Consider the following 125,625-nt stretch of genomic DNA (forward strand, 5'->3'; position numbering starts at 1 on the left):
GAATAAGAATGAGTAGAGTGTAATGCACGGTGGACAAAACTAATAAACAATGCTCTATGGTCACCATCAGCATTCCCAGGTCTGCTGTACAAAACAGAATAAGAATGAGTAGAGTGTAACGCACGGTGGACAAAACTAATAAACAGTGCTCTATGGTCACCATCAGCATTCCCAGGTCTGCTGTACAAAACAGAATAAGAATGAGTAGAGTGTAACGCACGGTGGACAAAACTAATAAACAGTGCTCTATGGTCACCATCAGCATTCCCAGGTCTGCTGTACAAAACAGAATAAGAATGAGTAGAGTGTAACGTACGGTGGACAAAACTAATAAACAGTGCTCTATGGTCACCATCAGCATTCCCAGGTCTGCTGTACAAAACAGAATAAGAATGAGTAGAGTGTAACGTACGGTGGACAAAACTAATAAACAGTGCTCTATGGTCACCATCAGCATTCCCAGGTCTGCTGAACAAAACAGAATAAGAATGAGTAGAGTGTAACGCACGGTGGACAAAACTAATAAACAGTGCTCTATGGTCACCATCAGCATTCCCAGGTCTGCTGTACAAAACAGAATAAGAATGAGTAGAGTGTAACGCACGGTGGACAAAACTAATAAACAGTGCTCTATGGTCACCATCAGCATTCCCAGGTCTGCTGTACAAAACAGAATAAGAATGAGTAGAGTGTAACGCACGGTGGACAAAACTAATAAACAGTGCTCTATGGTCACCATCAGCATTCCCAGGTCTGCTGTACAAAACAGAATAAGAATGAGTAGAGTGTAACGCACGGTGGACAAAACTAATAAACAGTGCTCTATGGTCACCATCAGCATTCCCAGGTCTGCTGTACAAAACAGAATAAGAATGAGTAGAGTGTAACGCACGGTGGACAAAACTAATAAACAGTGCTCTATGGTCACCATCAGCATTCCCAGGTCTGCTGTACAAAACAGAATAAGAATGAGTAGAGTGTAACGCACGGTGGACAAAACTAATAAACAGTGCTCTATGGTCACCATCAGCATTCCCAGGTCTGCTGTACAAAACAGAATAAGAATGAGTAGAGTGTAACGTACGGTGGACAAAACTAATAAACAGTGCTCTATGGTCACCATCAGCATTCCCAGGTCTGCTGTACAAAACAGAATAAGAATGAGTAGAGTGTAACGTACGGTGGACAAAACTAATAAACAGTGCTCTATGGTCACCATCAGCATTCCCAGGTCTGCTGAACAAAACAGAATAAGAATGAGTAGAGTGTAACGCACGGTGGACAAAACTAATAAACAGTGCTCTATGGTCACCATCAGCATTCCCAGGTCTGCTGTACAAAACAGAATAAGAATGAGTAGAGTGTAACGTACGGTGGAAAAAACTAATAAACAGTGCTCTATGGTCACCATCAGCATTCCCAGGTCTGCTGTACAAAACAGAATAAGAATGAGTAGAGTGTAACGCACGGTGGACAAAACTAATAAACAGTGCTCTATGGTCACCATCAGCATTCCCAGGTCTGCTGTACAAAACAGAATAAGAATGAGTAGAGTGTAACGCACGGTGGACAAAACTAATAAACAGTGCTCTATGGTCACCATCAGCATTCCCAGGTCTGCTGTACAAAACAGAATAAGAATGAGTAGAGTGTAAAGCATGGTGGACAAAACTAATAAACAGTGCTCTATGGTCACCATCAGCATTCCCAGGTCTGCTGTAATACTGGATATATCGGGTTATCAGAAACGGATGGAGAAGTAGTAATAAAGGTTTCAGTAGTCTTGAGAAGCTACAGAGAGAACAGATAGTTTGGGGCAGCACTTAAAATATTTATTGTGGAGACTATCACTTGCTGCCAAGCCTATGTTCCCTAAAAAGACCAAGAGATCAATCCTCCTCACCACCATCTCCGAGCTTCAGTTATGCACTCAAACATAACTGAACTGGTTATTTGTCTTAATAAATTTAATTGATTGTTCAAAATTAATTTAAAATTAAATCATTAAACAACGCAATAAAGCAGCAAGAACTTTAAAACAGATAAAAATATTGTTTAATTAGCTTAAAATACAGTAGTACCAAAATCAACTTTCAAAAATGAAGTCCATTTTTATAAAAAGATGAAAAATGTGTAACTATATGAACGTTTTATGATCCACATTGTTCCGATGAGCAATTCTTGATTTTTTCAAAGTATAGTTGTAGAAATGTATTAATGTAGATGATATATTAAAGTGTTCAACATATCTTTCTGGGTTATTGATATTTAGTAAAACTAAGAAATGAATATCTACCTTCAATATTTGTGCAGAAAATGCTTTTACAATTACTTGCTACAAATAGTTCATTTATGGATGATTGTAAGTTTCATGGCGAAATAAAACTAAAGTCAACAGTTCCTCTACATGCCTTTTAATTGTTTACAGAAATCCCCTTCATATTAAAAACAATTTTAATTGTTCTGAAAATATAAGATCTAGCTTTTTACTTGCTTGGGCTCTAACCCTGATTTGCTGATTTCTTAGTAGTAATTTAGAAGAAAAGAAATCACAATAATTTTACAGCAATGTTCCTTTAGAAACAATGTTGCAACCAACAGAATTAAAAATGCTGCTGAAAAACTATTTTACTCTGTTCAGTTATCTTAGCAATAAACACCAACACTTGTTTTTTTTTTATTGTAGAAATTTATTCTAAATTAAAGGAAGTTTCTTAAAATTTAATTGGTTAGTTTTATTCTATTCTTTTGTGGTTCCATGAATAATCTTAAGGATAAATGTTCAGTGTAATTAAAAACACATTTGTAATTTTACCTCATGCTTTCAGGGGAAAACTATCTGACATGTGATGAGGTAATAGCAATGAAAGGGTAATTTGTAACCAATGTAACAACACTTTATTATATTATCCTCTTGTTTAAGTTTGTGTTAGTTACGCTAATTAAAAAAGTATGTATTTAGTTAATAAATAAAGTCGCTTATGTTTGTTATATCATGGTTCTCAATATACAGTGAACATTATGTATAATGAATTTGAACAGACTCTGGTAGTAACACATATTTCCAAATTAGTATAGTGATGATTCTGAGGATGATTTAGATTAAGTAAATGTTATATCAAGGGCCCATTCCTCCTTGACGTATGAATCTGTAAATGATTTCATAGCGAAATCAGTTATGGTGGACTTGTGCATATTTCAATAATCTTTTTACTGTATCCTCTTCAAATATGGATGGGCAATTTTAGTAGGTATCAGAATAGAGAGTAAAGTTCTGAATTGGGGAAATTTCACCTTGTGAAACGAGTGGATTAAAAATACTGGGGTTAAGAAAATTGCTTTCTATATTTCCACTGTCCACTGTCATTAGAAAACTTACAAGGGACCAAGAAATATATATGTTATAGATAGGAGTTTGTTGATTTATTTGACCATAAAAGAAGAGCCGCCCTTATTTTGCCAATCTCTATGGGCCACTAGTCTTTGCAAAGTGAAGAGTCTGTCCAGTATGAGATAGTCAGGTAGACTGTGACTGTGCATTATAAATTATGTTCACTGTATATGAGATATAAGTAGTAAAATGAGGTTTTGATTGTTTGGTACAATAATAAGAAAGAAGCCTTTGTGTGAGACTCTAATCGCTCAAACTGTTTGTCCAGTGTTCTGACCCATTAGGTTGTGTCTAAAGTGATACCTGGGTCAGTGCACTGGAGATACTTAGATAATTATGACTAACCAATTAATCAGTTTGTAAATAATTCTGTACTTTGTAAATAGGCCAGTACGAAAACTGGAAGGTTGTTGTGTGAGTGATCAGAAGTTGTAGCAATAGATTTTAATCATATAATTTTGTTAAGAATTTTAGGAAATTGTTGATATGTACAGAATATTTCTTTAAAATACGCTTTGACAAACATTATTATTACAATAATAGTATTATAAGGTGTTGTTGGTATTAATGAATTTAGTAATGGTTATGTTGATATTACATAAGAATGTTATGCTTCCAGGACTCTAACTTTACTTTTTACCATTACAACAGCCTTACAGCATTGAAAGTGCTTATTTGTTTTAACAAATTAACAGTCCAATTTTTTTTACTTTTTTAAAATCTACACAAAATTTCACTTCATTCAAATTTTTCTGCCATGAGGCAATATAGATTTGAGGCTACATAATTTTGTAAGAAACTCCTGTTTTAAGTTTGTTTTTGATTTCATAAAAATGTGAATACCAATTTTTACTGTTTGTTGTTACTAGATGTTTTAAACCTTTTAGTACCAGGTCAAAAATTAAAAGTCGCTTCCAAGAATGCCGGGAATTTTTCACATGATACTACTGAAGGATGCCTGGCCTTTTTCAGCTGTTTTGCAGTGTTTTACTAAGATATCTGTTAAAATTCAAATATTGAGATATTTATCTAATTTTTCTACCTGTTTGCAGACAAATAATTTCCTTCTTAAAAACTATAAAACAAATCTTATTTTTAAATTTAAAGTAATTTTAAAAACTAGAAAAAATAAAAAATATTTTCTTACAATATATATTTTTTCAGTTTCACATGAAATATGGCACTTTGAAAAACATATTTCACTATAAAACATAATATCACTTGAAAGACAAAATAAAACTTAACACAAACATAAAAAGTTGTTATTAATATCTAGAAAACTGTATATTAATGTTAAGCTTTTTAGAAAGCTACATTTTAGTTTTTTTTGTGTTTTTTTACACTAAATGAAAACATAAATAAAGCTCCTAAATAAATCTAATTTTTTTCGCTGGACAATCAATTATTACTGATAATCTAAAACAAAAAAAAATCTAATTTTAAACATATTTACATTTATTACATATTTTGGTTTTGAATTTTACATGGTTACACATATGTTAAATCATCTCTAATTCTAACACAATTGTAAAATGATCATGATAAAATTTTTCCCACTAACGTCCGTATATACAATAGGTGGCATTCTTCGGTAGTTTTCGCAATGTCCGTTCACATGGACGTTGGCATTTCACGGTAGTTTTTGAAACGTACTTATATAGACGTTGGTATTAAAAGGTTTAAATAACTCATTGAGAATGTATGAAAGCCCACTGTCCGAGTCTTTGTGCAAATAAGACCACTTCATTAATGAGTGAAACATAATCACTTCAGGAAAATTTGAGTTTTGGAAATTTCAATTCTTACATTTCTTTGTTGTTAGTTATAGCACAATTATTATTGTTGCAGTCTTGAACCACCATCCACAAGGATGTTTTTGAAAAGTAATTGTTTTTTATGTATAATATATTGTAAATTTCTAACTACAATATTCCATTAAAATTGGTGCTGTTATTTTTAAATGTCAGGAATTTGAATAAACAAAAAAAGGTTAACTGGAGTTTGAATTATGAACACTCTGATAAACAGAAAAAGAACATTCAATGTTCTTGCTATTTATTGAACTGAACTTATGAAACACATAATGCTGATGCAATCTACACTGCCACTGAGAACTGCCTTGTACCTGCTGAATTTCACACTAATGTTTTCTACAAATTATTGGTTTTTTATATACATTAAATTATATTTTGTGTGTTGCTGAAATTTATATTAAACTACAAATTTATCAATGCTGCATTCTGTAAAAATGCATTTGTATATTATTTATTACTTTGACACAAATAACAAAAATTAATTTAAGAAGGCCATTGGAATTTACAACTGAGGCATTGTGATTTCATTTCAATTGGTCTAACATCGTAAATTTAGCAGAAAAATTTGTTTGAATGGTCACCTCTGATTGATTATTAATCTACTTATAATTTACTCATTATAATTGTCACTTGAATAACTTTTTATTTGTCAACATTTTATCTTCCATCCAAGACGAATATGTATTTAGTTTTTAGTGCAGTTTTAACAAGATTAATATTATTGATATCTTAAGTTGCAGCTGGAAAATACCTTAGTGAAGCTTCCATTATGGTGAAGGGTTGCACACCTTGTATATAGACATTTTATCTTGTAAATTGCTTCCTTTAAAGGTGTGGGGCGTGTAAAAAATAAAATGTTAAATAAATAAGTTCATTGTACTGTTTTTGTTTTTTTTTTTATTCCTAATTTGTGACATCATTCAAAATGGTTCTTCAGGATTGTCACATGTTAACAACTCAATTAAATCAGTTTCTGTTAAAGAGCATAAGTCACAAAATATAAACTTTTGGAAAACTAAAAAAATCTTTAAAGGACAATATTTAAATTAATTCTTTGCTTTTAAATGTCTAACATATAAGGAAGAACAATTAGGGAGAGAATTTAATTATTACTTCATTATTCCTACAAATTATTGAGAATATTTATCCTTCTTGAAGATATAGCACTTTTAAGTGTTGTAGTATAGTTACAAAAAACAATAAGTAGAAATCGTAACAATTGTGACTTATACCCTTTTAACAAAAAGTTATTCAATTCTGAACTGGATGGATAAAAAAAACAATACAATAATGTTATTGTTTATTGCCTGTATCAGTTCATAATATACCAACTATATACTAAACAAAAAGAAAGATATACCACTGTGAGAGAAACTTGCAAAATACAATTTCACATCACATGTTGACAGCACAATTTGAACAATCACCTCGCCAATAGTTTTTTAGCTGTCCATTAAGAGTGCAGTAGAAACCAGTTAGTGTTGCTGTAAAATTCTTTTAGTTCACGCAAACTCTCTTAAGAGTCTCCAGTTAATATTTATTATACTACAAGCAAAATATATATTTTTTTAATATGTCCAATTTGTTAATTACGTCATCTACCTAAGGTTCTTCATACACAAGTTACATTGATAAGGAATTTATGTCCTGCCGATTAGCTATCGTCCACAAAGAGACACAGCAAACTCGTGGTGAAGCACAAACTGACGATCAGCCAATAATTAGTAATACTGAAAATCTCATCGATCAATTCTAGAATTCAAATCTTCTGTAAAGATTTGGCTTTGACAAAATCACAACGGGGATTACTGGCACAATGAAAAAAAAGATTAAATTTAAAATTAAGTGGTTTGAGATGTCTCCAACATTCTTCATACATTGGGATTATCTTTATAATTTACCCAATAGACAACAGACAATATGCTTTATTAACAGTATCGTCAAAACATATTACAGAATCAAACAGCTTTTACAAGTTAATTCTATTATTAAATAAGAGGTGTATTTAAGATTCATCACTTCATGAGAAGAACTCATTGAGTGTGTAGTATGTGTGGTCTTCAAACCAACACCGTAGCGTCTCTTTATGGATCCTGCGTTGTCTTTCAGATGATCTGGTAGCTTGTTGAAGAGTTTAATTCCAGCACATGGTGGTTTTTTCTTGAACAATGCTGTTCTATGGACTGGTAGAGTGTAATCCCCTGCTTGTCTAGTGTAATAGCAGTGTATAGGCCTCTTTGTTTTGGAAGATCCTTAGTTATTCAGTAAAGTATAGTTTCCAGGATGTAAATGGATGTTATTGTCAATATTTTCCAGTTTTTGAAAATGTTTCTGCAGCTCTCTTTGTAGGTCCTATTCCAGCCATTAACCCTATTGCTTTTTTCTGCATTACCAGAACTCTGTGGAGATTGCTACCTGAAGAAGTACTAAGAATGCTATTCTATAACGGAGGTGGCTTTAGAATAACGTGCGGTATGCTATTTATGGTTTAGTAATCATCAAACTCTCTCATTTAGTTGTCTTGGTTCTCTTTAATGCAAACAACACTGAGTTAAGCTTTAGGCAAAGCTATCTGTATAGTTTTTCCAGCACATGTTCTTGTCAAGTATTATGCCTAGATGTTTAACTTCATCAGCTGCTTGGGTATAGGGTAGTTCGGTTACAAGCGCCTTTTTACTGCCTAGAGTCATTTGTTTTGTTTTGTTTTTTTTTTTTTTTGAGAACGAGGTCGTTTCCCATTGCATATTCTTAAGCCATGTTGAAAGCTATGTATGTGTTAATTTCCAGTTGTTCAGTATTTCTATTTGCTGCAAGCAGAATTGTATCGTCTATGTACATGATCATGTGACAATATTCTCTCAAGTTCTGGAAAGTCATTTATAAATAAAATAAACAAAACTGATCCAAGGACCGAGCCTTGTGGAACTCCTCTTCTCGCTATTAGGGGTTGAGATTGTACTGATGGTGTGAGTCCCTTGGTTGTTTCTGTCAGTTCCACTATTTGCTTTCGTCCTTTGAGATAGCTTTCAAACCGAGTGCTGTTTGTCGGATACCAACATTTTGAAGTTTAGTCAATATGAGTATATGTCCAAGGCAATCAAAGGCTTTACTAAGATCAAGTATAAGCTAGTGATGGTAAGTATCCCTTATTGTAAAAATTTATTAAAAATAAAAGCCAGAGGTTCAAAATTAGTATAATATAGATTTGACTTAATTTAATTTTGCAATGTTAGAGCCAGTAAAAATTTATGTAGAGATTACAAGTTTTGGCAGATAAATTAATGGTTAGATTAAGTGTAAAAGTTTAAATAAATGTGAGAATTATTGATAACTATAAGCCTAAAAGTTTTGTGTCGTTGATAAGAGAAAATGTTCAGACACCTTCACTGTATTAATTATTATATATATATATAATACAATATATATATATATAAAACATCAATATATATATATATATATATATATATATATATATTTATTGAAATTGTTTGAAGATTATTTCTTATGGGCTAAAATTGAGAGAACTGACAGCACAGCAGGCTCATAGTGTGAATTTTCCAACAAATTTTAGATGCTTGTTTAAATAAAACTGAAGCATTTGTCTGAACTGAACTCCAACAATAAATGTTTCCAAAATATACAAAAATTTAGAGAATATATGTACTACAGAACAATAAATTAAATAACCAAATTATAATTTTTGAAAAGTACGGGACGTACCTATGAAAGTATTGGGACGTACCTAAATTTGTTACTATAGGTATGATTTTTTTTTTTAATTAACATAAAAATTCAATTTTTACATTAAATATTTTCTAAATTTAGCGTAGTATTAGCCTATAACAAGCTATAAACCAACCCCATGATATATCACCAATTTTTAAAATGACTCGAAGAAGACAATCTTTCTGGCAGGTTGTATGACGTAATTGTTGCCAAAACAGCAAAACAAATTTCACCATTGAAATCAGTAATTCTTTCTCTTTGAAATGGTATACAAATAGTGGTAGTAGTGTTGATTTATGTACTACATGAACTGTCAAAAAACGTGCGTGTCAGATCAACATAATGTGGATTCCCACCCATAAATCGACTCAGATAAACATTATAATAACATTATAATATCGATGGCCAGTTCTAGGGTTAAAGTAATTTAAAAAAATAGTGTATTGATAAAGTATGGAGGAACTGATAATGATAATGATGGATGTGAATATTGTTATCCTACAAGAAAATTATAACCAAAAATGACAGATTTATTAGCATGCTATAACATTACAAGAACAGGCTTTCAGCAATCACATGATCAATAGACTTGACATGTCCTAATCAACAGCAAAATAAAATTACCACCAAAGTAGTCCACAAACAGACCTTTCACACCGTACTTCACAGATAATAGTCATAAATACCGAAAATAACCCCAAGCTAAAACCCAAATAAAAAATAACAACAAAAATTACAATTGATTTAGCTTATTACTTAACAAAAAAAAATTTATGTTATTAACATTTCCAAAATGGTATTACCATGGGAACGTAAATAAGTGAAATAAACTTCTTAGGAAGAAGACTGAATAGAAATTCCAACAATTTAAGATGTTGGCTCAACATATGCTACTTGTACATTTCACAATATTTTAAAATACTTTTTAGGTATTGCCTGTCCCTATCCCACTTAAAACAAAAAATTTAAAGCACTGCAAAACTTCTGGGATGAGGAAAGTTAGCTACCAAGAACATTTGTACAAGCTAATGAGAGGTACCTGTGCACTGGGTCGATTGAATACAAGTAACTAATAGGAAAAAGGAGTTAAAACATAAACCCTAAAAAAAATTGTAAAGATCAAAATGCTGTGTTTATTGGAACAGGCTGACAATACATTAAAAGCATGATGACAGGCCATACTTCAAGAAAGGAAAAGAAACAAGAGTAAAACAAAATGAAACGATACTTTAAGTGAATGGAAGAACTCAAAGACAATCAAAAGATATTGCAGATAACCAGACTTCTTGGCCAGTGTTGCGGAAAGACTATTAAAAAATAATAACCAACTAAATAACACTGGCCAAAATATTTTTATCCGACAGCCAGAGGAAAAAATAGATGAAGAGTCAAAAATAACTGAGAAAAGCTTTTATGATTAGATATTATTATATTTTTAAGATTGTTGTTTTAATTTTGAAATTTATATTGTAATTTTTTTGTTATTTTAATTATAGTTAATAATTAGTCTAGGTTAATGACACAAGTTGTTATGCAAAACAGTTGTATCTGAGAAACGCTTGACAATAAAAAGGCATTTTTATTTATTTACTAACTCTCCTTGTAACCTGCTACTATTGAAGAAGTCCTATTAATAGACTCCTTTAAACTAAAGTCATCAGCTGGCATTGATGAAATATCAGACAAACTTGCAAAGAAGATGTAGTCCTACTATTAACATCCATAATTAACAAATCCTTTTGAGAAGGTATTTTTCCATCAACACTAAAAACTGCTACAAGTCTATCCAAAGTTTAAAATTGTACTTACTTCAGAAGAAAGCAGCTACTGCCCAATTTATCTCCTACCTACACTTTCAAAAATTATATAAGATAGCTTGAAATAGAATGTTACTACATCTGGAACAAAAAAATCTGTTAATTAAAAACCAACATGTAGTAACAAAGCCTACACTTAGATTTTAGTAATGCACTTGATTGCTTGAATCATGACTGCCTACTGGTAAGTTAACACTCCAGGAATCACTGGAACAGCTTTAGCCCAGTTCGGAAGCTATTTAAATAATATACAGCAGTTGGTAGAAGTTCAATATCTCTCATAATACTCTTGACGAAAGCACAACCAATACGGAGAGATGTGACCCAAGGATCAGTGTTGGACTCTGTCCTATTCCTGCTGTTAACAAATCACCTACCAAACCAACACCAAGTATCTTGGTGATGAGATAAATAACAACTTTACCTGATGACCTCATATTGACCAGCTGAGTAAACAGATCATCTCAGGAATTTATGTCATCAGACGAACTAAACAAACAAGTGGGAATACAACAGCAACAATTCGTATTTTGCACTTTTTGAATCTCACCTAATATGTGGGTTTAACATTAACACTGTAACATTAACACTGGAAGGGTTTACCTGCAACAGTCCTTGATAATGACTGTAGGATATTTCTGTATGCTGACGATGCAAGTTTACTCGTTACAGGACCAAATAATGATGCAGTGGAACTGTCCTTTGTAAGCCTGTCTTCAATTTATACATTTTTACAGACAAATATCTTTTGCTTAACACTTTAAAAACCAGTTTTGTTTTTTCCACTCAAGGCAACGCAGTTCAAAACCAGACTTAAACATTATATTAAATAGCTATAATCTATCTCAACTAAGTAATACAAAATTTTTAGGTTTGCTAATGAATGAAAATTTAGGTTGGGGTTTACCTGTTAAATGTATTAAAAAAATATCAGGTATATTTGCTATCAGAAAATTGATTATGTTTCGTAATTTAGAAACATTCAAAAATCATTTACTTTTCTCTGATTCAATCCCACATAGTGTTTGTTTGGCTTAAGTCTATGTGGTGCAACTACTAAAGCAAATCTGGACAAAATTCTCCTAGCACAAAAAAAACTGAAATGTTATTTAAAGCTTAAATGGTCACTGCCAGGGCCAGTTTTATTGAGCTGAGTTTTATGACAGTGTGTAGTTTGTATATTCTACAAACAGTACTTCATTTTAAGAATTCAAAGTCATCTATTAACCCGTATCTTCCCACTGTCAACACGATAATATTCCGTTATGTTGGTAACTCTGAACTAGCAGACAATACGCCGCAGCAGTGGCTAGTTTAATGCTTTAGTGTACACAAATCTACTGACTGACTCTGCCTGACTATGTCACGGATAGACACGTAAGTGTGTTACAACCTTGTAAATAACAATATTAGTTACAGTTTGCTATTTATAGTGATATATATATATGTATGATGTATTACTGTGTTGTACGTGTACAATATTGTTTTAGGGCGTTGATTGCGCCCCAGCAGTAGGGATGGATGTCCGTTACAACAAATTGTTTTCTTTTTAGGTTGACGGTAGCTGACATAGCTCATATATTGGAAGAGTGAAGATATAGATCCAACATTTTTTATTGAACCACCAGATAATCCGGCCCTCAGTGACTGTGACTCCGATGATGATGATACTGGCAACCAACTCGGAGCTGGTAGCGAGCTGATAAGGAAGAAAATTAACTGAAGGTTACTTCCCAGGTGATATTTACCTATCCATTGTGATGAATCCATGATACCGTATTTTGGTAGGCACGGGGTGTAACAACATATCCATGGGAAGCCCATCCGATTCAGATATAAAGTTTGTATATTAGCTACAAGGTTAGACTACATTACTCAAGCGGAACCATATCAGGGCTAAGAGACTGGAGCAACTATTCCTGAGCTCGGTGTGGCAGGCTCAGTTGTTTATTGATCTTATATCTGAACTCCCACAGGACAGAAATTGTAGTTTGTTTTTTTATAACTTCTTTCAAACTGATAGAAACCTTAAAAGAGGACATCATGGTACAGGGACCTTCCTCATTAACCTCAAGAAAGAACCAAGAGGTACTTTCCACCAAATAACTGACACAGACACCAACATAACACGTGTAAGATATGTAGACAACAGTGTTTTTACTATGGCGTCTACAACAGGGGTTCATCCTCAGGGGAAAGCAAAACGTTGGTTCTCTAGCAACAAAAAAAAGCACGTCCTTGTGCCACAGCCAAACTGTGTCAATTGGTACATTTTGAATATGGGTGGGGTGGATAGGCTAGATGAAAATGTATCTACCTACTGTATTCATATTCGCAATAAAAAGTGGTATTGGCCAATGGTCGCATGCTGAATGTGAGTATGAATGCTTGGATTTTATACAGAATGACGCCAAAAGGAGCTGAAGAAAATTTAGATCTTCTTGGATTAACCCGCTACATTGTCCGTACGAACATGATCCATTGAAAGACGACCAAGTGAGACAGTATCCAGTAAGGTGTTGTCTGAAATCCGTTTCAGTCGGAAAGATCATCTCGAAACAGTTGAAAAGCAAATTTGCTGCGAGCTGTGTTCCAAAGCAACGAGGAAACAGTACAAGACTTGTCAAATTGGATGCCATGTACTCTGTGCGGAGACTTTCCATACCCCATATGGATTCTAACAAAATCTTTTCTGATATATAACGCATTCATAAATACTGTAATGGAACAATAAAAATATTCATTATTTCATTTTGTAACTTATTTTAAACTGCCCCTTTCATTCCCACTGTCGACAAATGTCTACATTAACCTTAATTGCTCTAACTGTACCAGTTCATGTCCACTGTTGACATGTTATAATTTGTTGCTGTTATTAAATTTTATATATTTCATACTAAAACTACAGTAAATAAGTGATAGTAATAAAGCAAATAACCAAAAGCAAAAAAAAATTTCATTTGGACAGAAACGAGTTAAGCAATTAACAATTTACTCATGTTTGCCTCTTCACTAGACTGCACTTTTTGTGATCTAGGTGTTTCTGATGTCGAAGCGACGCATCGCTTGGGGAGGGGGGGGATTCGTTTGAACGTCTTCGTTCTTCGTCACCGACTATTTTTAGATACCTTTAGACGAACATGACTCCAGATTTCACTGGTCAAGTCTGCAACAGCATCAGACTTCAGATGCTTCACAGAGGAAGGTGAACTCAAGCTAAAGGTAAAAAACTCAAGCTACGCAGGTCAAAAACGTTTTTCAAAATTACCTCTACATTAAAACATAAAATATCACACAGAGATTTAAGAAGTATCTCAAACTGTTCTTAATTTAAGAATACATTTAACTCTTTTGTTGAATGTTTTTCTATGAATTGTACATAGAGATTTATTAGTTTTGTGTTTGTTTTAATATAAGGCCTACATTGTTACATCTAGTTTAATGTAGCCTCATTTATGCAATTCGTGTACTAAAATATTGAATAAAAAGATATTGATTGATTGATAATAACTGAAATCAAAAATTAAAATTCTAGAACAAAATCTTGCTAAATATCTTGTAAATACAGCATCTGCTGTTTTTCCATATCTCGTTGTACTTGTGTTTTTATTGTTAGACATAGTTAAATTTAGTTTATCCTTTAAAATCCATTTCTAGATAATTAATTTTTTAAGTGAATGTAAGGTAAGGCCCAATATAATTGAGTAAAGGTTGAAATTATAATCAACAGAAAGACTAATTTTCTTCCAGGGTTAAATTACACAACGACATTGTTAGCTATAAAAGATCTAATCAATTCATTTTTTATCCTTTTCTAAGTCTTGTCAGGGCGAAACTATTAGTGAACTGGAATAGGAATTAATATTAACCGTGCTGAAATTCAATTTAGAATCCAATGAGCAAAAAATACTGCTATTAAACGATGCAGTAAGTTAATCAATTTTACACTGAATTCATAAATAAATAAATTAGCAGTTCATAGATTTATTCAAACCAAATCATAGCCCGTTAAAAAAGTAGTCACTTCAATAATGTTGAGTTTGACCATGAGTATTTTTTATAATTTTCATAATAAAAATAATTAGCATCAAGTCAACTTAAGAAATATTACAATTTCTTTTGGGAGGAAATACAGGAAGGTGAAAATAACAAGTCATCCACTCAATGCTTGCAAAGTACAAAATTTAATAAAACTAAAATATACTCTTCAATTCTTTAAAAAAATATGTCTTGTAATCAATCTACAATGATTAATAAACATTGATTTTGAAGCTTCTCTGATAGTTGGATACACAAATCTTGGGCATAAAAACTACAAAATAATAATGTACAGATGTTTTATTCTATTTTATTTGGTCTTCAAATGAATTAACCTTGTTAAAAACATAAGAAGTATGAAATAAAAAACAATCATTTTAAAACTAAGCTGTTAAACATTTACACAATGTTATATTGCTCATAATGGGTAATTAATTGTTCTGCACAGAAATTTAATTTTGTATCCCAAAATAAATAATAAACTATACAATATAAAAATCAATAAATAAGATTACTTTACACCAAAGGAGGCATACAACATTTCAACAATCAATAAAACAAATAAATATAGTGCCATAGGAGTAGTTCTGTAACCAGAACGTAACAACGTCTCGTAACACATAAGAATGTTTCAGAAAAACTGAAAACATACTACAACTTAACACATAGTAAGTTACAAATAATGCACCATAATGAGTATGTGATCAACGCTCACATTTTACAATCACAGGAAATACATATAATGATTATATAATGATATGGACTTAAGCATCACAACAATGACAGAAAGAAAGAAGACATTACAATCATTTCTTCACAAACACTTCCAAAAACATTTTTCCAGTTTTTCAAATACTGTACGTATTTCTTTTAAATTAGTCTAATTTACTGCCTTTTTGGATGTATAGAGAAAGAAGCTTTGTTAATATTAGAACAACATACAGAGCTTTCATTTTATTTGTTGTTTAACAAATACGTCTTAGACAGAAGCTAATAAATTTGCCATATATGTTTTTAAATAGGAAATAAACCTAAATTTCAAGGACCCCAACACGGCCTTCTCTTGTACAGTATTTTTTTTTAATTTTTGTCATATTAGTGACAGTTCTTTAGCATTAAAGACCTATCTACAATAATATGATAAATATTCCATTTTACTTTAACCGATGGATGATGTATTTAGGGGTTGGAAATGTTGTGAGATCAAACAGAAAAAAGTAGGCTGTAGGATGTTGAAGCAGGCCAATGCAATGAGCCAGAACTTAACTAGAGACATACTCCTGGATACGCTGGATCAGAGGGTCCAGTTTAGCTGCAGAGATGATAAGGATGCGCCTGTACGGAGTCATTGCAACATCATCCTCCATCCATCGACCACTCAAGCCTGAGTCGCTCTCGGACTTGACACAGAACTCGAATCTGCAGTCAGCCTCCTATAATTAATGAAAAAAGGAATAAATAAAAATAGACAGACACAACAGTAACGTGTCTGTATAGATTCATGGTAGCATTTTCTGCTATGAAGTAATAGTTTAGACCTAAGTCGATCTCAGCTGTAACACACAAGTTAAATCTTCACTCAGTTTTCTAAAATTAAACCAAGCTAATAATAGTAATAACAGATATTTAATTTGTAACATTAAAGGCAACATTGCTATCAAATCATCACTCAGGATCGAGTCACTCTGCCTAGAGACAGAACTTGAATTTTGAGCCATCCTCTTAAAGAACTATTCTGGTATTGATTTTGGAGTCAAGAGATCAAGGGCAGTCTATGTTTGCAAAATTGAACAACAGAGTCTTCACATTACTTCAGACTTCATTTTACTGTCGATTTCAGTATATATTGACACAGGGCAAAGATATACATAGATACAAGACAAGAGCCCGGGAGCGCTTTCGAGCCTGACAGCATAGAACAGCAGCATTTGAACACCTCCCTTCAAGCTGGGATCAAATTCATTAACAGTCTCCTTGAAACACTAAATTTAGAAACAAATAAAAAAAAATGTTAAACCCAATTCGTGGAGGTTCCATTCCATGAATTATGAATTTTGTTTCTTTGTATGTGTATGAATGTGTGCCTGCGTGCAACTGTATGGAAAGTCGAGTGAATGGATTTAGTTTTTAAGATAAATACTGTAAAAAATTGGTATTATTGACTATTGCAATATAATGTACTATATATTGTCAACGCAATAAAATTATTCTATTCTATATGTCTTATCTGTCTGTGTTATAACTCTTCTGCCTTAGCACTTTGAAGCTTAACACATAGGTTCTTTGTGGCCCAAGAAGGAGCTCCATTGATTGTAAGGTAAAAAGTTAAAACGCAGTTATTCGCTAAGTTCTGTTGGGTCATCTGATACTTCGTTGTTTGGTTTATCACTATTATCTGTCTCGGGTTAGCAATCTAAAACAGTTCTCCAAACCAAAGTTATTAGTAAGACTAGAGTTATGTTTAATAACGTCTAGTCCATGTCAAACTGCACACTTGGTGAAGCTTGATTCATGTCTCCTATTAACCCGGAAGACAACATTATTGCCTCTTAAAACTGCAATGACTATTTTTTGATTTCCATAAAACTGCTACATGCACACTGCTTTATTTTTTTGTTTTTGTATAACAAATTATTTTTCCAATTTCTTCCCCGGTTATTGTAGTGTTTCTGACACCAACATTTTCAGAATTAAATTCATTCTCTAACTAAATAGAGAACTGTAAATTTCGTTAAAGCAATTTAATAATTTGCTGTCGTGTGCTTTATGTGGTTATACATTTTTTAATATTAAAAAATGGCATTAAAGTCTTAAAACTACAAGAAATAATAAAAACTTTACTATGGCAACCCAAATATTTTAATTTAGAATTTAATTAGCTACAACATACAAAAATGTCTTACCCTTAGGGGAGAGGGGAAGAAATAATTTTATAATAAAACAAAATTAAATAGTTTTGTTCCCTTATTTGAACAAACCTAACAAGTTTTCACCTTGTTACCAGGTTATTTAATCGACAAAGAAAACATCAGCTGTGGATGTCTAAATACACCTTAGTATTTTGATAGGAAAAAGTCACAGACATACTTGACACATTAGATGATTTATCCTAATTATTAAATTGTCAACAAACTACTGTAAACAGATTACTGTACATTAAATATATATTCCGCCAATGAGCGTCAGAATACTGATGTTTAGTGACTTGGTTACTAGTCCATAAAACTGTTGATAGCTAGTCATAAGAACTATTACTTTGTTTGCTGTATTGTTAAAACTCAATTGTTTGATAAGATATTACAGTTCATCGTTTAAAGTTAAAATAGAAAACTGAAATATAACAGATCATCAAAGAGAAGAGAACATGATCTTTCACAGTTTTTAACTAATGCATACTAACAACATTTGAACTACTGTTACATTACAGACCTGATCAAACAGCTCTTCCTCAGGATTGGACCACAGAATCTCACTATCCTGGGTCACAGGAGTTGTCTTGTTCTTTCCAATCTTTTTCTTCTTCTTTAAATTCTCATTATCCATTTTGTAAAGTTTGCATATAATGATAAAATATGCAAAATCAAAAGATAAATTCTTCTCTTTGGCTCTTTTCATTTCCTTGCTGTAGAAAAAAAGATATTTAATACTTATGCAGAATAAAAGTAAAAACTTTTCTATATTTATTTTACATTATGGACCACAAAAGAGTGCAGTTGGCGACAACCAATAGAACAAACAGATTCATGTACATGACACTGCCACGCTACACATCAAGTATCACATTACAAACGGCAATACAATATACCCAATTAGTACTACGACACTGCTAAACATCACTGCTAGTTAACACAATACAACTATCTTATTGACTAAGAACCTTTATTCCATACTTATAAATTTTGCAGACAAGGACTCTTGATAAATCAAACCTAGATATACATCAGGTTAGATATACAGAGGTATGACTGTATTCTAAAAAGCATGAGTAAATTATAAATATTCTTAGCTTTAATCTATTTTATCTCATGAGCAACCAAAACTAAACAATTCTATAGATAGGATTTTTATTGGCTATCTACTTTAGAACAATCATTGAATAATTTATTCAGTTAATTTCGGACTAATGGTCTTTATCCGTGCTTTAGTGTCTGCACGAAGGAAAACTCTGACTTATTACGTCACCAGAGTTATTCCTGTATTTAATAATCAAGACAAACAATTATCTAAAAACTATAGACCTATTCCATAGTACCAATTTTTTCGAAAGTATTTAAAACATTAATTTAAGACCTAATTAATCTAGATTTTAATAGTTACAACTTGCTTGCTGATTTTAGTTTTAGAGAAAAAAGAAGAAACTGCTACATTGTGAGTAATTGAGCAAACCATAAATGATTTTGAAGAGAAGAATCAATAATGCTCACCCTTTTTAACCTCAGCAAAGCTTTTATGATCACTTAGGACAAGAAGATGAGGAGTCCCCCTCAATGTACTCGGTTCTAAAAGGACCTTTGCACTGCTTCCAGAATGACAAGATAGTTAAGGGTGGGGTAAGTGCCCCCTCCTGTCAAAACCCAATAAGGAAGGTTAATGGTTACTATTTCAGTTGTTACTTTAAAAGAAGGGGAGGCTAGCTCTGTCCCAGCCTCTTCCAAAGGAGGCAGGGAAACTGGATTACTGCCTCGTCTTTAGGATTTAAAAAGCCTGTAACATTAAGAGAATCCCACCTAATTGAACAGTAATCATCGTCAGTTAACTAGACCTCTCAATCGTAAGTTTTTACCCAATTATCTTGCCATTTGCAGATAGTGATGTGTTTATTGCCACAGAGGTTTATTGCCATACCCAGTAGATTCTACTAGCCAGTACAAGCCAGCTAGTGGTAAACCCTCCCTGGAGTGATAAAACTTTTGATTATGAGCCATTAGAGTTATTGATTAACAAACTTAAATGTTATGGCTTTTCTGAACAGTCAGTTAAACTATTTTTTCATATCTCACCAACAGGATACAATATGTTACAGTGAAAAGAAAAAATCTATATTTCGTAGAGTGAAGCAAGGTGTTCCTCAAGGGTCAGTGCTTGGTCCTTTCTTTTTTATTGTCATTTCAGTAAGTTTAATTTATTATGTTAATATGGATGATAACATGCTTACTGGCTTAGATAAATCTTTCAAGTGCAACTCAAAATGAAAATGTTCAAATAAAATATCAGTTTTATTTTACATTCAAACGGAAATATCCATTTTTACAGCATGAAAATAGCAATTAGAAAAGTATACGAGGTCTGTCCAAAAAGTATCCGACCGCCGACCAGTAGGCGGCTGCGGCGTAACCGGCCGGATCGAACCGGTTATTGGAGGGGAGGGGCGAGCCTACTCTTTCCCATATTAGGCACTGAATAGGATCCGGTCACTCAGTGAGTCACAGCGCTCTGTTCCGTACAGTACTGCCGTGTGTGTGCGTCGCATTTCAATATGACTGAACATGTTGAGCAGCGCATTTGCATTAAATTTTGCCAAAAACATGGCCATTCAGCATCAGAGACGATTACTATGATACGGAAAGTTTATGGTGACGTGTCTATGGGCGATACACAAATAAAAGAGTGGTTTAGGCGGTTTAAAAATGGCCGCATATCAGTGGAGAGTGATGATTAGATGACCGATCTGGCAGGCCTTCAACGGCCAGAAACGCTGAAAATGTTGAACGTGTTCGTGCAGCAATTAATGAAAACCGTCAATTGACTGTCCGAGAGCTGGAAGAAGATTTAAGAATACCAAAATCGTCACTTTGTAACATTTTACACGAAGATTTAAAAATAAACCGTGTTTCGGCAAAATTTATTCCTGGCTGCTGAAAGAAGACCAAAAGAACTGTCGACTTGAAATCGCACAGGACAATCTGGATTTGATAAGTGACCCAGGACTATTTAAAAAGTTATTACTGGTGATGAGTCATGGGTTTATGGCTACAACCCTGAAACAAAGGCTCAATCTTCACAGCGGACAACTCACAAAGAGAAATGGCCGAAAAAAGCAAGACAAAGTCAAAGCAATGTCAAGACAATGTTGACAGTTTTTTTTTTTTTTTGACTAGGACGGCATTGTTGATCACGAATATGCTCCAAGAGGCCAGACAGTGAATAAGGAGTATTATCTTGAGGTCCTAAGGCGGCTACGAGATGCAGTGCGAAGGAAACAACCTGAACTGTGGACAAGCCGTGACTGGATCCTGCAACGACAGCGTGCCAGCTCATTCCTCAAATCTTATTCAGCGTTTTTTGGTCAAACACGACATCAACCAACTACGACAGCCTCCTTACAGTCCTGACATAGCTCCTTGTGACTTCTGGCTATTTCCGAAATTAAAAATTCCTTTGAAAGGAAAAAGATTTGACAATGTTGAACAAATAAAACAAAATGCGACGAAGGACCTGTTAGCCATTCCACAAAATGAATTTAAGGAGTGTTTCCGGAAGTGGGAGGAGAGTTGGAATACGGTAGTGGCTTGTGGAGGGGAGTACTTTGAAGGAGACCAGATTGCCGTTGCCGCTGAGTAACGTCAAGGTCAGATACTTTTTGGACACACCTCGTATAGATGATAGGATAGGGTGTAACAAGCAAAAGAACCCTAACCAATAATTAACAACGAAGATTTAATTTACAAATAAATCATAAATTAGTTCACTTCATATGAATTGATTTATAAAAATGAGAAAACTCAGAATATTAGTCTGAGTTTAACACACTTCCTGAATACAAGATTTAGAAAAAGACATTTTTTAAATCTGCAGTACATTACCTCAAGCTCTCAAGAAGTGGTACACAGATCTGAGCAGGAATGTTGATGAAACGCTCATTGATGAGGAGGCCGACTGGGCTGGCATCATTGGCCAGCAAATTGTTGACCATGGCATTACTCTGATCAGTGCCATGCTCCTGACACAGCTCTGACAACAGCTGTCGCAACTGCTGGATACATTCGAGGTTCTGCAACAGGTTACGATAGAATATATTTTCCCATTATCAATTAGCGTATACGTGAGCGCTATCTGCTGTGCCAGAGACCCATGCTCACGTATTTGACAGAATAGGTTTGAATTTTAGCACTTTTCACATAGACAAACTCCTGTACTTTTGGCAGGAACAAATTCCTCGAGATAGTATTTAAATTGAAGCTCAGATCACACAAGGGCTCCTCCTCATCATCATCATCATCATAAGATGTTTCCGTTATCACGGGTCGTCGTACACAGCCTCCTCCACTTTTGTCTATCATTCCAGGTCTCCTCTTCCTCCACCTGTATTTTCTGTAGTCCCCTTCTGTCTATGTCTTTCCACACTTGATCCTCCCATCTTCCTCTCGGTCTTCCTCTTGGTCTTCTTCCTCCTTCCTCCTTCTCCAGTGCTATTCTAGGCATTCTATTATCTCCCATCCTCTTCACATGCCCCATCCACTGTATTCTTCTTCCTTCCATTGTCTCTTGCAGTGAAACTACCTTCAATCTTTCTCTGGTTATTTCGTTCCTTATTCTATCTCTTCTTGTAGTCTTCTCTATCCCTCTTAAAAATCTCATTTCTGCAGCTTGCAATCTGCTTAAATCATTTTTAGTCCACGTCCACGTCTCTGCTCCATATAATAAAATTGGTTGGAAATAAGATTTATACATCAATACTTTTGATTCTTTCCCAATGTTCCAACTCCACACAATCTTCTTCACCATATTGAAAAACTTTCCACTCTTCCATATTCTGTTTCATATCTCTTCTCTTATTGTGCCCCTATCTGTTATGATACTTCCTAAATAACAGAATTCCTTCACCTTTTCAAATCTTTTTCCTTCAACTAACACGTCTTTGTTATTTCCTTCCCTTCTCTCTACTTTCATTACTTTACATTTTTGTATGTTCATCTCTAAACCATATTTCTTCGCCACTTTTGCCCATTTGTTCAACTCTCGTTCTAACTCTTCTTCCCTATTTTCCCATATCATTATGTCATCCGCATACACAAGGGCTCTTAAAGGTGAAATTTAACCTTTTTTCTTTGTATTATAATATGTACATACCTATCTATCTATAAGTAGTAGGTAAATAGAGGATTACTTTGTTTCATTTAATATTCTTTTAACAATTTTTTTAGCTTAGTCCCTTATTCTGACACCTGTAATTATCTGTAATGTTATTACAAACTTTTACTTTATAATATATTCCAATATTAAAGAAATTGAAGTTGATGTAGTCATTGTAGAGAATTACCATTGGAAAAGATAAAAATTAATATTCTGATTCCAATATTTATAATTAATTTATATTTTTAGCATAGAGCATATTTTATGTACCTATTTGACAATGTCTATTACAATGTTGTATGTTGTTTAATGACAATAAAGAATTGATTGATTGATTGAATACAGGGTGCGGTAGATAAGTAATGAGACTGGCCGCCATGCGGCGCCCCAGTCGCTCGCAGTGCGGTCTCCACCTGCAAGTCACGTGGTGGGGGATCTGAGCTAACAATAGAACCGGTTCGCAGTCGCGTCGCAGCTCTGGCTCAGTGAGGGTCAAGCTTCGCGTACTACGTTGTTTGTGTGCCCGTGACACTTGTGAAAACGCTGAAGATGGATCGCTCGATAGAACAGCGGTATGCAATCAAATTTTGCTTTCGCTTGGGCAAAACTGCTTCGGAAACTGTTGCTATGATTACGGAGGCCTACAAAGAGCATGCCCTATCAAGAGCTCAAGTGTTCCGGTGGTTTAATGAATTTAAAAACGGGAGGGAATCTGTTGAAGACATGGAACGATCTGGACGCCCTTCAACGAGTCGTGTGGATGCAACGGTGGCCAAAGTGAAAGAACTCCTGGCCACCGACCGTCGTTTAAGTCTCAAAATGATCGCCGATGAGTTCTCCGTGAATAAATTTACGGTTCACCAAATTGTGACGCAAGATTTGATGATGAGGAAAGTTTGCGCAAAATTGGTTCCCCGAGTGCTCACCGCCGAACAAAAGCAACGACGAGTGGACGTTTGCCGTGAGATGTTGAATGAATTGGAAAATAATCCAGACTTTTTAGACAACGTAGTAACAGGCGACGAATCGTGGACATTCCAATACGACCCGGAGACGAAAGCCCAGAGCTCGGAGTGGCACACACCGGCATCCCCGCGGCCGAAGAAAGCAAGAATGTCAAAATCCCACGTCAAGACAATGCTGATTGTGTTTTTCGACAAGCGGGGGTTAATTCACAAAGAGTTTGTCCCTCAGGGGAAAACTGTTAATGCTGAATTCTACAAAGAAGTCCTTCAGCGATTGCACAAAGCCGTCAAACGGAAGCGACAGGACCTTGCTCACTGTTGGCGTCTCCACCACGACAACGCTCCAGCGCACACAGCGTTCCTTGTGACCTCCTATTTGACTCGAATTGGAGTTGAAGTTCTGCCACAGCCACCATACAGCCCTGACATGAGTCCTCCTGATTTTTTCCTATTTCCGAAGGTAAAAAGATGCCTGAAGGGTCATCGTTTCGACGATATTCCAAACATCCAACGTGCTGTCACGAAGGCACTAACTGGGATAGCTCCAACTGACTACAGTGGGGCCTATGAAGCTTGGAAAACGCGCTGGCAACGTTGTCTCGACGCCCAAGGCGAGTACTTTGAAGAATATTAACGTTTTTTATAAATCGGATCAATAAATTTGTTTTTCTAGACTGAGTCTCATTACTTATCTACCACACCCTGTATTAATAATTGGGGTTTTTTTTAAATAAAATATCTGAACACATCATTTGAGCAGTTACAGGTAAATAGAAAAGCCTATATACAGGATCCGCCAATGAAATTTGAAAATTTCAGATATAATTTTATTGTTAAAGAATTATTTATTTAACAGTTTTTAACCCTTTGCGATCGGTCGTCGACTATAGGTCGACCGCGGCAGTTTCGCTGAACGCTCGCATGTCGACAATAGGTCGACTGGATAATGTCACTGCTTGTTTGGCCATTTCTAACCTATTGCTGTTCGGTATTTGAGTTATTCAGTACTTTGGACTTCTATTTTGGTTACGTGAATGCTACGTCGATCTTTATTCACGATATAGGAGGCATTGGAAGTGAAAATAGAAGACCAATACAACTGACGTTTGCACTTGCGTCGTGTTTACAAATATGGCTGGTCCAAGTACAAGTTTTACTGACGATGACGAAATATTAGATGAATTAGATGATTGTGATAGTATTTTCAGTGAAATTAGTATCCAAAATGAAAATCAGATTATTGAAGAAGACCGTGATAGTGATTGTGAGTTGAAGCATAGTGAAAATTCTTCTGAAAACATTGTGGTAAATGACGGTAACCTAGACAACGAAAGTGATGTGTTTGGATTAGAAACTTTAGGTAATGATGGGGAAGAATTTGATCAATTCATGGATAATGTGATAGAAGTAGGACAAGGAGATGCAAATAATAGAGGTAGGCCTAGGCTACAAACTAGTAGACTAAGAGGAAGAGCTAGACATGTTACCCAAAGTAGGCCTAGGGCTGGAACAAGGCAAAATTATAATATATATATATATAATGTATTATATATAATATAATGAATAACATGTATCTGATGAGATCCTAGTGCCTTTTCACCTGTATTCATGTAATTTTGGTTTATTACATATGTATAAAAAAATAAAAATTATGTTTTTATATTTTTTACTTCTTTTTTTATATTTTTTAAATGTTACTTAAAGTTATAAAAAATACTATAAAATAATGTAAATATTCTTTTTAGGTTATTTACATTGATATATAAAAAGAAAAAAGTTGCAGAAAAAGGGATTTAAAAATTGCATTTGTGTATTGTTAAAGAACTGTAAACTAACAGAAATTAAATACGACCTGAGGACAGTCGAAGCAATTTTTATTGAGACCTCAAAGGGTTAATACATAAATAGGTAACAAGAGATTAGCCACTTGATTTAGTATGTAAAAAAAAATATTTTTTCGAACACTGCACCTGGCAGAAATCCTGTTAACATTTATGTATTCTTGAGTCGAGCTTGAAAGTTTTGCATAACTCTTCGTAGCATATTGACAGGTTTTGCTGCAATCTCTGCACGAATCCATTGTTTGAGGGTTGGGATTGTCACTCTGTTATTAGGTATTCCCACAAAAAGAAGTTGCAGACAGTTACACCGAGTGGGACCAATGCTTTGACCATGGGAACAAAGCATTTATTGAAATTGTTGACGTGTGGCTTGCTGCCTGTTGTTCAAGTGTGTTTTCATTCACTGGAAAGCAGTCAAGTTTGGAGTGAAGTTTGAAGGTGTGGATTATTTTATTGTATCACTCAGAATTATTGTTAACAGGATTTTCAGCATGTTCCTCAATAAAATATGAGCTGATGACTATAATAGCCAAAATAGCACACCATACTGTCACTTTCTGACCGTGAAGAGGTGTTTCATGAAGCTATAGAGAATTTTCCTCCGCCTCCGTGAAATTTTGTTTACCGAAAAAACCGGAAAGGCGGAAGTGTGCCTCATCACTCATCCATGGTTGACTTGGTTGTCATTTCTTCCCACCTGGCATAACCTCGCAAAATTGGATATGCTGTTGGATCCTTCTCACTGATGTGTCACTTAATCGAAGACGTGTGGCATGTTGAATGACCGATCGAGATGAACTTATCAACTTATGTTATTGTATCAACATTGCTTGTCGAACACGTTCAATATTTTCAGGGGTTCGAACGATTTTGACACTACCACCTCTTTTTTTAAACATCGATCCTGTTAGCTTGAGGTTGTTTACTGATGTTTCAATTGTGTTATCTGACGGAACAGGTTGGTTGCACGGTATGTTGAGATGCCATCGAAAGTTATGATGTGTTTGCACTAAACTCTTGACTGCGTAACCACAATGCTCACCCATCCAGCACTCCATTTTAAACTAAATGACAAGTTAAACTGGTTCGAACAGGCTGGTAACTGTGTTACCCCCCACTACAAGCCTAATCTCAAATCTTCCCTTTCATTGGCAGACGGTGTGTATAAAGAAAATGATAAATGATTTTTCAAGGTAACCGTATTTTTAGATCATTTGCCAACATAATCACACAACAAATCAGTGACAAGTTTCAAGTTCTAAAATCTGATATCTTCCTCAGGTGAATAACTAACCAACACAGCTTTTATTACCAAACAGAGAACAGAATTTCTAATAAACTAGTGTAATATGGATTATTAATATGGTTAAAAGAATGCCATTTAGAATAAACCAATAGAAAAATGACCTCCTCCCTTACCTGATTTTCAGCCATTTTATATTTGCCACTCTCACTTGTAGTGTAGTTTGGTTATTGTGTGTGTAATTATTGAATTCTTCAGTTTAATTTTAAATGATTAATGCTTGTTTTATTAAATGCACGTCCGTTAAGAATCTTGACTTATGTATATCATAACGCTTTGGTATGATTTGTTTATTTTAAAATAGATTGTGATTATGTTAGTTATCAACAGATTGCAGATCTCATAACATAATATTACTGATTTCTTGCACCACTGAGCAATGACAAGTCGTAAATCATCCTGCTACTTTCTTTCTTTTGCTCTGCCAAATTAAAACTAGGAACTGATTTTTGTTACAAATACTCTACAATAGAATACAAATAGGACAAGTACCTGCTTATCTGTCAAATTCACAACTGTCGTGATACCAAACACGTCATTGGGTGATGTGTCATCATCTTCGTCTCCACTATCTTCATCAATATCACTTTGCTGAAATAAGATAACCTAAATTTATTTTTCTCTTTAAAAATGCCTTATTCAACTATTTTATCAAGTAGTTAACTAATGCATGACACTTATTTGTTGTAAAAGCATATATATATATATATATATATATATATATATATATATATATATATATATATATATATATATATTTGTACAGCATTTAATCCAGTACATTGGGATACCATGGCCATAAAATTAAACCTCATAATAAGGAGCTGTACATTTTTAAACAAAACCTTGGAAAATGCTTGCCAGGTTTCTCACCTAGGCTGAAATTTCCTTGGTGCTAGTTAAATAATAACATTTGACCTCTGGAGTTCAAAGTGATATTCTCCGCAGAAAAGCAAAATATTGAACATTTATAATGCTACCTTGAACGGTAGTGGTGACATTACAAGTGACAATGTGACTGGATAAAGACAAAGTCGATGAGATCTAACAATCATACTGTAACTCAATACTTTTAGTTGATATGACACTTTAAGAAAACCCACAATAATGTTTGCACTTTATGTAAATGTTTTATTACTGTTTACCTTAACTACACTACACACATAGATCTGACAAATTATAATGCCTTTCAGATCTGACGAGTTGATATTAACCTTCAAGGAACCTTCATAATAAACTTGATACTTTAACTTAATATTTTCTGTGTATTACCTTCACTACACTTCCCACATAGTTCTGAGAAATTATAAGGTCTGTCAGATCAGACAAATTGATATGGGCTTTCAAGAAGAGCTGCTGAAGAAGTTGTTTGATGCCATGAAAATCTGAGTCAATGGGATTTCGTCCTTCAAAATCTACCTGGATCTCCTGTAACAATAACAGAACATAACTACCCGTTATTTAAAAATTTGCTTTATCTAATGGAAATTGATACTGTAGCCATCAAGTAATAGCACTGTGGATGTACAGTTTTTATTATTAATTCAATTATATATACTACAGGAATCCATTACCAAAGTCTACCCAAAAGGAGATCTAGTAGCCTTATCTGTAGGCTTCAAAGGAGTACTATAGGAAAGTATTTTTTCAAACAATTTAGTAAAATAAAGTATATATAAGTGAAAAAAGCAGACGATATTACTCATTATATTAGGACTACAAAAATACATTATTCTAAATTTAATATTTCTACACAAAGCTGTGAGGTAAAGTGGCCCATCATGTGCCATTAATGTTCAATCTTTCAATCTTAGTTACTCCACAAAATACATGTGAAATCTCCTACTCCTTCTAGTTCTAGAATCAACAGGAGAGTTAGTGAAAATACCCAACTAGCCTACATGCTGCTTAGTGATGTTGTCAGACCACTTTCCCCATTGAGCCGGAGCTATATCTTAATAATCTAAAAATAACAGGTATTGGGCTAATTGGCTTCATGTAACACTAAAGAGTGTTTTAAATTATGGTTTAAAAATTTGTATTGTTTGCTGATTATTGAATTTTTGGTACATTTTAATAGTTTTACACAAAATTTAGATTGTTATTGGTAGTGTCCCAAGACCCAATATTTACAAAAAAAAGCATTACAACCATTTACTTATATGGATACAATGTAGATATTCTTGTCTTATTTGATATAGGCTACTTCATTTGTTATTAATTAAAAATTAAACAACCTAATAACTTTTTACAATTTATATTCATGACACCTTTTGTTTTTGAAGAAACACTCTGCACACTAACATAATTTAAAAAAGAATTATGATTATTACTGTACTATAATAAGTTGTGATAATATTAACAATAATTTTGTTCAGTTATGTGGATCTGAAGATAAATTCATAAAAAACTAAAGGCTTTACAGAGTTTTTTTATTAGAAGGATTGATTAGTTTTAAAATAAAAAGTAAAGTAAATATGACTCAGTAAGAATATTACCATTTAATTTTCTGTTAAAACGAGTGGGCCTATTAAGAAATGGAAGGAATAATCTATGTAATTACAATAAATCAATACCATAATCAATGATCAGTCATATATAAACTATTTGTATCCCAAGTGTGCACTGGTACATTACATATATTGTCTCACTAGTGACCTGTTGGTGTGCTAGTACTATGCTAAATTTTGGAAATATTTAGAGTAAAAATTATATTTTTTGTTAATTTTTTTAAAATAATCGTGCCCATAGTAACAAATTTAGGCATGTCACACCACTTTTTAAAAATAAAATAAATTTTGAAATCAGTTATCAATTTATTTATTGTTTTGTAGAGGATATAATTCTCTAAATTTTGGAAACATTTAGTGTAGAATTAATATTTTTGTAAATTTTTGAAAATAATCGTAACCATAGTAACAAATTTAGCCTTTCATGTACTATGTGTGGGTTTATATATATGTATATATATATATATATATATATATATATACACATATATATATATACACATATATATATATATATATATATATATATATAATTTTTCTTCCATAGAACCTGGATATTATTATATATTTTATGAAATTAGATAAAATTAAGAATAAATTGGCTATCTCAGATTATTTTATTTTTTTTAATTTCATTTATTTAATAGTTGTTTTACGTAGTCTTGGCCTCACCCCAACAAAACCTGTCGGTGAGGTCCACTTGAAAAAGTATGTAGAATACATTGATACAAATATTCAAATTTTAACTTTCTTTTAATTTACTAAACTATAAACTCAAATTCGGCGGTTTAGGGCAGACACTAGCTTAGGTATCTTGGTATGTGTGGTAAATTGATTGATCGAAACAGTACATTTTTCAAAAATAAAAATTAATAGTAATAGTTAAAATTAAAAGCATATTTGAGTCCCTACAAATTCCAATTCATTTTCCCCTCAGCAACTACAAATGGCAACCCTGTCATCAGGAAATCTGACAACGCCGGCTACCGGAATTCCCAAATCTCCTTATCTCTAAACAAACAAAACCTGCCCTCAGTCAAATTCCAATACGTTTCTAGAGTGGACAGTGCAGTACTCAATCCGCTACGCTTTAACATGACTGAGGAGGTAAGGGAACTCCGGCGCGCAGTATTGTGTATGTGCTCCCCTTGTAGAGTTCACGGTGTCAGTGTTTAGTGTGCGTCAGTTATAGTGTGTGTCAGTACTTGTGTGTGTTTAAATCATCCAATTAGGTTAAATATGTGTGTGTGCGCAACACTGTGTTGTGGTGCTTCCCGTGACGTTTATAGCCATTCATCGCCACTAATAACAGAGAGTACACAGTAACCATAAATAAAATTCTTAAAAAACTAATAACAATATGAAAACTAACATGTAATTCATTTATTTTTAAAGCTACAGTATCAACGGTACAACAATATTATAGTATAGTATAACACCAAGCATAAAATATAGATAAACCACTAATTAACGAATTACAATAAATATTTAACATATAAATAACAATGTCAGAATAACTTATTTACTTCTAAAACTGTGCCCTCACAGCTTTAAATATCAGTGATTAACATTATGATATAATTTAAATAGCCAACAATATAATCTATAAATAGATAATGAGTAACAATAAATTATCAGAGAAAATAACAATGTTAAAATTAATATAACAATCCATTTAACTGCAGGCCCACGATACGCAGTGTTCAGTGCTTGTGTCGCGTCATTCAGTATGCTAGAGTGATGTCCACTGGGTATATATGCATAGAGTATATATCCAATGTGTGTCAGTGAACCAGTATTTCACAGTGATTCAAAGCTAGTTGTGGGTGTTTCATCACTATTACGCTATTGTGGTTTTCTTTCTCAGGTAAATCTCAGTTTAATTACATTTCTAAGTTTAATAGCCATAGTTCAATACATTTATTGTAAGTCTTGAAGTGTGGTATGTTCTCAATTTCATCCGGCAATGCATTAAATAGCTTAGGGACTATAGGGAAATTCTGCAATCTCCACCCGTACACGGTGTTGGGAATAGGTGTGATATATTTAATAACATTCCTTGTGTTAAATTTCCTTCTATACCTTTTTTAAATTCCATATTACCATAATATTTTGTTATGATATTTAACGTGTAGAAACTCTTTGGCGTTAGTTGTTCTGCATGACTGTACATATACTCCCTTACACCTAGGTTTGGATCAAAGCCGTTGCCAAACAGTGCCCCCAAACATTTTTTTTGAAGACAAGCTATTATATTTAAATGACTGACTGCTGCTGTTCCCCACACAGATGCACCATATCTTATATGTGATTCAATCAATGCTTTGTATACTGCTAATTTGGCATTCTCACTAAGTTTATGCATCATAGCAGTGCCGGGACATAACTTTCTGTGCAATCTACTCACATGATCACTCCACGTTAATTTACTATCCACAATCAGACCTAGATATGATGTACTCTGAACCATGGCTATATTTTCATATTCATACAAGCTCTGCTCATGCAGGCACTTACAGCTATGATATTTGATACTTATATCAATATTTATTTTCATGTTCTTAGGACATATATGCATGATGCTAGTCTTTTCTTTGTTAATAATAAGTCCTTTGTCATGACTTCACTTAGTGAACTTCTTAAATTCCTCCTGTAAAATATCTTGTAATCTCTGTAAGTTTTTATGCTGTGTCACCAATACCACATCATCAGCGTATGCAAAAATCTCACACATTGTAATTTTATTCAATATTTCATTTAGATAAATATTAAACAGAGCTGGTCTGATCTAGCTTCCCTGAGGAACCCCATATTTTGTATTCTTCTCTTCACTCAACACGCCTATTGCTTTAATGACAAATTTTCTGTCCTGAAGATAGCTTGTGAACCATCTGAGGTAGGGACCCCTTACACCCATTTTATACAGAGAAGCTACGATATGACTGCATTCTATAGTTTCGAAAGCCTTAGAAAAATATATTAACAAGCATAAGCTATGAAGTCTGTTATTCATTCCATAATTCAACACGTTTACAAACTCCTCCAATGCTTGAACAGTACTGCGCTTTTTCCGGAAACCAAAGTGCCTATCACTTAGTATATTATTATCTGATAGATATTTATTCACGCTACCTAGGACATATTTCTCCAGTATCTTCTCTATAGAGTGCAGTATAGCGATAGGTCGATAATTTCTAAACTCATTCTTGGATTTACTCTTATACAGTAAATCGGTCGGATTACAGATCTTTTTAGGCAGTTTGGAAAATCACCTTGAGAAATTGAAGTGTTAATAAGTGTTGCTAAGGGTTCAGCTATTTTTCCCATTACTATTTTCAAATCTTTCATTTGTATGTTGTCTATATCTGGGGATTTGTCAGGGTTCATATTTTTAATTAAAGTCATGATCTTTTCAGTGTAGCTTTTGGTATATAAAAATTATGTCTTAGCTCTTCGTTGGTCTCATTTCTAGTGGAAATATTTTCTACATCTACATACCCACAGGAATGCTTTAGATTATCCACTCCTTCAACATAGTATTGAGCAAAACCATTTACAATCTCAATTATATTCATGTTTTACACATGCCTATTTCTTTCAATAGCTTTATCTACATTCCCTTTTACGTTTCTGCCGAGAAAAAGGTTAATATTTTCCCATACTTTCCTTGTGTTAATTTTATTTCTTTTAAATATATTTTTATAGTAGGCATTTTTTCTTTTTTAATCATATTGCTCAATCTATTTCTTATTCGTTTATATAAATCTCTATGTCTATGGTTTGAGGGGTCCCCTTTCCATAATCTAAATATTCAATCTCTTTCCTTTAGTAAATTTAGGAGTTCTTGATTCATCCAATGTTTAATAGGCCATTTACTACGAGCTTAACTCCGTTCTCTGTCCCTCCCACTTTTTCTGTCTATTGTAATCGTGCTTTCCTCATAAAACTTTGCAAATTTCTTAATAAGTTTATCAAATCTTTCATAATATCTATAATATCACACTTTTTACCAAGGACAGCCCTATCTCTTAAAAAATGTCTTTTGTAGTGTAGTCATTTTATTTTGATGGTTTATTCATGTTTTTATACTGTAATTATCTCCACATTTTCCTAAAAACATATTGTATTACACATATTGAACACACACACACACACACGCACGCACGCACGCACACATGCACGCACACATGCACGCGCGCGCACACACACGTGTTCTCCTTTAATGTAGGAAAAGGCCAACATATTAATATTAATTAACTATATTTCGCATTATGCTTCTTCAGGTCAAAACAACATAACAAAACACATAAAATAATTTAAAACATACATGTAAACAGATAAATAAATTAATAAGCATAATATTCTTGAAATGATTAACATATGTTCAAACTGTGGGTGTAAAGATGTGATGAGTGTTCAGATGATTTAAATTTATCGAAGATTTAATCCATAAGGAAATTTAGATTTTGTGACAATTTGACATGCTTGTTCTAAATTTCTTAATGTTGACGTATTTGAATTATTTTTTATTGATCGTATTGGTTTTACTGTATATAAATTTTCAAAAGATTCTTTGTGTATTTTACTATGAATGACTAATGGTTTTGATTCATCATTATGCTTAAAATCATAACGGTGACCTGTCATTCTTATTCTTAAATTATTTGTTGTAGAGCCAATGTAGTCTTTAGGACATTGTTTACACTGAATTTGATATACTACATTTTTTGTATCACATGTCAAATTTCCAATAATTTTGTATACTTTTTTAGTTGAACTACTTTCGAATTTTGATGACTCTTGTATTTGATTGCACACCATGCATCTTGATTTATTACATGGATGTGCTCCTTTAAATTTAGTTTCCACATCAGAATCAGCTGGTAATTTTGGTTTCGATATGTCCTTTAAGATAGGAGGTCTTTTAAAAACAATACGTGGAATACTTTTTAGAAATGAGTCTGTCAGTGGAGAATTTTGAAGAATTTTGTAAGCTACTTTAAAAATTTTGTTAATTTTGTAGAGACCCGGATGATATTGTGTTATTAATTTAGGCTCATCATAATATTTCTTTTTGATATAACTATTATTAAGGTTACTTTCATTGAGCTGTAGCTTTTCATTCAATAGCTTCTCAGGATATCGTCGTTTTAAAAAAGCATCATATATGTTACCTACTAAAGTAATTTTTAAGATCTTCACTCTCACTGTATAATTTAGTTGCTCGTGTAACCAAGCTTTTGGGAATTGATCTTTTTACATATACAGGGTGACAACTGTTGTAGTGTAGATATTGAAAAGTGTTAGTAGGTTTTACATTAATTTTGTGTTTCAAGTAACCTTTCTTGATGTAAACGTCAATATCCAGAAATGTAACTGACTCTGTTGAAATTTTCCAAGTAAATTTTAAATTGTTATCGAAGGAGTTCAATGCGTTTAAGAAATCTAAAAGTTTTTCTAATATATATATATTTTATAATAAGTTAATTCAAATTTGACTATACAACACAGCTATTGTTGGGCACTAAGAAGCCCTTATCTACTATTTGTTATTAGGTTATACATAGATTTATATTACAAATATAAAATGTTAAAAATAATATTACAAATATAAAAAGTTAAAAATAATATAACAAACGCTCATGTGATCTGAGCTTGAATTTGGGTACTATTTCAAGAGATGTTTTTCTTGTTTTGACCAAAAGTGCCACTGAAGCCCGCATTGATAGTGATTGAAAATGCGAGAGCTTGTTCTTCTTGTAGTCCGTTATCTCTCTGTTGTTGATTGTTCTTCTGTAGAGTAATTTCTGCTATCTGGGCAAAGTATGTATTTAGATATTTAGCTAATTCCACTGGGTTGTCTACAGTTTTATTGTTAATGTTAAGTTTAAGACATAATTGACAGAATCTTCTATTATTCCTAATTACCATTAATGATCTTTCCCTAAATGTTAGGTCAAAAATTTTGATGTAGGCTATGCTGATGATACCAATTTTTTTAAATCATAGTGATAACATATACAATTTTAGTGATACCTACTGTCCAATCTGTTATAGCTGATGCATCTGCATGGTTTCAAACAAATGGTTTTTACTTAAATCACGCTAAAACACAGAATATTGTATTCACTCTAAGGTCTTTTAATATGCCTCAATACAGCTTTGTTAATATGACAAATGTTAAGTTCTTAGGTGTATACATAGAAATCAGCTTACATGGTCAAGTCATGTAGACAATATTTTGCCTAGGTTGTCCAGAGTAATTTACCTCTTGAGGCTATTAACGTCCCTTGTCAATATCAATTATCTCAGAATGGTTTACTTTCTACTATAAAATATGGTCTGTTATTCTGGAACTCGAGCCGCTTGAATGAAATATTAATTTTACAAAAAAAGCTGTCAGAATACTTGCTAATGCTGAATTCCTTGACCACTGCAAACCTATTTTTATGGAACTTAAAATCAATACAGTTGTTTATCTCTACATTCTTGATCTTGTTATTTATGCTCTTAAAAAATCCCCTGTTTTGATGTTTAATGAAGATGTTCATAATTATAACACAAGAGGTAAAAAATAATCTGTCTTTTGGTCATTGTAGGTTGAGTAAAACTTTGATGAGTCATACGGTGATGTCAAAGAAAGTTTACAATAAGTTTAGTAAAGTAATTAATAAGTATAACATGCAGACATTTAAAAATAAGTTAATTGCCTGGCTCTTGAGGAACCCATTTTATTCTTTGACTGACTTCCTGAGATGTCAAGATATATCCTTTTAATTTAACAGTTTGTTATTTCATTAAAATTTATCTTGTTAGTTTGCTAGGTTCATGCCAGCCAGGATTGTTATCTGTGAGCCATATTTATTCATTAAGCTCATTTAACATTAATTTATTCGTTTATTGCTCTATTAACTGTTTAATATCAATTATTTTTATATTGAGTATTTTATAATATTAGGTGTATTTATGTAAGTTTTAAAGTTACTATTTTAACCACACTAGTCTACACAGAACCACAAGGATCTCATATCTACTTTTTTATATAATGATTGCCACTTCTTAAAATTATTTTAATATATGTTATTAATACTTAATAGTTCTTTGACGAGGCATTTGACTGAAATTTGACTTTGTCACTGATTGTAACTGCCATACGACAATAAAAATAATTTGATTTGGTTACCACTGAATAACCTATTACTGACACTAATACTGCAGATTTGTTAAAGCACCAAGTGTAGTAATTATGCATGTTTTATTTGTGTCAGACACGTTTATCCTTCATAATAGGAAAAAGTAAGTAAATGTTATACTGTATTGTTTGTTATATTTTATAAATACATATCCTAGATTGGTTTTTAATCACCATAAAATTATTACTTTTTACACTGCAATTTAAAATACAACATAATCTGCTATAAGTAGTTATAACAAGCATTCTTTATCCATGAATATTGATGATTGATATTATTGATCACTCGAGGACGCTTATTGTAAGCTTTTGAGACTCAAAGGACCTTTTAACTCTCAAAGAAATAATCGTAATTTAGAGGTTGTTAAATGCCATTAAATTTAAACTTACAATCTATGTCTGCTATGGTAATAAATATTTGTCTTTGCAAATTCATATAGCCAAGGCTCTTGGTCACGAAAATACATTTCATGCCATTTCTATTTACTAGTCATGTAGGGAGGTTAACAAATATATTGATTTCTAGGAAATAGATACAGTGGACATAAAAAAAAAACTGGCATAATTTTACACATCATGGCCTGCACTAGCCTAGGCTATGTACAACCGAAAAATGGTATCCTCCCTTAAAATACTAATATAACAAACACAAGAATAGAGAACATAAAAGAATACAACTCTAACCTAATATAACAAGGATTCTTAGTAAAGGGAAATGTCGCTTTTCCTTTTAATAAGGAAATATCGTGTTTTATAAGTTTAGCGCTAGGCGTTGCCGGCCTCGTGTTTAAGCCGTCTAACCTCAAAATATCATGCTAACTTACTTCTTGACCACCAATGTCTTGAACGTCTTCATTGTCAGAAGCGTCGTCCCCGCTAGAACTTCCTTCGTTGTCTTCAATATGAAGTGCTCGTTTCTTTACTGGAGCTGACATTTTCACCCAAAAGAATAATATCTACTTCTATAATACAAGTCAACGGCTACAGACGTCAAGCTGTACAGATACAGCAAGGGTCAGTAGGCAGACTGAAAAGGGAGAGTCCACTTTCATTTAAGGTTAGCGCAGCGTTGGTCGGTCAATACTATACTTAGTATGCCCATTGACTGTCTAGATATGCATGTCACATCTACAAAGTTGATGTGACTATGACGCGAGCACAGGATCTAGGCTAATCATTATTGACTATATGTGAATCATTTATACAATGATTCATATTGTGGCACTGTTATAGAATTGACTGCCTATAAAAATTCCCCAAAACATTTATCCTAGCACTACCTTGGAAACCATACTGGGCAAAATCGACTTATTGTCTACCAGTTCAAACCTAAAACTGGTATCCAGAGATAAATCTGCACTGAAATCTGAAGTCGCTGCTCTTTTTTCAACCTCAGAAACGTCGCCGTGAATTGCTAAGGTCGAACGAGAGATCGACTCTCTATAGACAGAGATACTGAATATAAAGTCTGCATCTATAGATGATGTATAGTCAGAGATGGTTGACTGGCAGAAAGCCATGCAGCTCGTTTAGGTCTATTAAAGTTACCCTCCATAGTTCAGATTTGGTCATTACAAGTTTTTTTTTTAAATTTTCTCAAGGGAAATTGACTTTTATCGATGTATCTCTTTCAGAAGTAACTACTTCACTCGATAAAACTCGTCTTGAGAGAGCTCATCTAAGGTAGCTTCAAAAAGGTCTTGGAATTACGCATCAACAATGAAGAAATTGATTTTACTATTAAATTTATCAACGGTGTCCCACCGTGCCCCAATGGTCAGAAAGCCTAAAATCTAAATTGTTCCAACGACAGATCTAATATTCGGTTTCTGTATCAAAATGTAAATGGGCTTAGAACGTAAACAAATTAACGAATTAACTTACATTATCTCTTGCTACCTACACACATGATGTGATCATTCTGACCGACACAATTTTAATTTCCACTAATCCTATAGGTACTGAACCTAGGGCTTCATAACTACGAAGTCTTTAGAAATGACAGTTATTAGTGAAAAGTCAAGTGGTTGGGGTGTACTGTTTGCTATCTCCAATTCATTTCAATCCTTTTAACTGGACTCAAAACTTAAATGTCAGGATCCCATCATATCTTTGATATAAAGAACGGCTTCAGAACGCTTTTCGCTGGAATCTACACCCTCCCCCTCCCCAGTAAACATGCCACGGTTTACTCAAACTTTGTTACCAACCTCGAGTGCATATTTTCTTCTTGTATACTTAATAAGGTCATCTTGTTTGGTGCTTTCAACCCACCTGAAATCGTTTGGCCATATATATTAATATTTGCTACTAGTGCTTGAGCCAGGAATATTTTCAATATATCTCAGATGTTTGATCTCCACCAGATGAACAACATACCCAATCGACGAGTTGTCTTATTGGATTCGACCCTCTTGTATATGTTTCATGTCTCTGTATCAAGATATGACGAAATCTCCTGCCCAAAGATGTATATCACCCATCCCTATTAGTTGAGCGTCTGGAGGTTTTGGCGTCGGATTACAATTACATTGAATTAATTTATATGGTCTAAGTGATATATTTTTTTTAAACTGAACTGCAATAGTTACCAAAATTTGTTTGCGCTCTCGATTATTTATTTGTTTGTTTAGTTATAAAATTATACGTACTCTGTTGTGTATATACTTATATAACAGTGAAAATTCTCTCTTTTGACGCATGATTCTTGTACATTTTTAACAGGAATTGTATTTAAAACGACTTTTATCTATAATATTTTACACAAAATTATGTTTGTTTGGAGTAATGAATTTGATTTAAAACTGAAGTTCATTATTGGATAATTAATTGAGTAGTAGATTAATTAGTGATTAAAAACCAAATCAAGGAAAAAAGATAATAATAAATTAAGGGGAGCATGTACCTTTTTGGCACCAAAATATCGATTTTTTTGAACATATCATAAAAAATACTAAGCTTTATGCCCATTTCAAAATATATAACACTCTATATCTGAAGGTGTTTAGAAAAGTGTTTAAATGTGTTTTAAGAAAAGTATGCACGCTTATTCAGCTGACAACAATGCGCGCTATGGATTGTTAGTGTCAAATGTATTATTACAATTACGTTGCTCCAATTGTATGATTATTTAAGTTTTTCCCCTATTAAGGTTGGTAGCACTGCTTGCTTTGATGATGAATTTTGAAGGATGTACATACCGCGCTTAAGGTACGGCTTCCTAGTCACCCGAGCGGACTAGGTGGGGAACGGGTTGGATTGCCCGAATATAACAACGTTCTGCAGACATCACGCCAATGTTTGGCCCGCAGCAAAGTCTGAATATTTATTGTCCCCTGTTCTCAGGATTCTTTATACATCAGGGTTTCGTATTCATTCATCTGTCAAAAATTATAGTGAATAAACAATACACTCCAAAACACTTCGATTTCGAATATAGAACAATGAAATTCAAACATAATTTCATTAAATTTAAACTTTTAGTTTATCACAGATCACCACTTAATGGCCTAAAGTTTTTTTTTTTTCAGAATAAACTATTGCAAAAGTGATTCAAAGTTAAAACTTTCAAATGGTATTGCCGTTTGCATTTTCCGTGAACTGGGCATAAACTGTAGGCAAGAGCGTGTCGGTGATACCTTCCACTCTCAGACTAAGTTACGGCGTAACCTAAACTAATGTATCTGAAAAAAGTTAAAATCTAAAATTAACTTCAGTTCATTTCAGAAAAACTTTCCTGCTGGTGAAAGTTTCCTGACCAATAATAAAAGAAAATTCCTCAACATACAAACATTTTGTATCATCAATTTTGGCACAGTTAATTTAAAAAAATATTTTATTTGAAGGAAAAGTAATAAAACAATGAAACTTAATACATCCATTAGCCATTGGCATAAACAGGAAAATAGATTCTGCGAAGTTTCAGAATTTTATTTGTACAGGAAGTTGGTCTAACCAAATTTGATTGTCGAGCGAGAATAAACATTTGCCGTCCTGACGATCATTGGAAGTCAATGTTTTTTATTTGGTTATTAAGGCAACGATAGGCTAACCTGTCAGCGCGCGTACTGTAAGTCCAACCGGGGGGGTCTGTACCTTACCTAACCTACACTATTGATATTATTGTTATTGTTTTTATGTTTACTAACAGTGTTGTCACAGTGTTAATTCTATTTTGTGTGGTGCCAGTGATCAAACTTTGGAGCTCTTATTGTGTATTTATTATATAAATAATTGATAATATTGTGTAATTAGCCATGCCTAGAGTTTTGGGGAAAAAAAGGTTCAATAAACATCTTACAGAGGTAACCAATTTCGTAAAATCCAAGTGAACTAGACTAAGTCCTTCTCCAGTACAAGTGAAATCTAATAAGGCCTAGGCCTAAGACAAATCATCTATTTTCCTAAGAAGAATACTGATTCAAAGTGCCTAAATTTTAAGTGATTATGACATAAACAATGTAAATTTATATAATAGATTTACAACCGATTTCATGGCCCTAATAAAATCTTTCACTGCATGTAAATATGTATTAGTTCCGACTGCATTGACACAAGCCGAGGATGAAGCCTTCAAGTGTGGAATAGTACCTCGTGTAAATATTTTGTTGCAATGATATGAAACTACTGGCTCAGTAATAAGCTCCCAATGTTGTTAGAAATATGTATGAGATAGAATCAAAGATATGTTATGCTCTAACTTTCCAATCGGCAAAGGCCTAGATTCTGTAGGTATTTTCTGCTGTGAGAATATCGCTCCACCAAACAGCCGAATTGAAAAATATAATAAAAAACTTCTACTGCCTGTAACAGAGTAAGTGAATGTTCACTTAGACAGGCAGCTGATGAAGTTACGTAGCCTAAATATGATTGTCGTGATATAGCAGCCGCTTTTGAAGGTACCTGGCAGAAGCGAGGCTTCACCTCTGTGAACGCGTAAATGACATCAACCTCCTCGAATACAGGAAAGGTTATGGACATTTTTGAGTGTTTTCAGCAAATATTGTAAAAATGTGGTCAAAAAAACCTCTAAGCCATGACATAAACCCAATTGAACAGCACAAAAATTCTGGTACTCTTTTTGCAAATTTTTCCAGGTACAATTGGTGGAATGGAGGTGGCGGAGCCTGACTTCTTTGTCGCCGCTCTGAGGCAAAACTCAATGTGCGATACACAAAATACCTTGGAGATGGGGACTCTAAGGGTTTACTCATGTTAGTGGCAAACAAATCCCTATGAGTGGGTTTGTTAGAAAAACTTGAATGTGTAGGCTCGTATTCAGAAGCGACTATGAACAAGACTGCGCATGAAAGGGATAAAAAAGGAATCAAATTTGAGGATGGTAAAGAGACTTGGAGGACAAGGTAGGTTTGACTGAGTAAGAAGATCAATTACAACGTTTTATGGGATGGCAATAAGGAATAATTTGGAAGATGTTGAAAAAAATGAAAGAGCAATATGGGGCTACGTTCTTCACAAATTATCGACTGACGCAAAACCTCAGCACGAACTATGCCCGCCTGATTGAGTCTAGGTTGCAAATACAGACAAGCTCAGCAAATAATAAGCTAGATGATTCAAACAATACAAACTCATTGCCTGAATCTATTATGGAAGAAATAAAAACCAATCTATAAAGATTTATCACCCCACCCTACTAAGAGTGTCTGCACGTAAAACACAGAACCCTAATAAAGCATCAATAGCGTAATATGGAATAGGCTTACCCAAGACCACATTTGTTGGCATACAGGACATTGAAAATTAGGGATTTGTGATGCAGTTCTTATTTTAATGAAGGAGCAATGCCAAAGTGAATGTTTTGGAACGATTATGCATCCAACCAGGACGCTTTATGGTTGAAGGCCTTCAACAAATCGAATCCAAAGGGTTAAAAAAGCTGACAAAGAATCACAAGAAATAAAAAGAAGGAGGAAAAAAAGAAGAATAAGGAAAAAAGAGTAAAAATGAAGAAGATGATTACTGTCCAGGTGGATATTAAAGTGATTATTGTTTTGAAGTGCTAACTAAAAACTTTACAGCTGTTTACCTGAAAAGTACCGTTTTGGTGACATTATCGGAACACGTTTGTGAAACTAATTATTAGACTTACAGACTTCAAATTTTACACCCTTAATTGCAGACAAAGGTTGGTGAGTAGATTCAAAGCTTTTTTATCAATATATATGTATGTTTTTATAAATTTTAAAAACTATTGTATTTACATACTTAAAAAAAAAGATTTTGTTAAATTGCTACCCACGATAATTTTGTTTGTTTATTGAGATATTAAAAAAAGCAAGATAATATAAAGCTGTTTAATGTAAACAAAACCCTAAAGTTTAAAGTCTATAATATTCTAATAGATTAGTAGATTAATGGTACCGACATGTAGCAGTGTACTCCCAGTTTAACCTAACATGGGACCCGAAAAAAGGTACATGCTCCCCTTAAATACAATGAATATATTATTATTTTATTAATTTGTTCTATTATTTTTCAAAGATTGGATACATTAACGACAAGCAGCATGATTGGTGTGCACAGCTGCGTTATATCTGTGTGTGTGTGTGTGTGTGGTGTGTGTGTGTGTGTGTGTGTGTGTGTGTGTGTGTGTGTGTGTGTGTGCGCGCGCGCGCGCGCGTGCGTGCGTATGTGCCTGTGTTCATCTTGCGAAATACTTACTTTCATCTTCAGGTTTGGTGAAATTATATAAACTATAAAGAATTAACCTCTTTTAGACCTGTTTCAAGCAAACGACATGATGGATTGATAACTAAGTTACAAACAGAATTTGTTTATACAACCGATTAAAACACTTACTTGTGAAACTTACAAGTTGTTGGCAAAAATATATTAATGAAAATACATTGAAATTTGTAAAAAAAGGACGTAAAATTAATTTATTTCCACACCAGTGAAAAAGTGCCGAAGTAGCATGAATTTGCCTAATTTTTATTGGAAAAAGACTGTTGTAGAAAAGAATTTGTGGAAAAGAAGCTCATAAGGTACATTGCAAATGTATGTGCAAAGCGAGGAAGAATTACTATATAAAATAGACCCTATTGAGTTTTAAAAAAATTACGAAAGGATATTTCATATATAACCGTTCGTATAATGTTTATTATTTTATGTTAGCTCATCACATACACCATACCAATGAGTTTGCTGCAGTAACATCTAACCACTTGAGACACTCATTGTTCCTTACTCAGGTTAAAGAGGAAGAGGTATCAAAAACAATACTTTCCTTAAAACCAAAACCTTCACGTGGTTCTGACGGAATTCCCACCCAAACTGTTGAGACAGGTACAAGGTGCCATTTATAACCCCTTGGCATCTATTATTACCATGTCATTTCAGAAGGGTATGTTTCCAGACCCACTTAAACATGCGATTGTGATACCATTTTACATAAAAAAGGGAAATTAGATGTTTGCTGCTACTATAAGCATATATCGTTATTGTCATCTTTCTTCAGTCTTAGAAATGATTGTCCTAAATGGACTATTGGCTTTTCTATTTAAAAACAAACTTCTTCACCATAACCAATTCTAATTTATTAAGGGAAAGTCATTTTTTTAAATCTCTTTTAAGCCTCAGCTTTCAAGCTATGCTGGCTTCGATGTACACTGATTTATTACACTGGTATTTATTTTTGCAAAGTACTCTAGTTTATTATTACACTGGTATTTTTGCAAAGTACTCTATCACTCATGTCTTTGCCTGAATGGACCTCCCCGGGATTCGAACCCGTGATCTCTCAGTTAGAGAGCCGAGACTATAACCATTAGTCTACGGAGGAGGACTAGTTTCCCACTTTTTGATCTCTTCATATCTCAATATTTCATGAGAAAGACTCAGGCAGTTTAAGTTCCCTTCATTGATTCTACCGGTTGTAAAAGAACTGTTTTATCAAATTAAAAGGAGATAAAGTGCTGACTTCCTTAAGAGTCAGTCGTGGATGCGTAGCACTTTTTTTACTTAGTCGGAAGTACTTTTTTCTATTTATTAACGACCTGCAATATTGTAATACAAGCATAGATGCTAAAGTCTCTCTGTTTGCTGATTAATCCTCTATGTCCATAAACGTTCAGAGACGAACCAAACCTGGTCCTCTGAGAAACCAGTAATTAAATCAATTGGTTTAAAAGAAATCTGCTATTGCTGAGTGAAGCAAAAACTCAAGTACTATATTTTTGTATCACCAGCAGATACAAACTATCGGAGCAGGCAAGATTGAAACTGTGAGAGATGGAGATGTCACTATGTGAGATCTCAAAGTTTCTTGGGGTTTATATTGACAACCTCCTAAAGTTCTGGGATAAATTAGTATGCAAGAAATTGAGTTCGGGAATATTTTCAATTCGTGCCTTATCCAAATATGCGGACATTCGCATAACTTTGGCCGCATACTATGGGTTGATATACCCAGACCTGTCTCATGCTGTGATTTGGGGATTCGAATGTGAACGCACTAGGCTAATATTCAAACTTCAATAGAGGGCGTTGAGAGCAACATTCGGGAAACCTCGCCGGTCATCCTGCAGGCTAATCTTTAAGGATTCCAATACTCTTACTTTTCCTTCCATTTACATTTTGAGAGTGGTTTAACCTTTGTGCGAAAACACTTTCACCAATACAATCTTAGGTATTGGTACAACAACATCAAAATTCCTATGCATTGCACAAGTTTCCTCGATCGGCATCTTCTTACCAGCGGCATCAAGCTTTTTAATGCACTGCCTGAATCCATCAAGGCCGGAAGTACCGTAAAAGCTTTTGAAAATGCGTTACACTCTTCTTTTGAATAGTTGCCCAGACAGCGTTCAGGAATATTCAAACCGCACTATCACGCCCACCTAAAAGTAAAATATTTTATGACTTGTATATTTTAAAATAGTAATAGTTATTATACTTTGTAATGTATATACGTGTATATGTATGTGAATGCGCGTTTGTGTGAACACCGATCCTAATGACGCTATTGTAAAGTTGAAAACTGTGTATAATAAAGAATTTTGAGTTCTCAGTTACAATAAGTGCCTGGACACATAAATCTCAAGAGAAATGAGGTTGCTGATAAAATGACTAAATGTGCTAGTGATATGAAATTTCAGATAGACTGATAGATAGAATTACAAAAGATATATAAATAGAGAAATAACAAATAAACTGTTTGTAAACGTTCATAGACATTTCAACATTTTTTCATAAATTAGTACAAACAAGTGCAACCTAATTAAATAAGATCCCGTGAATAGTAATAAGTAATAAAACCGATACTTCATAATTACGTAAATTAGGTTAAGATTTACACACTTTTACAATTACATCATATGTCATTAGATAGTCCTAAAGTCCAAAAAGATAGTCCTAACTGTAAAAATACAAGTACGTAGTGGTGGCGTTGAAAAATAAATTCAATCAATGTACCTATAGGGTGTACTGGGGTATATTTTACCAACCCTTCCTCAAACGGATCATTACCATCTCTGGGAACAGATTTTGAAGTTTCTTACATATACACAAATACATATTTTAAATTACAAATATAAGATATTTAAATTTAAATGGTATGAAAATAAAGGTTTTCTTTTTAAATTACTTATCTAATAGAGGTTGCAGTGCAAAAAATGTAACTTAACTGGTAAGTTATAAATTAAAATTTAGAAGTTAAAATTCGTGAGACTTCATAGTATACATTTCAAACCCAAAAAAAGAGAAAAAGAACTAGTAAACTTTGTTCCATGACAAACAGCTGTTGTTTTAGTGGGTGGAAATAGAAAATATTTGTATGGTAAATAAATAATACATTATTTAGGCTCTGCAGATTGTTAGGTTACGCTATTATTTTATTGTTTTTTTGTGTTAGGTTAAGGTGATTAGAATTATTTTGTGCCTGTGAAATTGAAAAAGGTTGTAGGATAAGCCTATATTGTACTCATTTATTTCTTATTAAAGTACTGAGGCTCAGGTAGACAAATTTTCTGCCGTTTCTAGGTTTTGGATATAGCCTATTTCATAAATTAACAAGTCTTGTGTGTATTATGAAAAACATAAACCTTACTTACAGTTTTTAAACAATATTTTTTAATCTTTTTTGTAATTTGTAGCTCTGAGAATGCCTAATGAAGATAGATTGAAAGCCCTGCTGTCAGATCTAGGAAGGTCAACTTTGAGAGGTGTTCGAAAATGTCCAAAGTGCGGGACTTTAAATGGCATTAGAGGTATTATGTGTAAGAATAAGGCTTGTGATCAAGTTTTCAAAGAAGCTGGAGATAAAAGGAAAAACACCACTGAAGTTTGCAAGCTTATTACAGGAACAACAACACAGGTGAGTCTAGCCTAATTTAGGTCTAGTGTTTGATTATTTTAATTAGGCCTAATAAGTAGTTACTACCTACTTAGGGTACGGTCCAATAAGCGGACCCGGTTTTTTTATATCGAAATTGGCAAACGATATTACTTAATCATAACCATCGATATTATCAATCGATACTGATGAATTATTTTTAACAACTTAAATAATCTATATGAACAGCTGTAAACACTTTCAAATAATACAAGGTAATATTTTTAATTTCACGTAACATTGTGTATTAAAATGGCCGTCAATCTTAGGAAGCTTCACGAAATTGCTTTAAAAGACGATAAAATATGTTTTTTTGGCTTCAGGATGTTGGGTTAGTACCTAAGAATCCATTATGTGATATTTGTGGAAAGGTAACAAATGTAACTGTCAGAGGAGCTAACATGGTCGTCTTCAGATGCAAAAAAAGAAGGTAATGGTGGACACAACTTTAGTAAAAACGTTTTCGTTCTGTTTCATTTAGTTAAAGTTATGAGTTTCCCTGATTTTGGTTATGTTCATTTATTATTTGTTATCATTAAATTCACATTTTAATTTAAACATATGATTGTTATTACTTTTATATCGATTGATAGTCTATGATTCGATATGCGAATATTAGGTATCGATGATTATATTCTTCGATATAAAAAACCGGGTCCGCTTATTGGACCCTACCCCCTACTTATCCTCTAGTGAAGTAATCAAGCATGAACTTGAAGGTTATTTTTGACGATGGAAGGATTGTGAAGGAAACATTATTTTTCCGGACATTTGCCATGGTAATTCTGAGCAATTACTTAGTCAACCCCAAACTTTTTCATATTTTACTATGGTCATAAGGATGTTCTCAGAAAGCAAGAAACATATAATTCAAGGCCCGCGAGGCCGTCATACAGGTTGCTGAGCGATAAGAAAGTTCAAAGTTCACGCAATAACAGTGGCTTGTGGAAGGCCAGTTGTGACAGTACCGTTATGGCTAGTGGTTCCTCCAATAATCCTTTTTTATGTGACGGGTGTGAGAACACGTTACTTAGTTTTACGGTTTCCAGTGAAGATCAGGAAATGTTAAAACGTTTTTTGTACGAAAACAACGTTTTGAAACGCACCAAAGTTTGCCCTCTAGAATTTGATATTTTACTGATCTAGGTACTATCTCGAGGGATGTTTTTCTTTCATTGTCATCAGCGTGGGGCAAGGTGCTGCCGAAGCCTGCGCTGATGGCCGGAGGCACTCGTCTCAACTCGATAACCGGAAGTTAACGTAAATGAAAAATAATACTGAAATGAGCAGAGTTTTGATCCAAATGAACAATGTTTTTCTTAAATTTCGAGCACAAATTAGTTACAGTAGTTGTTATCGGTGCCTTCGGTGCTTTTTTATATCAAGTAATGTAATCATCGATACCTAGTATTCGCATCTCAAATCCTAGACTATCAATTGATATAAAGTATCTATATTCCTCATTAACAATCATATGTTTTAAATTATCCTAAAATATGAATTTAATATTTACAGTGATCAAACAAATTACTATTATAACCAAAATTAGGAAAACTGAAGACGACTATATTTGCTCTTCTCACATTTACATAGCCTATGTTTCTTTCCCACAAATTTCACATAATAGGCTTTTTGATATGAGTCCAACGTGTTGAAGTTACGAAAAACATGTCTTATCATCTTTCAAAGCAATGTCGTGTTGTTTTCTAAAATTGACTGCCATTTTTAATAATCAAATGTTACTTATATAAAATTGAAATATTACCGGTACATTATGAGTATATATTTGGTGTTAACAGCTGTTGATATAGATTATTTAAGTTAATTGTTCAAAATAATTAATCGGAATCGATTAAGTATATTGGTTATAATTAAGTAATATTGTTTGCCAATTTCAATATAAAAAACCGGGTCCGCTTATCGTACCTTACCCTTATTTTCTAATAGTTAATAAGTTACAATTGATGAAAATATACATATTTTTCCAAATTTATTATGTGTGTATGTTATTGTTTATGTAAACTAAGCTACCAGAAACTCATTTTTGTTGATAACCAGTGAAAAATAAACAAGGCATCTACAGAAAAAGAAAATGCAAGATTTAGACAGCATAAATGCAGAAAAGAATTGATATAAGATGAAAAAAATTGAAGGAGAGTAACAAACTGAGAAAACATGAGCCAGGGTCTATAGAAAAAAACTAAGTACAGGTTAATACTTATAATAAAGTGGATGCATAGATATACATCATGCTTAGAGCTTGATGTGATTCGGATTCTGACAATCCAGATAGATCCAAATCATTCCATCCTATTCATATAAAAGAAATTTTTTATAACAACATTTATGGATATTCTGAAATAGAATTTGAATCTGATTTTCGAAGGATTTCAAAGAATGACATGAAGCCAGACTTTTTCATCCAGTAATTAACACAACACAGGAATTATACACACTAGGCCTATAGTTAAATAGGTGCTTAACAGAGTATAATACAGGAAGATGAAGACAGAGTTTAAGTTCTTTTTGGGTAGACCTTATTAAATGGTCTACATTAGTTATTCGGTTGGTTTTTTTAAATGAACCTGGCTATGAGTGCGAGGTTCCACTGATTGAAAAACATTCCTTGAAATAGTACTAATCAGTAAAATATTAAAAATGTTAAAAGGATGATCATGAATGCTTAAGAGCTAAAAGTACTAGAAACTCATCTAACCATATTATTCTGTTATAATAGGACAATGGTCACTAGTTTGAATTACACTAGGAATTTCAATTCCTATTAAGAATTGAAAGAAAACAATGTAGTTACTATCCATTCTCACACAATAATAATAGTGTATACTTTAATCCTAAAGTGCTGAAGAATTTAGCCTCTGTTAAATTAACATGCATTTAGATGTTAAAAAATCCTGTTTTTACCAAAGATAAATTTTTTTTCTATTTCTTGGAAGAAAAAATATTAAACAAACAAATTTTTTAAAAGCTTTACCTGCTTTACACGTAGATGTATCGTATACGTTGGTGTGCCGTAGAGTTATATTTACATGCCATGCCTTGCATCATAAGATGAAATGTCTATTAAAGAATAGCACTGGTTCTTAATTGATTTTTCATGTGGCAATCAATCCAATTTGCTTCCCTATAGTCATAAAATAAATACATTACCAATTTCTACACATTCTTAGCATATTCTTAATTTATAATGTACACAATAAACTATAATAAGAAAATACAGATACGCCCGTATGCTGTGCTATAAGGGTTAAAGTGCACTTAAAACAATACTGGTATATTGACAAGTATAAACATCACTTACTACTATTAATTAAATAAGGTTAAGTACTTTTCCTCCATCAATCCAACTTGTTTTTTGAGCGGAATTTTAATGTTTCATTTAGATTATTACCTGGCAATTCTTTTGTTGCTTTGTAACTCTCGTGATTTTCTAGACATTCATTATAGGGCCTTTTTTACATTTTTGTACTTCTCTTTAGTTGTCAATACGACTGACTGTTGGCACCATGGTTTTTGTCAAGCAGGTGTTCTGAAAACTTGGATTGCTGTGTCAACAGTTTTGGTTTGGGAAGGAGTTCACTAAATCGTTTGGGGAATGAAGGATCAGATTATCTGACATATTCTTGGTACAGTCATTACATGAAACATTAAATTTAGATGTAGACAGTTACCACTAATCTAAATATAGAACACAATACTCACGCACATTCATAATTTGTGAAACTCACAATGAGCGACAATGTTTTATTTTAATTACACTGTTTTTTACTGTAATGAAAACTCAACACGTACCATAATGTTTCCTAAGATAGCCATTAAAGTGTATAGCAATCAATCAGCACTACTGCATGTTCGATGTAGTTCAAAGAAACGCTACTAGACATACTAGTTACGTACAACTGTCATGTGTTGTATAACCAGGCAGGTAACATTAATGTTTAAACACACGTAAGGGAGTCCCTATTTAAACTTGGATGTAGCAGTCAAGGGATTAAAGACAAGACAGCTGAAAAAACCCGTAAAAAATGTACATTAAGTAAAAAATTATACTTTTAAAGCTACAAAGATAGGTGAGCAAATATCTAATGTTTTCTTTGATAAATTAATTAATATTGTGGCATTAAAACTGAACGCATTTTTGAATGTAGTCAGAGAATAAGAAAGATTTAATTTTGTAGGTATTTTCTGTGAGGGTCAGAGATAAGGGACCAGATTATCGAGGATTCGTACAGCTGCCGTTAGTCTCAAACTCTCTGTGTACGAGGCCCACTGACACTCTCATCAATGAACCTTCGGCAGTCTGTTTTGTCGAGAATTGCCAGAGAATATTCAACACAAATATTTTGAAGTGCCATGTAAGTAATAAAAGTCAATTACACTGTTATTTTGTCTAAGTACTTAATCATTTTTATATCTGATGAAACTTGCAGATCCATATGAAATCAATAAATTAACATACAGTTTTCAAATTGACCTTCTTATATTTATATGTTACATTTAGTGTGATGAATTTTTTTGTCATGGTAGAGAAATTGTTAATGCATTGTAATATATTCTGCACCCACTAAAACCCCTAATAGCCCAGCCATCACCTCCTCTAGGGACTGTGTTCCTTATTACTTGAAGAGGGCGCCTCAAGCCAACAGTTTTGAGTTAACATCCATTGAGGTTAATGACCGTAAGGCACAGTAAGGCCACAGTAAGGCTGAAATATTTCAAAAAGTTAATTCAGTAAGCAATGTATTGGCACAGTGTGAACTAGAAAACTTTAAGTTTAGTTAAGAAACCTACCCCTGCTCGTAAACGTAGGAAATATGACCTAACATTGTAGTATTTAGTGAATGGCTACTCGTTAACCTGTTACACAATCTGCAGGAGAGAGAGAGTTGCAGCTCATGACTGCCTGCCAGCACATCCTGGCTGCTACCAGATGCTTTGCCTCTGCCCTACCACTCATCTTCAACAATGCTGTCCTTTTCTCTCTCAATATACCAGCTTACATTAAACTTGTAACACAATCTGCAGGAGAGAGAGTTGCAGCCTGTGACTGCCTGCCAGCATATCCAGGCTGCTACCAAATGCTTAACCTCTGCCCTACCACTCATCATCAAGAATGCTGTACTTTTCTCTCTCAATATACCAGCTTACATTAAACTTGTAACACAATCTGCAGGAGAGAGAGTTGCAGCCTGTGACTGCCTGCCAGCATATCCAGGCTGCTACCAGATGCTTTGCCTCTGCCCTACCACTCATCATCAACAATGCTGTCCTTTTCTCCCTCAATATACCAGCTTACATTAAACTTGTAACACAATCTGCAGGAGAGAGAGTTGCAGCCTGTGACTGCCTGCCAGCATATCCAGGCTGCTACCAGATGCTTTGCCTCTGCCCTACCACTCATCATCAACAATGCTGTCCTTTTCTCCCTCAATATACCAGCTTACATTAAACAGGTAAATTGAATCATTCACAATATACTTTTTGTTCCTTCACTCTCCACTTGGAAAGAACTTAAATCACATGAAATAGTTATTAATTGGTTAGATTTAAAGTTATATTGGTGATCTTCAGTAACAATTAATTGTTTTAATTTAATTTTTGAAGTTGAGAGTGGTTAGACTTAATGTCTAATACTGTGTCACATGGTATAAATGGGAGTGAAGATAGACATTGATAATTCTCTTTTATAACAGATTTACATCAACAATAATTCTAAATGACTACACTGGGAGGGAACTTTAGATTTGGGTCAACATTGATAAGTGAAAACTATAAATAATGTATTTAGGTATATCATTATCAAACAAAATAGTATGCACTGAATTAACAATCTATTAGTGATCTGTTATTATATTATTAATGTGAAATAAAATATTTCAAATGTGTTAAGACTATTTGAAATGGGATCTGCAGAACTTACAATTAAAATGAACACTAACTGAGTGATGATACTTCACCAATATTAATGGATTGCATTAGTGCAGGTGAGAGAAGACTAAGTTCAGAAGACAGAGGATCGATTTACCTGACTTGTTGATTTACTTTCCAATTTTTGAACCTTATACACACTTAGCATTCGATAGAAGCGATTTATGTATCTAGAAAAGAGTGAGGTAAAATCATGGCTTATCAAGCAATGTCTTGTATATATTTTTGTGTTTACCTCTTATAGCATACTAATAAAAGTTAGCTTTGAACTAAAAGAAAACATTTTATAGATGTTTTGACGTTAAAGGAAAATTATGGAATTCATTAGCGGTGTGCGAAGGGTTAAGAAGCTACAATGTTGTATTCTAAGGAATATGGAATTAAATTGGTTCAAACCCTACTTAGAAAATAGGTATAAGGTGATGTGTCATATGAACAAATCCATTAAAAAATATTTGTCTGTTCAGTCAGGTTGTCAGGCATGTAATTGTAGTGCTCCTCAAGACTCCATTTTGGGACCACTTCTATTCTAAATCTACATAAAGAGCAAAACAGTTCTATTTTCAGTAGATACTAGCCTTTTATTTGTAGTTAAATTCGTATGTGGTATTAAACTATGAGACACCTTGATTAAATTTTAAGATTAGTTGAATAAAAATTTCTTAGTAATAAATACTGAAAAAGTGTATGTATTAACCCTAGAACTGGCATTGGTGAACCTTTATATTGGCAAGGCATTTTTGGCATCTTTGCAAGATATATTTAAAAAAATATAGTTTTCATACTTACCTCCATCATGTTACATACTCTTTTATTCACAAGAAAGTACTCCTTCTTTGTAATTTATATTGTAATTATTATTTGTTTTTAACAGTTTAGGCACACTACTTATGAATAGAACGGAAAACAGTTAATTGGGTTATTCCATGTAAAATCAACCAATTAAAAAAATAATGTTGGAACTTTACCTCTCATATTTTGTTTACTTTTTGTATGAAAGCTGTACCAACCAAAACTAGTTAAAATGCAACATTTTACATTTTTCTGCTTTTTGGTTTTTGAGTGATAAGCTTTTAAAAAATCCACAAAAAGGCAGTTTCGGTTGTATCTTAATATTTTATAAGTAATGTAGCTTAAAGACTATTGAAGCTAGTGTTCAAATTTTTGCATTCTTTTCTATTTTAATTCCTCTTTAATTTAAGGCCAAAAACTGCCTTTTTGTGGATTTTTAAAAGCATATCACTTGAAAACCAAAAGTCAGAAAAATGTAAAATGTTGCATATTAACTAATCTTGGTAGGTACAACTTCTATATAAAAAATTATCAAAATCTGAGAGGTCAAGGTCCAGGCCATTGGTTGATTTTACATCCAATTGTATAACTAAATAGAGTGGAAAGTGTTAAAAAAGTTAATTATAATTGAGTTTATTGTATACAAATACTATTCAATTACACTTTTTCATTGTAATATTGGAATTTATTTTGAAGAAAATCACTTCATATTTGAATATGTTTTTGGTAGGTAACTCAAAACATTAGTAACTAATAACTTAATTGAATAAGGCAATTTGTTCTTATAACAAATTATTTTTGCTTGATCTTGTGTGAGTTTGGTTCGATATACGAATGCAAGATATCAGGGTTTTATTCAGCATATGATGCACATCTGGTGTTGTGACAGTCCATCTGGCAACTGACAGTGGTGGCGCTGGGACCTCTGGTACAGAGAGTCTCTAAGACTATCATGGTAGTCAAGTGTAAGGTGACCTCCAAACACCCTCTAGGCTTTCTGCATGTCACATTCTCTCCTGCCAAGAGCAAAGACTGCCAGAGCCACTTCTTCTGCAGCTGCCCGACCTTCAAGGTTGGTGACCATATAAGTGTGAATGTTTTAAAGTGAATTGTTACAGTTATAACTATTTTTAATGTAACCGCATTTTCAATTTTTTATAAGATGTATTGATTAGCTTTTAATCTTTTGGTCAAATGTTGGTTTTTTAGAGATCAAAGTTTTATGTTTAGTGGTTTCCCAAGGTAAATTAACTGAGTATGAGCATGGCTGCTCTTAAATAGTCAAATTCTTTATTAAATAAATGTCAAGTACAGTAATGTTTCAAATACAATAATAAGATACAGTGTAGAGGCGTACAAATGTTCAATTATGAGTTAAACTAAGAATATTGAATAGAATGTGTCATGGCTCATGAATTCTTCCAGGGTGTAGATCGGGTGGTTAACAAAGAAACTCTGAGAAATCTTCTTTAATTTATGTTCTTACAACATCCAGGTCGAATGTGAGTAATATTGTATTTATCCCACACTGTGTGTTAGCTGTAGGGGATCTGTACGTTCTCAAAATATATAAGAGCATATGCTTTGATGCAATACTGATGGATAATTGATAAGCAACTGTGTCTTTGCAAGCAGCCTGGTCTCCTACAAACTCTTTTGTGATAACTTGGAAGTTATATTAGTGGTTGAAGGGTATGTCCCAGTCATAAAAACACAAAAAGTCATGAAGAGTCATAAAATAAATATAGTAGTGAGGGATATTTCAAAAAGTAACTAATGCAGCAAAACTTAAAGTTTTTGTGTTTGTAGTGAAAAAAATAAAAACAAAAAACAAAGATGGTACTGTACAATCACATACTCATTCATAAAATGATCTTGGTTCTCTACACGTGTGGTTGAAAAACAGATCTTCAGCCAGTTTCAATTGCAAATTGTAACAGTTGCATAAGCATTGACCAAAGGCAGTAAGGAAAGGGTTAATCAAGGACTATTCTCTCTTTGTGTCTGATTCAGTCTATGAGGATTTTTTTTGGTCAGCTATCAAGATGATTTGCTTGTCAGACAAATCCCTAAGAAAATTTAGAGGATTTTTGCAATAATACATTTTTTGAATTTGAATTCTGCTTTTTTTATCTAATTGAATTGAAATATTCTTTATTCCTGTTAGTATATAAAAATTTCATGAATGGTGTTAATCATTTGCAGTAAAATAACAATTATATATTGTGACTAAGGATTGTACAATAATTGTGTATTGACTAATATGTTCTTACCCTAAACAATACAGCAAAAACAAATTGTCATGACTAAAAAGACATTGCAATGACTATAAACTGTCATGACACCCAAACTAGAACATTAGTTTTTGACTGTATCATTCCAATCAAGGTCCAAAATAATAGAAATACACCTTTTTTGTTGTATTTGTATCCTATTTAATTTAAATTTAAATATAGCTCCATAACTTCATAAGCCAAATGTATTTGCAGAGTCTAAATAAGCAAAATTGTGTCAGTTTCAATGACAGACATTTAATTACATTGGACACAAATTCAATTCCACTTTTTCTAAAAATGAAATCAGGTATGAATAGAGTGGTAGATAGAGTTATTAGTTTGTAAAGGTATTAAAATGTGTGCTGTTAAGAAATATTAGGATATCTGATTTACATAATGATATGTTATAGTGCTTGAAATATCACTGACTAGTGTTTAAGACATAAAGTTATTTATAATTGATAATATATAAGTATATGTTTATAATTAAAGTATTTGATGTTGACAGGGCCAGGGGTCACGTAATCGTTCTGATGATGTGATTCACGACCGCAGGTGTCTGCATTACTACGCTTGTGTGGCCGCATTTGCTGGTGACGAGAAGCTCAGTGAGGAATTTGCTGCTTTTGTCGACCAAGAACGATCACAGGAGATTGTATTGAATCTACAGGAGCAACTGTCTGGTACGTGTGAGCCTACGTCAGATTGTATAATCTCTCAAGTAGATCACAACCTGGAGTTGTATGGTTGATGACTTATACATAGATTTTTGTCTATTGATAACACTTGATTATTTTTATATCTGATGTGGTATTGCCGTTATAATACAAATAATTTGTTTGCAATCCTTCATGTGAAGAAATAATTTTTCTCTTTACAGTTTAACCTTTACTTCTGTAAAACCAAAAACTTCTGCATAAACCTCCCATTGTAACTAAAGTAATTACATAATTAACAGTAGAAATAAGTTTTGTGTCATTAGGTGGCAGTGTGTTCTATTAAATGGCCAAAATCATAGATACACTTCAAACCTTGATTTCACAAAACAAAATTAGGATCAATCTTGACTTGGACTGCAAAATTTTATAATTAAAAAATGCTGATAAAATAATATAGAACATGATAACTATTGTTCAATAAATAGTTCCTTGAAGTCATGATTGGATTATAATATGCACCAGTTAACCTTGATGTGAATTTACGTTTTAAAATTGGAATTACATAGTCCATATGACATTAATATCATCTTTTGTTACAAGTGAGTCTGTTGTTTCTGAGCATGTAGGAGTATTACCTGATGCTGATTTATCATCCAAATTTCTACTACTTACAGGTTATGGTAACAGAGTAACAGAGGTTTGTAGGAATAAGGGAGTGAGAAAGCAGGAGCAGTCAGAGGATCCTTATGTGTCATATGTTATCTGTCAAAGATTACTTCTCATTCATTAAATAACATAATTATGTCAAGAAAAATTACTGTTTTTAAATGTTTCAATAAATAATTCACACTAATAATATGCCCTCTATAAAATTTACTACAAAACTAGTTTTATTTCTGTTTTTACAATTTATTTTTGAAATTGATAATGTAAGTCGATATTATTATAAAGAATATTCTCCACCCATTTTTCTCCCAAATGGATGTAAACAAATTATTTCAAAGCTTGTGGATCACAAGAGTCATTGCAAATTTAGCAATCGATTACATGCTAATTTCGTGTATGTAAGTGTACTATGTATGTTTGTAAGTTCAGAAATAAATTTGATTTGATTTTATACCCGAGCTGTAGGTGGAGCTGGAGGTGGAGGGTTGCAAGAGGAGAGTGTCTTTTTAATATAAACATGGCTTCAGAGCCTGTTACAGATGACTTCTCACAATGATGATTCAATGAATCAAATTCTTTATTGCATAACTTCAAGAAATCCAATAGTCAATTACATACATGTTAATAGTTCTTCTTCTTCTTCTATGGGGCGGCCTACTGCCATGCACTTAAGCCTCAAGCACTCCGGAAGCACACCATGAGGCCTACCCGTCTATGATTTCAGCAGTTCCACAAACCGCTGAAAACAACCTTTCAGGACCTCCTGTGGAAATTCACCACCCTTGTCCAAACTACCAAATATGGCATACCACTCCCCTTGTTATTGAAGGACAATCAAAGAGCAGTTTCATCCTGCTCGTCACACATTCTACAGAGCAGTTCCTCCTGAAGGATGCCGACTCTGTGAAGATGCTTCCTCAGGTGACCAAGTCCCGTGATCAGACCGATAACCCAAGAAGACATTGATATATTTAGTGAGAGAAGATCAGACACCACTCTGGAGGAAGGCGACTGTAGAACCATTCTGCTCATTCTCATGCCCGGATGCAACCTCCACCTTCTTATATGTTCAGCGTGAACTCATTTCGAGACAGCCCCAAAGGATTCACACCTTGGAATACTACAGAACAGTTGAGGGCCTGTAATAATTAACGCTGAGACCCGTTTGGCCAGGGCATCAGCTCTTTCATTCCCAGGGATTTACTTATGATCAGGAACCCAACAAACAGTCACATTGTTGATTCTGGCAAGGGAAGAAACGACTTGATAGCAATCCCAGTCAAGTTTGGATTTTAACACACAAGACTCCAGCGCCATCAGTGCTGCCTGGCTATCTGTGAAAATATTGAACGTCTTACTCCTATATCGCAGACGAAGATTCTCACAAGCACATTCCATAATGGCTGCGACCTCCACCTGAAAAACTGTAGGATACAGATCCATAGGGACCACCAGCTCCCTACATGGTCTCACCCCCACAATTCCAGTGCCTGCGTCGCTTTTTGTTTTAGAGCCATCTGTAAACCATTCAAGCTCCGCTGGTGGAAGAGGTTTCCTTCCCTCCGACCAATCGTCGCTAGGAGGTATCACAAACCTAAAGGGTTTGTTAAAGGTAAACTTTTGTGGTATCTGATCAGAGATCATGTGCAAAACATCCTCCTGAATCAGGATGCTAATTCCACAGTGCCCACTGCTGCAGCCCGATCAGAGTCCCACTTGCTGAAGACAGTACGCACTCCTCCTGGCCATAGCCCGAATAACAATGTCCAGGGGCGCGAGGTTGAGGCAACAGTCTAGAGCTGCACCTGGTGCACTAGGAAGAGCACCAGTGATAGCAAGGCAAGCCATCCTTTGGATGCCAGCCAGACAAGCTACCGCCATCTTGGCCTCCGTTTTTGGCCACCAGACAACAGCTCCATACACTAGTGCAGGTCTGACTACGGAAGCATAAAGCCAGTATTAAAGCTTCGGCTTAAGTCCCCAAGACCCACCTATAACGCGTCTGCATTGAATTAATGACCATTTCCCCCTGGCGATGACCCTTTCTAGATAAGGTCCCCAGTTTATAACTCTATCTAGGATCACGCCCAGGTGCTTGACCTTGGACTTCAACTCATGGAAGAACCTCTGAGTAGAAATGGACCAATACCCTCCATCTGTCACCTCCTGTTAAAGGCAACCACAGCAGCCTTGGTGGGGTTGACATTGAGGCCCACCTCATCACACCAATTTCCCACCATGTTTAGAGCAGCATTGGTCAGTTCCGTGACTGTTGTGTTGAACTTGCCACTCACAAGAATCACAATATCATCTGTGTACCCCTGTGCAAAGACACCGCTACTGTTCAAAGACATTAGCAGGTCGTATACAACTAGGTTCCACAGGAGAGGAGAAAGGACGCTGCCCTGTGGACAGCCCCTCATAGTCCTTGCACTGACACTTGCTCCCATGAGGGTGGTAACAACCATCCTGTCAATAAGCGAGGCCCTTATCCAGTCACATATTTGACTATCAATACCACGTCTGGAGACCGCATTGATAATCATCTGAGTGGCCGTATTGTCAAAGACTCCTTCGATATCCAAAAAGATACCTATGGCTACCTCCTTTGCTGCCAGCGTCTTCTCAATCCAGCTTACCAATTGGTGCAGGGCTGAGTCGCATGACCTTCCTGGAGTGTTGGCATGCTGATTTGGATGTAGAGGTCGCTCCAAAAGAGATTCCTCCCAAACAAACCTAGCAACCATCTTCTCCATGGTTTTGAGAAGAAAGTTGGACAGACATATCGGCCTGAAAGAATTGGGTCAATCCAGGCTAGCCCTCCCCTGCTTCGGCATAAATACTTGTTTCTGGACACTCTCCAGGACAGTGGAATGTACCTGAGGGCCACGGAGGCCTTGAAAATTCTGCACAGCTGGGGAAGGAGAATATCCAGCCCCCGCTGCATGCAAACCGGTCTCACCCCATGTCCCCCAGGAGCTTTATAGGGACTAAAAGAGTTAACCCTTCAACGCGTTTTGCCGTACTAGGTACGTCATGACACTTTTACTTGAGATCGCGTTTTGCCGTACTGAGTACGTCATGGAGTAGTCGGTTATTTTTTGTAGCTGTAACAGACGACTATCGAATGTTTTCAATGAAAAATGTATACCAATCGAAAGGAGAAGATTCAAACTTTCGATTAATTGAGACGATATCTCGAAAAATCGATCTTTAGAAAAAATATCTGAGAAATCAGCTGCATTCAAGACGACGTCATTGCCGTGCAGCCGATCGTTTGTCAGCTTACGTTTGTTGTTGTTTACAGTCATTGTTAGTGTGATGGTTATGATCAACTGACATATTTTTGTGTGTTTTACGTTCCTTTGTTTAGTTATTATTATTAGTTTTACAAGCTAACTATATTGTTTTGAAGAAGGAAATCCCGTTTTGACAGGAACAATTTGTTGTGTTTTATAAACATGAGTTGGGGATGGTTTGTAGGTTAGCTAGCTTTTAGGGAAATTAACCTAAAGTAGGTTAATTTTGTTTAATTTGGCTAATTTTAAACACTAACAACATAGAAGTATAATAAAATAATTATAAACTTGGGTAATTTGCTTATATTATTTATAAAACACAAAATCTCTAAAAAACCGCCAGAAAAATCAACGCAGGAGGGAGTATGACCATGAAAAAAAAATAACGCGTTGAAGGGTTAATCGCCCACTCGATCCTTCTGAAGGTTATGACACAATGTGCCAGACTTCATTGCAAATGGGTGGCGCACCCCGTAGCTCTCCCTTCACTGCCGAATGGTTGATCATTGCCATAAACAATACAGTCCAGAAAGTTTGTTCCCATCATAACTTTTAGAACCCTCTCCGGTTCAGTAATGTATATACCTTGATCGTCTTTGAGACCACCAAGCGGCGAGTTTTTTTGTTAAAAGTTTCTGAAGCCTTGCACAGCTCTGCACACTATCGATGTAGGTGCAGTTTCTTCTGGGCTAATCTCTTAGCCGTACGGAACTTGCGGTTGTAAGTGCAAGAGCCTCGTGATAGGTCTCCCAAGTACTCCAAGTTTTAGCTCTCCTGAATAAACCACTGACCGTCTTTCTCAAAGAGGCCAATTCAGAGCTCCACCACGCTACCTTGGATCTACTCCTGGGAGAGAATCTATCACGTCACGTGTTGGCCATACTTGGGAATCCAGACAGTAACCTGTAGGTTGAGGTGGAGGTGTTATGAGTCGATACTGTCATGTTCCAACAGTTCATCATGGATCCACAATTACAGATGACATGTTATAAACTAGTTGGTAACAGGTTGTGACAGTGAGGGAGGGAATCCATCTCGTCACGTGGTGGCTGTACTCGGGAACCGACAGAGTAACCTGCAGGTTGAGGTGGAGGTGTTATGAGACGATGCTGTTATGTTCCAACAGGTCACCATGGATTCACAATTACAAATAACATGTTACAAATTAGTTGATAACAGGTGGTGACAGTGAGGGAGGGAATCCACCTCGTCACGTGGTGGCTGTACTCTGGAACCCAGAGAGTACAGAGAAGCTGCAGGTTGAGGTGGAGGTGTTACAAGACGGTGCTGTCATATTCCAACAGATAATCTTGGATCCACAATTAATTACAGATGACATGTTACAAATTAGTTGATAACAGGTGGTGACAGTGAGGGAGAGAATCCATCTCGTCACGTGGTGGCTGTACTCGGGAACCCAGAGAGTAACCTGCAGGTTGAGGTGGAGGTGTTACGAGACGATGCTGTCATGTTCCAACAGTTTATCATGGCTTCACAGCCAGTCTCTGAGGATATATCACAAGTTAGTTGAAGTTATTTAATTTAAAGTACTCTAATTGATTTAAATTACTCTGTAGCGTTAATTACTAATTTTTTCTTTTATATGACCTAATAAATAGTAGAGATCTCTTAGGAACTTATCACTGCAATTAGCCTGTTGTTTATAGACATCATATCTAACATTCGATCATATATACAGTTATGTTTATATAGTAAGAAATACTTAGATGGAGATAATGGCTTGATTGGAAGCATACTAGTCTTTCATTAATCACGCTGTTATGTTTGTGATTAGTGATTAGCCCACCCAGTGGTAATGCTTAAGAATTCTTTGTATCCCATCAGGTGCATAATCAGTTGAAGTTTCAGGTATAAAATAACTGTAACAAATTGTAACATTTAAATGTAGAAGTTGCTGAATCTTATTCAGTACAGTTTCAAAGTAGTTCACCATTCAGTGTAGATTGACGTGACAGTCAGGTGCATAATCAATTGAAGTTTCAGGTATAAAATAACTGTAACAAATTGTAACATTTAAATGTAGAAGTTGCTGAACCTTTTTCAGTACAGTTTCAAAGTAGTTCACCATTCAGTGTAGATTGACGTGACAGTCAGGTGCATAATCAATTGAAGTTTCAGGTATAAAATAACTGTAACAAATTGTAACATTTAAATGTAGAAGTTGCTGAACCTTTTTCAGTACAGTTTCAAAGTAGTTCACCATTCAGTGTAGATTGACGTGACAGTCAGGTGCATAATCAATTGAAGTTTCAGGTATAAAATAACTGTAACAAATTGTAACATTTAAATGTAGAAGTTGCTGAACCTTATTCAGTACAGTTTCAAAGTAGTTCACCATTCAGTGTAGATTGACGTGACAGTCAGGTGCATAATCAATTGAAGTTTCAGGTATAAAATAACTGTAACAAATTGTAACATTTAAATGTAGAAGTTGCTGAACCTTTTTCAGTACAGTTTCAAAGTAGTTCACCATTCAGTGTAGATTGACGTGACAGTCAGGTGCATAATCAATTGAAGTTTCAGGTATAAAATAACTGTAACAAATTGTAACATTTAAATGTAGAAGTTGCTGAACCTTTTTCAGTACAGTTTCAAAGTAGTTCACCATTCAGTGTAGATTGACGTGACAGTCAGGTGCATAATCAATTGAAGTTTCAGGTATAAAATAACTGTAACAAATTGTAACATTTAAATGTAGAAGTTGCTGAACCTTTTTCAGTACAGTTTCAAAGTAGTTCACCATTCAGTGTAGATTGACGTGACAGTCAGGTGCATAATCAATTGAAGTTTCAGGTATAAAATAACTGTAACAAATTGTAACATTTAAATGTAGAAGTTGCTGAACCTTTTTCAGTACAGTTTCAAAGTAGTTCACCATTCAGTGTAGATTGACGTGACAGTCAGGTGCATAATCAATTGAAGTTTCAGGTATAAAATAACTGTAACAAATTGTAACATTTAAATGTAGAAGTTGCTGAACCTTTTTCAGTACAGTTTCAAAGTAGTTCACCATTCAGTGTAGATTGACGTGACAGTCAGGTGCATAATCAATTGAAGTTTCAGGTATAAAATAACTGTAACAAATTGTAACATTTAAATGTAGAAGTTGCTGAACCTTTTTCAGTACAGTTTCAAAGTAGTTCACCATTCAGTGTAGATTGACGTGACAGTCAGGTGCATAATCAATTGAAGTTTCAGGTATAAAATAACTGTAACAAATTGTAACATTTAAATGTAGAAGTTGCTGAACCTTTTTCAGTACAGTTTCAAAGTAGTTCACCATTCAGTGTAGATTGACGTGACAGTCAGGTGCATAATCAATTGAAGTTTCAGGTATAAAATAATTGTAAAAAATTGTAACATTTAAATGTAGAAGTTGCTGAATCTTATTCAGTACGGTTTCAAAGTAGTTCACCATTCAGTGTAGATTGACGTGACAGTCCAACTACTCATATGTACGCCAGATTTTGGTGCAGACAGTATTCCTACGCAATCTATCATCGGTAATTGGAACTATTTTAAGCAGATATTTATCTCACTAGATAGAGGAGAAATGATTTTCTTTATATTATTACAACATTTTATTTGTTTTATTCAGTTTGATGTTGAAAATGAAACAGAAGAAATATCACCTGTTCATTTCAACATTACACTACGTTGATGTGCACTACTGTTAAGATCGGCTCAGTTTTTGTATTCTTTTTCATTACAATGTTTTAAAATAACTCTGTTTTAGTCAATACAGATTATAGTATGAGTAGAAATGTTTTAAGATATGAAATAAGTGCAAAGCAGCATGCCACAAGTGAAGTAGTTGAGTGGGTTTTTGAATTTAGTCTAATTAATTATGAAAATTTTGTTTTATATAATGTAAAATATTGTAAAATAACAGTAATGAAATAGGTGTTTATATTATTTTAGACGGTTATGATTTTACTAAATTTTAATGTGTAAGAGTTTTGTTTTGTACCTAAAATTATGTTGTTTTGCAGAATTTTGGTTGCATTTCACTAAGTCATTTATATTATCGGTGTCCGTGTCGTCATCATGCAATAAAGCTAATCGTCTATTTGTGTAGTGGATATTTCCAATGCTACAATAAACACTGGAAATAAAACAATAAAATACTCCAGGACAGGTGACATGCAACAACACGCTGTAGCTGTCTGTACTGTGTGACTACAGCAACTCACCAAGGTGCAGACGGAGGACTAAGGCAGTGCTGATATCCTTGCACGACACCCAGTTGTCATATAATTACTTCTTGCACAATATTATGGCAGACAACAGAATAAAACAGAAACAATATAACGATGTGTAGTATAATAACATCAGTACACTTTTAGGCAATCGCTATGAACATAATGATACATAAAAAATCAAATAGTAACATAAAAAAAATGGAGTGAGACAATGTTTGGGTAGCTGACTCATGATGTCAGTGATGGTGGTCTGACTAACTCCCAACAAATCCTTGTGGTGAAGGTTTAAAAAACTACACTTGAGTCAGATAAATGATGCTTCTCAGCAATTATAGCGTTATCTAGTGATAGATTTAACAAATTTCTTTTTGTACTCCATCTTGCACACAGGAGCCAGACGTAATAGATCACCATTGAAATATATCTTGATATATTTGGTTGTAAATGTGATAAAAATGATAGAACATTGTCTGTAGGTTGGAGAGTTCGAGACAATCTCAGAGACAGATGTACCAGATGTTTGTCTCCAAGGGCTGGAGGTGATGCCTGATCTGAGTTCACCTGACCTTCTGTCTTCCATAAAAAATGATCCACTGCCCAAAACCTTTCTCAGAGTTAGTAAACCAGAGTTTATGACTGTTTATTAAGTTCAATTTGCATTCCATTCCAGAAATGTTGAAGACAATTAAATTGTGTTTTAAATTGGAAACTAGGATACTTTTGAGGTTAAGACTTTGCTTGTACTAGAAGTGACGTGAATTTTAATTTATGTAGTATTTATTAATAGTAATCAGACCATACATGATCAGCATTGCAAAGTAATGCAATATTATAAAAAACCATAATGGCTGTAAAATAAACAGTAATAAAATACCATAATAAATAGAACAGCCACCTTATATATAAGTTTTTTTTAAAGGTGAGTGTAAGTTGTTCTAAAATGTAGTTGACAAACTCCCGGAGATAGGGATTAAGTTCTACAGCATCATTGATAACTGTACTGTAACTATACTACAATGGCTGTAACTGAACAAGTTATGCTCACTACGTGATATCTGTAGATTATTTATACAATTAACTGCTAGAATTTACACGTTGTTACAAATACATCAACTTATTTATAATACAGGAGCTTTTCACTCTCACTATAGTCTGTTTTTATCAGCTTATCCAATATATATGGCTTTCAAAGAGGGCATAATATGCTGTTCTAGTTGCTTCTACAGTACTGATTGCTTTTGTTCTTCTAACTGCAAACAAAGCACTGCTCAACTTGTTGCGAAGTATATTAATGTGACTTTGCTAAGAAAGATCTTCATCAATAACAACTTCCAGATACTTAAATTCTGTCACAGACTGTAGTCCAGGAATGTCAGATACATCCTCTTTCTTCCTACCAAATGACATTGGTGTGGTTTTCTATTCATTGAAAACAAGATTGTTGTTTTTGCAGTACTCAAGAACTACATTGACGCCAATGTAAGCATTAATTTCTAACAGTTCCAAGCATTTATTTTCAGAGAGAAGTACTGTGTCATCAGCATACATTATTGCATGACTGAATTGATTAATGAAAGCTGGAAGGAATGTAAATAATGCAAATAAAACCGGGCCCAGAAAAAGACCCCTGAGGTACACCTCTTGTCCCAGGTTAGGATGTTAGAGAACTTGTGGTACTTGTCATCCCTTTATCAGATTGTTTTTATTTCAACCAGTTGACTTCGTCCAATCAAGTAACTGTTGATCCATTGCAATACTGTGCCTTGAATACCAACTGACTCCAGTTTGGCTAACATAAGGGTCATGGTTGAGACAATCGAAGGCCTTACTAAGATTCTATGAAGATGCTTGTAGTGATATTGCCCTCCTCCTGATATTTGCCTGTCTAGGATATGTTGCACTAACAATTGCTGTAGTGGTTGACTTTCCCTTTCTAAAACCATACTGGCTCTCTGTTAATAGATTATTTCTTTCTAGTTGTTTCAAGAGTGAAACCAGCACTAGTTTCTCATTGAATTTATAGTAATGGATTACAACAAAGAAATTGACCTGTAATTGTTTTAGGTCGCCTTTTTTTTGCCCTTTTTATGGAGGGGAAATGACTTTTATGAGTGAAGTATTTGCAATGTGCAGTTCACTTTTACAATGTTTTATCCATTTAAAAGGAATCCCATCTAGACCACTTGAGGATTTGGCTTTAACCCTTTGAACCCCAGACCAAAATATTGATGGTGGAAAAAACGTACCAAAATCATTTGACCTAAGAAACTACCGAGAATCCCCGGAGCAGAAACAGCTGTTTTTGCAATACTGTTTGTAAAAAATTAATACTTTTTGCTACTTTTTATGCTATTGTCTTGTATTACACACCAAAATGTCCAGAATGAAATTGTATACACAGAAAAAGATTAGTCTGAAGTATAAAAAAAATGTTTAACAGCATTAACATAATTTTTAAAATATATGTATAAAGATTTTTAGGCAAAAAAATTGATTTTAAAGATTTTTTAATTAAAAAATAAGAAATATTTTTACCATGGGCACCCACATTTTTATTTTTCTAAATTTAGTTTTTGTGTATGTAAAAAAAAAATTATATTGATATCTCTAAAAATAAACTTTTTTTGAATTTTTATATAAAAGTATGCAACTTGTAAAAACCTCTAGGCGTACAACACAAAAATCACTGATATTACCTAAATAAATAAATTTAGTAAATAAATAAATAAAAAAATTAGTATTTTAATAAAATACATATAAATATGTAATAATACTCATAAAATAAATATTTTACGATTTCAAATAAATATGTATTAAACGCATATACCATGGCGACGATATTACGTCGCCCGGGGATTCTCGCAACTTCATTGGCGACGATACAATCGTCGCCGCGGGGATCTTCGCATATCTTCTCGCGACGATATTTCGTCGCCTGGGGTTTCAAAGGGTTAATAAAACCTATTATTTTTTATATGTTTTGATGTAGATTGAGGAAAAGAATTCAGAAGCATCATAGTTGCTTGATAGTTGAATGTTCCTCACTTGTGTGAAAGTCTGAGAGCTTTTCAAAGTTTCTTCTTCAGTTATTATTGAAAAAAGTTGTTGAATAATGTAGCAATTTGAATAGGTTCCTTTATATTTTCTTATCTTACTTTGATAAAAGGTATCTCTGTACAATGTTTTGTTGGTTGATTTTCTCTCACCATTTATCACATCCTATATTGCTTTGGTTTTTGGTTGTCAGAATTATTTACATGATCTGCATTTACTTCACATCTAAGTATTTTAAACTTTTGATCATATTGTGTTTTAAATGAAAAAGCTTTCCGCTTGTCTTTATCTTTGCCTGATAAAATATATGTCTCATGAGCTTAAACCTTTTTGAGTGCCAAGGGGCGATTTAATCGGCCTAGCAACGTTTCCGCATAGTGGCAAGGGCCGATGTAATCGGCCCGATGGTCTTGACGAAAATTGCCAAGGGCCGACTAGATCGGGCCTTTCCAATATTGGTCAATCCTGTTGCTAAATATTGACGTATAATATCGTAAAACGTATCAAATTAAAAGCCTAAGAAATGTACGACATAATTCATTCACGTAGTGATAGTTTGTATATATAGTATACAATATTTTTATGTAGCTGATGTCTAGAAGCCTGTGGCGCGAACCGCCTGTTGTCATGCTGCAGTCGTTTTGTTTACGTTTCAGTTGTTTTAATTTGCTAGCTGTCTATTGTGGCTGTGTTGACATTTTGATTAATGTTTTAAAAGTTTCCTACTTATATTACTTCAGTTCAATTTCATTATTGAATAAGGTATAGTTTGCCGAAATGAGTAAAAGAAACAGATCGCCCTTAAGCGAAAATATGTCAGATTCTGTTATATGCCCCCAACGCTTAAACTTTTTTCAATGAACTTAGAACGTTATAACACGATGTAGTTGAGTAACAAAACTAACATTATGCCCCCAACGCTAATTTAACTAAACTAACCTAAACTTAAATAATCATGTGATGCCGCGCGGCCTGCCGTAATCGGGATTCTCGAGAAAGATAAGATAACAGCGACAACAATACCGATCGCAATACCTGGAAATGCTTGTTGATTGATGGAATGTTAGTTCTGTTACTCAACAACATCGTTTTATAACGTTCTAAGTTCATTGAAAAAAGTTTAAGCGTGGGGGCATATAACGGAATCTGTCCGCGAAAATACATTAATATATTCTTATGATAAAAACACTCACTCAGTTATTTCATCTGAAGGATTTAGTATAATAGGCCTAATGAAATAAGCCCAAAGTAATTAATTTATGTCTGTTCATAATAAATAAATAACAGTTGTAAAATCTACCTTGATTTAAATTTCTTAAAACTAGTAAAATATATTTTACATGAACAAGAGTAAGCGTGCATGTTGGGGCAGGTTTTCAGCATTTTGCAGCAAATTATAAAAAAATTCAAAACTCAGTTATATATAAATGTATTTTTATATGAACCTTGGTACATGTATTCCAACTAACACGGGGAACATAAAATTGGCACATAAAACTCATAAAACAAAAATAAATAAATACTTTTTGTATCTTAAACTAAAAAAAATGTGTTTTTTTGTTTTTTTATTTTTGCTTACACATATATAAATATATATTTTTTTATTTATGGTCAAAATGTATATATACCAATTTGTAGCCTGTATCTTGCCCTAAATAATAAAGCAAAAAAGTGTTCCATTATGTTAATATTTAAGGAAGGTGTTAATTTTTTTAGTAAAATACTACAGTAACATAAAAAATAGTGCTTGGCACTGAGGGGAATGGCCTGTCACAAATGACTGGCACTGGCTGCACGACCTCCGCCACTTTGCGTGGCACTCAAAGGGTTAAGAAAATTAATTTTTAAGTCCGTAGCTTCTTCCGTAGAAAGATTTTGTTTTGTGGTTGAAATTATTTTTGGGTCTTTTTAAATGAGCAGCACGTAATTCATTATCATAGTGAGGATGTCAACAAAGTTATTGTATGCTTCATCTGCAGCACTCTCTCCCAGTTTTTGATCTGTCAAGTCTTGCCTTATTCTTTCTATGTTCTTGTGGTTGAAGTTTTCAACGAGTTGAATAAGATAAATATTTCGCTGATTAGTTGTATGCATCATTCATGATACATATATAAACAAAATTACTAAACAAATTCATACTATACAAGCCGAGAACCATTTTGCATTGTATAATCATGCAATCTGGGTTTTTGTGAAATTGGTAGAAGAATTTCTACTAAAAATAAACCAATTGTCAGCTAAGCTGTTGAAATAGGAAGGTAATCAAAAGGGTTTAAAAACATCAATAAAAAAAATCATGTTTTTCTTAATTTTGCACACTTAAAACTAACCATCATACACGTGAATAAATGTTTAATCAATGTCTGCTGACCATGTACAGACTGACTAATTGGTTGAAGGTGACAACGTTTTATTATATAGTTGTCTGACAGTGGTATAAATATTATTTATGTGATTGAAGGTCAGTCTTAAGTGTGTGATATTAAGAAAAATATTATTGGAATAAAATTATTGTTTGATAGCTTAACTCATGTTTTATACCCTCCCTTTTTGACCTTCACCAAAACTAGAGTGACTGACGATCAATTCCTGTCTTGTGGAAAATTCCTGTATCAATTAAAAAAAATAAGGTTGTGTGCTTATGAAATGCAAATTAGCTCATGCTCCTGGACTATTATATAGTCTAATAAAATTGTTTAGTAAAATGACAGTTATTAGGTTTATAAGAAACAAATGTTGTAGATGACCTATATTTTGTTTAAAATATGAATTACACAATTTGTTTTAAAAGGTGTTAAAATTCTGTTTTTTTTTTTACATTTAAGTTATTTTAAGTCAATAATTAATTGTTATGCCTAAAAAATAAAGTGACAATTTTAGGAAATTAGGTACAGTGGAGTCCCGCTAATTCGAACACGTGTAATCCGAACGTCGGTTAATCCGAACAGGTCCAGGAGGAATTATTTATAACGATAATGAACAGTTATAGGAACTAATTACATAAAAAATGAAAATGGGTGCATCATTTCGTACATAAACAAAGAAAACTTTAATTAAATAGACATACAGTACAGTAGAGTCCCGTTAATCCGACCTAATTGGGACCGAGCCCTTTTCGGATTATGTGATTGTTCGGATTAGCCAGAATTACAGAAAAATACGGTTTTAAACTTGAGAATGGGTCTATTTTGTTATAGAATTATCAACATTTTTTATTAAAACATGTTTTCTGACAGTTGCATTGTATTTCTTGACAAATAAACGTGTTTGCGAATACTAAGCACATTTACCGTATTTAGTGAGAGAGTTCTATTGTTAAGCAATGTGAGCGTACTGGATATTGTACGGGTCCACGCGTTCAATTGTTGTATGAAACTACGCGTCATCCAATAGACTCTCTTTAATGCGACAGAAGACAATAACTGAATTTATGTCTTTTAACAATTAATATTGTACTCAATAATAATATCAGTACTGTACGTCCAATTTTAGTTTGATTTCACTTCTTAATACAGTAATTTAACTCATACTTAACCTATAAGTTTCAATTTGGTACTGTATTTAACTTCATTATTTATGTACTGTACCGTACACAATTTGTCTTAATAAAATACAGTGGAGTCCCGCTAATCCGAACACGTGTAATCCGAACGTCGGTTAATCCGAACAGGTCCAGGAGGAATTATTTATAACGATAATGAACAGTTATAGGAACTAATTACTTAAAAAATGAAAATGGGTGCATCATTTCGTACATAAACAAAGAAAACTTTAATTAAATATTAATTGTTAAAAGACATAAATTCAGTTATTGTCTTCTGTCGCATTAAAGAGAGTCTATTGGATGACGCGTAGTTTCGTACTACTATTGAACGCGTGGACCCGTACAATATCCAGTAAGCTCACATTGCTTAACAATAGAACTCTCACACTAAATACGGTAAATGTGCTTAGTATTCGCAAACACGTTTATTTGTCAAGAAATACAATGTAACAGTCAGAAAACATGTTTAATAAACAATGTTGATAATTCTATAACAAAATAGACCCATTCTCAAGTTTAAAACCGTATTTTTCTGTAATTCTGGCTAATCCGAACAATCACATAATCCGAATAGGGCTCGGTCCCAATTAGGTCGGATTAACGGGACTCTACTGTACTTTCTTATTATGAAATATATTTTTTTACTAGAGTTCTTTAAACATCACAACAAATTGTTTGTGTTCTAAGAAGAGCATGTATTTCAGGGCCAAAACTTGGTGTTAAATGTATTGATCATCAGCCAGTTCTTTTTCAGAGAAATTGGTAAAATAATAATTGATAAAATAATTTATTCTTATACTTTACAGATAAATGGATTAAAACGAAAAAAAGATAATAGCTCTCCTTCAATATCAGGACTAAGTGAACCAAAGAAGTCACGGAAGAAGATACCTCCCAAACCGGAACCAAATCAAGGTATTAACCCTTTAACTGCTGAGTTTGTAGCTGTAGTGCAGTGGCTCTCTGGCGAGTTTATTTTGTGATCTATTTAAAACAATTACTTGTATTGTTTGAGGTATTTACTAACAATGAAAGCATGAAAAAAAATACTAGAAACAGGTAATAAATAAATGAGTGGTTACTTAACCTGTTGGCGAGTTCGCACGTCATATGACGTTCCCATGTAATGGTTATTAAAGGAGTGAGCCGTTTTACCTTAACTAACCTCAAAGGAGTAAGGGTAAAAAAATTGAATTTTTTTACAAAAAACTATTTAATTACTTGTAAAAACACTGTTTATAATATTACATTATATTTTTGAGCATACTATATGTTCTTAGAAATTTTTTTGCGTATGAAAATTTTGAAAACAAGGAAAAATGCAAAGCGATACTTCACATGAAGAACATTCATAAGACGTGTCCTTTTGCCGTGACGGGGCCTTGGTTGTGTGCATACATACGTAGCAGGGTCTTTGAAGTTTCCTCTTGCGGCTCGAACTCTCAGGTAGTGGGCGGGGGAAATGGCGACCGGAGAGTCGGAGCGGGTCCTTGGCTCCGCCCACGGGCCGCGAGACAGTAACAGCTGCGTCGTTGTTCGGCGCTATGTGGGCTTCCAACAACTGTCGAATTAGATTCATGCGGTAGTCCATGATGTGAATCTTTACACTAGGGTTTGTTTGTTTCATTTTTTCTCTGTAGATGAGATAGGCATTCAAAACTGATATGTCTAATAAATGCAAGAACAGCTTGACATACCATTTCATAGTTTTTCTTGTTGTGTCATTGAACGAAACCATCATATCGGCTCGGTCCACGGCTCCCATATTTCTGTTGTAATTAACAACACATAAAGGCTTCACTTGATTTCTGGCTGTTCTTGTATTTACTCTTACCATTTCATGTTTGTCTACAGTTGTAATCATGGTTACATTACGTTTATCACACCATCGAACTATAAGCATATTATCATTATGCCGCAGCTCAACATCTCCTTTTTTCAACTTTTTCGTGAGACATGGCACATTTTTGCGTTTAGCATTCAAAGTGCCACATGCTCCTGTATTTTTCTCATATAGCCATGAAAACAGATCTGGACTGGAATACCAGTTATCCATATAAAACTGTGTGGTTCTTATTCAAATATGGCCTTAGAATACTTTTGATGAAATGCCATCGTTACAACTGTCTTCGTCAATATTTGTACCCTTACCGATATAAACTATAAAGTCTAAGACTACTCTGGTTTCACAGTCACACAGGACGAATGTTTTGACACCAAATCGTTTCCTTTTGTTGGGAATATATTGGCGAAAAGATAGCCTTCCCTTCCAAAGCATGAGGCTCTCGTCAACAACTAAATTCTGGTATGGCTGAATTAGTGATCTATATTTTCTCCTCAATGTTTCTATTACTGTCCTAATTTTGTATAGCTTATCCCCAGAATTAGAATTTATGTTGTCATCAAAGTGGATCAAGCGCCTCAAAAGTAGGTATCTATCTTGAGAGAAAATTTTAGAAAAAATAGGAGTTTCTATCAGTGGATCACTCGACCAATACTGTTTTATTGTATTTTTTTTGCAATGTGACATCAGAAGGCTGGTTGCTAAAAAGCAATAAATTTCATCGGGATTTGTTTCCACCCATTTGTGAAGTTTGGAAAACTCAGTAAGGACACCTTTAGTGCTTTCAGAATAGTATTTGTTTGTCTCGGCTGAAATGTGTGAAACAAAATCATAGTCAAATATTTTATAAAATGTGTCAATTTCCTTCCACTCATTGGCTCCTAATTCATCAGTAACAATCAATCCTGACCTTGAACTTTCAAAATTAGCTATCCTAGGTTCAAAATTGGCATTGTGTGTCCATTTGCAAGTAGAGCATACCTCATCTGTGTGTAAATCATTACTTGGGTGTACATTTTCATTTGTTTGTCCATGTAGGTCAGGTAAAGGTGTACTGACTAGGCTACTCACGTTGAAAGATTCATCAGTAGTTTCCATGCAGTTTTCCTCGCAATTGGCAAAATCTTCATCCATACTCTCCTCAAAAAATGTCCTCAACATTAAAAAAATCTCCATCGGAATCCAATACATGTCCATCGTTATCAATGTTATAGCTGCCATCAGATTCTATATCCAATTCTCTGCGAATGGCATCGCTATTGTCACTGATACGATTTTCCCATTCCATCGCAACGTGTTCACTCACACTACATAACACTGTACTATAATTTCAAACAGAAACAGTAATTACAATAGAAAAGTAGCACAGCAGTAACATAACCACATCAGTCTAGAGCAGAATAGCGGCAGAATAAAAAAGGCGTGAAATCTGTCACAAGTGGCGCAACTAGTTCCTTGATTTACCACCAGATTGTAGCATGTTACGGATACTTTTAACCATGGTATGTAAAACTAAACGGCGGTATCGCGCATTCTTGTGTCAGCTGATACAGTCAAGCCAAACAGCTGAGCCTTCCAGCATGTGATTTGGGTGTAGCAGATGATCAGCTCCAACACACCATTGACGTCACGGGGCGGGACTTACGACATACCATTTAGTTGGATATACCGTGATTTCATCATTCAGATGATGTTTAAATGTTTAAACTAATGGATTTTAATGTAATCTCTAGACACGTCATATGACGATGGTCCTCATATGGGAACATACGTCATATGACAAAGGTCCTCATTTGGGACTTTTTTCATGTCAAATGCGCACTCGCCAACAGGTTAAATTGTGGGGGGGGGGGAGAGATTTGGTAGTGATGAGGGGAAGGGGCTTATAATAAAGCGTATTTATTTTACTTACCTTTGTATTCTTTTAAAATTGTAAAGTTGAAATGGAAGTTTCTACAGATTAAAAGTATTATTATTTTACACTATTTACAACTTCACTCTTTTTAGTAGTAGTTGATCAAGTAATAGTTGGTGAAACAAGGCTCCGTGTGCAGAGCTACTCCACAGTCAGCACACATGTATCACGTTTCGCAGCTCTACTGATGCACAAATCAAAATGTAAGACACTAAACTCGTGGTTGCAAAGTGAAAACATGTAGCAAACAACAATGTTCTGTTTTGAGGAACCGGCTATAAAGACGTGAAACGTGGTTGTGTAATAGTTCCTAAATTAGCCGCTTGAGTGTAGTAGCAATCAGACAGCATGGCCTAGGGTTTATCTTGGTACAAATAAACACCACTAGAGTGAGTGGCAACTGTCAGGCATTGCGGAACCGAACAACTGTTTCCAAACGTTTAAACACGGGTATGGCAGTTAAGAAGTTAATTAATAGCCTCCTGAATTAAATTGTGTGTTGTGTATAAATATTTAGGTAGTAAAGGACTGATTCCACAAAACTTTAGTTCTGATACCAAAATTATGATCTAAATTTTTTATTCTGATTTTGATTTCTTTGTTACAAAAAATAAATATATAGTCCAGTTCTGCAAAAATGGTATCATTATTTTAGTTTGGAATGGCCAATTCCAAAAAATGTAATACAAATTTCAATAACAATACCAAAAATTAGTCTTGATTCTGATTTTGATACCAATCTATATATATATAAATGAATGTTTGTATGTTTGTCCTTTATGGAATCGTGAACTATTGGACCGATCATGATGAAAATTTGTACGTATATGTATTTTTCCACGGAGAAGGTTTATAAGCTATGCCCATCCCTTTCCCGATTCAGGATTCCGCCCCACTGGTTACAGAAATACCCATAAGAAATGCATTGCAGCAAACATATGTTAACGTCTTTTCAAATTTTTAATCAGCTGTTCTTTGTAAACATATATTACACTTATAGTTTTAAAGCATAGAGTAAGCTTAAGAGAAACGACAAATTTTGTTTAAACTGTTTTTGCAATCACTGTTAAACATAGACTTTACTATCCAGATAATACAATTCAAATTTGACGTAAAAATTCACCTTTAACTGCAATATTTATTTAATATAAACCATGCTCATGCTTGATCAGAAGAGTAATGCAGATATCATAATTACTATCTTACGTTGGCTACAAATATAAAGAATGTTATAAAATCAACCTTAGTTGTTTTTTTTTGACAGAAGTATGGTTCTCAAAACTCCGTGTGTACATATTCTCTCGATCGAGACAACAAAGCAAGCTCAATCGTGGCATCGGAGATATAACTAATTTAATCTAAAATTTATTATAGTAAAAAAAAAATTTACTAAGTAATATAAGGACTTCGGTTCTTAAGATTTGCGTGCGAAGCCGTGGGTAACAGCTAGATAGAGGCAGGAATATGGTACATACCTTCATAATACGCCCAAGAGGCTCACGATGGAACGACTATCAATTATCTCAGCAATGTTTAGAATGTGATAGAAAAAGAATAAGTGAATATAGTGTGTACTGTTTTCAACGGGAAATTGCGTGCGAAGCCGCGGGCAACTTTTGCAAAAAATTATTGAAATGCGCAGCAAAGCGCGCCGGGCCCGCTAGTTTCTTTATAAATATTAACTGAGAATAGTAACTAAGTATTATTAATAACTAATATCTAAATAATGACTAAAGAATTTAGAGAGAATAAGAAGAGCAAGCTTACCTTTAACAGACTGGAAGAATATTCCTCTTCTTCATCATAGAGACATTAAAGAGTCACACACTTTGTGTAGAAGAGAAATACCCCTTTAATTTGGTAAAGGTAAGTTTGCTCTTCCTATCCTATCTTATATCTCACGTTAAAATTAGGCTTTTTGCCTTGTTTAATCATAAATAGTTTTTTTTCTCTTAGGACAAGAAGCTGAGAAACCTCTCATTACACTTAGTCCGAAAAGGACCTTTGCATTGTTTCTGGAGTAACAATGGGTAGGATAAAGGTAGGGGCAGTCTGTTGAGATCCACGAGGAAGCACTTTGGGAATTAATCTCAGTCATGTCTCCTAGGAAGAAGGGGAGGCCAGCTTTGTACCAGCCTCTCTAGTTAAAGTAGGCAGGAGTGGCACCACACTCTTATGTCTAGCAACACTTAGGGAGTCCCACCAACTGCAACGGTCATCTCCCGCAGTAGACTAGACCTATCGATCTACCTTGCACCCCAATACCTTGATGTTAGCGGTTAGTGATGTGCCACTCCTGGTTGCCCAGATTTAAGTGACACATCGGTTTTTGCTCTATCAAGTGTGGGTTCAACTGGAATATATGAACCAGCCAGAAATGAACCCTCTTGGTGAAATCATAAATAATAACTAAGAATTTAATACGCTAAATGATTTTGTTTTGTTACCTCTAAAGCAAATCTAGCCAGCAGGAGTGGCCACCCAACAATTAAAAAACACTCTTAGCAGCATCACATACAGTATGTGTATATTCTTATAGAGGGTTTAAACAATTACACAAAAGTTAGCGAACATCTTGTTGCTTACTGCTGAAGATAAACACAACAGATGCACTGCAATGTATGAACATAGATAGGCACACGAAACAAGAACGGAAAGCTAAATATTATATACAAAATATGATAATTTGTTAATTTGCATATATACCTACTCATGTTTTCATACACAAAATACGCAAAAACAATGTTTTAGCAGTTGGTAATTAGCGTATTGATGATCAGTTGTTTGTGAATAGTCACAGCAAACTTGTACTGTAATTATTCTGTCTATCTACGTTTTTCCATTATGAAGTTACAACAATGTCTCGTATGTGTTATCAGTAATTTTCATCATAATATTAATATTTAATATAATTTAATAAATTAATATTATTTAAAAAATTACAATAATTTCTTAATTTGTTCATTAAGGTTATACACAAATTACAAAAAACACGTTTTAACAAAATTAATAATTTGTGTACTGCCGATTGCTGTCATCTGTGAACAGACTTATTTTGATTTAAGATTTAGCTTTGACAATCACTAGTTGATATTGTGAAATTGTGACTTTCCAAGCACTCTTGAAGTGCTTCTGTTACCTTTATTTATAATTTTCTAATAAAATATTTTGAAAATATTGTTATTGAAATCGAGTGAAAAGACTCACGATATTGAGTATTTTTTATATCTTGATTCTTAGCAGTATATGAATTGACCCATTGTTTAGATTAGTTTTACATGATATTTTCAACAAAATTTGAAACAGTTAAACTAATGTAAAAACTAATCAAATCAAAGAGTTTCAAAATTTTAATGTGAATATGTATCATAGAAACTTGTTATTAGATTTAAATATTTTAAAGAGATTATCTTTTTTAAATAAGTCTGCTGATTGAAGAGTTATTTTAAATTCAGATATAAAAGGACAGTGGTCACAAAGTGTGAATGATAGTCTGGTAAAGTAACTGAATGATTTCAGTAAAGGACGAGTCAACTGTAAACCAAACCTTTATCCAGTGGTTGGCTACGGTCACAGAGAGGATCAACCAGCAGATGCACTACCAGTTTAATGGCAAGCCTGCTCCACTCGTGTTTCATACACCTCAGGTACGTGATCACAGAATAACTTATTTGTGTGTGTTCAATATATCACAGTTAATTTGTATTGTACTTGTTGTGATGTTGTTAAAGAAACTGATGAGGGGATACACAGAAATATGAAGCTGTGACTCAACATTCGCAGCTCCAGTCTGTGTTAGCCGTTTTGTAATGTAATGTGTTAAAATCTAAACTTACAAACCAATCACAAAGTAAGTCTACAGGAAGAAGTTATTTACAGTAGTTTTGTAGGTTCGAGAATTTTATGAGGTTTATTTGTATGGTTAGGATTAGGAATGTTCTTTTTTAATCCATTCACTGTGGCCAAAACGATAATGAGGATTAATGATACTGAAAATGTTTTAATTATTGTAGCATTGTAGGATGGCCCACTTCTGCAAATGTTAAATGTATAAAACTTGATAAGCGAATTTAAATAACAAAAACACTAATTAGAAATAATAATTGTAGGAGAGGTAGAATGTGCAAATATGTAGTTCTTCTATAAAAATGAAAAAAAAACAATGTGTTGCGTTTAAAAGTCTCTTCTGGGGCTGTAAGTAGGAAATTAAATTTTATGAGCAGTTGTCATTTTAAAATGTCCGCTAGAAAAAACATTGCACAGAAAAACAAAGTATTCCATCAAAATTTGAAATGTAAAACTTTTTGTTTCGTGTAGAGTTATAACCTAGATTAAAATGTTGTACAATATAGATACTTTTCATCTTAAAGAGGATCCGCCACCTTTAGGGCATTTTTTAAATTTCACATTTTAGACTGTTTTTATATTGTCAAACACAACTAGAAAGAAGGTTATTGAGTGTTTAAAAAAATAAAAAAATTCCATGAGGTAGCAAAATTTAAAATTCGCTAAATTTTTCGTGTTTTTCGAATTTTTTTGATTTTTGAATAACTTTTTTAATTTTTAACCAATTTTGTTCTTTGTTTTTTTAATTTTTTCCTTATAAGATAAAGACACTTTTTGGGTATGCATTTGACATTAGCATCAAAATTAAAAAAAACTGTACGCTAATAAAATTTTAGATTTAAAGTTTTTTTCATCGTAAATGTATGAACATATGAAAAAAAATATTAATTATTGTAGGAAATGGATTTCCATACCCAAAAATCTTTATTATAATATTAAGAATAAGGTGTAAAAATTAGAAAGCTCTAAGACAATTATTTTAGATTTTATTCAAACATTAATGTATAAAAACATGGAAAAATCAATTTACGGGAAATAGCCGCTAAAGATAAAAGTTCTATCCTTACTACTAAAACTGTCCAGCACCATATGTAGCACCTTCATTTTCTTTTTTCTTCTCCTCCTCAGTAAGTCTTATGTCTTATTGCAACAAAATCACTTCACTAAAAACACTACACTAAAATAATATTGTCTGTAAATAACGCGTTGCCTTTTTACTAAGAATTGAAGTAAATCAGGATCAACTGTAAAACATGAAAGTGAAACCAAGGTTATACACATGTGCACATAACCTAAAGTGACAATTACTTGGCATCAACAAATCAATCTCAAACATCTGATTGATCAGCTGGGAAACAATGCAGACTCAGTGCAGTCAACCTCCGGAAACTAAATAAAAATAAAAGTAGGTGAATATATGATTATAATAATATAAAATGAGTGTTATAAATACTTTACCATTCTTATAAGCATATAAATAAGTTAGTCTACTATTTATAAATAAAAAATATTCAAGATAGCTGGTGAATAAACCATTGTAAGCCACTAAAATTTAATATTATGGTAAAGTAGGCAAAATTACGATTTGCGAATATTTTGTTATTTGCATTTTTTTTAGAAAAAAATGTCAGAATGGCTTAAAAATTATTTAAAATGTTCAGAATAGTATGTACAACAAAAAAATATGATTTTCAGAAAGTCAAAAATTTCAAAAAAATGCCGTTTAAAGGTGGCGGATCCCTCGTTAATGGTTTTTTGGATACCTAAAAGTAAGTTGCTGAATTTTTTGTTGGCTGTTTTTATAGAGACAGGTTTTATAGAGTGTACACGTTTATTTTTTTAACAAAAACAGGTACAGTAGAACCCCTCATATCCGGCCTCGGTTTTACCGCACCTCGGTTTATCCGGCCACTTCCCGGAAGCCAATATCGAAATTTATTTACCACGGCTTGCAGACGCGCAGTTGCACGCACTAGTCTCCCACGACTCGTGCGTTATTTTTGTGTATCTATTTGTTTACATTTTCCTGTGTTGTCCTCAGTTGAGCTAATAGGTTTAACCTGTAAACAGTTCGTTGATTATATCCAGTGCGGTTAGTACAGTACAGTACAATTGTTTTGTTTCGTCAAGTGCTGTGTACTGTAGGTTGGTTTATCCGGCCGAATCGTTATCCGGCCAGGGGCTCGGTCCCGTGGTGGCCGGATATGAGGGGTTCTACTGTACTTGTATTTTTTGATATATCCTCCACTAAATTATTTTCACTATCCATGTATTTTAAATTCTGGCTTTCCAAATTATTTCTTAAACGGCATGTCGTCTGTGGAATTCTCTTCCTCATAGCATAATATCCTCAGAGAGTCATCCTCGGTTCGTGGTGTCTCTGAGGGAGCACTATCTGGGGCGAATGGTTGGGGCGGGGTCGGCATAGGTCTCTTCGCTGAAGTTGCACTGGCATGAGTAGTATGTGTGAGGATAGTGTTTCTAATATTCTTTATATACAAGTACATGTTATTATTTTGTGTAAGTATGTGTTTATAAATATGTTTATATACCTTTTTATCATTATACATTTTTGTTAGTTTATATTCTTCAATAAAGTTGTACTTTTTGTTTTTCATATGGAAAATGTTTACAGCTAAATATTTAGTTTTATTATTATTTAAAAAATAAGAATATTTTGTTGTGTCTTCTATATGAGGTTAAATGTAAGAAAGGGCCGTGAGGCCCTATTTTCACCTCAAATAAAGACATATTTCATTTCATTTCATCATTACACAAACCAAGCCAATCGTCTATTTTATTTGTGTAGTGGATATTTCCATGCTACAATAAACACTGGAAATAAAACAATAAAATACTCCAGGACAGGTGACATGCAACAACACGCAATAGCTGTCTGCACTGTGTGACTACAGCAACTCACCAAGGTGCAGACACTCATGAAAGAGGACCAACGAAGTGCTGACATCTAGTAGAGAACGCCAGAACTAATTGTGTGACGTGCTGTTGCCATAGAAGTGCTTCTTGTGTGATATTGCAACAAACAGAATAAATCAGGAACAATATAGCGATGCCTAACATTACATCAGTAGCACACTTTTACGCAATCACTACGAACGTAATATTACGTCAAATACCATGAGGGGTATGTCCACTTCTTGTCCAATTGTGTTTGGTTATGGATTTAATTTCTCCCTGCTAAGTTTTCAATGGTTTAATATGAGTGTTCATAGTGTTCATACAAAAATAGAAAATACTTTTTGTTTAAAGATTCATATTTAAAATTTTATAAAATTGTCCCCTGGTGGAGGAAGTGGCCACCCAACTCAAATTTTTAAATCGGAACCCTAGCCTTTTTGATAACTTTTTGGAAAGGGTATAAAAAAATTAAAACTGGTTTAAACTGAAAATAGTTAAGTAATTTGGTTTACAATATTTATTTATTTTCTTTTTGAGGGAGAGGTAGGAAAATGCTTTTGCGCACACAGGTGGCCAGCCTGTAGTGTGGAACTCCTACTTACGTAGAATATCTACTAAAAATCTCCTCTACTCTTAAGATTCTAGCCTGGAAACCGCTTATCGCTTTAAACTTTGGACTAGGCCTAATTTTGGCTTACGCCCAGAGGGCTCGCACCTATCTAGCCGTTTGGATCTTGGATCTGTCCCACATTCCGGTCCAGATTACTCTTTTTGGTGCGGAGTATACCCTATGCAAAGCTGGACCAGCAGTACCAGTAGTCCTCGCTCTCCAACATCGGGTCACAGACCGTGTCCACTGAAATCATACCGAAAGTTTGATTCACTTCAAGGCGGGGCCTTTCCCAACACGGGCAGCGGAAGAAAGTGTGTTCCGCATTGTCGGGAACGCCTGAGCAATAAATACAATCCAGTGAAACGGCCTTGCCGATTCAGTGAAGGTATGACCAGAAGTAGCTGTGACCACTCAAAAACATTGTGAGGTCACCTCGCCATGCCGCCGTTTCTACACATGGTTGGACTTGTTTGATAAGTTTGGCAGTCCAACGTCAACAGGTGTCTTGTTGCCAGCTGTTTTGCCACTGCTGGTACGTATGAGAGCGCTCCTCAGTCCTTGCAGTGTCCTTGCCGATTTCGCCTTGTCTTCCTCTCCCCTGCCAAAAGCTGGTCGGGGATGACTCCAGCAATAACCAGGACGGCAGGCTCAGACACTGTACGGTAGGTAGGCGGAACACACCCGGAGTGCCGCTTGAAACATGGAAAACAGTCACCAAGAAAAAAACATATATATTGGTTTACAATATAGGATCATAGCAAAATTTAACAATTAGAAACAATTGGAATTTTTATAAAATTGGATTTTTAAACAATGTTTTTTATTGGTCTGCTTTTTAAGTGTTGTACATGTAATGGATTGACATATTTATAACAGGTGCTCACATCCTATTCTCAAGGCACTTTTGTAATGTGAGATAAATTATGTTTAATAATGATAATTCTTTTAAGTTTCTATATTGCAGGAATTTTTTGACTGCCTACGTGAAAGGATATCGTACGGTGGCAAAAAGAGAAGACTACCGAACACAACCACAGCCTTTGTAAGGAAACATGCTGTGCCACTCGGTACATTTACCAAATACACATGGCACATCAACAACATCATCCACTGCAAGCAGATCTTTGAAACACCACTGGTATGTATATACGTATCTATTAGCATTACAATATAAATACAATTTTGTACATTTATTTAGTTTTGTATACAGTAATTATAATTGTAATTATAATTTGTAATTATATATGTATACGATATTTGTTTTTTCTATTTAAATAACTATAAAAATGTATAGAAACACCATTGCTTCCATAATGTTCCTGTATAATCAAGAGTGAGTGCATAAGTACCTAATGATCTACAAGCTCCAAACTCAGCGGCGGTGGTGTTATCTTGGCAGTCCGCAATACTATATCTAGTCACATGCTGACTGTTCCTATTTGTGGTACTGAATATCTATTTGCTGCTTGTATAGCGGCTTCTCATATATTCCTCCGAGCCAGCCTGCAAATGTTTACTCAAGTTTCTGTGATGCTGTTGATGAAGTTATCGTGTCCTCTGGTTTCTACGACGATGTAATCTTGCTTGGTGATTTTCATTTGCCTGATGCAGACTGGAGCTCTCCGGATGTTTTGGATGCTGATGATGTATCTAGCTACTTAAGGAATTTAGCGGCTACTCACAATCTTACCCAGATCAACACGGTTCCCATCTATCGAGGAGTCTTTCTGGATCTGATCTTCTCTTCTGTACCTGTCTCTGATGTTGCTTCTGCTGAAGAAACTCTCGTTTTTGACGATAGACATCATCCTGCATTATCGTTTTCTATTCTGGGTAAAAGGAGTGCTGACACTGCTGCATCGGGATATGTTCTTGATTTTAGAAGATGCAACCTTGATGCTATATATCGTGCTACGCAACGCCTCGACTTACCGTTGTCGAACAGTTGTTCTAATGCTGACGTTGACTTTGATAAGTTCTGCAACCACTTGAAACTTGTTGTGAGACAAAATACCCCTTTAAAAATAGTCTGCTCTAATTCATTCCCTAAGTGGTTTTCTAAGGGACTTATACATTTAACCATCATGAAAAAAATTGCTCATAGGAAGTTTAAGGCCACTGGCAATGTCTCATATTAGAACAAGTTTCGGAATCTAAGAGCCCAGTGCAAATGCCTTGCAAGGGTCTGCCTTAGCAATTACTTGAAAAAGATCGAAGACGATATACCGTCGAACATCAAATCCTTTTGGTCGCACGTAAACAGACTAAAGAAAAACCCATCCATTCCTTCTTGTTTGCACTTCGATACAAGAGAGGCTGGTTCTGCTGCTGACAGATGTAATCTTTTCTCTGATTACTTCTCCTCTGTTTTCAATGATGCAGTGATTCCCATTCCTGACTTTGACTTTGGTTGGAATATGTCTATCTCTACTTGCTCCATTCTCCCCTTTGACGTTCAATGAAGACTTGAATCGCTCGACCACAACAAGGGAAAATACATTGGCTCCCCATTTTGCAATTCTGTTTTCGGCATTGCTAGCCCAAGGTATTTTTCCCTCTGCACTTAAGAGTGGATTTGTTATTCCCATTTTTAAATCTAGTGCTCGTGGCAACGTGAGGAATTATAGGCCAATTGTCATCCAATCAACCGTTGCCAAAGTGTTTGAAAGTGTCATTCTGGACGACCTCTACTTTCATCTACGGAAGTGAATCTCGCCTGCTCAACACGGTTTCCTGCGTCAAAGATCTACTGTATCCAACTTACTTGAGTTCCACGAGTACATAATGTCTGCCTTTGGTGTCTCCCACCAAGTCGACTGCGTTTACCTCGACTTCGCCAAAGCCTTCGACAAAGGTAGGTAGGCCTGGTCCTACACGGTAAACATGCTAGTCGCGTCGCTCCGTAATTTTAAACGGGTTTTCGTTTATTATTGACAGTTGCCACGTTCGGAACATTTATTTTATTTATATTACAAGTGGAATGTGCATAAGGACTAAACAATATTTGTCTTGTAAGTAAGCAACTGATATAAAGTTCTTAACCACAATTTAAATCCTGTTTCATTCGTCTATTACGGAGCGCCGCACTGTATGAATTGACTGGACGCTTACTACCGTCAAGTGGCTGTAGCGTAGTCAGTATAGCTGCGGCAGTCTATACCTGAGTTACCCAGTTCGATTCTCGGACAAGGACGTATATTTTTATTGCTCGATTTCTTTATTTTAATTTATAAAATTTTAACCCCATTGTTTTACCATTCATATTTTATCTATTTGTTATATTGTTAAAATTTTATATTATTTATTAACATTTTATTCAATATAAGTCTATATATTTATTTTACAACTGAACAATGTTTTCAATAGAAAAAACCAAAGCTGGTAAACCATGTATATTATTCAACAATTACAAATACAGGCTGCACAGAGTACTAAAATCTGGAGACAGTTCTTGGCAATGTTTAGGCCGTAATTGTGGCGCATCAATAAAATCAGATGTAAACATGACTAAGGTGACTGTGTGCAATGATAAACACAGCGGCGTGCATCCAGTGACCATGCGTACACTGTCATCGCTGCAGCGGCCTGCGACTGTTGTGTCACCCGTACCCACCACACCACAGCCTGACTCTGCTGTACTGCCCGCGTCCCGCGCTCCTGCCTGCTCCACGCCCGGCCCCGACGTCATGCTGCCGTCTACGTTGCCGTCTGCTTCGCCTTCAACACCACTCCAACCAGCTTTGGAAAACACAATATTAATAGAAAACGCAAGGTTGAAAGCAGAAGTCGCCAAGCTTAAGACCGAGGTTAAAGTTATCCTCGATCACTCAATTGAATCAGACCAACGACTTTTACAATTCACGGATTCAATATTTACATCCTCAAAATCGGTGACACCTCTGAAAAAATCTTGCACGAACTATGTAAATGCATCAGCTCAAACCGAGGAACTCCCTGGTGTCTCTAAAAATAATATAGGCCTAGTGCAGTCTAAGAAAATAGCCGACCTTGAAAAAGAAATACAAGATCTAAAACGACCCTGCCGTGAATGAAAAACTCTCAGAGAAGAAATTAAAAAATGATTGCCACAATAAGATGTCTAGAAGAGGAAAATAAAACTTTAGTTCAGGAAATCCCTAGATCTAATATAGTAGTTTCAAATAACTATGAGGCGCTGGAAGATTTGTCCAAAGGTAGTGAAAATGGGTTCACCAGAGTGGAAAAGAAGAAGGAAAAAGAAAACACATAAACCGAAGTTGCAGCACACTACTTTTAATAATAAACAAATCATTAACACTGGTCACAAAAACGAATCTAAAATACCCCCTCATATCTCAACATCTACCGTACCAGTGGCTTTTCGTGCAGTAACTATTGAGGGTGATAGTCATGCACGCTTCATGGCTGGGATGGTCCAGTCCCTGGTGACCGCAGAGACGGCTGTGATCGGCGTCTGCAAGCTTGGAGCCGGACTGTTGGGTGTGGTTGAGGGGAGTCAACCTCCTCCCCCGGGAAGCTGTAGCATTCTGATTGCCGGAGCGAATGACATCGGAGCCAGTCGGTCGTCTACCATCTACCAGCAATTGGAAAACCAGATCTCCATGCGCATCCGTACAGCCAAGGTCATGGTATCAACAGTGCCTTATCGCCACGACCTCCCCCCCTCCCACCTCGTTAACCAAGAGACGACTTGTGTTAACAACTACATAAGGGAGCTGTGTATCAGGTGTAAGGGGTCTGTGCTGCTGGATTTCAACGCCATCGGAAGGCGACACTTCACTCGCCATGGCCAGCACCTGACTATGAGGGGAAAGCGGATGCTTGCCGAACTGGTGGTGGCCGGCCTGAAGAAGGCCAGCTTAGCCACTGAAGACCAGTCACCATCACCACCACCACCATCACCACAAACGTCTTCATCGCCACCCCCACCGCCTCCATCACCCCCACCGCCACCATCACCACCACCGCCTCCATCACCACCAGCGCCTCCATCACTGCTGTCGCCGCCGCCGTCTCTGCTGCTAACAGCATCTGCTGCCGATGTTGACCGTGTACCGCTTGGTCCTGATGGGCCTTGGACGCTGCCTTACAACAGCTACGCGGAGGCAGTAAAATCTCCACCGTTGATGACCAATGGACGCTCTGCGGATCTTGTGCAAGCTGGAATTGACTCGGTTTTTTTAGGGACCCTACTTTGAATCAGCTGACAAAATTAACTACTAAAAACCATCAGAAACACACAGACAAACGGAAGTAACGCTGCTTCATCAAAATTCCCAATTTGCAACCAACAAATTAGATCAAATCCAACTCATGTGCGAGGATCTGAAAGCAGATCTTCTTGTAATAACGGAAAACGGTTTCAACAAGGATAACATCGCACTGTGCAAAATTCCAAATTATAAATTGGTTTCTGCGTATTGCCGATCCCACTCCAGAGGAGGAGGAGTTGCTATTTTTCTGAAACAAATTTTGCGTCTGCCCCCTTTCCGATCCAGGATTCAATCGAAAAAGATTTCGAAGCAGTCGGGATCAAACTACAAACAAAAACATCAAAATTCTTCGTGATCGGAATTTATAGGTCTCCCAGTGGAAACGAAGACACCTTCTTTTCAAAATTCGAAAAATTACTGACATGTCTGACGAACCAACGTCAGCATTTTGTCATTATGGGGGATTTCAACATCAACGTGTTGGACAACACTCACCATGCAACAATTCGTTTGGTCGATTTACTTAGGTCATTTCAGCTTGATTTGCTAGTCAAATCTCCCATGAGAGTGACGGCTACAACCAAAACTGTAATCGACTACATAATCACCAATCACCCAAGTGTCGCAGTGTCTGTGGTGGATACAGCTATATCTGACCACTACGGCCAAGAGGCCGTCATTAGTGGGATACAACTTACAAGGGAGCCCAAAATTAAACAAACAATAAGAGACATAAGGCCAGAAAACATCGCTCACCTTAACGCTTCCCTTTCTAAAGAAAGATGTAATTTTCTAAATTCATCTCAACCCGTTGAGCAACAATTTAAATTGTTTCCCGACACTCTTAATTTCCACGTTAACACCTGCTGCCCTACAAAAACAATTAATGTCTGTGACAAAAATTCAAAAAACAATTGGATCACACCAGGAATTTTAGTTTCTAGAGAGAAACTGAAATTTATGTCCGAAATTTATAAAAACACTTCTAATCAACAGTTCAAAATATTTTTTAGGAATTATAAAAAAGTATATAAGAAAGTGATCCAAGCTGCGAAAGCACTCGATGTCTCCAAATCAATTCTCTCTTCAAAAAACGTTTCTAAAACAACTTGGGGCATCATAAACAATAAAACAAATGCATACAAACAAATAAAAATTAAAGTTGGGGATAGGCTTGTGGAGGATGAGACTGAGATTGCCAGTCGGTTTAACGAGTTCTTCGCATCCGTTGCTAACGGGCAAGCAACGGCCATCTGACCCTAAAGTACGCCCCTCGCGAAGGCAAAGCCCAGCAGCATCAATGGTGTTGGCGCCTGTTTTTGAGGATGAGCTTCACCTAATTATCCAGCAGCTCCCAGCCAAAAAGTCAAACGACCTTAATCTGATGTCCCCATGGCTCATTAAAAAATGCTGCAAGCATTTAGTGAGACCCTTAACTGAATTAGTAAATTATTCATTCCAAACAGGAGTGTTTCCCTCTCTCCTCAAAATTGCAAAAGTTGTTCCAATTTTAAAGAAAGACGATCCAGCCTCTATAAATAACTACCGGCCTGTCTCAATTTTGCCAGTATTCAGCAAAATTTTTGAAAAGCTTTTTCTTATAAGAATGCTTCACTTTTTGGACAAATAAAATCAGCTCTCAAATGAACAGTTTGGGTTCAGAAAGAGTAAATCGACAACTGACGCATTCGTTGGTCTTGTCGATATGATTGTAGAGGGGATTGAATGTCGGAACCACACAATGAGTGTGTTCCTGGATCTGTCCAAAGCATTCGACTGCGTTGACCACAATATACTGCTCGACAAACTTGAGTCCCACGGCGTTCGAGGCGTGCCTTTTAAATGGCTTAGCTCATTTCTAAGCCACAGATCCCAAGTTGTCCAGATATCAAATAAATCATCCAAACCAATAGATCTTACATATGGAGTCCCCCAGGGGTCTATCCTCAGTCCTGTGCTTTTCCTGCTTTATGTCAACGACATAGAATCATCGCTTCTGCATGGAAGAACAGTGCAGTTTGCAGATGATACGACTCTTTTTTTCAATGCAAGATCAAGCGAAGTTTTGGAACAACAGGCTTTTGTTGATATCAACAACTGTGTCCAATACTTCAACAGCCTCAACCTCACAATAAACTCTTCAAAAACCAACGTTTTAAATTTTTCTTTGCGCACTGCGGGCAACCAGTGCATGCGGACCTGCCATCTTGATGGCTGACTCCACACTGGACGAAGTCTACTCTTCAAATTTCCTTGGAATGTACCTTGATTGAGGACTGACATGGAATGTGCACATTGATCATGTTTGCGCCAAAATCTGCTCAGGCATCTTTGTTCTGAGGTCTTTAGCAAAATACTGCCCGAGTCAGGTACTGATTACGGCGTATTATGGCTTGATATACTCCCACCTGGCCTATGGAGTGATCCTTTGGGGAGCTTGCGCTAACACTCAGTTCCAAAGAGTTTTCAGACTCCAAAAAAAAGCAATTCGAATCATCGCTAAAATCAAATTCAGAGAGTCGTGCAGGCAAGTTTTCAAGAAATTGCAGCTGTTGACTCTGCCATGTCTCTACATATTGGAAACAACTATGTTTTGTGTGAATAAATGTACCTTAACCAGAGGACAAGACATACACATGTATGAGACACGTGGCAGAGCAAACTACCGAAGTGGTAGACACAGAACGGTGGTTTATGAACGCCTGCCTTCACAAGCGGGTGTTCAATTCCTCAACAGACTGCCCAATCCAATCAAAGATGCTCCAATGCCAAAGGCATTTAAGACTCGCCTAAAACGCTTCTTGGTGTCTCAAGCGTTTCATAATGCAGGTGAGTTTTGGCTTTCAACTGGGAGGCCGCCTAATTTGAAGAATGCCACCGCTGTTCGAAGTGGGTTGCATTGGCGATGAATGAAAGAGGTGTGACTTTAAACATTGTATGTCTGTATGTGTATTATAGTATGAATGACTGAAATTTTAGGATATTATTATTAATTGACGTTTGCCATATGATGTATTATTGTCTCAGCAATAAAACAGATTTGATTTGAAGTCCATCATCGTCTTCTGGTTGCTAAACTTGCTGGCTATGGTGTGCGGGGTCCCCTGCTCAGTTGGCTGGACAGCTACCTTACTGGAAGAACTTTGATTGTCAAGTGTGATGGCCATACCTCGATGCCCTTCTATGTTCTGTCTAGTGTACCTCAGGGATCTCACCTCGGGCCCCTGCTTTTCAACCTGTTTATTAATGATATTGGAGAGGCTTAATAGCTCTAGATTTTTGATGTTTGCCGATGATATTAAAGTCTTCTGTGATGTCTCCACTCCGTTCGGTACAGCTGCCCTGCAACAATCCCTAATAAATATTGTCAACTGGTGTCAAAATAACTCCATGGAGCTTAACGTCCAGAAATGTGTTGCAGTTTCTTTCAAGCGTGGTGCAGGAGCCATTCAACATAATTATATCTTGCACAATTGTGTCCTGCGTAGGGTCGACAAAATAAGGGATTTAGGTGTAATGATGACTCCTTCACTTAGTCCTTCGGAGCATGTTGCACATGTTGCTTCAAGAGCTAGCTCTCTATTGGTTTTCATATTTAGATCTACAAGAAGCTTCAACTCACCTCAGTCCATTGTTAGTCTGTTTAAATCTTTGGTGCGCCCACTCCTGGAGTATGGTTCCGTTATATGGTCCCCCTACCAACTAAATCACAAGGAACAGCTACAACATGTTCAGAACCGGTTCATCAGGATGCTTGGTCCAAGACTGGGGTTCAGCTACCGCACTACACCTGTCTCTGATGTCGAGAGTCATTTTGGCCTTATCCCACTACATCTTCGTCGCCACCCACGCTGATCTTCTGTTCTTGTTCAAGCTTTTAAATGGCCTCGTAGACTGCCCGGAACTGCTCAGCTCCATTGACATTTGTGTTACAAGAGGTCTGCGCTCAATGACAATCTTCCGCAGACGCCTCAATACCACCAACTATTCTCGCTTTAACGGTATGTCGCGTCTCATGCGCGCAGGTGGGGTGGCTTGAACTCATCTGGATTTCTTCCACGATTCTGTACCATGGTTCAGAAGGAAAGTGATTGCTCTATGCGACGTTACCTAATGCTGGGGCCGTCGACTCCCCTCATTATAGTGCTAGTGCCTCCTCTTCAGTTTCTATTTTAAGTTCTGTTCGTTGTTGTTTATTTTATTTTTTATTTGTTATGGTATTTATAGTCTTTCTGTTAGTTATATCAATTTAAATAGTAGATCTTTTCACTGTTCACTTAATCTCTATTCTTGTTATTGTTACCTGATATTTCTATTGTTGTTAGTATATATATATATATATATATATATACAGGGTGACAGTTGAGTATGGAACCTCTTTTTTAATTTTTGAACCACAATAGAAAGAAATACCAAAGTTCACACGTGCTTACTGGTGATAGTAACGCACACATCTGCCCAATTACCGATCGGATAATCCCTTTGGGGGACGGTCCACAAGGAGTCAGACAAAATTCTTAAATAGCAGCATAGGTCAAGTTTGGTATCAAATTAAAGGTCTTACTTAGCAGAGTACAATGCCGCAAACCGGACTTCAAAAGGTGGATTCATTCAGTAGTTATAGCTATTTGAATGTTAAAACAATTGAACAATGTAAATTATTAAGTATTATGAGTAAACACCAATTTTTAAGTACCTGTGATCAAAGTAAGTGTTCAAAATGTTCCCCTCCCATCATCTGACAATTTAGTAATCGAAGCCAGGAATCAATAATTATTACCAATAACACAACTACAGTTAGAATGTGAAAGTGGCTCTTTGGGTTTTCCCAAAGAGTGAACTTTGACCCCCAAGTGAACTTTGACTGCAACCGTTGTTATCTGTATTTTGTTAGGAAGGTAACAGTTCAGTTGCACTGAAGCTTTCAGCAGGTTTAGTTATGCAGATGGAATAATTTTCAGTTATTAACAAGTTTTAAAATTGGTTATTAATTTGTTTATTTACCGTTATGTCACTTAGTGAGCGTGAAAGGATAACTCTTTTAATGATGCGTGGGTGGGGAGATAATGAAAGATCATATGAAGCAGCTAAAAATTTATTCGATGATACTTTTCCAGAGAGATATCCTATCTCTAAGTCCACAGTAATAAAGACAGTGGCCCGTTTTGTAGAGACTGGTAGTGTTAACGATCGTGTCAGAACTGGAAGACCAACAACAGTGACGGGTGAAGCCGCATCATTAGATGTTCTTCAGTCTTTCGTCGAGAATCCAAATGAATCAGTTAGATCTGCTGCAGAAACTCATGAAATGTCTCGTGACTTTTGGTATTTTTTTATATTGTGGTTCAAAAATTAAAAAAGAGGTTCCAGACTTAATTGTCACCCTGTATATATAGTTTATTTCTTAGTTATTATAAAAACTGCAGCCCTATACACTGTTGACTCAATCCCACTCTAGTTTATCCTACTGTTGTCTTAGATTATTTACTGATGTTAGTCCTTTTTATATAGTTTATTTACGGTTTATTCTTCATAGTATTTAACTAATTGTTGTTGTTTCTTATTTTAATAGCTCTCCTTAGGCTATATGTTCTATGTCCTATTGCTATAAAGTTTCCTAGTCCTAGTACTAGCCTTACAATTTCCAGTCTTGTACAGATGTTGCCTGTGTTGTTTGCTGGTCATGCCTCCTTGTTGTATGTTACTATTTGCTCTCTGTCTTGTTAGCTCCTAAGAAAACATTAGTACATCTTGTCCATAACTATTTTTTGTTATTTCTGTATAAAATTGGAGTTTGCCGTCGAAATAAATAAATAAATAAATGATAACATGTAAATAATTTTGAATCTTTTTCAGATGCCTTTAGAAATTACAAGAAGTTTTGTTGAAAATCAAGATGGTACTTACGATGTTTATGAAGCATCAAATCTAAAAGATGAAGCCTATTCCAAAATGGACAATGCGCCAAGAATAAAGCCGATGGAGCTAAAAACATTTCTGAAAGTGGGTGAGTATAACAGATGATATAAATATATATTTAATATTACCTAAAAAAATGTCAGGTGTTTTAAATTATAATTTGTTATAATATAATGAGTTATAATTGAAATCAATAATATAGTAAGCTCTGTAATGTAACAAGTATTTATCGTATTGTTAATACTGACTGTTATCTTTGTTAAAATTCGGTATAATATAGTTTTGTAATATGCAAAATTCAGTTTTCTAGGTAACAGAGAAATAAGTTGGCTGGAAGGAGGTTTGTAAATGTTTTTCTCTGATAAATCTGTTATGCTTCAAAGTTTTCAAAATTATAACAGGTTGCTATAACAATCCACCGTAATTATCCACAGGAAACTTCAACTTTATTGTAACATTTCGAGTCTCACAGGTGTTTTGTTTCTGCCCAGGAAACACTGCTCCCGACCAGAAAGTGCCGACTCCAATGATCATAGAGTGGATCCCTGACATCCTGCCCAAGACCAAGGTGGGAGAGCTCAAGATCACCTTCGAGTTTGGTCACCGGAGGCCATAGCACGAACTCACTTAGATTGGTCAGTTATAATTATCTGGTTCAAAAGTAGTTAAATTATGACAATCAGTTAAATGTAGAATTTTAGGTAAAGTTAAACTCATATCATCTGTAGTAGTTATTACAATATACCATTAAACATCAGTTAGAGGATGTGTAGGAGAGTTGGCCTGATACTGACTTGTTTATTTTCCCTATTCATTCTGTGCTTGTACTCTTTCTCCATGTTTTATTACATCATTCTGATTGTCACTTGTAGTAAGAAGTGCTCTCTATGATATTTTTATTGAATTTTTAAACTATCGAGAAACATGTTTTGGTGTACGACAATGTCCGCTCACTTGCGGCAAAGATAATAAAAGAAAAGATGTTGGTAATCCCCCAAACAGCCTCAACTTAGTGTTCAGTGACAATTGTTTGTGTTTTCATCAAAAAAAGCTTCTTTAAGGTCAACACAACAACAACTACAACAGTAGCGTAAAAATGATCGGGTCTCAGTCACGTGATTCTCCAAAATGTGCACAGTTCAAGTACTGCAGATTTCAAACTATGTTTTTTAGAATTGTTTTGTAAAGTTATCAAATTAAATAGCTTTTAAGTCCATAATGTCGATAAAATAGTAGTCAAGCACAAAACAAAACATTTTTGGTAAAAAATTGTTGGAAAACATTGAACACTGTCCACACCGGTGACCAGAGTAGAGTATCGTGCCCTATTTAGACAAAGTTTTTTTTTTCAGTTCTTTTATTGTTGTTATTATTATTGTTAGCTAATCAAACAAGTTTTTTAGTCATTAATGTTTAAATGTTGATTAAAGAATAATTTTCAGCCTAAGCAAAAGTGACAAACAAACAAATTTTAATAACATGTCAGCTTTTAAATTTATTACACTTAAACAAGCTGTAGAGAGAAGTTGGAACACAAACATACACACATTAGATCTTAAGCTAGTTTTAACTGATACATTTCTGATACAGCAAATTTCATATTGCTGTCTATTATTTATATCAGGTTGTTCCAGAACAGTAATAATGTCCATTAACTCACCAGATAAATAGCTTTTAAGTCCATAATGTCGATAAAATAGTAGTCAAGCACAAAACAAAACATTTTTGGTAAAAAATTGTTGGAAAACATTGAACACTGTCCACACTGGTGACCAGAGTAGAGTATCGTGCCCTATTTAGACAAAGTTTTTTTTTTCAGTTCTTTTATTGTTGTTATTATTATTGTTAGCTAATCAAACAAGTTTTTTAGTCATTAATGTTTAAATGTTGATTAAAGAATAATTTTCAGCCTAAGCAAAAGTGACAAACAAACAAATTTTAATAACATGTCAGCTTTTAAATTTATTACACTTAAACAAGCTGTAGAGAGAAGTTGGAACACAAACATACACACATTAGATCTTAAGCTAGTTTTAACTGATACATTTCTGATACAGCAAATTCATATTGCTGTCTATTATTTATATCAGGTTGTTCCAGAACAGTAATAATGTCCGTTAACTCAACAGATAAAATGTCTTCCACTACTGCCACACAAATTTTCTCCCATTCCTCTTCATGAGTTTGATCAAAAATTCATCACTGAATTTTTTTGGACATGACAATTGTAGTAATAGAAGCTGGACTTCCCTCGCTTCGAATCTTGACTAAAACCTAGTCGTTGACTTTAGGTGTGTTGTTGGGTTTGTCATCAAGGTCATCTTCTGAATATACATAATAATAACACTAATAAAAAGTAGAAATATCTTTTTATTTAGGATCTTTTTTTTTAAGATAGCAAACCTGGTGAAGTATTAAAGCGTAATTAAATTAATTCTTATGGAATTATGATTTAAATTTTTAATTTGTATTTGCTGATGGAATAACCTTCAAGATTTTGTTATTTTACTTTTAGAGAAAGCTTACACTATGTTAAATACTAATAATTTATTTACTTCTTCAATTGTTTTATTCTTTCAGGATTTTGTTTGGCCCTTCTTCTACCCTGATGGACAAAGTCTACTCATGTACAGTACTTGATCTCAGATACTTTAATATATATACCTGTGGTACGAACTTAGATTAGTTTAAGCCTAGCTTATTTATTATTTAAGCTGCTTTATTTGTATCTATTTATATACATAATATATATCACAGATTATAAATATGGTATTGTTATTTCTGATAGGATTGCGAAGCTGGTCTTATTAAAAATGTTGCAACCTTTAATCTAGTTTTCTTTCACACCATTTTGTCTCTGTTTGATTTCTGCTGATTTAAATATTGTTTCACCTTTAAAGAACTTATGTGATTGGTAAATTGGAATTTTGATGATTATACTCAGTTACAACAATTCTTGGACTTCCTAGAGTATGGATGTTGTATGACATCTCTACTATGTAAAAAGAGTAATGTCTCTGAAACTAACCACAAGATGTAATACATAATAGAACTCTTTTTTATGAACACTAAAAAATATGAGCCACAGGGATAAAACGAATGAATGAATTCAAGTTTATTGTCATATTACACCTTACAAGATCCAAGCTATGCTGGTAAGACAGATGGCAAACAAATTGTTGCTAGTCAGAAATAGAACAATAATAAATATTGTTACTGCTATGTAATATAACCTAATATTATATGACATCTAAAATTAAATGCTATTAATAAGATATAGGAGTTTGATGGTAAACACTGAAAATTGTCTAACCTTGGTATCATTAATAAATTGTCAGACAAATAAAAACATATTTGGCAACCCATTTTGTATGATTGGTCTCTTATTATTAGTATTAATATTATTACTATTAAATCAACAATAACAAGATTTCAATTAAAACTATTAGTTAAAAAATAAATAAACTCAAAAAAAATAAAAAAAAATAAAATAAATGAACTGTGAGTAAATTAACTATAAACTAAGTAACAATATTAGCATTTCATATGTCAAACATTTATTTTACTTTTGTAAAATGACAACAAAAGTAAAATTATTGATTATTGAGTCAAATGACATTAAAAGTGTGGTGTAATAACAGTCATTCATGTAAACAATTAACAATTAAAACAATAAAATTGGTAGCAATATAACAAATTCTGAAATGTTGTGAACAATCACTGAAACAGTCATATGATAAAAGTAGCAAAACGGTTATTAACCCTTTGAGTGCCAACGTCCGATTTTACCGGACGGCAAAAGTTGGTTGAAAAGTGCCGACATCCGATTTTACCGGACGTTCGGGAAAAAGTCAATAAAAATTGTAACCTTAAATATCTTTAAATAATATCATATTGAAATGTTTGTGAAGAATCGTTCTTTTCAAAATAAATTGTTATAGTACACTTCTGATCAAACTTTAAATTATGAAACTCACATATAAACATTTTTGGTTGACATAGCTACCAGAAAACAATGTGACAATAGTTTCTTAAAAGTTGTATAACTTACTCATTATTGAAGATAATAATATAAATTTTTCAAGATTTACAGACAATTGCATACACTTTCCAGTGATATGGGCTAAGAAAAGGATATGAATTTTTTTAGTCATAATAATTTGATTGAAAAATGAAATTAAAAAATATGTTTGAAATTTTTTTAGGTAAGTCCATTTTTGGTATTCCTAAATTTAGTGTTATGGTAACTTTGTTATTTTATGTTAATTAAACAGAGTTTTCAGAGAAAAATAAAAAAAGAACCATGTTGTTAGCTTATTAAATAATCAAACTGTGAATGTTTTACTAAAACCTTGCAAAATGCCTGAAAAAGGGCTGGCACTTTTAGGTACACCAACTAGAAAAATACTTGGCACTCAAAGGGTTAATAATAAACTTTTCTTATTATATTAAATTACTTAGGAGACAACATTGGATCTAAATAACTATATTGTTACATTTTTGTCATTTAGAAATTCTGAAATCTTATAGCAGACCTGTTCGTACTAATAGGCTCTTTACTCTGTCGTAAGAAGCGGACCTGTGGCATTTGTTTGACATTGTTAGGCAATTTATTGTAAGGTTTAATACTGATATAATAAACATTTGTTCTCTAATCTTGCTGTGGTATTATTGTGATATATATTTACAAATTAGTAATTCTGTTATTGTAATGGTGAATTATCTCTTGTTTAGAAAACCAGTCCAAATATTGATAAACTTGACTCGGTACTTCACTCACACGTACATGTACACATATGGGCTAGTAAAGATCTTACATTTCTTGAAAGTTTCTTTATTAACACCAAAACAGCATATAGAGCTGATGAGTGAGGTGCCCTGCTGTAGAAGCAAGGGACAGTATATATTTGGCATGAAAGAAGTACAGTCGGTAGACAACTACACAATGGTACTTGTCTCTACACCCCTCTGGGTTTATCACTGCTGCAATGCTCATTTCAAAGTATTCAAACCTAAATGGGCCATAGCATGGACTTTCTACTTACTAAATGAAAACCTAGCAGTTTACAGTTTCAACAGACCTACAAAACACTGAAAAAATCAACCAAATCTTCCCGACCAAAGTGTCAAAAGTGCTAAAACAAATCTAAAATAATAAAAAAAAAAAAAAAACATGTGTCTTACTCATTGAATAGTCTACAGAATTGATTATCTCAAGATATATTGGCTTTGTAAATATATTTTGTTAGATATCCACGCCCTGATATTACCTATTTGTCTACTTATCTACTATCTTATAGATAAGCCGATTATCCAAGAAGATAAGTATCTATCTATGGGAAGGTGAATGAATAATACAACACTCATCCAGTTAGAAATACCTGTAGATGTAAAGGTTACACATGTAGAGATCCCACAGACATGAAGCCCTGTGATACCCTTTCATACTGAACTCAGTTTTGTCAAACCATCAATTTTTGATATTCTATGATCCTCTCATGGGCTGAAACCCAACAAACAATGACTTTCTTGATCCTGATGAGAGAAATAATGCCAGACAAGTTTTGAACTGAACACAGCGTTAGGAATCCACCTTCACAACTGCCTGGATATTAGTGAAAATGTGTATTATGTTGGTTTAAGATTGGTTAGATGTCGTTGCTCACTTCTAGAATCAAGAATGTTTATTGTTGTCCCACATTAAGCATTAACAATTCACAGTATTGGCATGAATTAGGCTACATAATTTGTCACATTTCATTATAACTAGTTTAAAATTCAATATCATTAAAATCATTTAGGTACACCTCTTCAAATGAATAAAAGGCTTTCATTTTCAGCCAGGTAACCAAAACATTCTTAAAGTTCTTTGTGCACACTGTTTTGGCATTATGAGGCAACTTATAGAAAAGATTTGTACCAATGTAGACAAACCTATGTTGGGACTTGTACAACCTAGTGTATCTCACATCAATTAAATTTGCAGATCTGGAATTATGAGAGTGTACCAAATTTTGTAAAACTAAACAAGGTCAGATTTTCTTTGATATAAACTAGGCTCTGTAACATGTAGATACTAGGCCATGTTAGTATGCCTAATTCTATAAAGAAATGTCTGCAAGAATCTCTCATTAATGTTCATGAGGCAGCGTATAGCTTTTTTTTTACATTTAAACACTTCCTTTGCACCAGCAGAGTTCCCCCAAAGAATAGCCTTACAACCTGTGACAGTGGATAAGTGAAAAATAGGCATTGATAAGTAAACTAGAACTTGTACATAACTTAAGTTTCTTTAAACAAAAAACTTCAGAATTTTGATGGTGCTCTTATTTCTGAAAGTACTGATCTGATTTGTACATTTAAAATAAAGGAAGTTAATGACAAGATGGTTAAAATACAAAATAAATCCTACCCGAAGAAAAGGTTAAAATGATTATGAAGGAAGTATAAGAACTATATTTTTATTTGTTCCAACATGTGGATTATTGAAAAATAAGTTCTGTAATTTTTGACGCCTCCTTTATGAGCCAGGATTTCCTTTACCTTTTCTCAATCTATTCAATATTTATAAAATCTATATGCTGGTTTTACTAATTTTGAATGGAGAATTTTTTATGTTGGTTCTTTTGTTTCTAATTATCATAATATTAAACAACTACATTTTTAAAATACAACATTATTACTTTCTAAAATAAATTATATTTGTAAAGCAAATGAGATGGCTTGCTGTGCTTCATCTAGATAGTCTTTGACTAAAAATTAGCAATTGGTGTGCATGACTGAGACATATGCACAAGAATTCAATTAGTGGTTATTAAATTGGAGTATTGTGATATACAATGAAAATATGCTACAGTTGTCATTGGTAACTAGGCTCACGCTGTATATTGAATATACATTATAACACTATTACTGAAGGCTAACAGGTTGTGAGCAACAAACTGATGTTAACAATTTCAATATAAAAGTATTTTACAAAATGTTGTACACTTTCCAGTGACCTTTTGATTTCCATGAGAAATCACTTTTCCTGAACGAGGGGAATCTTTTTCTTCTTGTCGCCGTGCAACATCTCCTGGATCTCTATGAAAGACATGCCACTCGTGTCTCGCACAGTCACTATGACAAAGATCATGGACAGACAGCAGAACATCGCGAAGCCCAGGAACAGGAAGTCGATGCCCAGCAGCCGCGAGAGATTCGGGAACAGCTTGGAGGTCAGGAAGCCCATGAAAGCACTGTTCGCCGCAATGATGGTGGTGGCCTTGGGTTTGATGTTGCCGGGAAACAACTCTCCGGACAAAGCCCATGGGATCGTGTAAGCTGTTTGTGAAACAAGTTACATCAGTTTATAACAATAACTCCTAAATGTATGCTTCTAAACATTTTCTGTAATTTACTATCTACCACGAGTGCAGATTAAAGGGAGACAACTAAGGGAAATTTAGTGCCTGAAAGGTGGTAACCACACCTGCAGTCAAATAGCACGATGTAATTTATTGGTATGCAATGGAATTTTTTGCAAGTATTGAAACAAGCAAAATTGATGCTTGAAGTTGTAATGCACTGCCCTTAGTAGCTTACGAGCATTGTAGCTAAATATTGAAAATCTCCAGTTGACATCATCCTGACTGGTTACTCTAATAGTCAAAATACATAAACTAAAATATGTATAACCTTGTAACGCTGTAATAATACTAAGCATGGCATAATTAAGTATGTTACACACACTAAGAAGTATAATTTCTTAGAATACAAAATCCAACTTATATTGACTAGTGATATTACTGTAGTGGATTCTCTGTTGTTTGGATAAAACACAGTGTATTACTTTAAGCCTCAAACAGGAAATCAATTTGGTATCGGTCAAGCTCCTAGGAATTAATGTAGACTCAAAATTAAACTGGTCAACTCATATAGATACTGTCTGTAACAAAATCTCTAGAGTAAATTACTTACTTTGGAAACTCAAAAGTGTTGTTAGTCCAGAGTATTTAAGATTGGCATATTTTGGGCTTTTTCAGTCGCACATATTGTATGGTCTACTTGTATGGGGTCATTCTTCACATGCCACTGACATTCTTGTGCTACAGAAAAAGGCTGTTCGTAATATTGGAGGAGCCAACCCACTTGAACACTGCAAACCTCTTTTTGTACAATTTCAAATTCCCACAATAGTAAATCTTTATATTTTTCAAGTTTTATTGTATACAAAATCTAATTTGAATCTTTTTCATACAAGACAGGAGATCCATCAATACAACACTAGGGGAAGGAATAAGATTGATATATTGCCTCACAGACTAGCTAAAACTAAAAGCTCGTTTAAATTAAATTTTATAAATTTTTTTAATAAGCTGCCTGATGATGCGAGACTTGTTTCCTTTAAAATATTTAAAAAAAGTTATATGATTGGCTAGTGAAAAATCCTTTTTACAGCATTGAGGAATTCATGAATTGCCATATTAATGTTAGGTTTTAGTTTATAACTAACTATAATTACTTTTATTTATTGCTACTTTACTTAAATTTCATGTGAACTTTTTACAACACTTTTGTGTTAATGTAATTTTTAGCTCTAACAATGTATGTAATTTTAAAATGACTTGTCCTATTTCTGTAAACAGATCAATGGAATAAATGATTCTTATTCTTATTCTGTTTACCACAAGAAAGTTAACAGTAATGATGAAAAGCTTAATAAAGATATAGTTCTGACCAAGACCTTGATTGTTGGCAATTAGTTGCTATTGATTGTTATAATTTATTAGGTGTGAAACAAACACAAACATATCAACACCAATAAACGTAAGTGGTGAAAAAATAACAAGAATGTAGTGTTAGCAGCAATTAATAAATTTAATACTAGTGAATCACATAAAATGAACACTGAATAAATTTACTTAATTTAAATAAACAGTCTAATTACATGCAATCCTCCTTGAAATTATATCCAACAGTAAGGAAAATCTTAAATGTATCACATAAGCTGTAGAATAATTGTTGTATAATTTGCTAAATAAATAAATTTTATCAACCACCTCCAGGACTAGAAATGAATGTTAACAAAATCTGTATTAGTGTAAGATTATAAACACTGACTCTTATTGTAAAGGTTATTAAAGCAGATGGTCACCAAATAGATGGAAAAATATATAATGTTATTGAAATTAAATTTTTGTGGTCCCAAGTTTGCTTCATTAACGCTCACACTCAGCCAATAAGATTTCATAAAATAGGAGCCTACATTCCAAAGGAGTGAATGAACTCAATATTGTATGAGGTAAATAAATGTTTGTTTCTAGAGTGTTTAATTTAATGTTTTTTTTTGTTTTATTATGTAGACAGAACTGTTTAAAAATTCTGAACTTTTTGTACTTTTGTTTTGATATAGATTTTAGCAGGATAACTGCAGGATTGTGCTTACCTGACATAATAGCGAAAACGTAAAACACAACGCTGACTAGAGGTAACCAGTTGAGTGAGTCGACGTTAAACCCGTGATTCTTCAGGAAGAAAAAGACACCAAGTCCTCCCTGAAATATGTGACTTGATAAATAAATAGTTAAGTGACTTTCAATCTGTACAGTTTGAAGTGTGTGACCTTGGTGTGATGTAGAGTGAGGTGATACACAAATGACTAAGGTATTACACTTTTAGGCCTGAATCGTTTCATAGTGACCTGAACCCCTCAACTCATTTATAAGGGCTTTAGGGCTTGTTCATTGTAGCGAGTCAAAACAATATTGGACACAGTGTATTGTAGGGCTTTAATAACACTCTTCATAACTACTTATTGTTGCTAATTAATCAGTTTACAGTTCTTGTAACTGTTCAATGCCAGTTTAATTACTTCTATTTATTATCATTATTACTCTTGGTTTACATATTAGGCTTTTTATTTTATGGTCAAATCATATTCTGCTGTTTATAATTTAATATAACCACCTAAAATTTATCAAACGTTGTTATGATTACATTTTCCATGTACTATTAGAGTTTTTCAAGCTTGTTTATGAATTTCACAACCACACTGTGTTTATTAAATTAAGTTTTGTTGGAATATTGTTCAATATTTTTTTAATAAAAGGGGAATAGTGAAAAAAAGTTATATTAAAAAAGTTATAGTGTTTTATTGGTAATTTTAGGACATATCATTAAATCTGTGAATTAGGAAGTATGTAAGGCTACTCGACCACACTTGCAGTAAATGTGGATTTCTCTCAGTATAAAACCACTCCCTCTGCTGTTAACACATGTATAGGTATACTTCTTCTTCTTCCAGTGAATAACTGTACCCTTTGGTGGTAGCAATGAACTTTCGAGACTGTTGTTATAAAAATTATGGGGTGGGATAATGTGCTGTTACATCCAGTGCACAACCAAACTATCTATTTGCTGTTTGTCACAAATATTCGGGTTTACTGTAGTAGAAATTGTGCACTTCTGATGCACGAATTCCTAAAATGACTGTAGTTGATAACAGGGGTGTTTTGTGTACATCTCACTGGATGGGAAGCATGCCTGATCAGACACTTGTTTTGAGTTCACAAGCTTCTGACCTGGTGCTAGGAGAAAGATGTGGAGGGTTGGGCTGGTTCTCTCAGTGGTCACAATTAAACTCAAGGTATGTTTAGATACATTCTGCTGGCTATATAAGATTGCCATTTATTCCTTTTTAGGATATCACAATGTTCAAGAGTCTGTAGATGACTTTAAAATTGTATTTCCATTAATAACATAGTGGTCATTGCCTCATTTGTCTTATGGTGTCAACAACTTACGTTGCTGACGACAACATCGAATAATTTTGTAGCTCAATCCAACCAGAATCTATATAAGTCATAACCATTGTTTTAAACATGAAATATGACAACCACCATGTTCTGTGATAACTTATATCACGTGAGAAACAAATGGTCTGGCACTGGACATCAAAGTGCTTTCCTCTTGTCATGTATATTCTTACTAGAGTAGCCCTCACCAAAGTAGTCCGATAATATCTCAGTCAGTTCTGCCATGTGCTGTAGAGGAAGGATTAAAATGCAATAGCCACCATTAGACTATTTTGGTGTGGGTTGCTCTAGAAGATAGATTTAAATGTGAACAGTCTAAACAAAATTCAGGATTTCAAAGAAAGCAAAATTCACCTGAATTTTGGAGGCAGTGATACTTGGACTCACACCTTCAAGTTGAAATGAAGGTCTGAAAACAAACTGACCACAGGGGAACTTGGAGAAATATCATATAGACTGCTTTATGCCGTGAACTTCTGAGTGGCAACTGAATGCATGCAGGTGCAGGTATATAATGATAACCTTTTGCCGTCCTCCAGATTCAAATATCTGATTACGCACCACATAGAGATCACAAGGTTTGAAATCTCATTCAACTTGGAAGAGTCCGAAAAAACAGTTTACTCAGTTACCTTAGGAATATTTGAAACCGTCTGGTTGGTTCATCTCTTACTTGATTTATGGAGGCTGATCAAGGACCTGTGGATATTTTTGAGGTTTAGACTCACGTTTAATGAGAAAAGAATGAGTACTGAGTTTTTCCTCTGTAATTATGTTTGACCTACACAATGTTTACCAGATAATGTTGGTTATAGTGTTCATGTGTGTTAATCAAAATATGAGTGAACTGTCTTAATGATCCCACATTTTCTCTTAATTTACATGTTAAAAAAGGGCATTTGTAGATTTACAAAAGACTGTCTGTATTGTATTCTTCACTTAAGAGAACATACACTGAGTTGAAAAAAATTATTGAGCAAGATAAAGATAATTAATTTGAAGGTGATCCCATATGTCTACCCAAGCTAGGTAGTAGATACTCATAGTTCATTATGAATGCCATAGAGTTTAACGAGGGGTTGCACTTCAATATTTCTAAAAATAATAATCAATGATGTTTAAAAAACTCAGAATGTTTGTGCTAAAATCATGTTTAAAAACCGTTGTCCATGACTTCAAAATTACTCAATCATCAGTAATATAAAATACTATATTGTAAAGATATCTTTCCATCTCAAAAACCTTGTCCTATTACTTATTAAATTAAGGTTCCCAAAAAACAAAATTTGTAAAAACTGTTCAAAACAACCTATTTAGTTTAATTGCAATTTAGCATACTTAAAGCAATAAACATATTACTTTAGAATTGATTGAATTTTTCTGATTGTGACTTTAAAAAATTTGTATCTCTTCTATGGAATATAATTTTCTAGAAACGGTTTTCTTTTAAAACAAGAAGAGAAACCATATGTATTGTTGAGAAAAGCTGCCCTATTCTTCTGATTGCTAGTAAAAATGATGAAGTTCTATTAGAATAAGTACTGACCAATCCCAGTGCTGAGCCGAAAGCTGATACGATCAAGGGTTTCTTATAGCCAAAGGATTTGACTGCCACCGGACAGACGAACCCGGCAGACAACTTGACCACTCCAATGATCATGGAGCAAGTGCTACTGGAGATGTTGGATCCAGTGGAGTGGAAGATTTGCTGCATGTAGAAGAGAACCACAGTGACGCCACACAACTGTTGTAGAGACACGAGAGTACAGCAGATTGTCAGGGCACGGCGGTTCCCCTGGGACGTCACGAGCTCCTTGATAGATCCTGCCGACTCTGCCTGGTTCTCCGTCACTATTTTCTGTAGCCAGTGAAAAATTACATTTTATTGTCAGTTTACAGTTGTGTATTCCCTGGATAAGTATTATGTAAAATAAATAAATGAGTCAGTTTCAGTGAAATGTACAACATCTAAAACTTCAATTTTGATATACAAAATACTGATCAAACGAGTGTTAAATGTTTTAGTTTCCAAATGGGCTTGTCAGAATCTCGGACTTTTGAACTACTCTATGAGGAAACTATTAGGTACCATAAGTGACAGGGAATTTTATGTCCCATGTAGTGTTGGTATTAAAAATAAGGCTTTAAAAATCCAAATTCCTATTGGTTTTTTCCCCACAGGCTATATCTCGTTACTAGGTTGTCAACATCTGCTTAAAAACTCGTTATATAATTAAAATTGTAACTATTTTAAAATTGTAAATATTTGCAAATAAACATGTACAGTCACATGTGATAGTGTTTCTAAACAGTGATATAAAACCGCCCAAGGTCACACCAGAATCCATTAACTCAACTGAGTATCTGTTTTCATATATATATATATATATATATATATATATATATATATATATATATATATATATATATATATATATAATATATCTTGATTTGTTATGCACAAAAAAAACTATGAAAAACTATAATTTTTTATATATTATCATAAATTAATGATATGTGTTTTCTTAGAATCTCTTAAAATATAAATCAAGCCGGACTAGATGTAATATTTTACAGTAACTAAGGTTTAAGGTTAACTAGGAAAGATCTAAACAGACACTTAACTTTTGTTTCCAAACTATATATGGATAATGTTGATAATGTTTTTTTTGGAATATCACTGTCATTGACTTTAATTTTGGTGTGATTTGTTGCTATGAATGGACTGGTGGTGTAGTCGTAATCCATCTGTTTGGGAGTTGGATTTTCAGGATGTGTAAAAATTTACAACTTTTTTGGTATAACCCATTTTACCTTGCAGTGTCTGAAATTTGACCCTGTCTAATATAATAAGTCAGATAGGACTGTTATTTACTTGAATTTAGTCACTTAAAAGTATCCTTTTTAGTTTAATAAATTATTTCAAACTGTAAATTGACTGAACTAATTTAAATTATCATTTAACAAATTACATTTGTTGGTAGTTTAAAGATTAATTCAACCAAATAACTAAAATATGTTTATAATTTATTTACTAATATACTAATATTTACTTTTATTGGTTTAAAATATAGTTGTGTTATTTGTTAACATACAATACCTACATACTTACATGTATATCTACACTGTAAAAATATTTAAAAATGTTATACTAGAGAAACATTTAACGTATATATGTATGAATATATATATATATATATATATATATATATATATATATATATATAAGATACCTGGATTGCCTGTAACTCCTTCTCCACACACGAGGCTGACCTTTTCTCTCTGAGCCAAGTAAGCGCTTTCCTGGCGCTGTTGACTTGGTTATTCATGACGAGTGCGTGCGGGGAGTTGGGTAGAAGAGGGAATAGAATGAAAAATAGAATACAGATGCCAAGAAGAACATAATGGATAAATTCGTAGCTGACGAATGGTCCAACACCATACATAAGAATACCCCCACTGGCCATCGAGATCATACTCATTGTGTTCAACACACCACGGACAGAGTCCTGAAACAGAATGTACAGAGTTTATAGTTTGTTTGTTATAAATCACGTGTTTAATAAAGGGATTAAAAAGCTGATACAGAAATGACCAAATTGATGGAGGAGTGGTAAATTTGCATAGGTTACTTGCACCCAATCATAGAAAGGGATGAAACCTTTTGTATTTGAGATCGTTTCAGCATTGAGTGTGCATGTTGAGTTGTGATACTGAAAAGCAACGCCAGAAAACTTGTAAATAGAATGTTTACATTGAATCTATCGAAGCGCCTATCCTTCGTATTCTAATAACATAGTTACACATATAAAAAAAAATCATAAACAAAAAAAAGTTAATTTAAATGTATATATAAATACATATATATCTCCTTCTAATGGACAGCATATTACCCTGCACTTAAGCATCATGGGCCTTTTGCGCACTGTGGAAGTATACCAGTAGTATAAACCGCCATACACAACCGATTAGGTCCTTCTGGGGAAATTCACCATCCTAGTCGAGACTACCAAAGATGGCGTAGCGCTTCCTTGTTATTACAGGACAGTGAAAGAGCATATGTTCAGCAGTCTCCTGCTCGTCACATAATCTACAGAGAGTATCCTCCCGAAGAATGCCGACTATGTAAAGATGCTTTCTCAGGTGACCATGTCCCGTAATCAGACCCATAACCCAAGAAGACACCGATCTACTTAAAAAGAGAAGATCTAGCTTTGGATGATAGCTAGACAAGCTAAATACTGCCATCCTGGCCTCCGTTTTTGGCCCCAAACATTAAAGCAGGTCTAAGCACAGAGACTTAAAACCAATACTAAAGCCTCGGCTTAAGTTTCCAAGACTTTCCTATCACACGTCTGCATTGCATCAGTGACCATTTCCTTCTGACGACAAATCTTTCCAGATGGCGTTCCCAGTTTAGGACTCTATCAAGGATAACGATCAGGTACTTGAACTCAAACTTAAACTCGATGGAGGGCCTCTGAATAAGAATGGACCAATACCTTCTAACTGATATTCTTGTAAAGGTAGCCTTGGTGGGGTGGGAACTAAAGCCCGTCCCATCACACCAGTGTTCAGGGCAGCATTGGTCAGTCCTGTAACAGTTGTGTAGAACTTGCACTCACAAGAATCACAATGTCATCTGCTTACCCCTGTGCGAAGACAGCACTACTATTCAAAGACAAAAGCAGGTTGTCCGCAGCTAGGTTCCATAGAAGGGGAGTAAGGACACCACCCTAGGGACAGCTCTTCGTAAGAGTGGTAGTAACCACTCTATCCGTTAGTAGGGCCCTTAACCAGTCACATATTTGACTATCAAAACCTCGTCTTGAAACCGCATCATCACCTGAGTGCCTGTATTGTAAAAAGCTCCTTCGTCCACAAAGACACCTATGGCTACTTCTTTTCCTGCTAGCACCTTCTCAATTCTGCATACCAATTGATGAGTCGTATGATCTTCCTGGAGTGTAAGCATGCTGATTTAGATGTAGAGGGCGCTCCAAGAGAGATCTCTCCTAAATAAACCTAGCAATCATCTTTTCCATTGTTTTAAGAAGAGAGAAGACAGACATATCCGCTCTAAAGACAGGTCGATTCAGGCTAGACCTCCTGTACTTTGTTGTAAACACTACCTTGGATACCCTCCAGGATAGAGAAATGTATCTAAGGGCCACAGAGGCCATGAACAGCCTGCACAACGGAAGGAGAATATCCAACCCTCGCTGCAAGCAAACCGGTCTCACTCAGTCTCCCCCAGGAACTTTATAAGAACTAAACAAGTTAACTGCTCACTCAATCCTTCTGTCTGAAGGTTATTAAAAGAGAAACCAGACTCCATTGTGAGTGGCGCGCCCCGCAGGTCTCCCTCCACAGCATAGTGGTTGTTCCTTGTCATAAATAATATAGTCTGGAAAGTATGCTTCCATCATAACTTTTAGAACTCCCTTTGGTTTAGTAATATACAGGGTGTCCCATGAAGAAACAGAGAAACTGTCAGGACTTGTTCTTACGGTGAAAATAACGAAAAAAGTTCATATACACATAGGTCCAGAAACGCTTAGTTAGCGAGCTATACAGGGTGAAAGATTTCGCCCAGATTTCAGTGCCACCGTTAAAACGAAGCCCTATTAAATTATTTCGGGCGTTACCCAGGACGTAAAATTTAATGTATATTATGCAAATTGAACTGAAAAATTGAATACAATTGGTACCAGACCTCTAGCTGCATTAATTTTAAAGATATCTAAAGAAATATGCAAAATTCGGTGTCCAAAAACAAATTTCATTTAGGTTTCAGGTAGATTAACTTTGTTAAATGTGTAACAAACACGTAAAATTCTTTAACAAAACTTGTAAAGAATTACTTTCTTAAGATAATGATGTAAAATAAGCCAATAAAAATTATACGTAAACTTTAAGAAAATCAATTTTTAATTAAATAAATTTACGTCCTGGGTAACGCCCAAAATAATTTAATAGGGCTCCCTTTTAACGGTGGCACTGAAATCTGGGCGAAAACTGTATAGCTCGCTAACTAAGCGTTTCTGGACCTATGTGTATATGAACTTTTTTCGTTATTTTCACCGTAAGAACAAGTCCTGACAGTTTCTCCGTTTCTTCATGGGACACCCTGTATAAATAACTTTATCTTCCTCAAGACCACCAAGCGGCGAGATGGGATTTTTTTCTAGTAACTTCCTGAAGACTTGCATAACCCTGCACACTGCCAATGTCAGTGTAGAGTTTCTTCCAGGTTAATCTCTTAGACTTACGAACCTTGCGGTTGTACAGTGAAAGAGCCTCGTGGCTCTCCAAAGTACCCCAAGTTTTTGCTCTTCTGAATAAAGCCCTGACTCTCTTCCTCAAAGAGGCCAGCTCATAGTTCTACCAGGCTATTTTGGATCTCCTCCTGTTAATGACAGGACAACTGAGATCAAATGAACCCACAATTAGAGATGGCACTGTCGGCAGACTTGTCCAGTTGTACTGTATTGTGAATCCGTTTCTGGTTGAACGACAAAACACTGCGAACTACAATCTGTTAGTCAGGTTATAAAGTGAACTGTCTGAAGTATTACATAGTGGATTATTGGAAGCAAAACCTGAAATCAAACAGCTATTCCAATATATTTGACTTTCAGCAACAACAGTCAACGAATTCAGTAAACGAATGAATTTATTAAAAAATTATAACATTTTAAAAAGTGACAATTCAAAACTTCAACACCTCCTACATACAGTGAGGTCTGGTTGTATTAGAGTCTTAGAAAGTGTATAGTTTGAGTGACAAATATAAATGAATAAACATCTAAGTAGTTCAGATCTCACAACGTGTATATGTCTATCCAATGTTGTGCCTTACATTATTTTTGATCAAGATTTCATTCTTGAAAGGTGCTGAAATCTTTATTAAAGGTAAACCACATTTAAAAAATAAAAGCATTCTAATATAGTGACAATAGATGTTCGGTTGTCACTAAAATCGCTCTTAGCAATGTTAGCGAAGGGTTTAGTATTTACCTCAGAAATTTCTGCGATGTACATCGGCAGTGCCGAAAAGGTGAGGCCCCACGATAATCCGGACATGAACCTCCCGATGGACATAATCGTAACGTTCCTAAAGATAGTGAGGAGCAGGAAGGAGCAGGTCATGAAGCCCATGTTGAGGGCCGCGGTGTTCTTGCGGCCCAACCTGTCCACCACCAGACCCGACACGAAGGGGCCCAACATACCACCTAGAGGCATGACAGAGGCGACGGTGCTGCTATCGTCCGGCGTCAGGTCCAGTTTCATCAACATCGGTGACGACCAGGCGAACGCAGTTCCTACAGCCAGGTATATGATGTTCACTGGAAACCGCAATACAACTATATTAGTACATATTATACATGACAGAGGCGACGGTGCTGCTATCGTCTGGCGTCAGGTCCAGTTTCATCAACATCGGTGACGACCAGGCGAACGCAGTTCCTACAGCCAGGTATATGATGTTCACTGGAAACCGCAATACAACTATATTAGTACATATTATACATGACAGAGGCGACGGTGCTGCTATCGTCTGGCGTCAGGTCCAGTTTCATCAACATCGGTGACGACCAGGCGAACGCAGTTCCTACAGCCAGGTATATGATGTTCACTGGAAACCGCAATACAACTATATTAGTACATATTATACATGACAGAGGCGACGGTGCTGCTATCGTCTGGCGTCAGGTCCAGTTTCATCAACATCGGTGACGACCAGGCGAACGCAGTTCCTACAGCCAGGTATATGATGTTCACTGGAAACCGCAATACAACTATATTAGTACATATTATACATGACAGAGGCGACGGTGCTGCTATCGTCTGGCGTCAGGTCCAGTTTCATCAACATCGGTGACGACCAGGCGAACGCAGTTCCTACAGCCAGGTATATGATGTTCACTGGAAACCGCAATACAACTATATTAGTACATATTATACATGACAGAGGCGACGGTGCTGCTATCGTCTGGCGTCAGGTCCCCCCACCCCCCCCCCCCCCCACCCCCCCCCCCCCCCACCCCCCCCCCCCCCCACCCCCCCCCCCCCCCACCCCCCCCCCCCCCCACCCCCCCCCCCCCAGAGGGTCCAAACCCTCACCCACCGCACCGTGACAAACACAACATGCTTGCCTTCATAAGTTCCAGAGTAACGATATCGGTTACAACGACACAACCACTACATCCCACCGCACCGTGACAAACACAACATGCTTGCCTTCATAAGTTCCAGAGTAACAACATCGGTTACAACGACACAACCACTACACCCACCGCACCGTGACAAACACAACATGCTTGCCTTCATAAGTTCCAGAGTAACAACATCGGTTACAACGACATCAACCACTACACACCCACCGCACCGTGACAAACACAACATGCTTGCCTTCATAAGTTCCAGAGTAACAACATCGGTTACAACGACACAACCACTACACCCACCGCACCGTGACAAACACAACATGCTTGCCTTCATAAGTTCCAGAGTAACAACATCGGTTACGACGACACAACCACTACATCCACCGCACCGTGACAAACACAACATGCTTGCCTTCATAAGTTCCAGAGTAACAACATCGGTTACAACGACACAACCACTACACCACCGCACCGTGACAAACACAACATGCTTGCCTTCATAAGTTCCAGAGTAACAACATCGGTTACAACGACATCAACCACTACACCCACCGCACCGTGACAAACACAACATGCTTGCCTTCATAAGTTCCAGAGTAACAACATCGGTTACAACGACATCAACCACTACACCCACCGCACCGTGACAAACACAACATGCTTGCCTTCATAAGTTCCAGAGTAACAACATCGGTTACAACGACACAACCACTACATCCACCGCACCGTGACAAACACAACATGCTTGCCTTCATAAGTTCCAGAGTAACAACATCGGTTACGACGACACACAACCACTACACCCACCGCACCGTGACAAACACAACATGCTTGCCTTCATAAGTTCCAGAGTAACAACATCGGTTACAACGACCACAACCACTACACCCACCGCACCGTGACAAACACAACATGCTTGCCTTCATAAGTTCCAGAGTAACAACATCGGTTAAAACGACACAACCACTACACCCACCGCACCGTGACAAACACAACATGCTTGCCTTCATAAGTTCCAGAGTAACAACATCGGTTACAACGACACAACCACTACATCCACCGCACCGTGACAAACACAACATGCTTGCCTTCATAAGTTCCAGAGTAACAACATCGGTTACAACGACACAACCACTACACCCACCGCACCGTGACAAACACACAACATGCTTGCCTTCATAAGTTCCAGAGTAACAACATCGGTTACAACGACACAACCACTACATCCACCGCACCGTGACAAACACAACATGCTTACCTTCATAAGTTCCAGAGTAACAACATCGGTTACAACGACATCAACCACTACACCCACCGCACCGTGACAAACACAACATGCTTGCCTTCATAAGTTCCAGAGTAACAACATCGGTTACAACGACACAACCACTACATCCACCGCACCGTGACAAACACAACATGCTTGCCTTCATAAGTTCCAGAGTAACAACATCGGTTACAACGACACAACCACTACACCCACCGCACCGTGACAAACACAACATGCTTGCCTTCATAAGTTCCAGAGTAACGATATCGGTTACGACGACACAACCACTACATCCACCGCACCGTGACAAACACAACATGCTTGCCTTCATAAGTTCCAGAGTAACGACATCGGTTACAACGACACAACCACTACACCCACCGCACCGTGACAAACACAACATGCTTGCCTTCATAAGTTCCAGAGTAACGACATTGGTTACGACGACCACAACCACTACACCCACCGCACCGTGACAAACACAACATGCTTGCCTTCATAAGTTCCAGAGTAACGACATCGGTTACGACGACACAACCACTACATCCACCGCACCGTGACAAACACAACATGCTTGCCTTCATAAGTTCCAGAGTAACGACATTGGTTACGACGTCCACAACCACTACACCCACCGCACCGTGACAAACACAACATGCTTGCCTTCATAAGTTCCAGAGTAACAACATCGGTTACAACGACATCAACCACTACACCCACCGCACCGTGACAAACACAACATGCTTGCCTTCATAAGTTCCAGAGTAACGATATCGGTTACGACGACACAACCACTACACCCACCGCACCGTGACAAACACAACATGCTTGCCTTCATAAGTTCCAGAGTAACGACATTGGTTACGACGTCCACAACCACTACACCCACCGCACCGTGACAAACACAACATGCTTGCCTTCATAAGTTCCAGAGTAACGACATCGGTTACAACGACACAACCACTACATCCACCGCACCGTGACAAACACAACATGCTTGCCTTCATAAGTTCCAGAGTAACGACATTGGTTACGACGTCCACAACCACTACACCCACCGCACCGTGACAAACACAACATGCTTGCCTTCATAAGTTCCAGAGTAACGACATTGGTTACGACGACACAACCACTACACCCACCGCACCGTGACAAACACAACATGCTTGCCTTCATAAGTTCCAGAGTAACGACATTGGTTACGACGTCCACAACCACTACACCCACCGCACCGTGACAAACACAACATGCTTGCCTTCATAAGTTCCAGAGTAACGACATTGGTTACGACGTCCACAACCACTACACCCACCGCACCGTGACAAACACAACATGCTTGCCTTCATAAGTTCCAGAGTAACGACATTGGTTACGACGTCCACAACCACTACACCCACCGCACCGTGACAAACACAACATGCTTGCCTTCATAAGTTCCAGAGTAACGACATCGGTTACGACGTCCACAACCACTACATCCACCGCACCGTGACAAACACAACATGCTTGCCTTCATAAGTTCCAGAGTAACGACATTGGTTACGACGTCCACAACCACTACACCCACCGCACCGTGACAAACACAACATGCTTGCCTTCATAAGTTCCAGAGTAACGACATTGGTTACGACGTCCACAACCACTACACCCACCGCACCGTGACAAACACAACATGCTTGCCTTCATAAGTTCCAGAGTAACGACATTGGTTACGACGTCCACAACCACTACATCCACCGCACCGTGACAAACACAACATGCTTGCCTTCATAAGTTCCAGAGTAACGACATTGGTTACGACGTCCACAACCACTACACCCACCGCACCGTGACAAACACAACATGCTTGCCTTCATAAGTTCCAGAGTAACGACATTGGTTACGACGTCCACAACCACTACACCCACCGCACCGTGACAAACACAACATGCTTGCCTTCATAAGTTCCAGAGTAACGACATTGGTTACGACGTCCACAACCACTACATCCACCGCACCGTGACAAACACAACATGCTTGCCTTCATAAGTTCCAGAGTAACGACATTGGTTACGACGTCCACAACCACTACACCCACCGCACCGTGACAAACACAACATGCTTGCCTTCATAAGTTCCAGAGTAACGACATTGGTTACAACGACGTCCACAACCACTACATCCACCGCACCGTGACAAACACAACATGCTTGCCTTCATAAGTTCCAGAGTAACGACATTGGTTACGACGTCCACAACCACTACACCCACCGCACGTGACAAACACAACATGCTTGCCTTCATAAGTCCAGAGTAACGACATCGGTTACGACGTCCACAACCACTACATCCACCGACCGTGACAAACACAACATGCTTGCCTTCATAAGTTCCAGAGTAACGACATCGGTTACGACGTCCACAACCACTACATCCACCGCACCGTGACAAACACAACATGCTTGCCTTCATAAGTTCCAGAGTAACGACATTGGTTACGACGTCCACAACCACTACACCCACCGCACCGTGACAAACACAACATGCTTGCCTTCATAAGTTCCAGAGTAACGACATTGGTTACGACGTCCACAACCACTACACCCACCGCACCGTGACAAACACAACATGCTTGCCTTCATAAGTTCCAGAGTAACGACATCGGTTACGACGTCCACAACCACTACACCCACCGCTACCTTTGTAGTGGTCCCACCTGGATTTATGATAGATACATCTTGTCTTATAATTACGTTAAAGGGTTTGTTGACGGTACCTGCTCTGAAATAGTTCCCCCAAAGATGGGTTAAGATTATTAACTCAAAGTCGGACGTAAACACTAAACGGATAATTTAAGTTAGGTGGCTTTGAGACAGTTTCAGTGACAGCTCAAATATGGATTCAGATAGATGGCTCAGGAACCTTTATTGGTAGGTATTCAAAAGTAAGTTTCAGGTACTTAGCTCAAATATAGCTTCACGTAGATTGCTCAGGGACCTTTATAGGTAGGTAGTCAAAAGTAAGTTGTAGATACTTAGCTCAAATATGGCTTCAGTTAGATTGGTCAGGGACGGTTTAGATATTTAATCCATAGTAAGTTTTAGGTACTTAGCTCAAATATGGTTTCAGGTAGATTGCTCGGGGACCGTTATAGGAAGGTAGTCAAAAGTAAGTTTCAGGTACTTAGCTCAAATATGGCTTCAGGTAGATTGGTCAGGGAAGGGTTTAGATAGTTATTCCAAAGTAAGTTTCTGGTACTTAGCTCAAATATGGCTTCAGGTAGATTGATCAGGGAGACCGTTATAGGTAGGTAGTCAAAGTAAGTTTCAGGTACTTAGCTCAAATATGGCTTCAGGTAGATTGGTCAGGGAAGGGTTTTAGATAGTTATTCAAAGTAAGTTTCTGCACTTAGCTCAAATATGGGTTCAGGTAGATTGATCAGGGAGACGTTATAGGTAGGTAGTCAAAGTAAGTTTCAGGTACTTAGCTCAAATATGGCTTCAGGTAGATTGGCCAGGGAAGGGTTTAGATAGTTATTCCAAAGTAAGTTTCTGGTACTTAGCTCAAATATGGCTTCAGGTAGATTGATCAGTGAGACCGTTATAGGTAGGTAGTCAAAGTAAGTTTCAGGTACTTAGCTCAAATATGGCTTCAGGTAGATTGGTCAGGGAAGGGTTTAGATAGTTATTCCAAAGTAAGTTTCTGGTACTTAGCTCAAATATGGCTTCAGGTAGATTGGGGTCAGGGACGGTTTTAGATAGATAGATTAGATAAAGTTTCAGGTAATTAGTTAAAAGATGATTTAAATTAAAGTAACAGTAAAAATGTCTTATAACCAGGTGACATTATGGCTAAGAAGCCCTCTCTAACACTTTACATGGGGACCATCGACTTACTGGTGACTTCCGAACCACCACCAATGAATGGCCGGACAGGCGTGCTGCTTGCAAGGACAGGATCGCTCAGCGGTCACCCACCCAAGCAGCAGCCACGCGCGACGTTGCTTGATTCAGTTTTTCGCGATAACCGCCGTACCCTCTACACTGAAGTAGGCAATGGTGTTCTTAAACTAAAATTTCAAGACAGTTTTGCTAAAGAAGAGTTGAGACGTGTACTTATAACTGAGCAATATTCGACTTCGTTTTATTTCTACAATAATATATTCATCTGATTTAAACCTGGATACAATAGTTAATGTGGAGTATAAATTTAACCTTTCATTAATTAAATTTTCATTTCAAAAATCTCCTTAGCTCAAATTACCATCTCATTGTTGTTGAATGTTTATAGCAAAATATAGGCTATCATTTACAGTAAGAAAAATAAAACATAAAATTATGTATACAGTACTAATTATTATTATTTGGATATAATACATAATCAACTTAGAGATCAATTCAGCAAAACAAGATGTACTGTATCCAAACATATTTCACAGCAAGTGTGACAATGTGAATGACAACAAAGACCAAGTAATTTTAGTTGTTAATTTTGTAACAATGAGCAGTCACACAACATTCACAACTCGACTAGTAAGTATCTAAGTGAGCAATGACGTTGTGTAAAACAGGGAAGGAACCAGTATTTCAATATTATTGTAAAATTCTCATGAATTCTTCTGTTTTTAAACTATTGAAGTTTGAAAAATTCGTATTGCCGCCATTTTTGAAACCTAATATAATATTTCTTTGAAACAGGTCTTAATTAGGCTAAAAGTTCTGCAAAGATATATCCAAAAATAAAATTTTCCCCTAAAGTCATAAACAGGCAGACAGTAAACTAAACAAGATATGATTACACATTATACAACATTTGTGAATTATTTTGAGCTAACAAACGAAATGGTAAAATCTGATAGAATGGTGGAAAACGTCATCTCTGTCAACAATACAGACACCGCATTATTAATTCTTATTATGTTCCTGTATGGAATGTTTTCTATTATGATAGTATAGTGCGGAATTATCAAATGCGCTTGATGTTTTGATAATTTACCACAATTTTAGTGAAATACTGTAGTGTTCTGTTTGGACGGAAAGAAAATATTTATTTGACTGTAGAGGTTCCGCAAGCCAAGATGGCGGCCTGGACTGCAGCGCTGTGACGATCGATCCGGGAGAACTGTGCGATGTCTCCACGCGGTAAAAATACCGCCTCCTGGTGATACTGACCTAGTTTAACGCTCAGGGGGTTTGTATGTGTGATTAATACCTACCTTTAATATTAATTTAAAATTTAACAGTTAAACAAATATTGCTGAGGACGACTGTTTGTAAGGGTTCATGTTTAGATACATCGAGACAGCAAATATTTTGATATAGGGTATAAGCTGATACAAGCATTTATTGCTCAGGACGACTGCTTGTAAGGGTTCATGTTTAGATACATCGAGACGGCAAATATTTTGATATAGGGTATAAGCTGATACAAGCATTTATTGCTCAGGACGACTGCTTGTAAGGGTTCATGTTTGGATACATCGAGACGGCAAATATTTTGATATAGGGTATAAGCTGATACAATCATTTATTGCTCAGGACGACTGCTTGTAAGGGTTCATGTTTAGATACATCGAGACGGCAAATATTTTGATATAGGGTATAAGCTGATACAAGCATTTATTGCTCAGGACGACTGCTTGTAAGGGTTCATGTTTAGATACATCGAGACGGCAAATATTTTGATATAGGGTATAAGCTGATACAAGCATTTATTGCTCAGGACGACTGCTTGTAAGGGTTCATGTTTAGATACATCGAGACGGCACATATGGTGCTATATAAGCTGATTCAAGCATTTATTGCTCAAGACGACTGCTGAATCGTTTTGACAACTCCAAAGTCTGAAGAGGAATCTTTACCAAGACAATATCGGTCCACTCCGGTAGAGGTGGTGGTGGTTCCTCCGTGACACCATAAGCCGATCTTCTCAGTAATCCTGGGAAATGGTAGAGCGAAGCGCAGTGTCAAGCAGTGAGTTTGCACTCTATATTTAAAGGGTTGATATTAAAGGAAGCAATCTATCTTCAACGCTTAACTTAAGATATATCTTATAATTTATTATGAATATTAAGTCATGTAGTATGAATGTAAATATTAAATATAGAATATGTAAGTATAATATTGCCAATTACAAGGTGTGTGTCTGTAAAAGAATTTAATGGATTGCATCTACTGTTATCATGATATAAGATTTGATATGTATCTTATATCATATAATAAGATATGTAAGATAAGATTATCTTACATTATACACTCCGTTCGTAATATAAGATTATGGATACTGGCGTTCAAGTGGTATAAATAAATTAAATGGTCAAGTTCGATGCAATCTGACCAACAATTGTGTAGATTCTGGTGGAATGTGGATATTAAGTATAATTGGATAAACAAACGAGTTATGTTCTAAGAAAAAATTTCCTGAAGGGTTTGTAAGCACTCTGGAAACAAGTAGACGTTTTGAAGGATAAAACTCTTCATCATGACGATCGTGTTTTTTGGGTTAAACTTACTTTTATCCCATGATATTTAAACTAAAAAGCCAGAGACAACGCTTCCTTACTCACTCTATCCCTGTCTTATCACTCAGCTTCACTTCGTCGTTTACAACAGGTACACTCTTAACTTTTCATCTGGCACATCGCCGTTTAATGAGGGACTGGTATCGGCGACACTGTAAAGCGATGGTGAGCAGGGACTAGAGGGACTGGTATCAGCAACACTGTAAAGCGATGGTGAGCAGGGACTAGAGAGACTGGTATCGGCGACACTGTAAAGCGATGGTGAGCAGGGACTAGAGGGACTGGTATCGGCAACACTGTAAAGCGATGGTGAGCAGGGACTAGAGGGACTGGTATCGGCAACACTGTAAAGCGATGGTGAGCAGGGACTAGAGGGACTGGTATCGGCGACACTGTAAAGCGATGGTGAGCAGGGACTAGAGGGACTGGTATCGGCGACACTGTAAAGCGATGGTGAGCAGGGACTAGAGGGACTGGTATCGGCAACACTGTAAAGCGATGGTGAGCAGGGACTAGAGGGACTGGTATCGGCGACACTGTAAAGCGATGGTGAACAGGGACTAGAGGGACTGGTATCAGCAACACTGTAAAGCGATGGTGAGCAGGGACTAGAGGGACTGGTATCGGCGACACTGTAAAGCGATGGTGAGCAGGGACTAGAGGGACTGGTATCGGCAACACTGTAAAGCGATGGTGAGCAGGGACTAGAGGGACTGGTATCAGATCGGCGACACTGTAAAGCGATGGTGAGCAGGGACTAGAGGGACTGGTATCGGCGACACTGTAAAGCGATGGTGAGCGTCGATCTGTGTTATCCCGGATTCTCAGAAGCGCGTCCTGAGAAAGTTCTTTCAGAGACAGATATATGAATTATTTTCTCTTACAAAATTTTTTAATTTGGATTAACTTTGCGTTATTAATTTTGTTTTACTTATTAGTAATATGTAAAAATAAATCAAATCGGACTATTTTAAACCTTGTTTTGGTAAAATAAAAAATATTATATGTAGCCTAAATTTGATTTTCAGATGTAAACCCCAAAAAGTTCTTTCAATGTCACAAATGATTAATTTTCCTCTTACGATGATTTTAAATGTTTATTAACATGGTGTTATTAGACTTGCTTTATTTATAATATATGTGTAAAAATACATACTTTCTCTTTTGACTACGGTGGGATGTAAATATATATTTTCTGTTCTATGATCGTCTGTCTATCAGTCGCAGGACATCTCGAGAATAATTAAATTTACTTAAAATGTATTGACAATCTATTGACATGCAACCTCAGCAAAGACTGTTAGGCGAGACGTGGTGTGGCGTACACCTTGTACTCAGTACTTAAGTGAGTAATGTACATCTTCCTTTAATTCACTAGGAATGCACTTTTACCTCCCGACTCCTTGTATTCACTACCACCGTTGGTTTAATAATATTGTTGGTCACAGTGACTTAGAAAACATAATAAAATACGTATCTCTCTATATAAACAAGCAAATAATAATATTATAAACAAAACAAAATAAAACGTTGTAGGCTATTGTTTGTTATTTGGTTTTCTAAAGGTGGTAACTAAATAAATTATATTCCTCTGTGTGATATAGCATGTTTATTTTCGAGTCATAAATTGAGAGGTTCCGAACTGTTTATTGTTTTGTGATAAGGTAAGGGAGCACGGTACTTCTCGAGACCGGAGTTTAGTCCGATTACTTATAGTAATGTCAAACTGGCTCCCTGACCTTATTTCCAATCGGATAAATACGATTTTTATGTCATTGAACTCGTTATTTTATTGCCCGTGGATGCAGTGATTGCTTTTCCAATAAAGTACTCAGAAACATTATTAAGCGCAATGTTATAATTACTATTTTAAATTCATTTTTTATGACGTAAGCTGAATTACTTTTATAGCAACATATTCTTCAAAATACCTTTTCGTTCGTCAAATTATCTCATTTGGGTAGGTGAGGAGAACTGTTGTCACCGATGGGAGTGGTGCCTGACAGTCTGCCTACTTGTTAAACTCGCCAGATTGATTATTGACCAGAAGAAACTAAACAGACATGTGCAGCTGCCTTCATCCTGAGGGAGGAGTGTATCAATATATTTGTATCGAAAGTAAAGACAGATATTTGGTCGGTCCAGATGAGACTACTAGACGCTTAGTAGCTGACCTTTCCAACGGGCAATATGGAATAATAAGAAAAGAAGAAAATATATCTGTGGTACTCGAGCCTGAAAGATAACAAAAATGAATGTTATCCAGTTGAAGAATAAATTTAATTTATTAAACCTACAAAAGAGATGGAATTAAATAGAAAATTTAAATTTTCCACTAGTTTTCCTTTTTTTTATTTATATAACATTTGCGGTTTTTACTATTAATATAGACATTGTAGTATGTGTTTGTATTAATAAAAATAAGACGCAGCTACTCGTTGTTTACCATATCTCGTATACTGTGTTCTTACAGGAAAAATTACTAATAATGAGATTATGTAAATAAATATGTTGTGTTTAGATGTTATATTTTAGTTTTATTTTCTAGTTGTTATACATATAATATTCTAAACAATGGATTACAGGTAAACTGATCGTTCTATCTAATTTCACACGTATAGTTAAAAATGTTCACAAATATTAAAACATCGTTTTTATTAATTATTTAATAATTATTCGTATTGATTATATGATATTTAGTAGCCTTATTTCTTCCTTTTCAAACCACATTACATAGGATTTAATAGTTCTGTAATATACATTTGCACTAATGTACTTTAACTTATACCGCTAAATATGGATATACTTACAAGATTGAAACATTCTCAACTCTTGTCCGGTTTTAGCGATTGAAGTCTCCTCTGTGCACCAGCCGCGCCGCGCCGGTTCGATATTTCCAAGTCGGTCTTTTTGATATTTCCCATATAAATGCCTAATAAATGATAAAAATATCAAAACAAGCGTCAAACAATCGATTCCACTAGTTGGTGGCTCTTTAACTCGCACAAAAACAATAACTAAGATCCGCCAGCTTCACATAACTCGCATAACACGTTTCACGGTCATTCCTTAACAGAGTGCGGAAGAAGCAGTTCTGTAATAAACAATCACGTAAGCCTAATTTAAAAAAATGCAAAATTGTGGAAAAGACTTATATTTTTACACTAAACTAATTTTAAAATAAATCTACGTCTTATAAACTTTCCAAATTATTATAACACGGAAAGCTATTAAGTTTTGTATAGAAGAACAAACACCTCCCTACTGAATAGTGAGGTTTTTTATGAAGGGCAAATTGACAGTTTGACGCTGTAGTAGAACTAATCAAGATGGTTTTAGAGGGCTAGATGATCGTAGTGTATCTGCCACTTTAATAGTTCCAATCTCATCTCACATCGTACACGTTTCTACCGGGTTTCCTAATCACAACAATGGTTCGTCGCTACACAACGACATAACTCCTTGTGTTCATTAAAAATTCAACTTTTTCTAGAACAAACGTATCTTTGAGTTTTATATAGTGGTGTTCAAACAATTCAATCAGATGAATTTAAAAGAACAACATTCCAAAAATAAATGTAAGTAATTATTTTTTGTCTGCCCTATTTGAAACTTGAATGTGGTGCGGCCGTTCATGTAGAGGAAGTCCACACAATTACGTGTGTTCAGAGTCCCCCCCCCCCCCACCCCCCCCCCCCCCCACCCCCCCCCCCCCCCACCCCCCCCCCCCCCCACCCCCCCCCCCCCCCACCCCCCCCCCCCCCCACCCCCAAACCTCCTACCCAAGATGATGGGTTTGCGCCCTTAGCATGGTGAAGGTTAATTTGTATAAGGCGCATATTTATGCTTTGTTTAATTTTTTTTGTATTTCTTTACTCATTGTGTTTCCCATGAGTAGTAGTGGAGATCTAAAGGTCATCTCAAGCATCGTCTAGCTCTACTTGGGGAAGGCTATGTTTAAAACTGGAGGTCGCCAGGTATCCAGAGTTCACATATTAACGACCAAGCACACACTTGGATCACGCAGCCTTCGGCATATGCTGTTCCACCTTGGCTTGGATAAAGAGAGAAATTTAGGTTTAGTATAATAGAGTATAGTTGGAGCCAGATTTTTGGGAAGTTTTCCCGATAGGTGAGGGTAGTAACGAAATGAAAAATGAGTGTGGTAAGGATAGTCAGAAAGAAGCCTGCCAGATCAGCTCAGCCTGAACGGAATAATCAAAGAAGTCAAGAATTGGATCCGACAGTTCCCAGGTGCGCGCACACGAAAATACAGCACTTGAGAAGAAAGAAGATGGCTGTGCATGTGCTTCATGGACGCTCTGGCTTGGCACATGTGTTGGGGTATGATGACCCCGCCACTTCCACACCCTTGTGTTCCAGTCTTAAGTTCAGCAGTTCAAATCCCAGCAGCTGTATTTTAGTTACTTTTTGTTTGTGTTTGGCAATGGAAGGTTTGGTGAAGGTGATTATTGTGTTTATAAATATATTATTAAAGTTTTAAATTAAAAATTATTTTTTATTAACGCTTTAAGTATTATAATAAGCATAGGCGTATCAAGGGGGGGGGGAGGTTAGGGGGTTGTAAACCCCCGATTGGTACAAATATTCAAGGTATAATTTAAATTGCGGTAAACTGAAAGTATACTTGTAGTCGAACAATGTAACATAGTTCAGTTTTGTTTTGATTTGTGTGATATATTACTATAACAGGTGACACAGTAAACCACAAGACTCGTGCTTTCGTAAGTTTTGGGAATGATGAGTCTGTCTGCGACCCGTGGGGGTTGACAAACATAATACAGACCTCTCTTCCTGCGCTTTGGGCGAGAGAGACAGCGAACAAACGCCATGAACCAGTCATCTCTTTGAACGGCAAATTTTGCAATAGTCTTAACGTAGTTTTCATCGCTTTTGTTGTTGGCGCTAGTCGTGCATTAGTGACTTGTGTTATTATTGAATATAAAGTTATAAAGCTATCAGAAAGTATTAAGTATTTTAATCCTTTTGTTCTCATTTGTACAAGCCTTCTTGAACATGAGTCTATTGCCTTGACCTCCGCCTGAAAAACCGTGGCATGTCTTCCCAATGGCACAGCCATGTTAACTCCTGGTCCGTATATTCCTAGACTCCTTTTG

At 35.3% G+C, this 125,625-nt stretch overlaps 4 protein-coding genes across 4 annotated transcripts in view; 1 reads left to right on the top strand and 3 right to left on the bottom strand.

Moving 5' to 3' along the window:
• Positions 1 to 14,909: 14,909 nt before the first annotated feature.
• LOC124359059 (protein BCCIP homolog) lies at positions 14,910 to 37,812 on the bottom strand. The gene is made up of 6 exons (XM_046811465.1): positions 37,495 to 37,812; positions 28,241 to 28,396; positions 27,461 to 27,559; positions 21,590 to 21,777; positions 18,216 to 18,408; positions 14,910 to 16,219 (listed from the first exon to the last, which is right to left on the bottom strand). The coding sequence occupies exons 1-6, from the start codon at positions 37,603 to 37,605 to the stop codon at positions 16,049 to 16,051; spliced, it is 918 nt and encodes a 305-aa protein (XP_046667421.1). The 5' UTR covers positions 37,606 to 37,812; the 3' UTR covers positions 14,910 to 16,048.
• Positions 37,813 to 46,476: 8,664 nt separating this feature from the next.
• On the top strand, positions 46,477 to 96,577 carry LOC124359060 (uncharacterized protein C2orf42 homolog). The gene is given in 15 exon segments (XM_046811466.1): positions 46,477 to 47,006; positions 51,221 to 51,397; positions 52,216 to 52,357; positions 52,359 to 52,495; positions 54,652 to 54,834; positions 56,547 to 56,721; positions 61,842 to 62,017; positions 62,020 to 62,184; positions 65,362 to 65,499; positions 72,290 to 72,398; positions 78,761 to 78,888; positions 83,584 to 83,757; positions 93,689 to 93,839; positions 94,243 to 94,386; positions 96,332 to 96,577. Coding segments are annotated over 14 exon segments (2,193 nt in total). The 5' UTR covers positions 46,477 to 46,793; the 3' UTR covers positions 94,368 to 94,386; positions 96,332 to 96,577.
• A 1,510-nt stretch (positions 96,578 to 98,087) lies between these two features.
• LOC124359062 (facilitated trehalose transporter Tret1-like) lies at positions 98,088 to 111,968 on the bottom strand. The gene is made up of 5 exons (XM_046811467.1): positions 111,568 to 111,968; positions 107,781 to 108,056; positions 106,094 to 106,405; positions 103,179 to 103,287; positions 98,088 to 101,074 (listed from the first exon to the last, which is right to left on the bottom strand). The coding sequence occupies exons 1-5, from the start codon at positions 111,844 to 111,846 to the stop codon at positions 100,773 to 100,775; spliced, it is 1,278 nt and encodes a 425-aa protein (XP_046667423.1). The 5' UTR covers positions 111,847 to 111,968; the 3' UTR covers positions 98,088 to 100,772.
• An 8,645-nt stretch (positions 111,969 to 120,613) lies between these two features.
• The window catches only part of LOC124360967 (extensin-like), a 5,275-nt gene continuing 263 nt past the window's right edge, over positions 120,614 to 125,625 (bottom strand). Inside the window, exon 2 of the mRNA XM_046815002.1 lies at positions 120,614 to 121,335. Coding sequence (XP_046670958.1) covers positions 120,614 to 121,335 — 722 coding nt within the window. The remainder of the gene's footprint in view (positions 121,336 to 125,625) is intronic.

The sequence above is a fragment of the Homalodisca vitripennis genome, chromosome 4, assembly GCF_021130785.1.
Source record: "Homalodisca vitripennis isolate AUS2020 chromosome 4, UT_GWSS_2.1, whole genome shotgun sequence".
NCBI classification, from domain to species: domain Eukaryota; kingdom Metazoa; phylum Arthropoda; class Insecta; order Hemiptera; family Cicadellidae; genus Homalodisca; species Homalodisca vitripennis.

What these genes read in the sequence shown, in the direction of transcription:
- LOC124359059 (XM_046811465.1), bottom strand. Translation starts at nt 37,605, where the DNA reads ATGTCAGCTCCAGTAAAGAAACGAGCACTTCATATTGAAGACAACGAA. An exon ending in TGAATTTGACAGATAAGCAG is followed by an intron (nt 21,778 to 27,460) that starts GTACTTGTCCTA and finishes AACCTGTTGCAG; the next exon opens with AACCTCGAATGTATCCAGCA. An exon ending in AGGAAGAGCTGTTTGATCAG is followed by an intron (nt 16,220 to 18,215) that starts GTCTGTAATGTA and finishes CATTAATTATAG; the next exon opens with GAGGCTGACTGCAGATTCGA.
- LOC124359062 (XM_046811467.1), bottom strand. Translation starts at nt 111,846, where the DNA reads ATGTTGATGAAACTGGACCTGACGCCGGACGATAGCAGCACCGTCGCC. An exon ending in ACATCGCAGAAATTTCTGAG is followed by an intron (nt 108,057 to 111,567) that starts GTAAATACTAAA and finishes ATTCTGTTTCAG; the next exon opens with GACTCTGTCCGTGGTGTGTT. An exon ending in AGGAGTTACAGGCAATCCAG is followed by an intron (nt 106,406 to 107,780) that starts GTATCTTATATA and finishes CACTGGCTACAG; the next exon opens with AAAATAGTGACGGAGAACCA.